The sequence below is a fragment of the Stenella coeruleoalba genome (genome assembly GCF_951394435.1).
Source record: "Stenella coeruleoalba genome assembly, chromosome: 5".
Taxonomy (NCBI): domain Eukaryota; kingdom Metazoa; phylum Chordata; class Mammalia; order Artiodactyla; family Delphinidae; genus Stenella; species Stenella coeruleoalba.
The window spans coordinates 32,583,426-32,727,604 of record NC_137150.1 but is presented as its reverse complement, the minus strand read 5'-3'; the positions used below and the strand labels follow the sequence as shown (position 1 = coordinate 32,727,604).

The 144,179-nt window shown below is 39.2% G+C and overlaps 1 protein-coding gene and 1 pseudogene across 3 annotated transcripts; both read right to left on the bottom strand.

The window, feature by feature from the left end:
- Window positions 1-28,585: 28,585 nt before the first annotated feature.
- On the bottom strand, window positions 28,586-29,443 carry LOC307186852 (annotated as a pseudogene). Its single transcript has one exon. The product of its transcript is annotated as an uncharacterized misc_RNA (transcript).
- Window positions 29,444-32,009: 2,566 nt separating this feature from the next.
- RYK (receptor like tyrosine kinase) lies at window positions 32,010-134,736 on the bottom strand. Of its 2 annotated transcripts, none has more exons than XM_079923072.1 (15): window positions 134,303-134,736; window positions 104,710-104,831; window positions 93,308-93,407; window positions 91,453-91,587; window positions 88,159-88,212; window positions 84,354-84,498; window positions 78,450-78,550; window positions 75,342-75,476; window positions 73,977-74,063; window positions 68,463-68,532; window positions 62,664-62,796; window positions 61,593-61,702; window positions 61,273-61,432; window positions 36,414-36,550; window positions 32,010-35,030 (listed from the first exon to the last, which is right to left on the bottom strand). In XM_079923072.1, exons 1-15 carry the CDS (start codon window positions 134,529-134,531, stop codon window positions 34,919-34,921), a joined length of 1,830 nt encoding a protein of 609 aa, XP_079779198.1. In that variant the 5' UTR covers window positions 134,532-134,736; the 3' UTR covers window positions 32,010-34,918. The 2 variants fall into 2 exon arrangements, with proteins under 2 accessions (XP_079779198.1, XP_079779199.1); XM_079923073.1 differs by having other exon boundaries at window positions 75,342-75,467.
- Window positions 134,737-144,179: the final 9,443 nt, after the last annotated feature.

The following is a 144,179-nucleotide window of genomic DNA, read 5'->3' as shown; positions in this document are numbered from 1 at the left end:
GAAGAGATTTTTTCACACCCATGTTTATAGAAGCACTGTTCACAATAGTCAAGAAGTGGAAGCAATCCACATGTCCATTGATGGATGAATGGGAAAACAAAGTGTGGTGCATGCATACATACAATGTTATTCAGCCTTAAAAAGGGAGAAAGTCCTGTCAACATGTACAACATGGATGAATCTTGAGGACATTATGCTAAGTGAAATAAGTCATCACAAAATGACAAATACTGTATGATTCCACTTATATGAGGTATCTAAATTAGTCAAATTCACAGAAACAAGAAGTAGAGTGGTGGTTACTAGAGGCTGAAGAGAGAGGGAAAGAGGAGTTGTTTAATGGGTATAGAGTTTCAGATTTGCAAGATGATAAAATTCTGGAGATCTATTTCACAATATGTTAATATACTTAATAGTACTGAAATGTACACTTAAAAATGGTTAAGAGGGGGCTTCCCTGGTGGCGCAGTGGTTAAGAGTCCTCCTGCCGATGCAGGGGACATGGGTTCGTGCCCCGGCCCGGGAGGATCCCACATGCCGTGGAGCGGCTGGGCCCGTGAGCCATGGCCGCTGAGCCTGCGCGTCCGGAGCCTGTGAGAGGCCCACATACCGCAAAAAAAAAAAAAAAAAAAAAAGACACACTTAATGTAAAATTTGCCCTCTTAACTAATATATATATATTTTTTTGCGGTACGCGGGCCTCTCACTGCTGTGGCCTCTCCCGCTGCGGAGCACAGGCTCCGGACGCGCAGGCTCAGCGGCCATGGCTCACGGGCCCAGCCGCTCCACGGCATGTGGGATCCTCCCGGGCCGGGGCACGAACCCATGTCCCCTGCATCGGCAGGAGGACTCTTAACCACTGCGCCACCAGGGAAGCCCCCGTTAAGTGGGTCTTTTAAAATAACTATTTAAAAAATATGTGTAGGAATAAATAAAAATGAGACCACTAAATTTCAAACCCTGTGATTTGTAGCCAAACATACTCAGAGAAAAACTTACAGCCTTAAATGCATTTATTAGAAAGAAAGTTTAAAAATTAATGAAATAAGTTTTAAACTCAATAAGTTCAACAAACAAACATATTAAAAACTATAGACCAAAGATAATAGAAGAAACATGTCAAAGTCAATAAAAAAAAATTTAAAACAGAAGTGATCAATATAACTAAAAACTGGTTATTTGAAAAATTCAATAAAAAAGACAAATCTTTGGCAAGTGTGATCAAGAGAAGAGCATGACAAAAAAACAGTTTAGAAAACCCCCCAATATTGAGAACATGAAATAAGACATAATTTTTGTAGAAGAATATTTTTCAATTATGAAAGAATTTCCATATACCAGATTCTTTTCTCACAGGTTATTACAAAATATTGGGTATAGTTCCCTGTGCTATACAGTAGGTCATTGTTTGTTATCCATTTCATATATAATAGTGTGTATATGTTAATCCCAAACTCCTAATTTATCCCTCCCTCCTCTTTCCCCTTTGGTAATCATAAATTTGTTTCCTATGTCTGTGGGTCTGTTTCTGTTTTGTATATAAGTTCATTTGTATGATATTTTTTTTTAGATTCCGCATATAAGCAATATCATATGATATTTGTCTTTCTCTGTCTGGCTTAATTCACTTAGTATGATAACATCTAGGTCTACCCATGTTGCTGCAATGGCATTATTTCATTCTTTTTTATAGCTGAGTAATATTCCACTGTATACCACATCTTCTTTATCCATTCCTCTGTCGATAGACATTTACGTTGCTTCCATGTCTTGGCTATTGTAAATAGTGCTGCTATGAACATTGAGTGCATGTATATTTTAGAATTGCGGTTTTCTCCAGATAAACGCCCAGGTGTGGGATTGCAGGATCATATGGTAGCTCTATTTTAGTTTTTTAAGGAACCTCCATACTGTTCTCCATAGTGGCTGTACCGATTTGCATTGCCACCAACAGTATAGGAGGGTTCCTTTTTCTCTACATCCTCTCCAGTATTTATTATTTGTAGACCTTTTGATGAGGGCCATTCTGACCAGTGTGGCCACTGTAGTTTTGATTTGCATTTCTCTAATAATTAGCGATATTGAGCGTATTTTCATGTGTCTCTTGGCCATCTATATGTCTTCTTTGGAGAAATGTCTATTTAGATCTTCTGCCCATTTTTTATTAGATTTTTTTTTTAATATTGAGCTGTATGAGTTGTTTGTACACTTTGGAGTTTAATTCCTCATCGGTCTCATCGTTTGCAAATATTTTCTCCCATTCTGTATGTTATCTTTTCATTTTGTTTATGGTTTCCTTTGCTGTGCAAAAGCTTTTAAGTTTAATTAGGCCCCATTTGTTTAATTTTGTTTTTATTTTCATTACTCTAGAAGATGGATCCAAAAGATACTGTCACGATTTATGTCAAAAAATGTTCTGCCTATGTTTTCTTCTAGGAGTTATATAGTATCTGGTCTTCCATTTAGGTCTTTAATCCATTTTGAGTTTATTTTTCTGTATGGTGTTAGGGAGTGTTCTAATTTCATTCTTTTACATGTAGCTGTCCAGTTTTCCCAGCACCACTTATTGAAGAGACTGTCTTCTCTCTATTGTATACTCTTGCCTTCTTTGTCATAGATTAATTGACCATAGATAGATGCATGGGTTTATTTCTGGGGGAAACCTGAATTTATGGATGAGTTTCTTGGAAAATATTTGAGTGAGGATTACACAACATATATAATTGTCAATATTCATTAAAATAAACACTTAAGACTTGTGCATTTTGTTGCATATAAATTATAACTTAATTTTAAAACATAAATAATAAAAATTGTTTATCCTTCAATGATTTCCCTCTACATAAAGCACTAGGATCATATACTGTGCACAGGAAATCTATCAGACTTTCAAAGAACAGATGACAATAGCTATGAGCCTAAAAACTTGTAGACAATTTCTCAATATAACTCTGAAACCAAAAAGTGGCAAGTGTAGTACAATGAAATGAGAGTAGAGAGTAGAGTAGCTGCACTTATAAAGTTACATTTAACTTTTATAATTATTAGAAAATCAAATCTGGATCATATCAAAAGAACAATATGTTATAACCAAATAGAGTTACCTCAGAAACGTATAGTTGGTTCAACATTAGATAATTTAAAAACAAAATTACTATATTAACAGATTAAGAAGAAAGGGAAAATGACCTTCTTAATTGATGCTATAAAAGCATTCTTTTAAAGTATCTCTCAGAAAGCTACAGAAGACATCAGAGTAAGTGATGAAACACTGGAAGTATTTTCATTAATGTAAAATAACAAGGCAACTGCAAATATTGAAGATTGTCCTAAAGGCTTTTTCCAAGGGAGAAAAAACAAATAACATATAAACCCAGAAAAAATATAAACAGACAAGATTGTCTAACTCTTGGTAATATACTCAAATACATAGAAAATTTTATAACATACCAATTGATAAATTGCCAGAACAAGTAAGAGAGTATAGCAAGTAACTTTCTTTTACCAGCAAAAAACATTTAAAAACTATAATTGAAAAATTCCCATTCATTTTTTCAAAAGTCTATAAAACTTCTATTTCTACTTTTCTAATGTGTAATAATAATAACTTTGAATTGTGAAAGACATATATGAAGCAAATTACAAAATTTTGGAAGACATACAAATAATAGATTATAGTTGGAAAATATACTGTGATAGTGGATGGGATGACTGTTAACATGTCAATTCACTAAGATGTAATTATTAACTGAAATTACAATAGAAACATTTAAAGGGATTTTATGAGAGATTCCAAAATTCATCTGAAAGAGAGAATTTCAAGAATATAGAAGATGATTTGAAAAGACAAGAAAAAAGTGATAAGTGAGGAATGTGGCCTTTAATATAACAAAGCATACTGAAAAGCTATAATAATTATAACTGTATGGTGTTGATTCAGGTATAAACAAGTAGATAATTAAACAGAATAGAGAATACAGAATGAAAACTATGGATGCATAGGAATTAAATATATTGAAAGTTGCATTGCAAAAGAGTGTTTGAAAGTATAGAATATTCAATCAACGATTTGGGAACAATGAACTATATAATGTGGAAGTGGAAACAAAGTTGCCTTATCCCTTCACAAATATGAACTCATCTGTAAAATTACTAGGAGAAAATTTAGGCTAATATGTTTATTATAATTAGCAGATAAGAAGGAGTTCTTAAGACATTTTTTTAATTGCAAATGGAAAAAAACAAATGAATTTGATTATATAAAAACAAAGGAGAAAAAATTAGTGATAGACTGGAGGAAAATGTTTACACAAAACATATCAGCTAATAAATAATATCCAGAATATATAGTGAACTACAGTGAAAAGAAGAGACAGAAGAGACAAGCCACCTGCCTAGAAAAAGGGCAAAGGCTATAAATTGACAATTTCCAGGAAAGGATATACAGATGGGCCTAAAACTTTAAGGGAGGGACCCTTATGCTTTTGTCAGAGTTATCTGTAGTCAAAAGAGCACCCCAAGAGAGTGAGGCAAACCCGCATTGCTCTTTTTTTTCCTCTATCGTTCTGCCACTTGGCCCAAGACATGGCTGCAGTTGTGGGAAGTGGGATAACTAGAGCTCCAGCTTTAGTTTTCTAGCCAGAGGACCACAATAGGGAGCCACAGGGAAATAAAAAGTATGCGGAAGTTTGCAGAGAAGAGGGAGCTTGGGAGAACAAAACTTGTTTATGAAATCCTGGTCTCACCTATGAATTGTGCATGCATAGATCTAATTCTATACAGCATACCAAAGGTTTTGAGAACTAAACTGAGATAGACTGCTTTCCAGGACCCAGACTGACCACTAGGTGGCATACATGCAGGACAGATCTGAATAGCACTGCAAAGGCTTGAAAATGGAACTTATTTAAAACCACAAATGACAGAAGGCTGATTGGAGTTTGCAGCCAGAACTGAAGTGAGTTGATTGCCTCTAGAAACAAAATTTCAACATTTTATATAGAATTTAAACAAGACCCAGTATCCCATAACATAATAATCACAATGGCCAGGATGCAATCCAAAATTACCTGGCATACAAAAAACTAGGAAAACCTCAACTCTCATGGGAAAAGACAATCAACAGATGCAAACATCAACATGACATAAATATTGAGATTATCTGATAAAGACTTTAAAGCAGCTATTATAAAATAAGGATGAAACTGTTAAAATGAATAGAAAGATAGAAAGTCTTAACAAAGAAATAGAAGCTATAAAGAAGAACCATGTGGAAATTTTAAAACTAATACAATAACTGAAACAAAAACCTCATTGGATGGACTTTTAGTAATAGAATGGAGATGACAGAGGAAAAAGTTGTGAATCTGAAGATAGATCAGAAGAAATTATCCAATCTAATCAACAGAGAGAAAAAGATTGGGGGGGGAAAAAATGGACAGGGCCTGAGAAGCCTGTGGGACAATATGAAACTGTCAAACTTTTTTGTCAACACGGTTGCAGAAGGAGAAGAGAAAAAGTGTAGTGTAGAAAAAAAAATACATGAAGAAAAAAGGCTAAAAAACTTCCCAAATTTGGTGAAAAATATAAGCTTATAGAGTCAAGAAGTTAAATTAACCCCAAAGATAATAAACCCAGAGAAATTCATGCTAGACACTTCATAATTAAACTGCTGAAAAATAAAGAGAAGGGAAAAAATCTTGAAAGCAGGAAGAATAAAAAAAACAATGATGAATCGTTTCTTCTAGAAGAACAAAGAGTCAAATGACTATGGATTTCTTATCAGAAACCGAAGAGGCCAGAAGGAAGTGGAACAACAGTTTGAAAGTGCTGGGAAAAAAAAAAAAGTGTTCTGATTATGGTAGTGGTTATAAAAATCTATACCTGTTTCAAAACTCATAGAACTATATACTAAAAACAGTCAAATTTTCATATGTTAAACAACAAAAACAAGTTGCAAAAAAAAATTACAATTCAGGAGTAGACTTCATCAATTAAAGCTTACTTCTACACAGAAGTAGTTTCTTTGCAGCTTCTTCATTTGCACTCTCAGCTACCCAGATGGTTAAAGTTACCAAGTATGTTAGATGTTCTTAAAGCCACTAAAACAGCCTCTGCTTGCACTACAGTTAGGCACTTCTGCAGAATTTTTAGCTTTTTTTTTTAAGGTCTTCACATCACACTAAGGCTTTGTCTTTAATTATAAGAAAGCTTGCCTCTCATGGCTTCAAAACACTAACATGCTGGAGAAAATCACATGCAAACTAGCAGAGTTTCTGAGTTATGCTGACATCATTATTTATCAATCATGTGTGAGCTAATCATTAAAGAAACATTGTAATGGAACAGACTGCATTTGATAACAATGGGAAAATATTACACGAAATTAAAGTGTTCTAAGGTCATTTTTGCCAAAGAGGTAAGTAAAGGTATTGACTAATACTGATCTTTGGTAAATCAGACATGAATGTTATAATTTTCTGAGTAAATACTAAAAGAATGAAAATAGAGTGTATACTTAGTATACTTAGAAGCTAATTGAGGGGAAATGAAATTATTAAAATATATACCTACTCAAAAATAAGAAAAGAAAGGAGAGAAAAGTATGAGACCTATGAGACAAACAGTAAGTACATGGATTTGAATTAAGTTGAAATATACTAGTAATTAATTATCTAACTACATAAAATCAAAACAAAAGTGATGTTATTTATAAGCTATATGTTATAAAGAAGCAGGAAGGCTTAAAGTAAAAAGGAGGAAGGAAATATATCATGTAAATATTAACTAAAAGAAAGCTGGCTTAGCCAATTTAACATATCTCTACCTGTAACTGATAGAAAAAGTATACTAAAATCAGCAATATTTTTGAGCTCATTTGAGCAATGCTATTAAGAAACTTGACCTACGGATACATTGTTGTACCGGACAACTTATGGATACATGTCCATTGCAAGCACATGTGGAACATTTAGAAAAATTTACCATAAAGCTATAAAACAAATTTGAAAAGAATGAAAACACATAGAGCATGTTCTGTGACCACTATGCCATTACTCTAGAAATTGGCAACAACAAAAAAGATAACTAGAAAATTTTTGTATATTTTGATATTAGTGAATACACTCTTAAATAACCAGTGGGTTAAGGAATCGTAATGGAAATCAGAAGGTATTTTGAACTGAATAATAATGAAAATGGTAAATAACAAAACTCATATGATCCAGGGACTTCCCTAGTGGCACAGTGGTTGGGAATCTGCCTGCCAATGCAGGGGACACCAGTTCGATCCCTGGTCCAGGAAGATCCCACATGCCGCAGATCAACTAAGCCCATGTGCCACAACTACTGAGTCTGCACTCTAGAGCCCACGAGCCACAGCTACTGAAGCCCACACATCTACAGCCCATGCTCCACAAGAGAAGTCACTGCAATGAGAAGCCCACACACCACAATGAAGAGTAGCTCCCGCTCGCTGCAACTAGAGAAAGCCCACACACAGCAATGAAAAACCAACACAGCCAAAAATATATTTTTAAAAAACTCATGTGATACAGCTGAAGCAATATTTAGAAGAAAAGGTAGTGGCTGTAATTCATATATTAGAAAAGAAAAAACACTTAAAATAAATATTTGAATGTAGAGAAAGTGCAAAACAAATCCAAATAAATGCAGAGGAATAAAGGAATTTATGAAATAGAGATGCAATAGAGAGGATCAGCAAAGTTAGAAGTTTATTATTTGAAAAGATTTTGAAAATTGAACTCTGATAAGACCCATCATTAAAAGAAGAAGGCACAGTATCCAATATCATGAATTAAAAAAGTGAAATAACTACCAACACTATGGACATTAAAAGTATAACAAAATAATTTTGTAAATATTATGTATACATTTGAAATTTATAGGGAAGTTGCTAGGGAAAATATAACTCAAGGATGATAGAAAACTAAATATTCATAGGCTTCCAAAGAAATTGAATCAGTAGTCAAAGATCTGGTCACAAAGAGAATTCCAGATCCAAGTCACTTCAACAGTATCCACAATTAATCAAGAAATAAATAATTGCAACCATACGTGAACTCTCCCAGGGAATAGAAAAGAAGGAATATCCCCAATCCATTTTTCCTTTTGGGGGTTGGCATCAAAACCCTGATCCCATAATCTGACAAAGAAAATATAAGACCAGAAAATTAGAAACTATTATCACTCATGAACATAGATTTTAAAAATCATTTTAAAAAATGCTATTATATCAGATATTGTACAGAAAGATACAAAAAGAATGCTACATCATCATCAAGTTGCATCATTCAAGTAATACAAGACTGGTATATTATTAGAAAATCAATCAATCAATTAGTTTGCCACATAACAGATTAAAGACTGTGAGGTCCATCAATACATTTTGTATTGTGTTGTTGTGATGGTTGCACAACAATATAAAGTATTAGAATTAATAAGAGAGTTTAGTGCATTTGCTGGGTACAAATTCAATATAAAAAATCAATTATAGTCCTTCAGCAAGGTTACTGCATACAATGTCAACATACAAGAATCAACTGTATTTCTATATACTTGCAATAAACAATCTGAAAATGAAATTAAGAAAACAATTCAATATACAATACCATCAGAAAGAATAAATACTTAGGAATAAAGATACTTAAGAATAAATTTGACAAAATAAGTGCAAGACTTGTACACAGAAAACTACAAAACATTGTTGAAAGAAATTAAAGAAGCTTTGGAAAGTCATCCCATGTTCATGGATTGGAAGACTTATTGTTCAGATGGCAATACTCCCTAAATTGACCTACAGATTCAATGCAATCCTAATCAAAATCCTAGTCGGGCTTTTTTCTTTCTTTTTTTTCAGAAATGACAAGCTGGTCCTAAAATTCATGTGGAAATATAAGGGACCCAGAATATCCAAAACAATCTCAAAAAAGAAGAACAAAGTTGGAGGACTTAAACTTTCTGATTCCAAAACTTACTACAAAGCTACAGTAATCAAGACAGTGTGGTGCTGGCATAAGGATAGGCATATGGAACAATGGAATAGACTTGAGAGTCCGAAATAAACCCTAACATTTATAGTCTCTACATATTTACCTATTCTGGACATTTCATATAAATGAAATCATATAACATGTGGTCTTCTGTGACTGGCTTCTGTCACTTAGCACAATGTTTTCATGGTTCATACTTGTTGTAGCATATATCAGTATTGCATTCCTTTTTATAGCTGAATAATATTTTGTTGTATGGATATACCACATTTTGTCTATCCAGTCATCATATGATGGACATTTGGGTTATTTGCACTTTGGAATATTATGTAGAGAGTTTAGAAGTCATCACCCTCATTCTCGCACAAGAAAAAAGCTAAACGAACTGGAAATCAACAACTTTTTTTAGATCCACAGAGAACTGACATCATAGGGCAACCTGTTTCCCTGAAAACTAGAGAAACAGATGAATACACAGAACCATATCTTACCAGGAGAATCCCAGGACCAGAAGCTTGCAGCTGGAGCCAGTACTGATAGGAACACAAACTATAATTGACAAATTGCTGGAAGCTCAGCATAGACAAGCTTGAGAGCAAAAAACTCTGGAGGGGACAGTCGTGGGGATTCCCAACACCTTTTTACTTCCAGGAGCCCCTCTGCGTCTCATGTGAAGATTGGAGAAGGTTCCCCTTTTGCTTCTGGCAGAGGAGGGAGAGAGTAACCAATTTAGAATATGCTCAGAGCTCTCTGTTCTCCTTAACATTGCCTGCCCTCAAGAGAAACTATTTTACCATAGCCTGACTGACTTGAGTTTTGCCCAAGACTAACCAATCTGAGGAAAGGAAATATTCAACTCCAGTCCCCTATAGCCTTCCTGTCTCACTTAAGGGGTGAGGGAGCTGAGAAGCACTTATGATACTCAGGGACACAGGCCTACTAAAAGACTGAGATCCAATCATAGTACCATAGAGTGCGTCCCCTACCCCACACCTCACCTCCACGTCTACAGAACTCCTGTACAACAACAGGGGATTACTTACAGCTAAAATGTTGCAAACCTCAGGTCCTATTTAAGAAGGAGTCTCTCAGGAAACTTAATGACAACAGGGCAGACAAAAACAAGAACACTAAAAGAAATTTTAGCCTCCAACACCACAGCTACAGCAAGTAGTAAACACATCCTAATTCCTAGACGGATAAATATAAAACCTCACACTAATGCCCTATTCGTTCATTTTACTCAATATATCACGTCCAGCTTTCAACAAAAAATTCCAAGGCATGCTAAAAGGCAAAAAACAACAACAAACAAACATCAAAACATCCAATCTGAAGAGACAAAGTATCAGAGCCAGACTCAAATATGGCAGAGATTTTGGAATTATCAGACTAGGAATTTAAAATAACTATGATTAATACACTGGGGGCTTTAATGGGAAAAAAAATGGACAGCATGTAGAAACATGGGTACTTTGAACAAGTGGGACTACAGGGAGTATAAGCAGAAAATACCTTTATTCCTGCCCCTAGTAAAATTTCCAGCAGGTTCCATGGCTTTCTGATCACTCTTGAATAATAAAAATCTTCCAGTCTCAAGAATCCTATAGTTAATATGACTAGTCCAGTGCAACAATCAAATCCTTCTCTCTTCACTGTCAGCCTCTCCTGCACTGCCTGGCAAACATTGCTGGTCTGGAAGTGCTTGTGGAATGGATTCTCTGAGCCTCAGTTTCCTGATCTGTAAAATAGAGGTATTTTACACTGCACTGCTTACCTCTCAGGGTTGAGGTGTACAATAAGGGCAATAAAGTGGCAGAGCATGTCACTTTCTGAATGTGTGACCCTCTGGTGTGTCTCTAGAACTCTGCATACGATGCTCTTTCTGACCAGGAAGACTCCTCCCAAATCCGCTTCTCCTGACCAGCTCTACTCTTCCTCAAGACTTGGCTCCTGGGAAGCCTTCCTGACACCTTCGGCTGAATTTGGGGCCCCTCCCTCACATTGCCCTCTCTTGGAGATTGATAGCACTGTTTGTGCTTGTGTGTTCTTATTGTCCTCTAAGATCCACCACCACAGTCTGCAGTGGTGTTTGTTGAATAAACAGAAAGAGAGCAGAAGGGAGGAGTGTAATAGTCCTTGATAAGTGGCGATAAGAACTTAGCAATGTGAGGTTGGTATTATTGGCAATAAATGAGAGAGGGGAGAGGCATGTGAGGAATGAAAGCAGGAAGAGGGAAAAGGCAGGGTAGGAGAAAAAGGAGAGTGAGGACCAGAGACAGAGCAGCTACCCAGACTCACAGGCTTCTTGTGAGAGTGTAGGGGGCAAAGGGAGTGAGGCCAGCTCTTCCCAATCTCCTACAGAGCAGCTGGAGGAAAGAGGAGGGAGCAGGGTTAGGAGGCTGGTCAGCTTCTCTCTCCCTGCTCCCTGCTCTCCCTCTTGTTCACTGTGGCCCAGCCCTTCTGTGGGTGGCCTATAGGCAGGTGGGGGGGGGGGATTCAGAATAAGACTGTCTCCAAAGAACTTCTCCCAATTTCTTTTTCCTTGCTCTTCCCTTGTATTCTTGAAATGGAACATTCCTTGGACATTTTCTTTATAAGTTCTGCATGTGGTGGTCTGTCTCAGACTTGGTGGAATCTGATTGTCTATCATATCGGTGACTCAGACAAACTGAAGAGTCCCATTTTAACATTGCTTACACTAGTTTAAAAAATGGCAAAAGGAAATAAAAAGTACAGCACTAGGAACGGGAGAGGGGGCCACCAGAAGAGTTTGAAGAAAATCAGATGGGACCATCCTGATGGGCAGAGCAGAGGAAGCAGCCACAGAGATAGATGCCTAGAAAGTAAGAACCACTGCTCACGGGGGCCTGGGAAGACTCTGTTGTCAGAAGGTACAGGCACAGAGGGCAGGAGACAGTGGGGAGGAGAAATCATGTCGAGTCTTAGGCCCACCTGGAAAGAATTGTGTCCGAGAGAACATCCACCCTATGCTTGCCTCTGTCTTGAGTCAGCACAACAGTAGACCAAGATGACACCCACCCAGGCCTAACCAGAGGGTGCCCTATAAAAGAAACAGGATTTGGGGGGAAGCCTGGGCTTCCTCGTGCCAGTGCTGCCATCCCAAGAAAAGACTTCCCCATTTTGGGGGGTGCTGGGAGAGAAGTAGTCCTGGTCATGACCTCTAAATGGAATCTTGCCAGTCAACATGCTCAAGGCTCCAACTTGGAGGAGAGGGCTGTTGAAAAACTAGATCCTATGCTGGTAGAGAAGACCAGTAAGAGCCACCTATATTAAAACACAAATCCCTCATTCACAGATATAAATGGATAGCCAAGGATCCCCAGACCTTTGAGTAAAACGAACGACCCATAAAAAAGAACCAAGATAAACAAACAGAGCTATGAACCCAGGAGAAACGGGGATAGTGTGGGGAATAGGAAATAACATTTAAAAAAATCTACTTAGTATCCTCAGTGAGGTTTTAGGAGGTTTTTCTTCCATAGACAAAGGAAAAAAATCATCCAAAAATTGAAAACAATAAAAATGTCCATGAAAATTAAAAATGTAATTGCCAAACTAAAAAAATGCAAAGTGAAAGAAATACCTGAGAACAGTAGTTCTCAAAATGTGATAACCAGCCACCAGCATCAGTATCACCAGGGAACTTTTTAACATGAAAGTTTCTGGGTTCCAGTCCAGACTTACTAAATCAGAAACTGGGGGTTGGGCCCAGCAATCTGTATTTTCACAAGCCTTCCAGGAGATTGGGGTGCACCTCAAGTTTGATAACCACTGAGACCTAAAACATAGAACAAAAAGACGAAGAGGTGAGAAACATGAGAGAAAAATTAAAAGATCTAGAGAATCAATGCAGGAAGAGTTATAGAAAGGGAAAACAGACTTCTGGGGGGTACACAATCAAATACATAATTTCAGAAAATGTCCTTGAACTACAGAAAGATACAAATCTTTAGATTTAAGAGTCTCCAGGGTTTTATACCCTCAGAATTGCTGGGAAGTTTAGAGCTAGTACATGTAAAGAATCTGTAAAGAATCATGTAAAGAATCTCATGCCACAAAGCAAACACTCAGTAACTGTTACTCCCTTCTCACTCCTTGGGTGCTTGGCATGTACCCTTCCAGACTTCTCTCTACACCTTTATAGAGTCCTGCTTGTAGTTTATTTTTTTCATAAAGTTCATCTTACTGTACATAGTGTTTTGCAACTTCGTTTTTTGCATTTAACAAACAAGATGTTCTCCCAGGTCAGTTCCTCCAGATTTACTTTAATTACTAGGCAGTATCCATACTTCACCTGCCTCTTGTTGATAAGTTTGTGTCTATTTTTGCTACAGTTATAAATAATGCCCTACTAAGTTTCAGGTCTACCAACAGTATGTGAAGGTACCAAATTCCTTCACCATCAACACTTGATATTAAAAGTGAGTTTAATTCTTGATACATGTTATTAAAAAGAAAAGATCCAGGCTTCCCTGGTGGCACAGTGGTTGAGAGTCCGCCTGCCGATGCAGGGGACGCGGGTTCATGCCCCGGTCCGGGAAGATCCCACATGCTGCGGAGCGTGAGCCATGGCCGCTGGGCCTGCGCGTCCGGATCCTGTGCTCTGCAACGGGAGAGGCCACAACAGTGAGAGGCCCGGGTACCGCAAAAAAAAAAAAAAAAAGAAAAGATCCTCTTGCTGCATTGCACTGCATCTCCCTGACTTCAGAGGAGGTGACCTCTTTCTTGTGTTTGTTGAACATATTTATGTTCGCCTCTGTAAATTTTACATTCATATCCTTTGTCTAGTTTTTTCATATCAGGTTGTTTATCTTTTATTTATTGTTTTATATAGTCTGAAAATTAATTTTTTTCTATTGTATTTTTAACACATTTAAATTTGTAGCATAAGGTTGTTTAATATTAATTTTTGAGAAGGTTGTAAGATGACTTTCTAATTTAATTTTTCTCCAAATAGATAATTTTTCAAAACCAGCATTTGAATAGTTTCCTTATCTTAAGAAAATATGGTTTAAATCATTCCCCCAGGGACTTCCCTAGTGGTGCAGTGGTTAAGAATCCACCTGCCAGTGCAGGGGACACAGGTTCAAGCCGTGGCCCAGGAAGATCCCACGTGCCACGGAGCAACTAAGTCTGTGTGCCACAACTACTGAGGCTGCGCTCTAGAGCCCATGAGCCATAACTACTGAGCCCATGTGCCACAACTACTGAAGCCTTCACACCTAGAGCCCATGCTCCTCAACAAGAGAAGCCATCGCAATGAGAAGCCTGTGCACCACAACGAAGAGTAGCCCCCGCTAGCCGCAACTAGAGAAAGCCCACGTATAACAACGAAGACCCAACACAGCCAAAAATTAAAAAAAAAAAAAATCATAAAAATAAAAATCATTCCCCCATATTCACATGTAAATGTGCCCAATTCTGGCCTCTCTATTCTGTTCCAGTGATACATTTTTCAAATCCTTAATAATCTACACCCCCCCAACCATCATCACTACTACCAATCATCATCATTGTCTATGTTTTTCAAAATATTCTTATCTATTCTTGAACATTTTTTCTTCCAGATAAATTTTAGAATAAGCCTGCTAAGTTCATTTTATTTTACATTCACTTACTACTTTTTCAACATTCTTCCTTTGTATAGATCCAAGTTCCCAACTTATATTATTTTCCTTCCCTCTAGAGAACTTCCTTTAACATTTCCTGTAAAAAAAAAAAGTCTACTGGCAACAAATTCCCTCAATTTTTGTTTGTCAGAGAAAGTCTTTATTTCGCTTTCACTTATGAAGGAAATTTTGCAGGGTAAAGAATTCTAGGTTGGTGAGTATTTTTTCTCCCTACATCTTAATTTCACTCCACAGTCTTCTTGTTTGCATGTTTTGTCAGGTGAAGTCAGATGTTAATTCTTACCTTTGTTCCTCTGTAGGTAAGGTGTTTTTTCCCTCTGGCTTCTTTCAGAATTCTTTTATTTTTGATTTGCTGTAGATTGAAAATGATATGCCTAGTCTTTCTTGCCTCCTTCCTTCCTGCTCTCCTTCCCTTCCTCCCTCCCTCCCTTCCTCTCTTCCTTCCCTCCCTCCTTCCTCCCTCCCTCCCTTCCTTCCTTTATTTCCTTCTTTCTTTTTTGGCATTCATCCTGCGTGATGTTCTCTGAGCTCCTTCCTAGATCTGTGGCTTGTCTGACACTAACTTAGAAAACTTTCCAGTAATTACTGTCTCAAGCATATCTGCGTTCCTTCCTTTCTTCTCCTTCTGGTGCTCCCATTACATGTATGCTACACATTCTGTGTTGTCTCACAGACCTTGAATATTCTGCTCTTTTTTGATTGTTTGTTTTGTCTTTTAGTCTTTGTTCTATTTGCTTTTCAGTTTTGGAGGTTTGTATTGAGATATCTTCTAGCTCAGATTCTTTCCTCAGCTGTTCCTGTCTACTAATAAGCTCATCAAAGGAATTCTTCATTTCTGTCATGCTTCTGATCTCTAGCATTTCTTCCTCTGCTTACACTGCTCATCTGTTTTTTGTTTTTCTTGTTTTTTTTTTTTTGCGGTACGCGGGCCTCTCACTGTTGTGGCCTCTCCCGTTGCGGAGCACAGGCTCCGGACGCACAGGCTCAGCGGCCATGGCTCACGGGCCCAGCCGCTCCGCGGCATGTGGGATCCTCCCAGACTGGGGCACGAACCTGTGTCGCCTGCATCGGCAGGCGGACTCTCAACCACTGCACCACCAGGGAAGCCCCTGCTCATCTGTCTTTGCATGCTGACTACTCTATCCATTAGTGCCCTTAGCACATTAATCACAGTTGTTTTAAATTTGTCGTCTGATAATTCGAATATCCCTCCCACGTCCAGTTCTGATGTTTGCTGTCTTTTCAAATTGTTTTTTGCCTTTTAGTATACCTTGTAATTTTTCTCTTGAAATACCCCACTCTAGTCAGCTCTAGCCTTCCACCTGGCAGAAGGGAAATTCCCAACTCTGGCCCCCTCTAGCCATTCTGTCCCACTGGAATTCCTCCCACGTTCATTCAAAAAGTGCTCATTTATAACTGTATTGAACCTATTAGCTAATTGGGGAAGAACTGACATGTTTATAATTTCGCATCTCTGTATCCAGGAACATGTTTGACATCTCCATTAATTCAGGGTTCCTTTTTAAAAAGTTCAATAACTTCAGTAATGTTTGATAGGTTTTTATAAGTCTTGCACATTTTTTGACCTGTTTATTCCTAAGCATATTATATAGCTGTTTTTAAAGTTATTTTTTATAAAATCCTTTAAAAAAAATCAGGTAACCTTATTGGGTATTGTTGGCTTCTTGGAATGCTAATGGTTTTAGTAAGTTATTCTTTACTAGGCCTCTTTCCTTTGTTTTTTGTTGCTTTTGCTTTTTTATTAGTTCCAATAGTTTGTCTGATAGCTTTATGAGTTTCAATTGTCAGTTGAGTCTCCTGCATTTTCTAGGTACATAATGAAATAATCTGGAAATAATTACAATTTTTGTCATCCTTCCTGCGCCACCACCTGCCCCCCCCCCCATATTATTTCTTATTCATGTCTTACTGTCCCGTGAGATTTTGACAAATAAGGCCAGGCAGAACATGCGGTCACAATCCAAATTTATGGACCACATGCGAAAAGAATCCACTGCAAATGAAAGTCAGCAAAAGCATGAACAGCTTCAAATTTCTAAGAACTTCAAGAAATGGAATTAATAGATCCAGATTATTAAAAAGGAATGTGTACAATAATTAAAGAAACAAAAGGTGCAATGAAAAACATAAGCAACTACTTAGGTAAAAGGAGATATATTTTTACAAGAATAAAAGAGAGCTTTTAGAAATGAAAAATACAGACACTGAACTTTAAAACCCAAATTCCATTAAAGAGCAGAAGAACCAGAACTGGAAAAAAAAAAAAAAAGAATTGGTGAATCAGAAGCTAGGTTACAAAAAGCTACCCAGAATGCAGTACAGAAAGTTAAAATGAAGAAAAATATTAAAGAGAGGTTAAGAGACATGGAAGGTAGGAAGAGGCAACATTAGACTTCAAAATATTTGTTTCTCCCTCTTATTGTTAAAGATTAATTAACCCCACACTATACTCTACTCCTATATACACACTTGGCATTTCCTCCCAGACAACAGGAAGTTAATCAAATGCTTAATGTAGCAAGTACACTTGCACAAAAATATATTTTCCTTAGATCTTGGAAAATAATTTCAAGGCTGCTTCCTGGTATTCTGTGCCTAGATGAGAAAGTATATTTGTAACAAAGGTACTGTGCACTTTCTAACTTTGCTGCATAAAATTTTTTGAAAATAAATCAAGGAACCTAATTCTTGGGGCAAGAAGGAGTGAGGGAAGACATTTGTCATGAAGTCACCGTGGCAGTTCCTGATGCCTCCCTTCCATGGTAGGTCAGCCAACAGTGTCAGCTCTTCAGAATGACATTCTAAGTGATGTTTGTGCTGGCGAATTAGAGCAGGGAGTCGATGATGTCTAGGTCATGGGTCATTTCCTTAGTGGCTCACGGCCACAGGCAGCAGTCCAACCCCAGTAGGCGCCTTGTGGTCTCAGGTCTGGGTCCAGAGGTCAGGGTTGTTGGGCTGAAGTTGTTATCACTACTAGAAAAGCAACTCCAGGAACTCTAGCTGGATCGTGTACATGCTTAAATACAGGTTGAGTGAATGCATAAACATATGAGCCAGCACTATGCTATGCTGTGGGAAAGGCACCCCATCAGTTGGTCTCATGTAAAAACTTCCTACACACGGACATCTCACCCTGTAGATCAGCATTAAGGATTAAGTCCATCCTTCTCTCTCTTTTTTTTCAGGAGTGTGTGTCTTAGAAAACAACCTTGTCTCTGGCATACCTTTCTCCAGGGTTTTTGAATACATTTAGATTTTTTTTCTGCCATTAGGAACTCTTGGAATAATGAATTCCATATGTGTATATTTCTCAGTGGGAAGTGGGATGATTACCTTTATTTGGTCAGTAAAATTACTCTTTGCTCCAAGAAATCATTATATTTCATAAGTCCTAAGTGCTGGAAGAAGTTGCAGAGGAGAAGTTGGACTGGTCCTTCATTGCTTAGGGAGCTTACAATGTTAACAGACTCCAAAATACACGTCTTTGATGTTCACGTGAAGCTAGGTATCCATACTTGTTGAAGGAAAACATTTCTCATACCAGTTTTTCAGAATGCTTGAGTGATTTTCAAAAAAGGAAAAAGAAGGTAACTCTGGTAACCAGGGTAGCACTGGGAAGAAAATGGGAACAGGAGACCCAAACAAGTTGTTATTGCCAAACACTGGGGGAGGGAGCAGAGGGCATAGGAGAGGTTGGCCTACAGGCAAGACTCTCAGGAGGATGGGGGGCTGGAGAGAGCTTGTCAGAGAGACCCAAAATTCTGCTCCTGGATGACTCAGTAAGAACCACAGCAGAAGGAGTGAAGGTAGCTCCCTGGGGAGGCCACTGAAAATGGAGAGGATGAGTTTTGTGTTGTCTGTGTTGGGTTTGAGGTAGCTGTGTGACATCCAGGTGGGGATGTCCAGGAAGAGATATTCAAAAAGGCCTGGACCAGAGCCCCAGGTGTGGAGGTGCTGGGCACAGAGCAGGAATCTGAGCATAGATGGAACACCTTAGGGACATGATGGAGAACGAAGACTGGGGTAGGAGCCTCAGGAAGCCCTCACGTTTGGGGGGATGGGGGAGAAAGAAGTCTGTGTAGAAGGTAAGAGGAAGAAAAAACCCAGGAGAGAAGCACTGAGGGAAGAGAGGGTCTCAAGCAGGGCGATGTGGTTGGTAGGGCCAGGAGGAGGAGGACTGGGGACACTGAATCTGGTAGCCTTGGGAGTCTTGGGACCTGCAGAGGAAGGCATCCCAGAGAGTAAGGACACTAGTCCCAGGTCAGGGTGCTGACACCCGAGGAAGCCAAGAGATGCCCCAGGGGTGCTTGAGCCCTCCTCTTCCAGGCAGTGCGATGGTACCAGGCAGGGGATACTGAATGGAGAGTGGAGGGAAGTCCTGGATCGAGGAGGGACCACCAGAGACAGGAAAATCACAGGGAATGAAGACCACCCTGGGAGGGGATCCAGGGTGGGAGGGGACATTAGTGTTGGCAAGAGGGAGAGATGAGAAAGGTCTTTTGAGAGAGGGGAGGGGTGTCCCAGGAACACGAGATGGACTTTTTCGAGAAAGAAAGGGGAGCCACTGACTGGGGCCGAGTCAGGGAGGGGGTAGGGGAGGGAGGGGCCAGCATGGGGGAGAGGGCTAAGGTGAGGATGAGGGGGACAGGAAGGGCCAGAGTGAGGGACAGGACAGTGAGGACAGTCTGTGGGATACCAGCTGGACAGACCACAGCACAAAGTGACTCGCGACAAAGAACAGCTGGGCTTCTGAGAGGGCCCCTGGCCTGGGCTGCAGCTCAGCAAAGGAGCCCGAGGTCTTGCTGGGGCCAGCCTTCCTTCTTCCTGAGCCCCAGGGACCTCGAGGCCTCCAGGTGACCACCCAGACAGTGGTGGCTTCTTTTCTGGGAACACTCCCCAGCCCAAGAAGTCCTCTGTCTAGTATAACCACCCTGGCCTTGCTCTGTTTCCTGTGGTTTCCTCCCTTCACCCGCAGCTTCCAGGGGAGGGAGGTGATACTTCCTGTGCAATTCCTTCTGGAATTCCTGCCCAGGCTTCTGAGGTCTGCAGCTGTTCTGGAGAATCTGTACAGCTGTGCCACACTCATCCACTGTGATGGTCCAGACGGGCCTTTGGTCAGGAAGGTCCCCCGTCACAGGATGGCTCAGGCAGCTGTGAGGAGAGTGGCCTGGAGTCGGGGAGGCTGGAGGGTAGCTTGGTTAGGAAGGGCTTGAGGTGTCCGGGCAGGAGCGAAGGAGGCCTGGACCAGAGTGCTGGTGACGCGGTGAAGAGAAGTGGAGGTGCAGGGATGCGTTTTAGAAGTAGGGGATTGAGCAAGGGGCTGAGAGAAAGAGGGGAACTAAGGCTGGTCTCTCAGACCAAGGGACACTGAACACTGTCACCTGAATAGCAGACTTCCCAGTAAGCCATGTACTCAGTGAGCGTGTGATGGCCCAGAGGGTTTTCTCCAAGCCTGGGCAATCTCTGCAAAGACAGCAGGTGTCTGTTTTCCTGAGACGGGGCAGAGGGTGGGCAGGGCCTCCGGATGGGAGCGTGAGAGGGGCCGCTTCTCCTGCCCAGCCTCTGCAGGGACTTCCCCGAAAGGTTCAGGGTCAAACCTGAAGCTCCTGGGGGAGGTCCAGCCTCGTGGGACCACCTCAGGCCTGACCCCCCAACTTCTCCCCAGCTCCTGCCCTGGGTGCAACCACGGTAGTGTGGGCCAGGAGGCCAGGCCAGACTGCTCTCACCATCCTGAGAAGTCCCCCTTGACCTAATGTGATGCAGCTTTCCACAAGATGGGCATTTTTGGTTTTTATCTCTGGGAAATGGAGTATTTGTTTTCCAACAAACAAATTCTTGGATAGAAAGAACTGGATTTGCAAAGAAAAGTTTTAATAAAAATGGGGGGAGCAAGGGGAGAAGGGCAGCCAGACGGCTTCCAGCTGATGCCACAAACGATTTCCTTACCGTCAGGTTGAGGCTCAGCCTCAGGGTGTGTGCAAAGCTGCAGTCATACCCGGGGACCAAAGTGGTCTGAGCCACTGGGTTTGGGGGGGCCGGGGGGGTGGGGAGCAGAAGTTCACAGACACAGGCTCTCCTCACACCAATTAGAAAACCAAACTCCAGGACGGAAGTGATGGCCACTCAGATGAACAAGGGCCGCGCGTGTGCACGTAATCCACACACAAACCTAGCAGCATTCTGATCCCACAGACAGTGGCTCGAGCCGCTCCCCCTTAGGACGGGGGCCACTGCCCCTCCAGGGGCCACCCCACGTCTCTCGAGATGCCCTCTCCAAGTGTTTAGGCTTCGCAGGTTTTTACCAGGCCCTCGAGGAAGGCTCTCTGGGGCTGGAACCCTGGGGGTGCCCACAGTTTCAGAGCCTTTCCTCCCATACTCATTGTACCATAAGTGGCTGGTTACACACCCTAAGCCCCCTCTTCTGTCCTCCTCTGCTACCCCCACTAGACTGTGAGAACAGGGTGGCTTCCTAGCCTTCTCCATTCCCAGGGCCTGGCAGAGCTCCTCAGTGTTCTAGTTGAATAAACAGACCAACGACCAAATACTCAACCAGCTGATCGAATCCCTTTGGTACAACATAAATTTATTCCTGAGTGGTGAGGACAAACAGCCAAATTGTACCTCCCTAAAAACCCCTCCTATACGCCAGGCCTGGCAGGAAGATAAAGCCATGATGGGGTGCCTCGTGCCCACACGTCACAGCCACAGCACTGAATGCAGCATGGGAAGCAGCTGGGCAAGCTCTAGATCTGCTCATTCTGCTTTCCTGCACATGACTGATCCGCTGATGGTAGGTAATACACAGGTTAGCTATGCTCTGGTATGAAAGGATGAGATGAGCTGGGCCAGTGAGATGGCCTGTCTCAGAAATTTGATATGAATATAAGCAAAGAAACGGCCGGTTAGTTGCAGATACGTAGTGTGTACATAGAGGATTAGGAAGGCCAAACTGGCCGTATGTAAGCTTCAGTTACAAACTATAAATAAGCAGAGGAAGACGCTAGCTGGTACCCAGAGAGAAGCCAAGAGGAGGCTTTATAAGGCTAGGGATCAAGGACGGCCTCTCGGACAAGGGAAACAAAAGCACAAATAAACAAATGGAACTACATCAAACTAAAAAGCTTTTGCACAGCAAAGGAAACTATTAACAAAACAAAAAGGCAGCCTATAAATGGGAGAGGATATTTGTAAACCATATATATGATAAGGGGTTAATATCCCAAATATATAAATAACTCATACAAGTCAACATCAAAAAAAATGACCCAATTACAAAATGGGCAGAGGACCTGAATAGAGTTGACATTTTCCAAAGGCATATAGATGGCCAACGTACACATGAAAAGATGCTCAACATCACTAATCATCAGGGAAATGTAAATCAAAACCACAATGAGATATCACCTCACACCTGTCAGAATGGCTATTATAAAGACCACAAATAAGTTTTGGCAAGGATGTGGAGAAAAGGGAAACTGTCATGCACTATTGGTGGGAATGTAAATTGGTGTAGCAGTCACTATGTAAAAGAGTATGAAGTTTCCTCAAAAAAATTAAAAATAGAACTACCATCCAAACCAGCAATTCCACTTCTGGTATTTTTCCAAAGAAAAGGAAAACACTAATCTGAAAACATATACGCATCCCTATGTTCACTGCAGCATTATTCACAATAGCCACAATATGGAAACAATTGAAATGTCCATCCATAGATGGACAGATAAAGAAGATGTGGTGTACACACACACACACACACACACACACACACACACATGAATATTACTCAGCCATAAAAAAGAATGAAATCTTGCCATTTGCAACAATATAGATTATATTAAGTGAAATAATTCAAAGATAAATGCTGTATAATTTCACTTATATGTGGAATCTAAAAAACAAAAGAACAAACAAAACAGGAACAGACTACAGAGAACAAACAGGTGGTTGCCAGAAGGGAGGGGGAGGGGGGATAGTGGAAAAAAAAAGGTAACTATGTGAGGTGATGAATGCTAATTAGCTTAACTGTAGTGATCATTTCAAAATGTATATTTATATGAAACCATCACGTTGTACACCTTAAATATATACAACTTTAGTCAATTACACCTCAATAAAGCTGCAAAAAGAGTTTAAAAATTAAATTTTAAAAGGACAGTCTCTTGGGAGAGACGACATGCATGGTGGTTTCTGCAGGTGCGGGGTTACCTGGATGGATGGGAAGTGGGGGTATGGTGCAGAATTTACAGGAAAGGAGATTACGTGTGAAGGCACAAAAGGGATGTGTGTCTAAGAACCACTGGCTTCGTGACTGAGTAGAGAGCAAGGGAGGGGAAGAAGGTGTGTGTGAGGGGGACAGCAGGGCCAGATGGTGGAGGGAACTGTGTGCTACGGTGGCAAGTCTGGCCCCTGCAGGGAACGTTGAATACGCTCCAGGAAGACCTCACCTCTGGACACCTCCGTCTCACCGTGTCGCCCTCCCAAACCCACGGCTCCACCATCTCCCAGGACTAGGCCACCTCTAGACCCAACGCCAGATCACACTCTACTCACAAACTACTGACCCCTTTCATCTCACATCTATGCTGCAACCTCTTAGACACAAGGCTCCAGGCCTTCAATATTCTGGTCTAACTACCTTGCCCAGCTGGAGCTCACAGCTGACCATCTGAACTACATCTTACCAACACCCTAAACTCTCTTGCACTGCTGTCCTCACACCTGTCCAGAAAACCCACAATCCTCCATCAATCCCCCAGTCAGACTTCTCTCCTGTGGTGGGCTCCTAGCTGGGCCCCAGATCTATTCTCCTCTTCTTCCACAACACTAGAGTTTTAGTTGGTGACATGGCTGCCCAGCTAGACCCATTTCCCAGACTTCTTTGCAGCCGGGTGGGTGCCTAAGTTCCCACCAATGGAATGTGAGCAGAAGTGATGTGTACATCTTCCCTCTCTCTTACCTAAGAGGAAATTATTTGCTTTCCACTTCTGCTCCTACTGCCTTTCAGGAGCTGGAACACTGATATGTAGAGCCCAGCTCTGGCCATGCAGCCACAGTCTGTGGATGGTGGAACAAGATGGAAGGGCCCGAGGACCCTGAGCGGTCCTGAAAAATGAGGCACTCCACCCTCCTCCCTTTGCACTGTAACATGAGAGAGAAATAAACATTTATCATATTTAACCCACTCCTTGTTACAGCAGATTCTACTACTGTCAAATGTGTGGAGAAAAATGCCGTAACCCATCAGGGCAGTCCCGTCTCCAGGCCTCAGCTGAGGTCCACTTGCACTTGATCCTAATCAGCTCCCTTGCAAATTTCCCCTAGTCAAAGCTTCCAACTCTCATGTTTATCAGGCCCCCATCCAACCTCTCACTCTCAACAATCCTGTCTTACGGCACAACAAATGTGGAGACCACCAAGCAGGGTCTCCCACCATGTTCTACACACCACTGTGGTCCTCTCCCCTTAACTCAATGGTTGGTGTCCTTTTCTCTGTGCTCTGATTAGACTCCTTGGATTAAATTCACAGCTCCACTACATACTACCTGTGCAACCCACCTCAGCTTTCCTTTCCTCAACTGCAAAATGGAGGTGACAATACTACTTAACAGGATTGTGAGGACTAAATGAGATAATGCATGAAAAGCAACTAGCACAATGCCTGACACATAGTCAGCAATGGGCACCTGCCACTAACATCACTGAAACAAATGTGACCACATCACTACCTGATGGAGGCCTTCCACTGAATCTCCGTCACCTACAGAACATAGTCTAAACCTCTCAGTATGTTAGGCCCTTCGTGACACATCTGCCGTTTACCCCTGGCATGTTCTCTCTTGCTACTCTCTGCCTTGAACACTATGTTCTAATACCAAACTGCCCACAGATCTAAAAAACAAAACAAAAACCCATTCACTGATTAGACAGATATATATTAAAGTGCCCACTTTTGGAGCATTAGTGACTACTCCAATAAATTAATTCCCCTTCCTGGAAAAAACCACCCACCTCCCTAAAAATCATCATGAGAAAAAGCCTATTTTTCATCCTGTGTCTGGGAAGTGATACTGAATTCAGTTTCCTAAAACAAAAGTTAGGTTACCCTTCTTTCAGCTTTAAAATGCGATGCTATGCTAAGATGGTTATGGGGAAAAAAGCAATCTTTATATCTACTTTTAAATCTTATTGTTTAATGCACGTGAAATGTTGTATCCCATGGAAAGGGAAGGAGGTTCCTTTCAGAGGGACATTTGACACATGAGCCAGATGGTGAGGCTGGCAACAGGATGTTGAAGAGTAGGAAGACGGCCAAGGTGGCCAGCAAGGACAGTGGAGATGGGGGCAGGCCCTCAGGGCAGAGCCAGTCCCAGATTTTCACAAAGCGCGTAGCACCTGGCTGCAGTCTCCTGTCTCTTCCTCTTCCTGCCTTCCCAGAACAGGCAAGAAGGACCCTAGGGAGTACTTTCCACGAGACAAGAGTCTGCTTAGCTGACCAAGAATGCCTGTCAGGTCAAATAAAGCTGCCCTCCTTTCAGTCAGGTCACGTGTGGGTCTTTCTAAGGGGAAAAAAAGAGCAAAGGCCAGAGGGACGCTGCCTAGAGATCCCAACACAAAACTTAAACACAGGTTTATCAGGACATTGCACTTCCTGACGAAGAGATTACGGTCAAGTCAAACCCATTCTGGCCTGAGCGAGTCAGAGTTAGAGGAACTTCATTCAGAATATGAACTCTAGTACTTTTCTGGGGCCAGGGCCTATGACCAATTCCTCCTCAAGTCTACCAGAGTGTCCAGAATGTCCTGTTCTCTGAGTTATGGAGACAACATCTAGGTGTTCCTTAGATATATAGTAAGTAATGCTATCACCAAATAGTTCCAATTCAAAATTAACAAACCTTACATGAATGCAAAGAGTCTTTAAAAAGGCATATAAAATATAGTCCAGTAGATTCATGTGATATTTCATTAAATGAATAAACAAATGTTTAAGATCTTTTAATAAGAATATTTATGGAGACAGATAGCTAATCTCTAGCTTACTTCCAAAGGCCCTAGGTAGTCAGACCATGAAGCTAGAGGAAAGGCACCTGGTGGGAGATACCGCAGGCCAAACACCGAGAACAAAAATATCCCTGCAAGGCCAAATCTATAAAGTGGTGGCAGAATTATGGACTCGTGGAAAACAGTAGGGCCGAGGCCAAAGTACCAGCGATCAGGATGGAATAGTAGGGTTTTCTGGACATAGAGGCTAAAATGTTACCTAGTAATCCCTACCAGGATTTCTCCTCAAATAATGGCAGTACTTACCAACCTGAAAACTAGCTGACTGGGCACTCTCTACATTGGCAAAGACTTCATAAACACTGCACTTCCTCTCATACTGACAATACTCTGAAGCAGTGATATACTGCTAAAGGAGGCCAGATACCAGTCCCTTACCCCATTTCTGCACAGGGGCAGACATTGCTAGTTGCCCACCAACAGCCATCCCTATTTTCCTACCAATGGAAGCCAAATTTTGTTCAAGGTAAGAATGTGCTCAACTAAAAAGTTTCCTCAAATGTGCACAAACTGATGAATGAATAGTGTATATATATATATATATCCATTACAATGGAAAATTTGGCAATAAAAAGGAATGAAACCCTGATACATGCTACAATATGAATGAACCTCAAAAATGTTACGCTAAGTGAAAGCAGCTAGACATAAAAAGTCACATATTGTATGATACCATTTACATGAAAGGTCTAGGATAGGCAAATCTAGAGAGACAGAAAATGGATTTGTGGTTGCCGAGGGCAGGGGTGGGGATGGAATTAGGAGTGACTGCTAATGGGCATGGGGTTGCTTTCTTTTTGTGTTGGTAAAAATGAATTCAATCGTGGTGATGATTGCACAACTCTATGAATATACTGAAAATCAGAGCTGTACACTTTAAATGGGTGACACGTGAATCAAATCTCAATAAAGCTGTTTAAAAAAATCCAACAAAACCAATTTCCCAAGATGCTGGACTGCTTGGGGTACCCATGTGCTACAGTTCTGTCCAGTAAGGTGTTGGTGGAAGTATACTATGAGAAAGTTGTCTCCTCAAAAAGGACTCAAGTAACTCGTGTCTTTTGCCTTTCATCTTTTTCTCATCTTCTTGCCTACTAAAAGTCTAGGCCCTGGGGGTCCCCTTAGAACAAAAACATGTTAAAGATGGCAGGGCAGCAAAAATGGAGGTAGCGGGTAATGGATGATATCCTGGGATCACAGCACGAGCCCTGGTTTGTCTCTCTCTGGAATTGTTATGCGAGAGAAATAAACCTGTATTTCATTAAGTGATTATAGTGGTATTTCTATCACTTGCAGCCAAAGGCTATCCCTAATGATGCACGCCTATCTAACATCAGCCTGGGCTGATTCTTGGAGCCAAGAAGGAAAAGGAAAAAAAAAGTAGACTCAGAAAGACACAAAAAGTTGATTCCAAATGTAACATTCAGACACCATGGAGTCAGCGTCAATTTTTTTGTTTAAAGGGTAAATAGTTATTTTATTTTCAAACTATATATGTTTTTCCCAATTTTTGTATACCGCCAAGGGAGTGCTTACCCCTCTCTAAAAACAAATCGCTAAAAAATGCTTTAGTTTTAAAACACTGATGAACCAAATACGAGCAAATGCATATTATTATTATTATTGGAGGGCCTGGTTCTTTATTTCAAAAAGACATTTATCAATGTTCAGTATCAAAACAGTTACACTATTGGTTTTTCTTTCTCCCAGTCGGCCCCCAAAGAGACGACACCAAAGGAGAGTACATTTAAAGCCAATTTTGCTGAAGGATGCACACCTAACTGACCTCACCGAAACCTCACCAAAAAGGGGGGATCGGGTAGGGAAAGAAACTTTAAAAGACCAGCACACTGCCAGCCCCAAAGAAGCAAAGTTTCAAAATAATATAAAATTTAAAAACACTTGTACATAAGCTATTCAAGATTTCTCCAGCACTGACACAATGTACAATGAGATGGCACTTTTAGAGACAGCAGCTTCAGACCCAGAAAAGGGTGATGAGTTTCATATGGCTAAATCAGCAGTAAAACATAATTTTCTTTCCTTTCTTTCAAGGAGGCGGGAGAGCAAATAAGTGGTCACTTCAAAATAAGGGGCACATGATCCATTCTGTGGGTGGTGGGGAAAGGGGTAGAGCTGGGACAAGGATTTCGTCTCAGAGGTCTCACCATCTTAATTTCGTTTGGTCACTTCTGATGGAAAAAAAAAAAAAAGTTGCCCCAAAATACTGTAAAGCTGAAAATCTGAACAGTGGTTTTTTTTTGTTTTTGTTTTGTTTTGGCTAACTCATTCTGCAATCACCTTTCTGGTTTGGTGGGGACTTTTTGCAGAGCAATGAGGCTTCCCAAAATGGAGTCCTTCTCTGGGCTGTTTGGCTCTCAGGAAGGCAGGCCCATACCTTTTTCCCTCCTCTATGGAGAGGGCGATATGTATTAAGCTGAAAAGTTACCTTCCAAAAGTGAGAAAGGGATTAGACTGCCGCTTCAGAACTATGGAAGTATCTGGAATGTTTTACAAATGGCTGCTACACCAACAACGAAAAAGATAATTACAAAATGCATACATCACAGCATGCTTTTGAAGACACTAAGCATTGTGCTCCGTTCCCTTAAACGTTGTCCCCAAAGGTGCTCAGCCTCTAGCCCAAATGGAATCTCTGGGGAGAGGCAGAGACAGTTTGGCGAAAAGGACACAGGGGTGGGGGTGGGAGACGTGGCAAAAGGAGAAAGCAGCTTTCCAGTTAAAGCTCAGCCCTCAGCTTAAAGGTCAGCTTCAGGCAGGCTGGCCTCAGCGGTCGGGGTCAGAGGGAGGGGCAGCGCAGGGCGGGACTAGGGCGCTCTACATCTCATCCAGGTCAAGCAGAGTCTGGTCCAGCATCCTTTGTGTACAGAGGTGCTCCTCTTTGGTGCATATCAGTTCATCTTCCAAATCACTGTCTTTTCCAGCTTGGCTACCGATCTCTCAGCACACTCAGCACGGGTCTCTGCCTCCTTGAGTTTATCAGTAAGAATCTTTCTCTCTTCCTCATACGTCTTCTTTTTGAGAGTACTTTTCTTCAGCAGCACTCAGACACTTCAGCTTCTGGTCCATGAGTCTGACCTGCTCATCCGTCTCTCAGCAACCGGACTCTGCCAGCTCAGCTCGCTCCTCTGTGCCTTCCAAGTCTCCCTCAATAATCACCAACCTAAGAGCCACCTCTTCATACTCTTCTGCAATGTGCTTAGCTTCTTTGAGTTGGATTTCCTGGAGCTCCATTTTTATTTCCTCTTTTAAGCCTTGGTTTTCAGTAACCTTCATGTCTCTCTCGCTGTCATCAGCAGCTTTCTCGGCTTCCTCCAGCATTTTCAGGGCAGCGGCCAGGCGCTCTTGAGCGCAGTCCAGCTCTTCAACCAGCTGGACCCTATGGTTCAAGGACGCCGCCTCAGCCTGTTCCCGGGCCGCCTTTCTCCTACACTTCCGCAGGGGGCGCTCAGCCCTCTCCCCCGCGTCCCTGGCCTGCTTGCTGCAGAAGCGGGGTCTTGCGCTTCACCACCTCGGTGGTGGTGATCCCAGCCATGGTGCCGCCCGGCCCCTGCTCGCCTTCGGGTTCCTGCCTCCTCTGCCCGGAGCTGCGGTCGCTTCTCCGCCAATGGCATATTATTATTTGCTCAAAGAGGAATCCTTTAAACTATAATCGATTCCCCATTTTTTTTTTTTAAATACGTTTCTAACATCTGTTCTTTGAAGGGTTAGAAGACATCTCCCATTAAACCCTTTAGGCCTGGTCAGCCTTAATCCTTAAAGAACAGCACTCTGAGAGAGAAAACAAAGGCCCAGAGTTTCAGTTTACTTATATATAAAATGTATGTTCTCAGTACACTTATGCATGATGTTCATGTGTCCCAGAGGATTAAGTTCAATGTTATTCTGAACTATTAAGGGCAAAAATGAACGTAGAAACAAAAATTATTAACAAGCAACTGTTTATGTTTTTCTTTTCTAGCCCCATAAATTATATCACCTCCTTTTTATCGTATGGGTGGGGGTGCAGGGCATGGGAGAGTAACACCTGGAAAAGAATCTTCCACTCAAGTCAATGAATTACTTCATTTGAGATGATTATTTCATGTACAACTCCAAATAAAGTTGACCTTATAGAAGTATGAAACAGAATTTGCAATCAGGCTAATTGTTTCTGCGACCAAAGAAAGAAGGGAAAATGAAGTATCAATGAAAAGGTGGCTGGGGGTGGGGCTGGGGGTTGCTTAAGCCAGCAATGGGGTGGGATATGGTCTTCCCTACCAATCTGTCTCCTTTTATTTCATGCTTTATTGGTTCATATTACATAAAACTTAAACTCTTTAAATTTGAATATAAATACCACATTATAATAGAACACAGTACTTTAAATGAGATGTTTTACAGAGTTACCATTTTTTTTAAAGCCTAACTGCTCTCATGTGCAAATTTAGGTGTTTTTACTTACCAATTCACTAAATATTCAGCCCTAAAATATGTCAAGCACTAAGTAGGCAGTGGAGATTCAACCTGAGTGAAACACAAGTTCCTATCCTCAAGAAATATAAACAGCCAAGTGGTAAAAATAAGCCCCCATCTTAGCTTTGCCAGAATGTAAACCCAGGGAACAAGGCTGAAAAGCAACTATGGCAGAGCCTGGAGGAGCGGGGTGAGGTGTCAGGGGAGTCTCTTGGGCACTGGGCAGTCTGGAGTAGAGTGTGGCACAGGCATAGGAAAGGACACATGAAATAGCACCACGCTCAGGCAGGAAAGTGGTAAGCTGGTGAAGCAGAAGGGGACACAGCAGAGATGAGTGGAGGCTGTGTACACCTAGGTGCTCTGAACTCCACTCTGCAGGCTCTGGTAAGGGGCTGAACGGTTCTGAGCAGGGACAGCTCAGTTTTAGGAAGCATTACTCTGGCGGAGGCTGGTTGGGTGGGATACAGACCAAGGCCAGTCCAGCAGTTTCAGGGCAAGAGGCCAAAAGATGATGATGGTAAGCAAGACCATGGCAGGTCTCAGGTCCTAAGGAAGCAACCTCAAAAAAGGCAGGTTTTCATATAATGGAAACGTTTAAAGTTCTGTGTACCACCTCTCTTCACCCTCGCATTTTCCCCCAATAAAAACATAACCTTTACCAAAACGAGAGGCTGGTGGCTAGAGCGGAGAGGCTTTCATGCTTGCAGATCAAATGACAAGAACGAAGAGTATTCCACACCCAAAGGGATTTTTCTCCCTCTGCTCGCTCATTCCCATCACCAGTGAAACATTTCCTGGAAAACAAACATGTCCCGGCCTGCCCCCACAACCCCCCACCCCAATACTTCTTTGATCTCCTCTAGTTCTGTTCCATTTCCCTTCACAGCAAAACTTCAAGTAGGGTCTCTACTGTCCCACCTAGTATTTACACTTCCACTTGCTCCAATCCCTACTGCTTCTGTCAATAATTGCATAATGCCAAATCCCATACAGGCTTCTTCTTCCACTTTGAAATGCTTTCTTTCCTTTTTTCCTGTTTTTTTGTTGTTGCTTTTTCCAACTGTAGTGGTTTCTTCTCTTTTTCTGTTATTTATTCTTCCTTCACTAGATCATTAAAAGTTGGAGTTACCAGGACCCCGTCCCAAGACCTCCTCTCCATCTACACTGGCTCCCGAAGCAAGTTCATCCAATATCATGGCTTTAAATATGGTCTGTATGTTACACTCCTACATTTATATGTTCAATGAGACCTCCTCCCTGAGCTGCAGGTTCTCATCTATCTACTCAAAATCTCCACTTAGATGACCAATTGGCATCTCGAACATGGCTTACAACAAATTACTAATTCCCCCTGCTAAAGCAAAATCCTGTTCCTCCTAGTTTTTTTTTTTTCCATCTCAGTATATAGTTTGGCCATACAGCCAGACTATATGTTCAAGCTCCAAACCAACTAGTTATTCCTGATCACTCTCTTTCCTTCTCCACCCCACCCTCCAACATCCAATGGATCCAGGTCCAATCTGCCCCTCCCAATCTCCTGCACTACTCTAATTAGTCCAAAACCACTATCTTTGCTCTCCTAAACTATGCAAGTTTCTTATAGTCTCATTGCCTCCACCCTTGCCTCCCTACAGTCTAATCTTCACAAAAATGTTGGCATAATCTGTAAACTGCAAATCAGATCACGTCACTCCCTTATTTAAAAACTCCTTGACAGCCGCATAGCACAAGGAGATCAGCTCGGTGCTTTGTGTCCACCTAGAGGGGTGGGATAGGGAGGGTGGGAGGGAGACACAAGAGGGAGGAGATATGGGGATATATGTATATGTATAACTGATTCTAACACACCATTGTAACTAAGAAACTAACCATTGTAACTAAGAAACTAATACACCATTGTAAAGCAATTATACTCCAATAAAGATGTTAAAAAATAAAATTAAATTAAAAAAAATTTTAAAACTCCTTGAATGAAATCCCACTGTACTTAGAATATAAATGTGTCCCATGGCTTACAACCACCCCCAACCCTGCTCCAATGTCTGTTCCTACATCTCCCAGAGCTCTTCCCTAACTACATTCTAGCCACATTGGCCTCTGTTCTCTTCTTCCAGTGGCAGCAGCTGGAGGATGAACAGGAAGGGCTGACACTGGAGGCCAGCTCATTCCTGCTTTAATGCTTCTGCAATTATGTCCCTTCTGCCTGGATTTTCTCATAGGTGGCTTTTTGTTACTCAGATCTCAGCTCAAATGCCACCTGCTCAGAGAAGCCTGACTAAAGACATGTAAAGTTATTCTCTGATACCACTCTGTACTTTTTTTTTTATAGCACTTACCAAAATCTTACTTATGTTCATTATCTGCTTCTTCTAACCAGAATGTGAGACCTAGAAAGGGAGGAACATCATGTCTTGTTCCCTGCATACCTTGAAGGCCAGATATACAGTTGGCGCTCAATAAATACATAATGAATGAATAACCCAATCCTCCTTACTTCTATAAATAAAATTTTCTTACAATGGGGGTGTTACGAGAAAGGAGAGAATATAATAGAGCTCTTGGTCACTAGGGCCAGCTTATACCACATCAGTGCTTTGCTAATTTGCTTCTTTACTATAAAAATTACATTTTCTACAAAATCTATTCAGTAATATTCACAAACCACTGGAAAAAGCCCAGCCATGGAAATCTCGTAACTGCTCTTTTCACTGAAGTCAGTGACTCCAAGTAGTTCTGCAAGAAAAATCTATTTAAAGTCTTAAACCACCTCTAAAACAAATATACATACATAAAATAAAACAGCTTACAAACAGAGATATGGTTAAAGGCACCACACATCCAAGCAAACTGAGAGCACCTCTTACTACATGGTAATTTGGGACAGAAGTCAATGACAGCACTTTTTTCTTTGAACCGATCTTGTGCACAGAACTGTGATATATAAAAAATGCACTAACCTGAACATATTAAAAAAATGCACTGAATGTTGGAAGGGATGCTAGAGCGGAACCACTCACTTCATGTGCATAATAATACATAATAAACGCTATAAATAAATATTTGTTGACTGAATGCCTTCTAAGATTGCAGGTTGTCAACCAAAACTTCTCTAACTTACAAAGTTCAAAGAGCTTTGAAAAAGCTGGCCCCTTAGGGGGCTGAGTATTTCATAAAACCAAAGAACCAGTGTTAATAAATGGCATACAGAAAGATCACGCTCTTGGCCTGCTTGTGACAGAGCACGTATCATGTGAGCTATTTTCCCAGATGTGCTGCTGATTCATAAAGCTCCTTTAAGAACAGCAAAAGCCTCCAACTGCTACGCATTCTCTCCTATGTACCTGTGAGAATGGGAGCAGAGGCAGGCACATGCATGCCTAGCTATTTAAGAGGTCCATTCAACTCTGCCTTAGGCCAACTCTAGCCAAGTATAAATATATACATACCCTGAATTTAATGGCTCTGGAGAAAAGTTTCAGTGCTGTAATACTTCCTTGTAATAATAATCTCAACTTTTTATTAGAACCTGGAGGCTGAGCAGAGTCAGCTGCACTCGTGTTAGGGCTTGGGAGTCTGAGTGAGACACCCATGAAATGAAACAGGGCTATCTAGCTGTTGTGTGTTCAAAGACTTACCAGACACAACCAATCATTCATTATGAACAATATTTTCAATACTGTCATAATATAAAACAAATCCTTTAATTTCTCAGGTGTTTTTAAAAAACCATTTTATACTTAAGCCAGCCTTGAAGACAGGTACAAAATCTACCTGTTTACATTTTTTTACTCAAAACAACTCAAGCACCCATTCTGTGCATGGCACTATTCTAGGTGCAATTAAAGGAATTCCTAACCTTAGAAACAAGATTTCACTTTCTGGAATTGTGTTATCTCCTTTTCCAGAGAGTAAAAATAAATAAGATCGCCACTGTTCACTACTGACCTGTCCCAAACCCACTTCTGGCTCACAGAAATGCTAGGTTCTGCCAAAATTAAGATGTTTCAATGAACTCAGCTCCTACTTCCCCCAAAATAAGAAAGGAGAACTCCTTTTCATTAAAAAAATAAAGAACAATTCTCCATGGAAGGGCAGTTTCTAATAAGTATTTTTCTCTTTTTTTCCCCTCTAGCTTTTCTTTCAGTGTTCCTCCTCCAATATTGCCTTTTCCTGTACAAGGCAAACCGACATCTTTTTCTGTTTTTCTTTTCCTAAGAAAAAGTACTGCATCTTGAAGACAAACCATTCCCAAGACTAGTGATAAATATTAAAACAAACAAACAAAAAACTTTAAAGGTGAATCACCTACATTACCTTGATGAAGTAAAAAAAATAAAAAGCAGTTGCACTAAGGTAGCTATTCCAAATACCTGTGTTTAAACAATTTTAAAAACTGTTTATTTATTTTGTAAGAATGTACCCCTAGTCCAAAGTTAACTATGTTTAAAAAAATTTTTGGCCAAAAAATTTACAAAAACATTTTCAGTTCAACCTAATGAAAGTGATATCTAGAAAATATTTGACATCATTAAGTCTGCCTTAGATAGTTCCGATTCTAAAGCATTCCTAAGGCACGGTGCTCTGGAAGACAAATGTGCTTCTGCGGCGTTGCGTGGCGTATGCGGCATCCGTGACCGGCTGCAAGTGAGCCCTGGCAGGCTCCTTCCTCCTGACGCTGGCAGACTGTGAGAGGAGTCAGACGTAGGCCCCCAGGGCTGCATGGAACTCTGTGAGACACTGGACCAGCTGCTGGAACTTGGGCCTCTCCTCCGGATCTAAGGCCCAGCAACAAGCCATCACAGCAAATCTGCAGAGTGACAAGACCAGAAAATTTGGCTAGTGATGATATAGTACTCCTAACCTTTTGGTCAATATGATACCAGTTATGTTGTCTATCTAAATGTGGGCGTGGAGAGGACGATATATTAAAAAAATCAATCAATATTACTATCTGTTGGCAGAGCTAAAATGAATTATCTGGATGATATCTGTGGATTTCAATTCTGCAACATGTCAAAATATATCAGCAAATAGAGATTGTATATAACTACCTAAAACATAGTCAAAATAATAACCTGTGTTATCCTGTACAGTTGACTCTTAAGCAACACAGGGGTGAGGGGTGCCGACTCTCTGCATAAAAATCTGTGCATAACTTATAGTTTAGCCCTCCGTATCCCCAGTTCCCCCTCATCCGCATATTCAACCAACCATGGACCATGTAGTACTGTAGTATTTATCACTGAAAAAAATCCACACGTAAGTGGACCCACATTGTTCAAGGGTCAACTGTATTTGAGTTCTGAAAGAAAGAACTTGGAAGAAGAGGAACCTTTAACTAAACTGTAAGAATCCTGGATCTACAGTAAAATCTGTGCAAAAGCTGCCACCTTGCCACAGTATAAAAACCTTCAGGGCGGCTTCCCTGGTGGCGCAGTGGTTGAGAGTCCGCCTGCCAATGCAGGGGACACGGGTTTGTGCCCCGGTCCGGGAAGATACCACATGCCGCGGAGCGGCTGGGCCCGTGAGCCATGGCCGCTGAGCCTGCGCGTCCGGAGCCTGTGCTCCGCAACGGGAGAGGCCACAACAGTGAGAGGCCCGCATACTGCAAAAAAAAAAAAAAAAAAAACCTTCAGGGGATACTGGAACTGAGACTCAATCACCCCTGAACAGCCTCCTGCCCACTCCGATCCCATTATATGGGAAGACTAGCTATGTGATAAAAGCAGGAAACAGGAACTATCCCACTCACCAGACCAGAACATCTTCCTTATACGTATATCAGTTCACACCAGCTGGCAAGGCACAACAGCAATGAGAAAGGCTCTTTATAACTAAGGATGTCCTTAAGGCTCATCCTTAAGAAAGGCTTAAGGCTCCTGTGCAGGTCCTCACTCTACACAGGAAAACTGACAGTGTTCAGTGTTTTCTCACTATGTACATAAGTCTCTTGGATTAGATTAATCACTACAAATCTGAGATGCAAAAAGTCCTAATGTCAAATGCTTTAAAAAGAATGAATGAGTCTGGCTGACTTTGTAGTTTCTCTACAGGAGTATAATTCAAGTCCAAAGAGGCATTATTCTCAAAAGGGAAGTCTCTGTACAAGTATGGACACCTGTTCTTTTTCTTTTATCCAAACGTCGTAAATGGAGTGAAATCCATGTCTTCAAGCTCAGAAAAAACTTACAGTTCATCAGGACAGTTGATCGGCTGGGCTATTCGGTAACCGTCTTTCAGGTACGCGGCCATCTCAAACGGGTCGATGTCCACATAGGGTGTTTGGCCCAGAGTCATGAGCTCCCACAGCGTCACTCCAAAGGCCCACTGAGAAGAAGAACGGCAACACCGTGAGGGGATATTTAAAACAGCTGTCAGAGTGCTGCTGCCTGTGGCCAGGAGGGGATATTTAAAACAGCTGTCAGAGTGCTGCTGCCTGTGGCCAGGTAGGGACCAAAAATAGCAGATTGATCAACTTTTTTTGTGTGTGTGGCATGTGGGATCTTAGGCGTGGCATGTGGGATCTTAGTTCCCTGACCAGGGATCGAACCTGCACCCCCTGCATTGGAAGCGTGGAGTCCTAACCACTGGACCACCAGGGAAGTCCCAGCAGATCTATTAACTCTTAATGAAAGCAAAATGTTATTTATAAAAAGAAGTCTACCATACCCAGTTAGATTCTCTTGTTGGACAGAAAGGAACATTTTAATGAATGCATTCTTTAATGTGAATATCATTATTGTATATTCTAAGGTAATTAGAGCCATGGGAAAGAATTATTTTTACTGTTGATTACAAGCCCCACCACCCAAAACTGTTAATTATGTCTAAAATTTTCCTAATATGTAAATGTGTTAAATACCATAGCTGGTCAGCAGAGCTGAAAAGTGGAAAATGCAAATCATGTAAAATATAATGTCATGGATTTTTACTATGTTCAGATAATTTAAATTAACAGATGAAAGTATACTGGAAGAATATCTTCCAACCTTGCTTGGGTAAAACATGAGATTTATTTAAAATCAACATGTAAACTATTGGTAGGAGCAGAAATCATAAGCAGTGGCAACAGTGCTCAGTCATGGTCCAGCCAGGGCTCCTCAGTTTGCCTGTGGCTTCTGGACAGTGTGTGGACGGCAGGAGTATGTCTCCACAAAGCTGCTGCCATGAGGCAGGACAAGACTCAGACTGGGGGCTCCCACTGATCTGCTGCCACGCGTGGGCCTTGAGGTCAGGAGAGCTGAAGGTGGATGAGGAGGAAGATACCTGTGTACCATGCTATCATGTTTATGAATACCTTCAAGTTGTAGACATTTGGTTTTCATTTTTCTTTCTTTTTCTCTTTTAACTTTCACAACGAACCTATGAGAATCACTGGTAGCCCAATTTTACAGATGAGGAAACAGAGAAATAACCTGCCCCAAAAAACACTTTTTATAAGTGAAGGGGGGAAAAAGGAAAGGGAAAAAGAGGAAAAAACCACAACAGGTCTGTTTATAAAATCTAAGCACAGTGCATCAAATTTTAAGTTATTTTGTTCAATAATAATGAAATACTATTCTAAAGTATACAGATTTTTTAAAGCCGTATATTTGTAAACAATAGTTTTATTTCTTATTATAATCTAGGCAAATAAGGAAACAGTGGAATGATATCTTAGAATATTTTTTAAAACTGTCAATGGAGAATTCTATACTAAGCCAAAATGTACTTGAAAAATGAAGACAAAATACAGTTTTTCAAACAAAAGCTGAGAGACTATGTCACTGGCAGACATACACTTCAAGACACGTTAGAGCAGTTCTTCATGTGGAAAGAAAAAACACCAATGGGAATTTGGATCTATACAAAAAATGAAGAGTGCTAAAAATATATGAACAACAACTAGGTATTTTTTCCTCATTTAAAAATTTCCTTAGGGCTTCCCTGGTGGCGCAGTGGTTGAGAATCTGCCTGCCAATGCAGGGGACGCAGGTTCGAGCCCTGGTGTGGGAAGATCCCACATGCCACGGAACAACTAGGCCCGTGAGCCACAAGTACTGAGCCTGCGCGTCCGGAGCCTGTGCTCCGCAACAAGAGAGGCCACGATAGTGAGAGGCCCGCACACCGCGATGAAGAGTGGCCCCCGCTCACCGCAACTGGAGAAAGCCCTCACACAGAAACAAAGACCCAACACAGCCAAAAATAAAATATAAATTAATTAATTAAAAAAAAATTTCCTTAATAGACTGTTTAAAGCAAAATCCCATGCACTGTGGGGTTTATAATATAAATGGAAGTAAAATGTATGCCCATAATAGCATAAAGGATGGAAGGGGATGAGTGGAAATACTGTATTGGAAGCTGCTTATATTAAACATGAAGTGGCATAATATTCGAAAGTAGAAGGTGTACACTGTAAGCCCTAGAACAGGTTTCCCAACTTCAGCACTAGTGACACTGTGGACTGGATGAGTCTCTGTTGTGAGAGGCTGTCTTGTGCATGGCAGGATGTTTAGTTCAGCAGCATCCCTGGCCTCCACCCACTGGATGCCCCAAGTTGTAATAACTGAAAATGTCTCCAGATATTGCCAAATGCCCCACACCCCCAGGAGGGAGGGTGCAAAACTGCCCCCAGTTGAGAAACCCTAAGCCAGACTGATGAAAGAAAATAAAAAGACACAAATAACCAATACGAGGAAGAAAAGAGGAAACATAATTACAGATCCTACAGACATCAAAAAATATTATAAGCAACTCAACTTTATGCCAATAAATTCAATAACTTAGATGAAATGAACAAATTCCTTGATATTTATGTTACCAAAATAGATACAAGAACAAACAGAAAATCTATACAGCCCAATATTTCTTAGAGAAATTGAATTCAAAATTTAAAATCTTCCCACAAAGAAAACTCTGCATCCAATTTCACTGGATGAATTCTATCAAACTTGAAAGAAAAAAATACAGTATTAGTTTCCTAATACAATGTTAGTTTCCTAGGGCTGCCATAACAAAGTACCACAAACTAGGTGACTGTTTAAACAACAGAATTTGCCTCACAGCTCTGGAGGCTAGAAGTCCAAAATCAGGGTGTTGGCAGGGCTACACTCACTCTGAAACCCACAGGGGAGAATCCTTCCTTGCCTAATCCTACCTTCTGGTGCTTTGCCAGCAATCCTTGGTGTTCCTTGGTTTGCAGCTGTAGTACTTCAATCTCTGCCTCTGTTTTCACACAACATTCTCCCCTTGCATGCCAGTGTCTCTTCTTATAATGATATCAGTCATACTGGATTATGGTCTACCTTAATTATGACTTCATCTTAACATTATATCTCTAATGACCCTGTTTCCAAAGGTCACATTCTGAGGTATAGGGGTTAGAACTTCAACCTATCTTTTGGGGGAACACAATTCAAACCACAGTACAATCCTACACAAACTCTTTCAGAAAACAGGGGAGGATGGAACACTTCTCGACTCATTTTTAGGCCAGCATAGGTATCCTAAATACCAAAACCAAAGCGTTTAGTTTTTTGGAACTTAATATCTTTTTTATTAATTGTTACCATTAAGGTAGAACAACGGCCATCCTTGAGGTCTGTGCTTTGGGAGGAGGGAAGAGACAGGGCTCAGATGCAGACGGATGTATATTTTTAAAATCTTCATAGGTTTAAGGGGAATCTTCTGTTCTGCTTAAAAATGGAAAAACGATTTCAAATTAATAAAAGTTAAAGGAAGGTGCCTGCTGACATACAGGTGTTTGTCTTTAAACTTTATATGAACTTTTAATAATGACAGTAATTAGTCATTGTAATGCTTAATTTTTAAAATAGTGTTCAGGGCTTCCCTGGTGGTGCAGAGGTTAAGAATCCGCCTGCCAATGCAGGGGACACGGGTTCGAGCCCTGGTCCAGGAAGATCCCACGTGACGCAGAGCAACTAAGCCTGTGCGCCACAACTACTGAGCCTGCGCTCTAGAGCCTGCGAGCCACAACTACTGAAGCCCGCCTGCCTAGAGCCCATTCTCCGCAACAAGAGCAGACACTGCAATGAGGAGGCCGCGCACCTCAATAAAGAGTAGCCCCGCTGGCCGCAACTAGAGAAAGCCCGCGTGCAGCAACGAAGAATAAATAAAATCTTTATTTATTTATAAAGCACCAAAAAAATAAATTAATTAAATTAAAAATTTTTAAAAATAAATAAATAAAATAGTGTCCAATTGCCACAGGGAAGGTAGTTCACTACACAGATGGAACAGAGCCCAAAGAAGTGAAGCTAGTTGGAAGGGTGTTCCTACCCCTTATTTACAAGATAAGATGGGTCTGTTCCTATTCACTGATTGCGGTAGCAGCTTCGGGGAAGGAATAATCAATCCAAACTAGATTTTGGAGGAAGAAACAATAAGAACTGGTAAGAAGTGGATACTGCCACTTGATGAGTAACCCCATCCACTGACAAGGGATGTTCTAACAACTTCTGACTGTAAGACTTTCATAGTAATGCTGGTGGTATCTGAGACCTGGAGTGTACACAGGGACCATAACAGTACAAAATATATAAGATGACTTAAAAAAAATACTTCTTTCACATTGTTGTATCCACATTACCACTAAGCACCCATCTAAGTTTCTTATGTTACATACTGCAGCACTAAGAAACACCAAAAAAAGAACAATAAACCCAAAGGGAAAGTTCCAGTTTCATTTCCTTACAAGCCAACAACCAAAAAAAGTGATTAATTACATGTTGGCTCACCAACCCTCTAAAAAAAATCAAGACCAAACAGCACAAGGATAATTTGTGGAAAACTTGCTCTCTAAAGTCTTCTGATAACTGAACCATTTAAAATTTAGACAGACTTATTCTATAATTTCCTCTTGTTTGACGTCTTTGGAAAGGGGGCAATGAGAAGGTCAGCCTGTTTTTCCCAGAGTTTTATAAAACTTTTATAAAAGGCTCTTGCTACATCCATTTAAAGAACATGTAGAGAATAACAGTGTTCTTCTATTCATCTTATTTCTCTTCTCCCAACTTGTGTTATTTTACAGCTTCTTAATATATAGGATACAAAATTTTTTCTTCACTAACAACATATACAGATGTGACTTGTCAAAAAGTATATAATACTCGGGACTACCCTGGTGGTGCAGTGGTTAAGAATCCACCTGCCAATGCAGGGGACACGGGTTCGATCCCTGGTCTGGGAAGATCCCACAGGCTGCGGAGCAGCTAAGCCTGTGTACAACTACTGAGCCTGTGCTCTAGAGCCTGCATGCCACAACTACTGAGCCTGTGCACCTAGAGCCCCCCTGCTCTGCAGCAAGAGAAGCCACCACAATGAGAAGCCCGCACACCACAACCAAGAGTAGTCCCCCACTCGCCACAACTACAGAAAGCCCGTGCATGGCAATGAAAGACTCAACGCAGCCAAAAATAAATGAATGAAAAATTTATTTATTTTTTAAAAAGTATATAGATCAGAGTGATGTGAGGTGAGAACTCCACCAACCCTAAAAGGTCTCTCCCCTAGAATCTCCAGAAAGGAACATAGCCCCGCTAGTACCTTGGATTTAGCCCAGGAAAAGTCCAAGCTACAGAAAGCCATGTGGATGAAAGTCTCTTGGTGCTCCAGCCAGGAGTCAGGGCTCTGCCTCTGAGGTAGGAGAGCCAACTTCAGGACACTGGTCAACAAGAGACCTCCCAGCTCCACATAATATCAAACGGTGAAAACCTCCCACAGACCTCCATCTCAACACCAGCACCCAGCTTCACTCAACGACCAGCAAGCCACAGTGCTGAACAACCTATGCCAAACAACTAGCAAAACAGGAACACAACCCCACCCATTAGCAGAGAGGCTGCCTAAAATCATAATAAGGCCACAGACACCCCAAAAACACACCACCAGACGTGAACCTGCCCACTACAGAGACACGATCCAGCCTCATCCACCACAACACAGGCACTAGTCCCCTACACCAGGAAGCCTACACAACACACTGAACCAACCTTAGCCACTGGAGACAGACATCAAAAACAGCAGGAACTACGAACCTGCAGTCTGCAAAAAGGAGACCCCAAACACAGTAAGATAAGCAAAATGAGAAGACAGAAAAACACACAGCAGATAAAGGAGCAAGATAAAAATGTACCAGACCTAACAAATGAAGAGGAAATAGGCAGTCTACCTGAAAAAGAATTCAGAATAATGATAGTAAGGATGATCCAAAATCTTGGAAATAGAATGGACAAAATGCAAGAAACAGTTAACAAGGACCTAGAAGAAATAAAGATGAAACAAGCAACAATGAACAACACAATAAATGAAATTAAAAGTACTCTAGATGGGATCAATAGCAGAATAACTGAGGCAGAAGAACGGATAAGTGATCTGGAAGATAAAATAGTGGAAATAACTACTGCAGAGCAGAATAAAGAAAAAAGAATGAAAAGAACTGAGGACAGTCTCAGAGACCTCTGGGACAACATTAAACGCACCAACATTCGAATTAAAGGGGTTCCAGAAGAAGAAGAGAAAAAGAAAGGGACTGAGAAAATATTTGAAGAGATTATAGTTGAAAACTTCCCTAATATGGGAAAGGAAATAGTTAATCAAGTCCAGGAAGCACAGAGAGTCCCATACAAGATAAATACAAGGAGAAATACGCCAAGACACATATTAATCAAACTGTCAAAAATTAAATACAAAGAAAGCATATTAAAAGCAGCAAGGGAAAAACAATGAATAACACACAAGGGAATCCCCATAAGGTTAACAGCTGATCTCTCAGCAGAAACCCTACAATCCAGAAGGGAGTGACAGGACATAGTGAAAGTCATGAAGGAGAAAAACCTGCAGCCAAGACTACTCTACCCAGCAAGGATCTCATTCAGATTTGATGGAGAAGTTAAAACCTTTACAGACAAGCAAAAGCTGAGAGAGTTCAGCACCACCAAACCAGCTTTACAACAAATGCTAAAGGAACTTCTCTAGACAAGACACACGAGAGAAGGAAAAGACCTATAATAACGAACCCAAAACAATTTAGAAAATGGGAATAGGAACATACATATCGATAATTACCTTAAATGCAAATGGACTAAATGCTCCCACCAAAAGACACAGATTGGCTGAATGGATACAAAAACAAGACCCTTATATATGCTGTCTACAAGAGACCCACTTCAGACCTAGAGACATATACAGACTGAAAGTAAGGGGATGGAAAAAGATATTCCATGCAAATGGAAACCAAAAGAAAGCTGGAGTAGCAATTCTCGTATCAGACAAAATAGACTTTAAAATAAGGACTATTAAAAGAGACAAAGAAGGACACTACATAATGATCAAGGGATTGATCCAAGAAGAAGATATAACAACTGTAAATATTTATGCACCCAACCTAGGAGCACCTCAATACATAAGGCAAATACTAACAGCCATAAAAGGGGAAATCGACAATAACACATTCATAGTAGGGGACTTAAACACCCCACTTTCACCCATGGACAGATCATCCAAAATGAAAATAAATAAGGAAACACAAGCTTTAAATGATACATTAAAAAAGATGGACTTAATTGATATTTATAGGACACTCCATCCAAAAACAACAGAATACACATTTTTCTCAAGTGTTCATGGAACATTCTCCAGGATAGATCATATCTTGGGTCACATATCAAGCCTTGGTAAATTTAAGAAAATTGAAATTGTATCAAGTATCTTTTCTGACCACAACACCATGAGACTAGATATCAATTACAGGAAAAGATCTGTAAAAAATACAAATACATGGAGGCTAAACAATACACTACTTAATAATGAAGTGATCACTGAAGAAATCAAAGAGGAAATAAAAAAATACCTAGAAACAAATGACAATGGAGACACAATGACCCAAAACCTATGGGATGCAGCAAAAGCAGTTCTAAGGGGGAAGTTTATAGCAATACAAGCCCACCTTAAGAAGCAGGAAACATCTCGAATAAACAACCTAACCTTGCACCTCAAGCAATTAGAGAAAGAAGAACAAAAAACCCCAAAGTTAGCAGAAGGAAAGAAATCATAAAAATCAGATCAGAAATAAATGAAAAAGAAATGAAGGAAACAATAGCAAAGATCAATAAAACTAAAAGCTGGTTCTTTGAGAAGATAAACAAAATAGATAAACCACTAGCCAGACTCATCAAGAAAAAAACAGAGAAGACTCAAATCAATAGAATTAGAAATGAAAAAGGAGAAGTAACAACTGACACTGCAGAAATACAAAAGATCATGAGAGATTACTACAAGCAACTTTATGCCAATAAAATGGACAATCTGGAAGAAATGGACAAATTCTTAGAAATGCACAACCTGCCAAGACTGAAGCAGGAAGAAATAGAAAATATGAACAGACCAATCACAAGCACTGAAATTGAAACTGTGATTAAAAATCTTCCAACAAACAAAAGCCCAGGACCAGATGGCTTCACAGGCGAATTCTATCAAACATTTAGAGAAGAGCTAACACCTATCCTTCTCAAACTCTTCCAAAATATAGCAGAGGGAGGAACACTCCCAAATTCCTTCTACGAGGCCACCATCACCTTGATACCAAAACCAGATAAGGATGGCACAAAGAAAACTACAGGCCAATATCACTGATGAACATAGATGCAAAAATCCTCAACAAAATACTAGCAAACAGAATCCAAGAACACATTAAAAGGATCATACACCATGATCAAGTGGGGTTTACTCCAGGAATGCAAGGATTCTTCAATATATGCAAATCTATCAATGTGATAAACCATATTAACAAATTGAAGGAGAAAAACCATATGATCATCTCAATAGATGCAGAGAAAGCTTTTGACAAAATTCAACACCCATTTATGATAAAAACCCTGCAGAAAGTAGGCATAGAGGGAACTTTCCTCAACATAATAAAGGCCATATAGGACAAGCCCACAGCAAACATCATCCTCAATGGTGAAAAACTGAAAGCATTTCCACTAAGATCAGGAACAAGACAAGGTTGCCCACTCTCACCACTCTTATTCAACATAGTTTTGGAAGTTTTAGCCACAGCAATCAGAGAAGAAAAGGAAATAAAAGGAATCCAAATTGGAAAAGAAGAAGTAAAGCTGTCACTGTTTGCAGATGACATGATACTATACATAGAGAATCCTAAAGATGCTACCAGAAAACTACTAGAGCTGATCAATGAATTTGGTAAAGTAGCCGGATACAAAATTAATGCACAGAAATCTCTGGCATTCCTATATACTAATGATGAAAAATCTGAAAGTGAAATCAAGAAAACACTCCCATTTACCACTGCAACCAAAAGAATAAAATATCTAGGAATAAACCTACCTAAGGAGACAAAAGACCTGTATGCAGAAAATTATAAGACACTGATGAAATAAATTAAAGATGATACAAATAGATGGAGAGATATCCCATGTTCTTGGATTGGAAGAATCAACATTGTGAAAATGACTCTACTACCCAAAGCAATCTATAGATTCAATGCAATCCCTATCAAACTACCACTGGCATTTTTCACAGAACTAGAACAAAAAATTTCGCAATTTGTATGGAAACACAAAAGACCCCGAATAGCCAAAGCAATCTTGAGAACGAAAAAAGGAGCTGGAAGAATCAGGCTCCCTGACTTCAGACTATACTACAAAGCTACAGTAATCAAGACAGTATGGTACTGACACAAAAACAGAAAGATAGATCAATGGAACAGGATACAAAGCCCAGAGATAAACCCACGCACATATGGACACCTTATCTTTGATAAAGGTGGCAGGAATGTACAGTGGAGAAAGGACAGCCTCTTCAATAAGTGGTGCTGGGAAAACTGGACAGGTACATGTAAAAGTATGAGATTAGATCACTCCCTAACACCATACACAAAAATAAGCTCAAAATGGATTAAAGACCTAAATGTAAGGCCAGAAACTATCAAACTCTTAGAGGAAAACATAGGCAGAACACTCTATGACATAAATCACAGAAAGATCCTTTCTGACCCACCTCCTAGAGTAATGGAAATAAAAACAAAAATAAACAAATGGGACCTAATGAAACTTCAAAGCTTTTGCACAGCAAAGGTACCATAAACAAGACCAAAAGACAACCCTCAGAATGGGAGAAAATATTTGCAAATGAAGCAACCGACAAAGGATTAAATCTCCAAAATTTACAAGCAGCTCATGCAGCTCAATAACAAAAAAACAAACAACCCAATCCAAAAATGGGCAGAAGACCTAAATAGACATTTCTCCAAAGAAGATATACAGACTGCCAACAAACACATGAAAGAATGCTCAACATCATTAATCATTAGAGAAATGCAAATCAAAACTACAATGAGATATCATCTCACACCAGTCAGAATGGCCATGATCAAAAAATCTAGAAACAATAAATGTTGGAGAGGGTGTGGAGAAAAGGGAACACTCTTGCACTGCTGGTGGGAATGTGAATTGGTTCAGCCACTATGGAGAACAGTATGGAGGTTCCTTAAAAAACTACAAATAGAACTACCATATGACCCAGCAATCCCACTACTGGGCATATACCCTGAGAAAACCAAAATTCAAAAAGAGTCACGTACCAAAATGTTCATTGCAGCTCTATTTACAATAGCCCGGAGATGGAAACAACCTAAGTGCCCATAATTGGATGAATGGATAAAGAAGATGTGGTACATATATACAATGGAATATTACTCAGCCATAAAAAGAAACGAAATTGAGCTATTTGTAATGAGGTGGATAGACCTAGAGTCTGTCATACAGAGTGAAGTAAGTCAGAAAGAAAAAGACAAATACCTATGCTAACACATATATATGGAATTTAAGGAAAGAAAATGTCATGAAGAACCTAGGGGTAAGACAGGAATAAAGACGCAGACCTACTGGAGAACGGACTTGAGGTTATGGGGAGGGGGAAGGGTGAGCTGTGACAGGGCGAGAGAGAGTCATGGACATATACACACTAACAAACGTAGTAAGGTAGATAGCCAGTGGGAAGCAGCCGCATGGCACAGGGATATTGGCTCGGTGCTTTGTGACAGCCTGGAGGGGTGGGATAGGGAAGGTGGGAGGGAGGGAGACGCAAGAGGGAAGACATATGGGAACATATGTATATGTATAACTGATTCACTTTGTTATAAAGCAGAAACTAACACACTATTGTAAAGCAATTATACCTCAATAAAGATGTTAAAAAAAAGAAATAAAAAAAGGGAAAGAGAAAAAAAAAGTATATAATAATTCTTTTTTACTCTTTGATGTAATAGTCACTAATGTTGGGACTATTCAGAGATTTCCATTCTGTTACTTCAGGCTGACCTCAATATATTACATATGATGAAAAAAAATTTTGTTCAATTCTAAATGATCTCATCTGACCATAGCAAAAGCATAATCAAGTGTTTTATGGCTAGGCCTTTCTGTTAACACTGGAAACCTAACATCCCTTTCTCATATATGGAAATAGGTTCAGATGACCAAAGTGGAATTAACTTAATGTGGGACAAGTGCTTTCCAAGCTTGAGTAATAAGAAAAATCACCTGGAGTGTTTGTTAAAATTACAGATTCCTTAGCCCCATCCTAGTAATTCTGAGGCCTGGAACTCAATATTTTTAAGAGTCCTAGCTGGGTCCTAAGATCCTGCAAACTTAGGAACTAGTCTTAGATGTGTTAGCAGTGGTGGTCAGACAGCAAAGACAGAAGACAGTTTTTATGTATTTTTATTGTAGTATGGCCAACATACAATAAACTGTTCAATTTGATATATTCTCACATATGTACACACCTCTGAAACAACTGCCACAATCAAGATAATGAACATATCACATATCCATCACTTCCCAAAGATTCTTACAGCTCTAATCCCTTCCTCCCAGTCCCCACTATCTCCAAATAACCATTAATCTGCTCTCTGCCACTAACATTAGTTTGCATTTTCTAGAATTTCACATAAATGGAATTATTAAAACTGTACATTTTGTCTAGCTTCTTTCACTCAGAATAACGATTCTGAGATTCATCCATGATATATTGACAGTTCATCCCTTTTCACTGCTGAACAGTAGTTCATTGTATGAATACAGCAGTTTACCCACTTACCTGTTGATGGACATTGAATTATTTCCAGGTTTAGCTACTAAAAATAAGGCTGCTATGAACATCTATGCCCAAGTATTGGTAAGGACATATGCTTTCATTTACCTAGGAGCAAAATGACTGGATATGGTATGTACATGTTTAACGTTTTAAGAAACTGCCACACTGGGAATTGTCCCTGGTGGTCCAGTGGTTAGGAATCTGCTTTCCAATGCAGGGGATGCAGGTTCGATTCCTGGTCAGGGAACACAGGCCATGGGGGAAATAAGCCCACATGCCCCAACTGCTGAGCCCACAGGCCTCAACTAGACAGCCCACACACCACAACTTCAGAGCCCACGTGCTGCAGTGAAGAGCCCTCGTGCCACAACTAGAGAGAAGCCCATGGGCCACAATGAAGATCCTGCGTGCCACAACTAAGACCCAACGCAGCCAAAAATAAATAAATTAAAAAAAATTTATTAAGGATAAAATATCTCATACTTAAAAAAAAAAAGAAAGAAAGAAACTGCAAAACTGTTTTCCGAAGTGTATGTACCATATTACATTACCATCAGCGGTATAAGAGAGCTACCGTTCTTCCATATCCTTGCAAAGACTTCAGTCTTCAATTTTAGCCATAGTAATGGGTGGGGAATAGTATTTTGTTGTGGTTTTAGTTTGCGTTTTCCTAATGATTAATGATGTTAATCATATTTTCATGTGCTTATTTTCCATTTATATATCTTCACTGGTGAAGTGTCTGTTGAAATATTTTGCCCATTTTTATATTGGGTTGCTTTTTTATTACAGCTTTTTTATTTACCCTGCTATCTGAAAGTAGAGCATTCCTATGAAACCTTTTGTAAACAGAAATGCCATAAAGTGAGGCAGCAATTACTTTAGAACACATCTTACTAACACATGCACAATATAAATCGAGATAAATCACAGATGCTCACAAGCACAGTTCAAAGCCATGGTGGCTTGATACTGAGATGCTGAGTGTAGTGTCTGGGGAAGGAGCTTGGTGGGGCCACTCTCACTGCCTGGGGTGCAAGATGCCTCTATAATGGCTGCTACAAAACAAACACTTGAATGCTGTTTTTGCTTTTCACCTTTTTTTTTGTAAAACCAAAAATCTTCTTTCGATTTCTCTTGGTTTGTGAAAACAGGTACTAACATACGTCTTTCGTAAAAGCGAAGTGGCATAAAGCAAACTTTTGAAAAGTGGGGAATACCTGTACTGAATTTTTAGAGTTCTTTATATATTCTGCAAATATGTCCTTTACCAGATATATGACTTGCAAATATATCCTCTGAGTGTGACTTGTCTTCTCATTCTCTTAACACTATTTCAAAAAGTACAAGCTTCAAATTTTGATAAAGTCTAATTTGTTCTTTTACAGATCTTGAGTTGGTGTCTTGTCTAAGAAATCTTTGCTTATGGCAAAGCTCCAAAGATTTTCTTCTATTATTGTCTTCCAGAAGTTTTATAGTTTTAGGTCATGCACTTAGGTCTGTGACTTATTTTGAGTTAATTTTTGTACATGGAGCAAGGTATAAATTGAAGTTCATTTGTTTTGTAGCTGGATATCTAGTTGCTCCAGGACCATTTGTTTAAAAGAGAATCCTTTCTCCATTGACTTGCCTTTGCACTTTTGTTGCAAATCAGTTGTCCATACATATGTGGGTCAAATTTTACATACTCTATTCTGTTCCACTGATCTACCTATCTACCTTAATCCCAATACCACAACTATCTTGATTACTGTAATTTGAAATCAGACCCATAACTTTCTTTTTTCAAAGCTGTTTTGCCTATGGTTCTTTGCCTTTCCATATCAATTTTATCAATCTGTCAACTTCTACAAAAAAATAAAAATTAAAAGCCTGCAAAGATTTTCTTCGGAAATGTGTTGAATCTATAGGTCAACTTGGAGAGAACTAACATCTCAATATTGAGTTTTCTGGCCAACAAACAACGTACACCACTCCACTTATGTAGGACTTTAATTTCTCTCAACAGTGTTTCATAGCGTTTTCATCATATAGGTCTTTCACAATTTTTGTCATATTTATTCCTAAGAATTTCATATTTTATGATGCTTTTATGTTTTTAAAAAACTTTTAATTTCTGATTTTTATTAGTATGTAGAAATACAACTTACTTTTGTACATTGATCTTATATCCTGTAATCTTTCTAAACTCATTTATTAGTTCTAGTAGCTATTTTGTATATCACATTGGATTTTCTTCATAGACGATCAAGTTGCCCACAAATAAAGAGTTACTTTTTCCTATGCAATATTTTCTTACCTTTTATTTCCTTTTCTTGCCTTAGTGCACTGGCTAGAACCTTGAGAACAATACTGATGAGAGTGGGTGCCCTTGTCTTGTTACTGTTATTAGGTAAAAAGAATTCAGCCTTTTAGCATTAAGTATGATAACAGCTATAGGGTTTTGTTTTTGTTTTTGTAGATGCCCTTTATCAGACTGCTAGGAATTTTTACTAGAAATGAATTTTGGATTTTTTTCTAATACTTTTTCTGCATCTACTGAGATGATCATATGGTTTTTATTTTTTAATATGTAATACAGTAAACTGCACTGCTTGACTTTTCAAATGACTGAAAAAGCTTGTATTCTTGGGATAAAGCCTATGTGGTCATAATATTATTTTTAAATATATTCATGGGTTCTAAACTTCTGTTTAATTTTTGCATCTGTGATCATGAGTGATAATGATCTGTAGATCAGTTTCAAGGTAATGTTGACTTCACAGAATGAGTTAGAAAGTATTCTCTCCTCAACTTTCTGAAACTGTATAGAATTTTTATTATTTCTTCCTTAAATGTTTGAAGGCATTCGGCAGTGCCCTAGAGTTTAATCTAGGCCTAAAATTTTCTTTTGGGGCAGGTTTTTAACTAAATATTAAATTTTGGGGGAATTACCTGGCAGTCCAGTGGTTAGGACTCCACACTCTCACTGCTGAGGGCCTGGCTTTAATCCCTGGTTGGGGAACTAAGATCCCACAAGCCACGCAGCAAGGCCAAGAAAACACAAAAATTCAATTTTTATATGGCTATTCAGATTATCTACTCCTTGAGTGAGCTTTGAAAATTCTTATCTTCCAAAGAATTTGTCCATTTCACCTGTGTCTAAATTTATTGGGAAAAAGTTCATAATATTCTCTTACTATTAATACCTGTGAGAATCTTTAATGATATCACCTCTCTCATTCATTATATCGTTAATTTGCAACTTCTTTTTTTCCTGATTAGTCTGGCAAAAGATTCATCATTAATGATATTCTCAGAGTTAAGCACTGGTTTCACTTGATTTTTCTCCACTGCTTTTTTCTGTTTCATATTTCACTGACTTCCATCTAATCTTTATTATTTCCTTTCACCTACTTACTTGGGAGTTAAACTGCTCTTCTTCTAGTTTGTTAAGGTGAAAACTAAGGTCACTAATTTGAGACTTTTCTTCTTTTCTAATATTGATGTTTAATAGTATACATGTCGCCCTTGAGCAGCATCCCCCAAATTTTGAAATGTGTCTTTACTTTCATTCAATTCTAAGTACTTTATAATTTCCCTTTTGATTACTTCCTTGACACATGGGTTACTTGAATGTGTATTATTTAGTTTCTAAATATTTGAGGATTTTCTAGATTCCTTTTTGTTGTTGTTGTTTTAATTTATTTTTATTTTTGAGTGCATTGGGTCTTTGCTGCTGCTCGCGGGCTTTCTCTAGTTGTGGTGAGTGGGGGCTACTCTTCATTGCGGTGCGCGGACTTCTCGCTGTGGTGGCTTCTCTTGTTGCAGAGCACGGGCTTCAGTAGTTGTGGCTCATGGGCTCTAGAGCACAGGCTCAGTAGTTGTGGCACACGGGCTTAGTTGCTCCGTGGCATGTGGGATCTTCCCGGACCAGAGATTGAACCTGTGTCCCCTGCATTGGCAGGCGGATTCTTAACCACTATGCCAGCAGGGAAGTCCTAGATTCCTATTTTTGATTTCTAATTTAATTCCACTGTGTTCACAAAACCCTACTTTGTGTGAATTAAATCCTTTTAAATTTATTGACTTGATCATGATCCAGAATGTGGTCTACCTTAGTAAATATTCCATGTGAACCTGCAGATATGCATTCTGCTGTTGTTGAATGGTGTGTTCTATAACTGTTAACTAGATCAAGTTGGTTGGTACTGTCATTGAAATCTATATCCTTACTGATTTGCTGTCTATTTTACCAATTACTACACAAGGCACATAAAAATATGTTCAATTATCTTTTTAAACGATTTAAGTAATGAGAAAAAAAACCTGTATACATTTACCCATGCAGTTACCATTTCTGGTATTCTCCGTTCCTTCGTCAGACCCGTATTTCCATCTGGCTGGTTCCTAAAGGACTTCCTTTAACATTTCTTATAGTGCGCATCTGCTAGTTATGAATTCTTTCAGCTTTTCTATTTCTGGAAAAGTCTTTATTTCCCCTTCAGTTTTTGAAAGATATTTTATCTGGATATAAAATTCTACATAAGTTTTTTCTTACAGTAGATGTTCAAGATGTTTAAAGATGTTGCTTCACTGTCTTCTCCCTTGCATGGCTTCCAGTGAGAAATTTTCCTGGTTCCTCCGTATATTAACATTCTTTTTTTTATGGCTGCTTTTAAGATTTTCTCTTTATCGCTAGTTTTGCGCAATTTGATTATAATGTGTAACGCATTAGTTTCTTCGTGCTTATTTTGTTTGGGGTTTGTTGAGCTCTTAGATCTGTGGATTTATAGTTTTAATCAAATTTGGAAACATTTCAGTTATTTCTTCATTATTCTTTTAGTCCCCCACTGCCCCGCATCTCCAATGCATGCTTTTGTGGACCCCGATTACAACTATATTCAGCAACTGAAGTTGTCCCATAGGTCAATGAGAGATCCTTCTTCAAGAATTTTCTGTACCTTCTCTCTCCCATCTCTTGCTTTATTCCCATCTCAGACAAGAGGTATACCTCCTCCTATGCCAAACTATACCTTTACATGGGCTTCTGAGCCCGTTCACCTATCATCTCTTGGACCTCCCCTCCAATAATCACAAGTCCATCTCTTTCTCCCCATTGCTTCCCTGCCTAAAAGCCACACCAAACAAACCCAGTAAAATAAAACACAACATTAACACAATAAAACCTCTCTTGATCCTGCCAACCCATCAAGCTACAATCCTTCTACTCCTTTTCATAGCTAAACTTCTTCAAAGTGTAATCTATTTATTGTCTCCACTTTCTCACCTCCCACAGAGCCCTTAACAACCATATCCATCTTTAATGATTTACTAAACCTGCCTGTTCAAAAGCCCTCAAAGATTTCCTCATCCTTTCTGACTACTGCAGATATGTTTAGAGACTAGACTCTCCTTGAAACTATTTCCTTCCTTGGTTTCTAAGACACAGCATTCTCTGGATTCTCTTCTTACCTTTCTGTTTGATTCATTGTTCATCTTTCCTTTCTCACTAACTAAAGTAAATATTCCCTACATTTTCTCTTGGCTTTCTTCTCTCTTTATATTCGCCACCTCTGAGCTCAACAAACTCTCTTGTTTATTCTATCACACACTTTTACGAAGCTGATGTACAATTTCTAATATCCTGCTTCTATGTCTGTCCAGAATTCCAGACCTACATTCCACCCATCAGTATCCTGAACTTAACATGCCCCATAGCAAATCAATCATGTTTTCCCCTCAAACCAGACAGTCTACCTGTTGTCCTCAATTGTGTTGCATCTTTACAGTGCAAAGATTGCACTTACATTTTCAGAAACATGGGCCCTGGGCACAAAAGCAGAGTAGGTATCTATGCAATATATCTAATACTTAAGAGGGAGACCTTAGGCCACAAATGTCAATTAATAAATCATTTACTCATAAATAACAACTGTAGTCAAAAGAACACATGGGATCTCTGAATTGAAGTCTGTAGGAGTGAGACAAGGAGAAAAATGAGGATTCAACATGGAAACAGAGGGTAGAAGAGGACAGTGTGAGGCCCTCCAAGATTCTTTTACACAGTCACGTACACAGCTCTCTAAGGATAAGATTAACACTGCTACGTGCACACACACACACACACACACACACACAACTTTAATTCTGTAAATATGGAAAACCTTCTAAAGGAAAATAATTAAGTCAGAGTTCCCCACTGCCTGTTCTGGGAAAAATGACTTGTGCCAGAAAATATAAGGCAGCGTGTGATAGGTGCCATTATTAGGTAGATAAAGAATTCTTTATGGGTGTCATTAAGTAGATACAATTCTCTGGGATCCAAAGATGATCAAATTAAATGGCACAGAAGCACCTGGCGAGTTTGGACTCAGCAGGAATTTCGGATTGGCTTAAATGCAGAATATAAAGAAACGTACAGTAGAAAATATAAAACTGAAACATGAAGATAAGGAACAGAAGTTCTGAAAACCAAGGCGAAGGAGTTTGGATTTCTCTTTACCAATTCCTTTAACTAAGAGTTCACTCTGAAGATCAAAATATCATACAGTAACATTCCAAGCAGTGGAAGCTTGAGTTTAATCGACTTTCATTAACATTAACTAAACAATTTTCACAAGTTTCCAAAACTAACACTATGCCGTACTCGAGGTACAGGCTTTATTAGTATATACCCCTTTCTGAATATCCAATTTTTGAAGCTATACTATTCTACGAATTTTCATTTTTCAGACATGTATTTTCCAGGCCTTTCCAATAACCACAGTGGAAATATGTATCTATAGAATTATGCTACTTTAAAAAAGCTTTACTGGATGCACAGTGGTGGGCCAAGCCCCTGGCACACTGAGTGGAGTCAAGGGCCAGGGGCCAGGATCCAATTAATAAATTCACACAAGTGACCTTTAAAGGGTTCTTTTTAACAATTCTTCAGTGTAAACTATCACCTAAAAATCTTAATAATCCTTTATACTTATCACTGTGGCTAATACTTTTCTATTCCAGCTAAACAAATGTACCCAAGTGTACAATGACTATATAGAAAGTGCATTTTGACTGCATCAGGTATCGAATTTAGTACATGCCTGCTAACTCAACTTCAAAAATCTGCAAACTTTAGGCACAGAGTGTCCTACGTGACTGAAAAGAGACCAAATCTGTCCTAGGATCTAATACTGGATGCCTACCAAGCCATCACACATATCTGCTATATATGGTACTTTCCTCCACTGTATCAGATGCTTAGACATTGCTCTATCAGAACACTGGGGCTATTTGAAGGGGATATTAAATAGAATGATAAGGACAAGGCAGGAAAGGAAAGGAAGGGTATGTTCACAAGATCTCTTAAGGAAAATATCTATTCTCAAGGAGAGCCAAATACAGAAAATAAATTGAGTGCAACTACTTGATCACAAGACAGGAACTGTTCACTCTGAAAATATATTAACTGTTCCTAAAGTAAATCCATTTATTCCGCATTCCCAGGAAATATTAGGACTATTTCATAAAACTAAACAATATTTTCTTAATGTTAATAAAATTAAACTTTAAATCTTTATTTCCTAAAGTAATGTCTGAATGATTTTTTCACCTCTCCAGCTTTTTTCTAATGTCTTTTAATCAATTCATCTTAACATGAATATTTAAATAGTAAGTCTAAGATTGTTGATGTGTAAAATGTGCAACCATAATGGAAACAAATTAAATAATGGGACTCTAAGTATTATTCTAAAATTAATAATGAAGAAATGGAATAAAATAGAAAGTTTTCTATTCTTTTAAAAGTAATAAGCATTCTCTGAAAACTATAGCTCTCTCTGATACCACAGTAGTTCAGAAGACCACTCTTCATGGGCATATTATGAATGTGAGTTTCTCCTGCACAAGTCTTTTCAGGGTTGTGGCAGTGACTTTCCATGGCACTGGGCAAAGAGGAGCAATAAGAAGCACTCTGCAGCAAACAGAGTATCTGCATAACTACGGATTTCTCTCCTTCTTCTGGAGATAATCTCTAATGTTCACAAAAGAAATGTCAAGGAACACACTTTCATATGCCACGCACCCTAAAAACTGTTTGAATGCCTTAAAGGATCTCCTCATTGCCATAAACCACACTGATAAGACTAACATGGAAATCATTTCCTTGACTTGTTTTTGTCCCAAGAAAATGCTTTGTAAACACAATGTAATACCATAAAGGCAAGAAAACCACCAAGAAAAACCTCTTAATTGTGTATTCGTGATTGCATTCAGTCTCTTAATAGAAGGTAGCCTCTTACAGAATTATGTTAGCTACTATAACTAGCTAAATAATTCAAAGAAGACATAAATCAAGAAATCTATTTTCAAATAAAGGAAAAGGAAGTCACCAAAAAAGATCTATGGCAGTACCACATCTGATGAAAGCAGAGTAAAAACAATATCCAGAAATTCTTAATAATGGCTATGATGATGTCATATCTTAGAATAATATTAGAGATTTATAACTAGTCAAATCTGGTTGTGCATATTTCCTAAGTTCAACAGTTAAAAGCTGATATTAACATTATAACAATCTTGACATAGTAAAATATTGAATCCTTCCAGTAAAAACTGTTAAAACACAACCCAGAAATGCAATGTATTATTTTTAAGACAGAAAACATTAATGTATTTCCAAATAAATCAGGGAGAATTTTTAACTATAAAGGAATGCAAAAATGTTAAGGGTCTTTTAAGGGCAGAGAAAATTTCCCTCCAAGGCAGTAATATCATTTGTTAGATGCTACATTAATAGCTAAAATATGTATTTTACATGTGTAGATATTCTGGGGGGAATGGGGTTACATTACTTATTTTGCATTTGACTCTGAATGAAGTTTTATAGCCCGAAAGTACAATATTAAATGTAACTTTTTAAAACCCCAATTTAATCCATAAAGGAAAAGTAGAAGCACAGCATAACGATTATGTATACACAATTCAATACAAATGTTAAAAAGCAATTTAACGTGTGCTTCAACACAAGAATTCAAAAAATACTCAATCCCACAAAACAGAAAGGCAGGATTTTTACACTAAATAGCCCCATCACAGTCATAGGAAACAGAACAGTATTCCCATTCCTTTCAATCTCAATTATCCAAGGCAAAAGATATTTAGGGGAAAAATACATTTTAAAGGAAATGAATTTATAAGAATCTAAAGAAGAAAAATCTGAACATTTTAGGAGTTGACCATGTTAAACGTAAATCAATGTGGGTATTCTCACCATCACATTCTAAGTACAGCTCAGAAGAACTTGGGTCACACAGACACTTCAAGTAAGTTTATGCCGAGACATGCTAAAAGTGGTGATGATTTTAAAGTAATTCTCCTGTTAAGGCAAGTTCTTACACAAAATATGTGAACTGTTGCAAAATTTGTAAAATATCATAATTGTAAGAATAACTAATTCTAAGTATGATTTTGAAATATTTGCTTAACCAAGCCATATATCCTCTATATGGAATTTACCAGCTAATACAGCACAGTGTACCCAGCTGAAGAGATGCAGATCACATTGCTTAGAAATGTATTATTAACTATAGTCTCATTAGTTGAAGTGTATCATCTAATTTTCACTCTGGAGTTCCTGTGAAATATGTGATCATAAGTGTTATAAAAAATAATTCCTAAAAAAAATTTCCTATTACTGCTTAAATATACAATGGAATACTTATATAGAAATAAGCAAATACATTAGGTTAAGCATGCATATTTTGGGGGCTTCCACTGTGCAAGCTAACAGTACTACTGGCCATCTTGCATACCCCTCTGAAATATTACTTATCAATATTCCTTTTTCTAAGAGAATAATCAAACAATTCCCAATCTCCTTGAATTTACATGGCATCTTTGTATTATAGACTGCCATCTAAGAAACATCTTCTATTTCCTGCCCATTAGACTAGTTTTGGGTTCACCACAACTGCCACCTCATTTCTGTTAAGGCAACTGTGCTATATTTCAATGAGTAATAAAACCATAAAATTTTAAAATCAACCATTAAAAAGAATATTAACATCCCAAAGAGATGAGTGAATTAATCTTTTAAATCAAATATGGAATGATATTTTCAAAGAAGATGTGAGGAAAATTTCTTCTACTTTTCTGCATTCAAAAATGTTCAGATGCAGGCTTTTCTACTAAAGGGGTGGATTTGAAAACCATGTAGCTCTAATTCAACTGATATTATGTTTTTGAACTATGTTCTAAAACCAAAGTTAAACTCAATTTTTTTCCCCGTGAAAATGGCTTTGCTTAATGTAGAAACTGGTAAAGAATCCCACCTACAATTCAGAACTTCTGAATAAAGATTTGGCAACCTGAAAAACAAGCATCTGAGTATAACTGGTCCTTACTGTCATTCAATACAGCAGCTGTTTGCTAGCCTAAATCAAGCTCTGTTTTCCTTTTTTTTAAACATCATTTGAGAAAAATAAACATCAAAAACAAAAAAAGCAACCCCTCCTTCCCCCCAAAAGAAGTCCAGGTTCTCTTTAAATAACTATGAGAACTATGTAAGTTGCTTGGCGTATTTGTATTGCTTTACTTGGAATTTTAACTTCTTGACATTAATGTTAGAGAAATTTTATTTTATTATCACAGCTCTGGAAGAACAGACTAGGCCTAGTTTCCCACTGCTATACAAGCTGAACCCTCAGGGCTCTGTGTCTAAGAATCAGGATTTATTCCTCCCACCTCCACCCATTCTCCAAAAGGCCCCATGACTCTGGCTGGGAAAGACTGTGGCAACAAGTTTCCATCCACTATTAACTTTTGCAGCTGCTCCATGAAGCAGAAAACATCCTTCGCATCATCACTCGTATCTATTCTGCCCATCTCACAAGCGTCAGATAAGCTTTTCTTTTTTCTTTTCAGAGAGTAGTTGATTTTAAATTAAGTTAAAACAAAGTATTTTGAAGATATGCATAATGAAAGACCTTCACTTACATGAAAAAAGGTTAAAAACTATATATGTAACTTGCTCATTCACATCAAGTGAGCACATTTCATCAAAACACGTGGTATGCAGAAAGGCACAATATATCAAATAGCTAACCTAGCTCCTGAAAAAGAAAAAAAAAAATAAATTAAAAGACTATAGGGCTTCCCTGGTGGCGCAGTGGTTGAGAGTCCGCCTGCCGATGCAGGGGACACGGGTTCGTGCCCCAGTCCGGGAGGATCCCACATGCCGCAGAGCGGCTGCGCCCGTGGGCCATGGCCACTAAGCCTGCACGTCCGGAGCCTGTTGCTCCACAACGGGAGAGCCCACAACAGTAAGAGGCCCGCGTACCGCAAAAAAAAAGACTATAATAACAAGAGAGGGTTCCTCCCTTAACAAATCATTTCAAGGATTTTAAATTGGAAGATTAGTTTTTCAATAAGGAAATCTTAGGTAATTTCAATTACTGAGTATAGTGGATTGAATGGTGGCCCCAAAGATATGTCTACATTCTAATCCCCGAAACCTATAGATATTACCTTATATGACAAAAGATGTGATTAAGTTAAGGACCTTGAGAGTAGAAACATATCCTGGATTATGAGATAAATCCTAAATGCAATCATATGTATCACTGTAAGAGAGAGGTAGAGGGAGTTTCGAGAGACAGACACATGGAGGATAAGGTGGTATGAACATGGAGCAGAGAGATGCAGCCACAAGCCAAGGAGTGCCAAGAGCCACCAGAAGCTGGGAGAGGCAAGGATGGTTTCTCCCTTAAGGTCTCTGGAGGGAGCACGGCCCTGCCTATACCCTGATTTCAAACATGTGGCTTCCAGAATTCAACTGTGAGAGAATGAGCCTCTGCTGTTTTACCACCAAGGTTGCTGCAATCTGTTACAGCAGCCACAGGACACTAATACACTGAGGGAAATTGGTATTAAAAGAGTAGTCCTTAACCCACACAAAGTTAGTAAAAGGGAAACCCTATATTATAAATAAAATATATCACTGAGACACAAGATATAATGATATGGTAAGCCCAATTTTTATAGCTGAAACTTTGAAGCAAATTACTCTAAAATTTTACATGTAACACTAACAGATATTGAGTGATACAGGGGGACCTTATAAGCAGAAGTTTTACCTAATCTCTAAATATTCAGCTATAATAATAAAGTGCATTAAGCAAGAGATAGGGAAATAAATTAATTTTCCAAATCAAACTAAAAAGTGGCAGAAATTAAAAACAATTAAAATGCCTACAAAATACACACGAGTAACTGTGGCTTCTGAAACTATACATCACTAAGTTGAAAGGATCCCACTATATGATCTGCTTGAATAGACAGAACCACCCAGAAACTGACAAAAAGGAAGAGAGTGACATCTGGGGAACTGTAAGTTACACAGGCCATAAAACTTGGAAGAGGTCATTTGAAAAAAAGAAAACAATAAATCTTTACTATCTGACAGCCACCTGGTCATTCTGAGACTTAAAAAACCTAACTTCAGGGCTTCCCTGGCAGCGCAGTGGTTGAGAGTCTGCCTGCCGATGCAGGGGACACGGGTTCGTGCCCCGGTCCGGGAAGATCCCACATGCCGCGGAGCGGCTGGGCCCGTGACCCATGGCCGCTGAGCCTGCGCATCCGGAGCCTGTGCTCCGCAACAGGAGAGGCCACAACAGTGAGAGGCCCGTGTACTGCAAAAAAAAAAAAAAAAAAAAAAAACCTAACTTCAATATCATCACCTTTAAAACTGGGATAGTGTCTACCTATCTCATTACACACAGTGATGGGCCATGGTTTGGGTCACAGCTTATCTCCACAAACTAGCTGACAGTTAGAAAGCTAACTATACTTGCTTTCTGAATAAAAAACTTCGGGGAACAGTTATCATATTAAAAAAATTGAAAAACGTTTTAAAAGCATTTGGAACCTCCTCCATTCTGCTGATATCTGGGGGTCCCAGTACTTACCACATCACTAGCACTGGAGAATTCGTTATTAACCAGACTTTCAAGAGCCATCCACCGAACCGGCCTGTTTTCGTTGTCTCCCAGACAATGATAGTCCATAGGGAACAAGTCTCTGGAGAGGGCATTGTCTGTGATCTTAACTTGAAGTGTGTCATCAATGCTGAAAAGTAGATATGAACATCAAATACAATTGAATACTGAAAAAATATGGACCACAATCACTCATAAATACAACACAGTTCCCACTGTGACTCCTGGAGAGAACCCAAATTCAGGGAACACTAAATATCAAATGACAGTGACAAGCTCATGGCACCTACACACAGTTCCTAGCAGCCAGGTCTTTGTGGATGACTTCCCTTCTGGCCAGATAGCTCATTCCACAGGCAATCTGAATAGCCATGTGGACCAGGTCTTGTTGAGAAATTGCCTGTGGTAACAGAAAATGACAATGTCTGCAGTTAGCACAAAAACTTTGATGGTAGTTATTTTATTCCACAATCTTACTCCATCCCAAAATACACCTACACACTAAGTTTTAAAAAGCTACTTCTTGACCAAGAACATGTTCCCATAGCTTCCTATACTTATACCTACTACAGTCCTTATCATTCTGTACTGTAATTTACCATTTACTTCACTCTCATCTGTTAGGTGTATCTCCCCAACATCCAGCATATACAGTAGCAGCTAAATAAACATCTGTTCAATGAATGCTGAATTCTAAGGGTAATATTTCAAATGTTTATTATTCAATAACTTGTTCTTTTCTTTTACAATATTAAGCTTTTATTAGGAGGTTATCCCCCGGAGACCATTTTCAAACTAATGCTAGTTTACAGCTCTCTCTGATGTGCTCCTCTAGAGCTAATGTGCCAGGACTGTAGGTTGAGGAATGAAATTCTTCTCCAGGTGATGCTGGTGGGCTATGGCTGCCAACCACTTGCTGGAAACCCTGGCTACCGAATTATCACCGACAATCTACACCTCCAGCTACCACCAGCTTTTTTTTTGTTTTTTTTTTTGTACAACATGGACCAAATGGCTCTGTAAGGTCTATATCCATTCCTAGAAGGGAGATCTGGTACAAGTACCTTCAAAGAGTTATAAGGAAAATGACTGAGATGGTGTCACAGAGGGTTTGAGGTGATTATGAATAATACACAATGGTTATACATGGAAAACCTTCAGCATCAGCAGAGTGTAAGCCTCAAGACAGGAATCACAAACCATCTCTCTCTAAATCAATAGGTTAGCAATATCTTCTGGTTCAACCTTGAGTTTCTTTTTACAGACTTCTAAACAGTTTATATACAAGAATGTTAACATCTACCTTCAAAGATATTAGAAGCTACTGGTAAATAATTGGTATGTGGGCAAATATTTCTCACCTGTGGATTATTGGCCTCTACTAATTTGCACTGCCGTAAAAACAATTTAAGATTCCCCCAATTCATGTAAGGCAATATCACCATGGGCTTTTCTCCTTCTTCTATACAGACATGGGTAATAGGAAGAAGATTTCTATAAAATAATAAAAAATCAGGAGAAACACAAGTGAAATCTGAAACTTCAGGGGGTTATTTTTAACAAAAAGTAATAAAATAAAGATAACCTAAAACAAAACAAGAAAATCTCAAACTTACTTAAAAACATATAACCATTAAAAATGTAAAATTATAAATGCTCTTTTAGACTGGACTTTAATGTTTTCCACATACCCACTTTCTTGATAGGGAAAAATTATAAACTCAGAAGTTGTTTCCTGTGGACTACATTCTCTTAAGACACACTCTAGCCACACTAAATCTCTACTCTAAAGGGTAATCAAAGGGACCTAAAAAATGAGTTGACCATGAGCATATGATAACAGCCGATTTGGTTCATTATCACGCTTAAAAAAGAAAAAAAAAAAGGGGGCCCCAACGCAAGTCTGCAGAAAAGAATATGATAATCAAGAGCTTGAAACTGTCACAAAAAGCCAAGAAGTTCTTAGCAGGTCACATGGGATTTCTAAATCCTAAATTTACCATTTACTGTCTGTGTGACCATCTCTCTTGGCCTTAGTTTCCATACCTCTAACATGGGGATCCCACCAGCCATACAATGTTGCGGTGATATACAAATAAGGCCAAGCATGCAGTAAAAAAAAATCTTGTTCCTTTTAAAATCTCCATGGCACACATACTTTCATCCTATTGCCTAATGACACCTCTTCCATTGGTACCTGGAAATAACTGTTAATTTTTCCCAAGGCTATGTAACTTTTTACATAATTACCTCATTTCCCCCACTAAGCTGAAAATTCCTAGATGGCAAAAACTAAAGTGAACTCCTTTTTTACACCCAATGCTTTGTATTCTGTGCCACAGAAATAAGCATTTAATAAATATTTGGTAAGTAACACCAAACAACAAGCTGAAAAACATTCCTCCTCCTTAACTTGGAAAATTCTGCCTCTAAGGATATTAATAAGGAAATATTATTAAACATATGAAAACTATATGAACAAGGATAGTTAATGCAGTCTTAATAGTAAAAGCTGCAAACAACAAGACTGTCCAAAAGTAAGGAAGTACAGCCAAATAATAGGATGGTATATAACAATTAAATAGTCACAAAGGGATGTTACAAGAATATGAGTAAAAGCTTACTTATAGGAAAGCAAGATACAAAATTCACATATGCTTGCAGGATAATTACAAGTATGGGGGCAAATACAACTCTGCACAGAAGTATGCCAAGAGTTGTTGTTTTTGAGTTGCGAGACTTTAGATCATTTCTACCTTGCTTTTCTGTATTTCCTAAATTGTCTCAATTGAGTATGTATCTCTTTTAAAACCACAGTCACACGATTCTGGCCTAACAGTGCAGAAGTGAAAGCTGTGGGGCACCCCTCCTGCTGTGCAGGAGTTACTAACAGGGAAAGCACTGACCCTGAGGAGCCGGGAAAATGAGGACTCAGAGGTCAGTAAACCTGTATGCGGCAACTTCTCTGTAAGGCTTCTGCTTGCCTTACAGCCCAAGAGTGGCAGTGATGATTAGTCCCACTTTACAGGCGAGGGAATCCATGAAGGTGGTAAGGGGTGAGGTAATTTGCCAAGGACAAACAGCCAGCACATAGTGGAAAAAATTCAAATCTTCATCTGATTCTAAAAACCTTATGTTTTCCACTGGATCACTGGACATTCCCTCCCAGGGCAGCAAGACAGAGTCTCTTTTCACACCGAGACCCACACATACTAAAATGACTACAGCAGGAGGATGGAGGGAGGGGGAACTGGAGGAAGGCAGTCAAAGGTACAAACTTCCAATTATAAATAAGTACTAGGGATGTACTGTACAACCTGACGACTATAGCTAACACTGCTGTGTGATATACAGGACAGTGGGTAAGAGAGTAAATCCTAAGAGCTCTCATCACAAGGAGAAAATTTTCTTTCTTCTTTCTTTCCCTTTTATTGTATCTATATGAGAACATGGATGTTAGCTGAACCTACTATGGTAATCATTTCACAATATATGTAAATCAAATCATCATGCTGTATGTTTTAAACTTATACACTGAGGTATGTCAATTATTTCTCAATAAAAGTGGGAAAAAATGACTACAGCAGGTGTGCACTCAGGTTTAACTGCCTACCATGATTTCAGGAGTAATATGAAGAGCTGCCCAATCTCTTTAACCCTCCCAAAATTATTTCTCTGCACCTTTCCTCATGACTGAAATTCACTGAGCAAAGTTAAAGGAATCTGACCCAAACACAGGAAGTTTGCTGGATGAGATCAAATCACTTATTCTATCACCAGAGGATTAAAAGCCCTCCGGGAGAAGTAACAAGCTGCATGAAAATATTTCAAAGAATAAATGGCTGCTCTTCATTCTGCCCAGTTTATAAAGGAAAGGAAGATAAAGAGGAAGATATGGGATCCATAAGAAGAGCGGATGAGGCAGAAGCAGGTGCTATAGAGGAAAGGCAGGTTCTGCAGGGACTTGAGGCAAGAACTGGTCCAGTTCTCAGTCTTGCCGAGCGTGCCTGCAGAGTGAGAGCCATGAGGCATTCAGCAAAGTGCCCATCATCAGGCACCCTTGGGCCAATGGAGAGTCAAACTACAAGCAGAAATAGCTTGAGTACTTTTTATAAAGCATGTCTGATGAAATTTAAATAGATCAACAGCTATCTTTTATTTATACAGCTATTTTAACTTATAATAAAAATTATTCTAAAAAATTCCAGTGGAAAAAGGAATGAAAAGAAAGAATTTCAAGATGCTTTAAAATATTTCAACACTTTAAAACTCTTAATCACGGAATGTTAAAACAGGAAGTAAACATGATGAATTACATACCAAAACTAGTTTTTTAAAAAAGGTAAAATCAGAAACTAGGTGTCATTTCTTGCTGAGTGTATTGAGTTTGCTTGATAAATTCTATAATATGATCACTGAAGATCATTATTTCTTTTTTAATTTTTTTTGCAGTACGCGCGCGCCTCTCACTGTTGTGGCCTCTCCCGTTGCGGAGCACAGGCTCCGGACGCTCAGGCTCAATGGCCATGGGTCACGGGACGAGCTGCTCCGCGGCATGTGGGATCTTCCCGGACCGGGGCACAAACCTGTGTCCCCTGCATCGGCAGGCGGACTCCCAACCACTGCGCCACCAGGTAAGCCCATTATTTCATTTTTAACCCTCATGCCTAGCAGTGTTCCAAGTGCAAAATGGGCACTTAATGAATGAGAACGTATGCATACACAGAGCCATGAACAGTCTAGACATGAGGGGTCAAAAGAAATGTGTTATAGGCCCTAGTCCCCTTAAAAATGAAATAAATTGCTACAGTGAGTAGAAAGAACCATACACTTTCTACACATTGATAATGTGTTTTGCTCATTAAAAACCAGGAGTCCTGGTATCACTTTATGATGAGGAAGAACAATTAACCAGGATCAAACCATAACTTGCCTTTAGAAGACATTCCCTAATCACTGAACGTACAGTAACAAATAACCCTAATTCAGTATAAGTCATCCCATTCCACCACCTAAGTGTATCCTGGGGCTACTAATTCATCCTAGTTGGATGCTGGAAAATCCTATAGCTTAAAGCTGCCTGAGAAAATGCTGCAACTGCTTGCTCTGAACATTTTTCAGCCAAAGCACCTTTGGGCTACTGTGGATATAAAACTGCTTCTTGAGAAAATCCTGGCTTTGTCTATATCCCTGCCACCCACTTCTGTGCTGATGTGGTACAGACCTTTAATCAAGGTAAGAATACTAGCTAAGTACGTAAGTACTAGGTTAACATTACATACTAGTATTAAACACTCTGGTTCTTCCCGCTAGGGTCAGCATAATAAATCAAGTACTCCAAACATTGTCAAAAAGGACATTCCCAATTGATCATTACCCAGTTCTTGCTTTGTTACTCAGAGGAAACAAAATGTGTGTGTGTGTGTTTTTTTTTTTAGAAAATATAGTCTAAAGGGTCAGTTATCTATCCATTCCTCTGCAAATGACTTCTATTCTTGGAATGAATCAGTGAATCAGGTCAATGGAAGGTAACATTCTTAAATCACATGACTTTAACCCTTCAAAAGGACATCTTTAGTCCCTCATTACTGTGTGGTCAATTTTTTTCAAAGGTCTCTGGCTTTTTTATTTTCAATGAAACTAAAAAGTATATCTGTTCATTATCTTAATCAATGTCCCAAGTATATGATAAAGCTAATGACATCTGTCCCAGAATGTGAAACCAGAAAAAGTTTTCTCCTCAAGAAACATGTACATTTCCTTCCCTTCTGATACTGAGATGTATCAAACTTTGTTTCCTTCAGCCTTGCTTGCCCAGAAGCTAAGAGTTGTTTTATGTTCAATCACAGTAAAAATAATTGTCTCCTTAATGTTGGCTTATTTGTCTTCTTTTCCACCATCACAATGCCAAAAAACTCAAGTTCATTTTCATTACCATTTTATTGATCTTACTATAGCTGCCTTCTTTTTAGGTTCTCAAATTCTTTTGACTATGAACCAAAGTATAAATAAAATTCAAAAATAAAACTCTGCACAGTCATCTTATTTTTTGGCAGAACTCAAGTAACTGCTCAAAGTACACAGAAATTACAATGCATAATGCCTTTTGCACACATCACTTTCTTTTTTTTCCAGAAGTCCATAAATATCTTCCAACAATGATGGTCACCATTCCATTTTTTAAACATATGTGATCAAATTTTCAGTAGGCACACAAATTAAGCTGACTCTGTATAGTGCTTTAAAACAACAACAACAAAAACCTTGCCCAAATATTGATACTGTACATTGTGATACTATAATTATGCCCTTTTTGGCTCAGAAGATAGAATCTCTTATTATAGCTCTGTGAAAAGGACTGATATAAAGCTTTTAAAAAAAGTTCTTCATATACAGAACTGTAAGTATTTTTTAAAAATCATACTGCAAACTAATGATAAGAGACTGGTTAAATAAAATGTGGTGCATCCATTCAATCAACTACTATGTAGTCTTTTTAAATGTGGATGTGAATTTATAGTTACTTACATGAAAAGTTAGATACATTGTTTTGCCATATATCAAGAAGTGTGTTAACCTTGTTAAAGATAATGGTATTGTGATTATATAGAAAAATGTCCTCAACTTTTTGGAAAATGCATGCTGGAAATGCATTGAAAGTGCTAAGATATCCAATTTAGTTTAAAATATTTCCACACTTGCAAATATCTATCTATATCTAACTAAATAGTTGATAGATACATAAACATGCACAGCAAAAATGGCAAATGTTAACCACCAATGTATTCAGGAGGTGGGCTTACTGGTGTTTATTATTCTTTTCTTTGGTACTCTACATGTTCAACATTTCATAACAAATATTTTTTAGCATATGTATATCATTATCCTACTTTTTAAAGGGAAAGATGCACATAAATATAAACTCTTTCCTGAAAGCTCAGCTATAATTATCCAGATGTGGGCTTACATACTCTTCTTTATATTTTACTGTGTTTTAAAATTTTGTGCAATGAGCATGCATTTCACTTTTATATTCAGGAAAAAAACAAATTAAGCTATTCCAGAAATGCTTTCTATTAACAGCACATTACAACATTCTTAAAAATGTAGCATACAATGCTACCATGCTTAACACAATGCTGGGTGGCTTCTCCTCTCACCTGTGATGAAGACCTCGTAGCTTACAACTTTCAGTGAGCATCATTGTCACCTGAATTTCAGAAGCTTGATCTACATAAAGAAAAAGACACTGTCATATATAGTATGATAATATTATACATACGACATCAATATTTTCTGGTATTAGTAAGTAACTATCTCTAACTGTATGGTAAATTTCATCAAAAGTTACAGGCAAATCTAAATAGGTCTAGCCTAAAATTCTATTGTAGTAGGTAGAGTCTCATTGACAAGGTCAACATTTACAGATGCCATTAAGGATAAGTTTGACTACGTAAAAATCAGAAACTAAGTAAGGTTCCAGAAACAAAGCAGACAAAGTAATAACAGACTGGAAAAATATCTGTAACACATAAGGCATATAAAGGGCTGATTTCGTCTTTTCCCCCCCTTCTTTAAAGAACTCACACGATAAGAAAAAATCTGAAAAAGAGGCAAAGGATATAAACATATAGTTTACTAAAAAAACAACACAAATGACCAACAAAATTAAAAAAACAACTTTCTGCTTCATTCCTCAGTAAAGAAATGCAAATTAAACAAGGAGATGCCATTTTCCTCATCAGATTGGAAGAGACAAAAAAGTCAGCTACCTGTCAGTTTGGGCAAGAGTGTGAGGAAACAGGCTCATCCACAGTATCTTGGGTAGGTGGGGGAAACAACAGCTAACAAAATTTTTAATACCTTTTACCATCATCAATCCCACTACTAAGAGTCTACTCATAAAAGCTCATCTATATATAACGTAACAAGAATACTGTTCAATTATAACAACAAAAAAACTCAAAACAACCAAAGACCAAAGTGCCCATCACAGAGAACTAGTTAAATTAGCACGTAAGAATAATATGCAGCTACCTTAAGAAAAAAAAGTCAGATTTACATGTACTGACAGAGGAAAATCTGCAAGACATATTAAATTTTAAAAGCAAGATGAAAAACTGTGTTTGTGCGATCAGTTATATTTCAAAATCAAATTTATTTGGAAAATTAGATATATTTGGCTGTGTTTTTCTTCTTACTCACAGAGGGAATCATAGGAAATTGTTTACGGTGGTTACTTTTAGAGATGCGAGAATTTACATTTTGCACCTTTCTGTCCTGTTTAAATTTTCTAACCTTACAAACATAGAATTAGAAAAAAGTGACCACAGGAGTTCTGACTGGAGATTGTGGTGCATTTTATTGTTTGCTTCTTCTTACCTCTATGTGGTTAAACAAACAAAAAGAACTACTATTATATTGGTAGAAAAAGATTTAATTTTCATATAATAGCCCAAATTAGCATGATTATTCCATTTTATTTTTAGTTTCTGAACTCATGGTTTTTGGTCCAGGTAACAAACAGAACTAAAATTGGCTTTTAGTTCAATGAAAGTTCATGTTTTAGTTCATGTTTTATTTTTGAAATAAAACATGATAATGCAATTTACCAATATCTTTAGTGTGCACCTTCAAAAGAATTTGAAGCCATTAAATATTTGCACAAATCTACAAGCATGCCTTCTCTTATAGGGACCACTATTTTAATAAGTATAGAAGATTTTCTCCCCTGTCTGAAAAGAACATTTCCATTAAGTGAATAGTATATTTTCATTATAAAATTGAAAATGAGTTTTAATTTTTTTAATGGTTTTTAAATATCAAAAACAAAATTAACAGTATACCCTTAAAAATACTTTCAAAGAAGCCAATAATAGATTTGTATGCCAACAATTTAAAAAATAGTAATAATAATTTATAGATCTTCTGATCAATGCAGTACGAGGGAGAAGAAGATAGAAAGATGGGCAAAGCCAAGATCCACCTCCCAGCCCTACCTAGTAAAATGCTAAACCAACAGTAAAATCCAGACCTCTAAACTCAGGCACCATGATTATACACTCAATCCTTAAAAGTGGAGCTGTCAAAGCTGAGAAATAGTCAATTTCATTTACTTCCAAGACTAACCCGTGGAATCACTCCCTCTCTCATTACGTGATATTAGTGTTCCCTTTCCAGACCGCTTCACTTAGTTAAAACTTTTGTAGGAATACAAAATGGGTAGACAAAAAGCCAAGGACTTGGAATACTTGCTACTTCTTTGAAAAAGCACTTTACCTCAATGTCTGCTGAAATAAACTCTAGTTGTTTAAAAACTGCTTAAAATTTAGGAACATTTAGTAAATGGCAGAATATGCCTTTTTACTCTTTCTGTAATCTAAATAAGTGTTAATAAAATTATGGCCAGAACTATTTGGGGACTGGAAGGATTTTTTTTTTTTTTTTTTTTTTTTTGCGGTACGCAGGCCTCTCACTGCTGTGGCCTCTCCCGTTGCAGAGCACAGGCTCTGGACGCACAGGCTCAGTGGCCATGGCTCACGGGCCCAGCTGCTCCACGGCACGTGGGATCTTCCTGGACCGGGGCACGAACCCGCGTCCCCTGCATCGGCAGGCGGACTCTCAACCACTGCGCCACCAGGGAAGCCCTGGAAGGATCTTTTTAGAACTGAAAACTAGTAATAGTTGGAGGTCTGTACCCATTTGGTAAGAGTTTACCTTCTTGTCAACTGGTACAGAGATCCAAGTAAAATGAAAGGTAATTTCAGGATGTGTCATTTTTTGCATAATTTTTTAAGTTTTTAACTTTGATAAGCATGTTCTATTAAGCCAGGGACACTTGAGCTGGATAATGAGCTAAGGAAACTTTGGAGAAAAAATAATTTTATACATTTAGTAAGAAAAAATCATTTTCCTGGATACCTTACCCAGTCTGGTCCTAGTCTTATAATTTTAAATACTGAAAGGTCTATCTTTAAGATGTATACGTTTGAAAAGAATACTATACAATAATTTATATTCTAAAAGTTACAAGAACAAAATGATTTTTACAAAACCCTACTTATTTCTAATTTGTAAAAAATTAGAAGCTATAAAAGAAAACAAGAACTTAATACAAATAACCTCAAATTAATTCATTTATTTCATGGAATTCAATTTCACAATATTCACTGTGTGAAATTCAGATTCCTAATTTCAATCTCTGGAAATTTATATTGGGATATCCGTTAAGTCTCTGTGAAAAATGATAACTTTTAAGAAGCCAAACTCCAATTTCCTGCTTATGCCTAAAGGCAAAGGTAGGGACTTCCCTAGTGGTGCAGTGGTTAAGACTCCACGCTCCCAATGCAGGGGGCCCGGGTTCGATTCCCATCAGGGAACTAGATCCCACATGCATGCCACAACTAAGAGTTCACATGCTGTAACTTAGAGTTCACATGCCGCAACTGAGGAGGTGGCGAGCTGCAACTAAGGAGCAGGTGAGCCACAACTAAGGAGCCCACCTGCTGCAACTAAGACCTGGTGCAACCAAATAAATAAATAAAATAAATATAAAAATAAATAAGTTAAAAAATAAAGGTAAAGTAACTGATCTTTTAAAAAATTTTTGCATTTTTAGCTCTACTTCTAATTGTATAGCATGTAACAAGGCATACATATTTGTGAAAGAACTTTGTCAACTCTATGTAGCTTCAATTAAAAAATAACATTCCAAAAGAATAAATCTCAAAGACACTCAATCATGTGGAGTTATCTAACAATTTTAAAGCAAATACCGTGGTCAGTACACTTCCTCTGTGTTTCCCACGCAAATCATGACCACATCTTGGCTAAGGACTCACTATGCTTTCTCTTGTTTCCGTCTAGCTCAGAGAGAACATTATAATTACAGTGGTAAGACAGAGAAACAAGCAAGTGACTACAATTCAAAGGTACATGGAAAGAGAAATCTTATCTTGTGAAACAGTCCCAGTATCTGCATTGTGTTTTCTTATCACTATTATTTCCTTTCCCCCCATTTCCAATCCTAAATCAACCCAATTCTATACAGAAACCTCTTTTGTTAATTCAACATTCCTTCAGAACAAATTAATAATATCCCGGTTCTAAATTATCCATAGAATATTTACAAACCCCAGAAGAAATATTAGAATTAAGGGGGAATGTTTCCTTTAAAAAATGGAGAAACTGTAACAAAAGGCAGACATTATTAAACTTAGGGCTCAAATTTTACATCTACCAAGAGTAATATGTAAAGTATCCTTCAAAACTAGTCAGAAAACTACAAAACTAGAAAACTAGTGGGACCAAACCTAAAATTCAATCTTTAGAAGTGTTTTGGGGTTAGGAGAAGTGAATGAATAAATTCATTTCATTAACTGTTAACTTACTTAACAGTAAGTTAAACCATCTGTTTAGAAAGAAGAAAGTGTGTGTTTATAGCATCCTTAAACAAGCAATTTTGCTAAATTAAAAGAAATCAAATTCCAAAGTTTTTTTGTTAGATTAGTACAACCCAACTTTTTAGAAACAATAAACACAAACCTTTCATGCTTCCTAAGAATTCCTTTAACTAAATTTAGAAACATAAGTTCTTATAAATTAACTTTGTGAGCTTCACAAAATTGTCACCTCCTACTCATAAAACTGAATTTAATTTTGCCCTCAATTTCTGCATTTGGAATGCTAAATTTGTTTTTCCAAAATTAATAACTCGTTATTTCAACTTACATCAGACACTGTCAGACATTAAGCACTCTTTAAATTACATTTTCTCTCTTAAAATGAGCAAATAGACTTACCTAAGAATTATTGAAGCTTTTACAAAGCTTAAATATACAAATCAGTTATAAATCATTAAAATTCTAATATTATAAAAGGACTTGCTAATTTACCAGTATTAGGCAATAAGCCATATAAAAACATTCTAGTATATGTTGACAGGGAATCTCTAACTGAAAATTTTATATAAATCAGTAAGTGAAATCAGTAAGTGAAAAATTAAGCATCACATTTCTCCAAAAGGAGAATATGTGAAAATAGGTATTCTGTTCATGAAAATATAAACTATCACTACCTTTTAGAAAACAATCTGGCAACAACTATCAATATTTTAAATGTAAATACCTCATGGGGCAGCAATTCCAACTACAGCTATACCTGCAAAACTCTACCAAGAAATAATACACACACACAGCAAAAAAAAAGGGAGGAGAGGGAGTGAGAGAAAGGCAAATAGCACCTATTCACATAAGGTTCAGTGGGTCTGGGGGTCATTTTTTTTCTTTATAAGTCCTCAGTATTGGGGGTGGAGGGGTGCTGAGATGGAGGGAAAACTACTATCAATGTTTTTTAAGAAGGAAAAACCAAAGAATTTTAACCTAGGAAAAACATAATATTAGATATAGCAAAAATGAAGTCAAGTGGATGCAGTTTATTTAGAAGCCTGAGTAATATCTAATAAATATATAATGTCTTAATTTATTAGCTTCTATGTTCTATACCTTAATGAAAACAACACAAATCTCCTATAAGTTTAGATTGTATGAGCTAAATTAACATGGACTGATTAATGATTAAGGTCTGGCACACACTGAAAATCTGAAACAATTTTGCTGACATAAGCCACCTTAGACAGAAAAGCAGTATGGAAACGGAATGGGATAAAATCCTACCTTTAACTGTTTTTACAAATGCTTGTTTTTCCTTATTTGGATCTTTTTCATCTACTAAAATCCCATGGAAAATACGCCCAAAAGTACCTAAAAGGAAAAATAATTATTGAGATCATATGATAACGTTCATAAAACTATAAGTACAAAACTTTCTGGCACAATACAACTTAAACGTAACAAGGGAAAATGTGATCAACATTACTCCAGCCCTAGCATAAAAAGACTCAAATCTTTGTTTTTTAATGACTGTTAAAGGCTCTTTTTAACTACAAAATATCTTAACTTGCCTTTTGAAATACCAAATTTAAATTATATATGAGAATTCATTCTGAAATATCCTAAATAAACTAATGATATAGACAGGAGCACTGGAGCTCAGTAATGGGGTATCCGTAGAGACATTTATGAGTTTCTAGGCTTAGCCTCAGAGCAACGACAAAGGAGAAAAATGGACTCTCCTCATACATTCAAAAACACCAAAAAAATCTGCTTCCATTAATTACTATTTGCCACTGGAGACAGTTCAAGCCCCTCCCTTGGCTGTGACTGACCTACAAGTATCTCAACCAAACAGATGAATTCAGAATGACTCACATGCATCCAAAACATTCCAAACTGAGTTATGGAAGGGGGGAAAAAGTAATTCTCTATTTAACAACTTGAGGAGCTCAATAAAGTATTTTATTATTAATTTCTGTCTTCTTCTTTCAGCATTCTCCCCAATCAATACCTTGAAACTCAAAAAAGAAAGCAAGGACCAGCAAGAGGGGGAAGGGCAGGGTCCTATCTCTCAAACACCTATCATGTGTTAGTTCATTTAATGAACATCAGTTCATCTAATCTTCATAACTGTCTAAGAGTAGACAACGGAGTCCAAATTTAGAGAAGAGGAAACTGGACATGGAAAACAGGAAATGATTTCCCCAAGGTCACATAGGTAATAAATTGTGGGACTGGGATTGGAAGTTGGGCATAACTCCAATCCCCATGCATGTGCCTTCTGCTAGAACCCATACACTTTCCATCACAGAGAGAATTACTTAGAATGCTTCAAAGAGTCCTGCTAGGTAGTGATCACCTTCAGACAAGAACTAAACAGAAAATATACTTTAAAGGTGACAAACACTAATAATCATGCCTTAATATACTTGAAAATCAACAATTGCACCAAAGCTGTCCATATTAAGGCAAATTGAAAATCTAAAGAAAGGGAAAATAAAAATCAGTGTTATAGAGGAAACAAATTGTGCACTGCTTTCTAGCCTTAAACTCAAAATGAGATGAAATTCTTAAATTCTGAAACAAAAAAATTTTTATACTACTAACATTTCTTCCTTGAAAACCTGATTTTGAGATAATAGATACCTTCTTGGAGTACATCTTTTAGAGTTATCCTCTCCCTGGATATTGCGATATCCTTCACCTTAGCTTTGGCCTCCAAAAGAGTGACACTTCTCAGGTCATTCTTCTCTATCCGCAAGGTAGGATAACCTGAGGAGCCAACAAAGCCAAACCAAGAAATATAAATACCCTTATTATGGCATCAGGGTCAACTAGTTCAGTTAGAACCTCAGGACTCAAGTCACAGGAATGAATGAATGTAAGAATCATAAATGGAAAAAGGCACACACATGAACAGGGAGAATTACTTATGAAGGCCATACTAAATTTTAAAGAAACACTTTCCCACCTATCCCAAAATCTTAAAATGCAGAATTAAAACAAGAAACACTAAAAATAATATTATATTACCACCACTTCAACTGCTTTTCAGCCAAATGAAACAAGCTTTGATTCATGGAATTTAATGTAATCCCTCATATGGACTGCTTTTCTCTCCAAAGATTTTCTAATACAGTCTCCTAACAAAAAAAAAACCTTTTCAAATGAAGACATGTTTGTAAAAATATCTTTTCTAAAAAAACATATAATTGATTTAATCATTCTGGCATCCATACAGCCTAGTCATACCACTGTGAGATTCATATTTGTTTTTCGGTTCCCTAATTCCCATTCATTCTTAATATGATGATGGCAAAACAAAATTTCTGGCCATCAATTAAAATTCTCATTGCACAAAAAAAAAGTCAGAATAAAAGTTAGTGTTAGCAAGCAGAAATTGGAATGGTATCCCCATTGGAATAGTATTTTGGGGAAGAAAAATCCGTAAAGAATGGGTGGACTTGGACAACGGTCATCAGTGGCTGCTAGAAGAACTACATGAAAGGCTTTGGAAACCTTTATAATGGATGGATTAGGCTGACAGAACTTGATTCCACTGATCAGCACTTTGACCATGATATGTCTAGGTGTGTGTGCATATGTGAGCATTTATGAGTGCATTTATGAGTGTTTAATCCTTCCTGGAGTTCTCTGAGTTTCTTGCATCTGTGGACTGTTGTGTTTTGTTATTTTGGAAAACTCTTGGCTATTTTGTCTTCAAGTAATTTTTCCGCTCCTTTCTCCTTTTATTTATAGACAAATATATTTCCATTGGGTTTTCTTAAAAGCACTATTTGTTTTTATCATACATAAGAAATGAAGTATCTATCTCCTTAAGGTAATGTCTACAAAACAAACTTCTTATTGGTGGTAAATAAAAAAATTTGTCAACAAATAAATGTATTTCCACTGACTTTTTAAAATGCATTTTGCTTTTAGCATATATAATAAATTACTATCTACCTCTTTAAGGTTATATGCACCATCAAGAATTGACTCTAATGAGCAAATCTTGACAGATAGACATTAAAAGCAATGATGTGTTTCTTATAAATAGTTTGGACTACTCTCACATCTATCATTATATTTCCTGAGGAACTTATGTCTTTCTTTCCTTGGTGGAGATGTTAACTGCTGTTATGATTTCTCTTAGATTTCTTTTAAGCTAGAGTGCCCCCTCCTTCCCTTTCGTTTTTCTTGCCACATCTTATTAAAGAAACTGCGTCAATTATCCTGGAGAATGTCCAGCATCTGCCTCTTCTAGTGTCATCTAACTTGTTTCCCTATCCCTGTATTTCTTGTAAACTGCAAGTCAGTTTTACAGCCTTGATTAGATCCAGGTTAACTCTTGGAGGGGGAGGGGAGACAAGAATACTCCATCTGGGAGCACAAAATACTAGCTGTCCTACTTTTAATGATGCTAAGTTTCAGTAGTGGATTCAGGCGGTGAAACTCTGATCCCTCAAATGGTAAAGTTCCCTACTTCCCTTTGTTTGTATAGTTTAAAATACTAACGAACTTTTCCTGAATCAAATATTTTATTAGGGGATGCAAGTATGATTTTCTAATTCTACCATTCCTTCCACATTTATTAGCTGGGATTTTTCTGTAAAAAAACATTTTCCTTCATAAACCAGCACTATCTGGTTACTGTGAAATAGTTCAGGTAGCCAGTTGTCAGAGTAAGGCATAATAATGTCTTAGTTAACTTGGTGCCTTAGTTAACTCCCATAATGACTGATTTTTCTAAAAAGTATCATTACGAACTTGTGGATTTTTACACATTTTTACATTTCACATTTACATCACTTCATCAATCCACTGCAGTCATTATTCTTTCTGATGCTCAATGGTCCCATTTTGGGGAGCTCTTGTCTTTAGTAGCTTCCTGGATTTTTGGCTCAGCAAATGTCCCAGGTTTATCTTACACATTCCCAACCCAGTCCTGGAATCATCCGTTTCTCCAAAGAATCTTGGTACTTCTTAATGAGAAACAGTACTGAAAGACCACAAGAGGGCACTGGGTGAAGAACAGATACTCCTTAATTTTAGTTTGCTAGAGAGTAAATGTCAGCCCAGGGGAGATAATAGTTAATTGCCTACAAGAACCTCATTAATCAATGGCACCATTGAGTTGAGCCCTGACTTGTAGTCCACTGTCTATCCTGATGATTGTGTAGTTTCTTATTTGTATGGTGACTGAGTCCTCATTATGTCTAAATTATACTCTAAGAATGATTATTTTCCCCCAAACATCTACATGTTACAGTATAAAAACTTTCATCAAAATCCTTTTCAAAAAAAGGAAATCAGACCCCATTCTCAACTCTAATGGCAACTAGTTTCCCATCATGATCAGAAGACAATGTAACGTCCTAACCACAGCCCATGAGACCATCAAATAATTCATTAAAATCCAAGTCTCTGCCTTCATAGAGATCAGTGGCTTATTCTATCTAACTACCTGAAAATCCTCCTTCTGAATTTGTATAGAGATGGTTCAGCAGCCCTCTTAATATAATCTATAGAAACCTCCCCAAAACTAATTCTAGCCATTAAACCTAAAATTTTAATACTCCAATTTTGGAATGTTTCATTCAATGCTCTAGAAAGCAAAAGTTAAAGCCTAATTCTGTACATGTTAGATACTATGTACACAGCATGGCACACGTAACTAACCACACAGGACCAAGGAAAGACAGAACATAGACAATTTTAGTAAACCATCTTTAGAATTAAATTAACTCTTACTGGTGATAGGAGTTGCATTGTTGGGTGTGTCGGCTCTCAGATACTGAGTCGTCTGGGTAGATGGCTGAGACAGCCCTTGGGAACTACTGCTGGCACTGATGCTGCAAACAATTTTTAAGAGAGAAATACTTGGCAAGTCAGCTTCAATGAGAAATTTCCTTTTTCCATACATACAAAATGCATGTAGCCATTATAACCAGCTTAAAACCCTAACGGAGATCACAATAACGCATGGATCTCTATCACAAATGTTCCATATTGAAATTTTAATCTGCCTCATAACGTAGAGCTCTATTTTTTCCTTCCTTTCTATCTCCACAACCACCAGGCAAGTTCATCATATCATAGTCATTCACAAATGTGGTATTCCTCAGACACCATAGATAGCAGTCCTGAACCTCACAAAATGTTATGCTAGGGAACCATCTCTTAGGAAAAGAGCTCATGCCGCTCAATTAGATTGCTTTTAAGAAAAGGAGCATAAAGACAGGCCTCTTTTAATGATGGTCCAAAATTAAATGGCCTACAGATGATGGAGTATGAAAGCAAATCAAACGTGCCAACGTGCTCAAAGCTTGGGAAGGGAGTTCCTACCTGGTTCAAATCTGTTTAATCATATACATTTTGCTGCTTCTACTTCCCCAATTCCACCTTTTTAGAATTTACAGAACTTATTAGAAATCTCTAGCACGTGAAGCATTCTATTATGCCATATTCTTTAAGTAATGAGGAGACCCAGAAAATGGTAGGCTCAAATAAATGTGAACCCCATACTCAAGATTACTACAGATTAATGTCCTTTTGTCTTGTCAGTGGACGACGACCTTATCCCAGGGTCACCCTTGCACACATTCCAATTTCACTGCCTCAGCCCTTGTATTTTTGCAGCAGTGGAGAAGTGAAGCATAGAAATTCAGCATGAAGAGTGCAATCACAGGCAGGATGTCATCCCCTCAGGAGGAAGGTCTACTTTCCATGCCTCCCTTAGCTATAGAATCGGCAGAGTCCCATAAGAGGCTCCCAAATTTCCTAAATATGAAAATTGTTTAAATCACCACACCCCACAAAATAGTTCTGTATTTTCATAACCTAATGATTTAAAAAACACATAATGATAAAAAGCTGCTACTCAAAAATTGATCTATATAGGTCTACACATATAGTGGGTATGGGACAGTACAGTGAAGAGACGTAGAGCATAACCTTGAAATCAAAACTGCCAGCACCACCATTTATTAACTAGCTGTATGACCTTAGGCAAAATGCTTCTGGAGCCTCAAATTCCTCGTGGATAAAATAACCATAATACTACCTCCTGAAAAGGTTGCTAAAAGGATTACATGAAAAATATAATCCTTTTAGGGCAATGCCCTGCCCTCAAACATACACTTACAAGTTATTATTACTAATTATGCATATTATTACCAATATTATACATCCTTAATTCCTGGAACCACCAGGCACCTGTTTTTGGAGTTCTGAGTACATACTACTCAAAGACCACGTCGGAAATCAAATCTGTTAAAAGTCCAGGATTCAATAATGGGGAGAGGAGAGAAGCATCATCATCCCCAAAGAGGGGGGAAGTAATAGAATACAATTTACTTACCCATAAAATGGGACTAAGAAAACCTACCTCCCAGGATTTTTGTGAGGCTCAAGTTGTATAATGTATGTGAAAGTATAATTCAAATATTACCTGCAACCAATGTACAGGTTGAATAAATATGCACAGACCCCAAATTATTTACTATTGTGTTTCTCTTCAGCAGCTCAACAGTAGGTGGCACTCTTGTACCACCTCAGAATTCCTGAAAAGCCTGGGCATACAAAGATGTTATGCGCTCATCCATACTTTGTGGTCCCTACAATAAGCACAGCACTAATATTAAGCGATCAGAACACACCTTTGAAAGCCCAGACTTACTGTTATGAGAGAAGCACGGAGCAGTTGGGGATCGACCCCTGATACCTATTAAATTCAATATCTACATAGCTACATCACATGAGGTAAAAAATGAAATAAAAATGTACACTTGCTAGCACTTAATAGTTTAACACCAGTCTAAATAAATTATCTCATTTGACTTTCATAAGCAAGTAAGCTTAGTTATGAAGACATTAACCTTGCTTTAGCGTTGAAGTTAGAACTTAGGGCAAAGATCATCATTTTCCTTCAGAGCGCTTATTATGATTTATATTTCTCTATTTTTCTGTGTAATTCATTTATGTAATTATTCATTCAAAAACTATCTACTAAGTGTATACTAGATGCTAGATACTGTGCCAGGTGCTGGGGATACAGCAGTGAACATAAGAAACAAAGATCCCTACCCTCATGAAGCCTACATTCTAGCAGGGATTTTTGGTTTAATATCTATCTTGCCCAAGCAGACTGTAAACTCCACGAGGGCAGGAAAAGTACCTATTTGTTCACTCCTCCCTTCCCAGCACTTAAGCCAGGGCCTGGCACAAGAGGCCTCAAGTGGGCCCAACTCTTAGTGAGAGCGCAATTAACACTTACTGAATCAATCAATCCATAAACAGAGAAAAACACCCTTCCTTGGAATAGAAAGCTATAAACCACACAGAAGAGTTGCTGCTGACATGAGCTATTGATATATACTGAAAGAGGGAAAGAATTATTGCTCTAACAGAATGGTTTCCTGTCTCTCTCTACTCATTCCTCATTCAACAAATTCTTCATGCAACATTCATTCAGTGATACCTGTTAGACACTGAATAAGGGGAATACAGAAATGAATAGGGGGAAATAAAAGGGACCCTGTCACCAGTAATGGCAAGGGTGATGGGGCAATGCAGATAATGGAAAATGAAGATATTGCCAAATAACAAGTTCATGTATCCCACAAAGGAGTGAACTCTCCTATAGTTGCAAGCTAACAGGGAAAGACTACAGTATAGACAGGGTACAGATCAATCCCTCTGTGGAAGGACTTTACAAAAGCTCTGCATCTCCAGAATACACTCATCTGGCACAACACAGAGACTGAGAAGATGAGCTTATAGTGTCAGGAGAGGGAAAGTCACACACTTGGGCTCCAACTGCCCCTGGCATGAGCACACCTCAGGCAGTTTTATTCTCTGCCTCTAAATAAGCTCTGTGTATAAGAGGACTCTGGCTCCTGAGTGTCAGGAATGGAAGAACTCTGTACCATCCCTGTGCAAGCAATTCCATGGAGCCATGGGTCCCATCAAACCTCACAGGGCTGCTGTGAGGATTAAGAGGATTAATGGATGTAAAAGCACATGGAACAGTGCCTGGCATATAACAAGTGATTTATACAATTACAGTACTGAGTTATTACAATACAGCTATTACAACAATAATGAGTCCCTTCTGTTGCTCGGCCCTGGTCCTAGAAGTGCAACCCTGAAAAAGTTATTTAATCTCTTCCAGCCTGTTTCTTTATCTTTAAAACAAGGACAGTACCATACCCATAAGTGGCTGTGAGTGTCAAATAAGATAATACATGTAAAGTGCTTGGTACAGTACTGGTAAATAGCACTCAATGAAATGGTAGCCATTGTTAACTCAGTGGCCCCAGCACAGAGGGAAGAAGCAGTGTCTCTTAAATGCTATTAGATCACTGGATGGGAACTTTCTAGTCACCACTATTAGCTTGCCTGGCATGTAATAAATAACAGCTAGTAGAATAGGAAAGAGATGAAGAAGAAATTAGTCCATCACTACCAACACACTGCAACTTTCTGAAAAGAAAAATCATAATAATGGCAATTACTATATGCCAGGCTTGTTCTAAGAGTTTACACTTTTATTTCACTAAAACTTCCCAACATGCCTACAAAGTATGTGCCATGATCATCTCTGCTTTAGAGATGAGGAAAACTGAGACATAAAGCAGCTACAAAACTTCCTCTATCTGGGCCTGTAGCACAGACAGAATTCAGAGACGTGCTGGCTCCAGTCCATGCTCTTAACAACTAGGCTGTACTCTGAAAACAAGTGATGATGAAAGCGGCTTCTATTCAGTCAATGTCTGGGAACATCTGCCTGAAAACTAGAGAACTGGAACACCAATTCATGGGTGGTAACAAATTATTTCAGCAGCAAAGGTATAAGCCCCATGGATTCTGAAGTTCTTGCACAACTCTGATCTCTGTGGGTTCAGAGCCCCCCCCCCCACCGCCCACAAGCAAGCATTCAAGGAGAATGTGTTTATCAAGACAGACCACTAAATGCCATGCCTTCCAGTGACCTCTAACTCTGCCATATCCTCTCTAAGTCCCATCAAAATGTTCCTGTTACTTCACTTCCCCCTCAGTACTTTCTCTACAAAACCTGATTGTAAGTAACACAACCATATATACAAAACATACTCTGAAACACCCCACCCGTGAATTTCCCTTCTCACTCTGACCTCCTCCCTCTTCTTTCTCTACTCAGATAAAGAAAGGGTAACAGAGGGGACAGAGAGTAGTTAGGGGCAGGAATTAATCCAACCAGGATCCCCATCCCCTTGTGCTTTTGTTTCTGCCACACATATGCTTACCCGCTGTACGTATGGCACCATGTAGGACTGGGAAGTCAGCAGTAAGATGCACTGCTCCCTAACTGGGAAAAGCTTACATTCCAGCAGGAGAGACAAGTACACAAAAACTGATTTTAGAAGGAAAAAGTAAAATAATTGCTACCAAAAAGAGAGAGAGACAGAGAAACGGAGAGGGAAGGAGAGAGAGACAAAGAGAGGAGGGAGAAATTGATGGTTGGGAGGCTTAAAAAAGAGTTCATAGAAGAGACGGCAATGGAGTTGAAATGTTAAGAATGGTTTGAACCAGTGGAAAATGCAGGGAGCCCTGTGGGCAAAGGAAAGCATGAACAAAAGTCCTGGAGGGCAAAGTGTAGGGCAAAAGTGAGGAAAAAATAATCATTTAACTGGAGCGTGAAGTTAAGGATGAGAGACAAGGCAGGCTCATCTCCAGACTGTAAAGGAGGGTGCCTTGAAAGCCAAGTCATGAAGCTGAGAATGTCTTCAGTCAGCAACTGGGAATCACTGAGGAGGGAAACGAGAACTGTGCACTAGGAAAATAAACCTGTCTATGATTCCATCTTTACCTCTCACCCTATCCTGGCTATAACGTCTTCCTGGTCATCTTGACTCACCCAGGCTGGGACGGGCACTTGTTTTATTCCCACACTATAATACACATACCACAATCATCAAATTTACAAACTTTTATAATGTGGGTTAATGTCAAAGATTAAATACTTGAAGCCATGAAGTATATCATTACTTTTTTTTTATTCCTAGCACTTAGCATAACATCTAATCCAGTGTATCTCAAAGCCTACAAATTAGACTCATCCAGAAAGCTCTAAGAAAAATACTGACGCTCAAACACCACCCTAGACCAATGACATCAGAATTTCTGGAAGGGGGTACCTAAGTTCTGATGTATTTTAAAAGCTTACCCATGACTCTAATGTGTGACCACGTTGAGAACTAATGATTTAAATCATAGCAGGTTCTCAATAAATGTTAATAAATTGGATGGATGGATGGATGGATAGAAGGATGGATAGTGATGGAGGGACAAACTAGGAGGAAGAAACAGGGCTATTTCAAAAAGGTACTAAGAGTCTAGAAGAGAGTCATGTCAAAGGGGATAGGGAAAAAATTGATCTCTACTACTTCTCCACCAACTAATAAATTAATTTCTGACTTCACAGATTTTTAAAAATAAAATTAGAGAAACACAAAGACAGTATTTTTTCAAGTATTTTTTCCCTTGGCTAGGGAAAGCCTCCCATCCTTCTTCCTCTGCACCACTGTGCACCAGTGGGCATGGGCGTGTGTGGGCTCCCATGTAAATGCAAACAACTGCTTTTATTTTTTTCCTTTCCCAAAATATATACGATACCTGTCATCCAGTTCAATCCTTTTCATACTATGAAGGTGCAAAACAGCTAATATTATTGCTACAAGAAATATTACTGCACAGCAAACCCCTACGCTGATATAAAATACACGTGTAGAAGTGGTTGGAGCTGCATGTACAGGATCATCTGAAATAAAAATGAACAGCACATTAAGCTTTTTAAACAAATACCATCAATGGCTTTGTGACCTAATATACACAATGAGTACCCTGTTCTTTGTAAAAGATTTTCATTTCATGTGTCCATTCTTTGATAAGATCAGTTACCAATAGCATGTTGATGTAAATTCACACAATTTAAAAAGTGTTTTTGTTGTAGTAAAAGAGGGATTTTAAATAGAACTTTTGGTTAATGAGTAAAATTTACGAGTGGTATACATATAATAAAACATCTATAGAAGTGCTGTCCAATAGGGGAATGCTCTATGGGGTGCATTCCAATACAGCAGCCACTGGCCACCTGTGGCTATTAAGCACTTGAAATGTAGCTAGTACAATGGAAGAACTGAAGTTTTAATTTTATTTCATTTCAATTAATTTAATGTTAAACAGCCACACGTGGCTAGTAATTACCATACTGGACAGCAAGCTCTACAGACCCTTCCTCAACAGTGACACCTGGTATGGAGAGATCAGACATCTTTGTTGCCGATGACCACTAACTCACAGGGGGAGGGATATACAGTAGAGCGACCCACAGGTAAAACAAACAAACAAACCTTTCATCTTTTTCACTTTTGAGAGTAACAGAAATTATTTTGCTTATCTGTTTTTAAAGATAAAAGCAGGAAAACAAGACTATACTCATGAAATAAAATAACAGTCACCTTAATACTATTCAAAAAGAAAGAAAGCCTCAGCAATAGGGGAAATCATTCAAAGACACAGAGACACGTGTATATACATACACACAGAAACAACTGAGAAAGAGACACAGAAACAAAGATCCGCATGATAAGAGCAAGCAGAATGGAAGACAGAGAAATAGAAACAGAACTGGTGTAACTGGAGATTCATGTAAGTTTTGATGAGTACTCACATCAGAATTCTAGTGAAGAATTTGGATTTTATCCTAAATGATATAGGAAGTCACTGCAAGGCTTCAACCAAAGGAATGATACACATGATCATACTTGAAAATAAAAGAAACAAAGATGACTCTGCATGCTGTATAAAGAATACTGTGGGGAGGAGCAAAAGCAGAAGCAGGAACAAATCAGGTTACTACAGCAGTCCAAGAAAGAGAGAGCAGTGGCTTGGACAAGAGTGTTATGGTGAAGGTGAGAAGTTCACGGATTGGGAAGCAGAGTCAACAGAGTTTGCTAATGGATTGAACCGGGGTAGAAAGAAAAAGAGGAAGCAAAGCTTTGGCTTAAAGAATTGGGTGGATAAGGTACCTTTACAAGCAGAAAAAAGAAGCAGGTTGGGGAAACAGAGAATCAAGAGTTTTGTTTTGTCCAAGAGTACCTAGTACACATCTACATGGAGATGTCAAATTGACAGAAATACAAATGTGGAGTTATGGGGATAGGTCAGGACAAAAGATAAAAGTCATAGCTTTCAAAAATTTAAAAATAAGATTGCTTTCTAAAAGTTAAACTTTGAATCAACAAATAATAAACCAGAACAGATCAATGCAGAGAGACCGAATGGCTTCTAGGGCAGCTAGACTTGACAGCAGCCTGAATGAAGGTATGACTTTCCTTAAGAATGCCACAGGCCGTTCAACCTTGAAGAGGTGGGAAAGGAAGGTCCCAAAGGCTGATGTTGGCAGTATCCATCTCAGCACACTCCAAGGCAGAGGTGAGGGTACCGCTCTGCTGGGCAGGTCCCCAAATGCGCCCCGCCTGACTACCTCCAAATTCCAAGGCTTGTGTATGCACTGTTCCCATTCCCTCACTTTGACATTTCACCTGCCACCACCTAGTCACCCTTCAGGTCTCAGACGAGATGCCACCCTCCTCAGGAAGCTCACCCTCATTCCCAGAGGAGGTTACTTGCCCCTCTCCTCAGAATTTCCAAAGCCCCTTGTGCTGGCCTCGTCACAGCCTGCCACAAGATACTGTTGTCACTGGTACTGCAACTCCATTTCCTCTGCTACATTAGAAACCCATGGGGGCTTATAGAGTCTGCTTTGTTCAGTTTAATCCTCTGCCTCAATCATACCACCTGGCACATCATAGCCTCTCAGTAAACGTTAGATGGATGAATACACAGAAAGGGAGCGGAGGAGAGAGGGAGCAACGAAGAGGCAGACAGAGACCAAGGATACGCAATACTGTATTCTGCTTGTCAGAAATAATAACCCTACTAGCATAAAAGAAACAGATAAAATCATCAGAATTTTACAAGTGAAGTTGGAGAGCAGCAATATTTTAAAAAATAGTTTTATTTTCTTCTCAAAGACAAATCCAAATGAAATATTTCTAAAAGGCAGACAAATCTCATATTATTTTACCTTCAAAAATGGTCTACTTTGAGACAACCAGATGCTTTGTGTCTCCTGAGGCGATAAAAAAGATAAAATAGGAAGCACATACTACCATCTATGAATTATTCTAGCCAAAAGAGTTGGTTCTCAACCTAACGAAGTACAAAATCTAACTACCAGTTTAGAAGAGAGAAAAACATGTTAAATGACACCACAAAAATGCAGATGTGGAAAATTCTATGAGACAAATGACTCAATTTCTTCAACAAATAAATGACATTGAAGGGAAGGGGGTGGTTTCTGATTAATATAAAATACATGTCAACCAAATACAGTGTGTGTAGGCTTCATTTGGATCCTGATTCAGGGAAAAAACTATACAAAGACAATTTTGAGACAATCAGGTTAATTTGAACATGGACTAGCTATCAGAAGATATTAAGGAGTTAATTTTGTTACATGTGATAAATCAAATACAAGTGAATAGGTGTTGGGTGATTGTGGCTTTTTTGATGGCCTTTTAAAAAGTTACCTACCCTGAAACATTTATGGGGTGAAATGATATGATGCCTAGGATGTGCTTTAAAGTACTACTCTATCCTGCCCCACCCACGCACCCAACTGAAAAAGGAGGAAGGAATCAACGGTACAGGACTGGCAAATGTTGATCATTACTGAAGCAGGGTGATGGTCACATGGGGGTTCATCAAAACATTCTCTTGACTTCTGCATACTTGAAATTCCCTCCCCCGATTTTGTTTTAGTTTACTTCCATAAAAAGAAATCTAGTAACATTTTAAGATACTGCTATTAAATTCAGGAAGAGTAAGAGTTAATAATGTATTCATGTCAGAAAAGGAAAAAGAAGTCTAAGTTATACTACCTTACACAACCATTATCAAAAAATAAAAATCTCCTTCAAGTTTCTCCTCTGTAGGTTTAAACAATGTGGATATTTAAGCCTGTATTTTCACCTGGATGAAACTAGCTGAGGGTTACCCAGGCCATGAATTAGATTTTCTATCCTTCTGTTAAACAGATGAAGATCTTACACATATTTCACGTTCGTACTTTAATTATGACCATTTGAAATGATGATATAAATTCTTGCTTATAAAAGTTTTTTAGATCACATGAAATATGTATGAATTTTGCTTTACAAAATTTTCAATATTCTAATAGTTTCATCTGAACATACCAATCTACAAAACATCAGTGAAATAAGCAGCATGGCGTCATTTAATCTTTTGACAAACTGGAAACCACAAAACATCCAAGCTACACAAAACCATGTTCATTTGCAATCCATCATTTTTCATCCCTAATGATGGAAAAAGATAATACAGTAACACTTACAAATAGTTCTGCTAGTGTTTTTGTCCAAGGATGAAGTTTTTACTTCTTCAAGTTCTGAATTAAAAAGGAGATAAAAGATGCTTTAGAAATTCTTTCTTTTCCATGAAAATCCTTAAATACCAAATTATATTTTCTGAATTTTTTCTCACATAGCTTTATGTTCTAACAGAAGTCCCTGAACTAAGTAACAAGGTATTTGTTGCAAGATAATAAACATATAGGTAGCTAGTGGGAAGAAGCTGCATAGCGCAGGGAGACCAGATCAGTGCTTTGTGACCACCTAGAGAGGTGGGATAGGGAGGGTGGGAGGGAGATGCAAGAGGGAGGGGATATGGGGATATATGTATACATACAGCTGATTCAGCTTGTTATACATCAGAAACTAACACAACATTGTAAAGCAATTATACTCCAATAAAGATGTTAAAAAATATATATATAATAAATGCTACATTACTATTCTGATAATCATCACTGTATTCATCAATCAATAGTCTATGCCTATATTAGCCAATGGGTATTACTTACAGATAGATGCTCAATGAAAAAGGGTTTTTGTGGTCAAGAAGTCTGGGGAAAGCTACATACTATAACCTCTGTGGAGGTTCACAGTGCACATTAGCAGAGTGCAAAGGCTCTGAGGAGTCTGAGAGTAACAAAACCTGTCTGATCCAATAATTTACACCCTCATAAAGGAACATTTTCTTCCCAGTAACACCCATTAACATATACAGTACATGTATGTTTTCTGTGGCAGACAGTTTTCAAAATGTAGTAAGCTGGAAAATCATATAAATATATTAGGATCACATATTAAACAGTCATGAATGTAAACTGGATGATTAGGGTGGCCAGAAGTATGACCACCAAATAAAAAGGGTGGTACTATATTAAACTTAAGTCTAAAACAGAATAGAAAATTACATCAACTGTTAATTTTCATGTACATATTAAAGAAAATGGAGAAGGTATGGGATTATTCTGAATATCGGCTAATCATTAACCTTAGTGGGCTCCACAGATCCCATCACACTTGACCAACATTCTGCCTTTAAGCAATAACAGCTGAAGCGCCGTGGTACAGGCAGCGCCACCTCCCTAGGGGCCAGGAACCACCTATTCTGCATTCCTCACTGACTGCCTGTGCACGCTTAGATGACCACTCCAGGTCCCAGTCTCCTCATATTATATAACGACTAGGTTGAACTAGTGTCTCTGAAGTCTTCTTTGGCTTTAAAATTACATGAAGGTATAACTGGATATGTAAGAACTGACAAATGTATCAAAACACCAAAGCTAACATGGGACTAACTTTTCATTTTAAAAATGTCCATTCTGACGAGATCACGCATCCAGGGTGGTGTGGCCATAGACTAAAAATGTCCATTCTGCATAAAGAAGTGCTGAAAATACATGTGCATGCACACACACACACACACACACACACACACACACACACATACACACACGCACACACACACCACACACATAATGGAACACCATTTAGCCATAAAAAATAAGGAACTCCTGCCATTTGCAACAACATGCATAGACTTTGAGGGTCTTATACTAAGTGAAATAAGTCAGACAGAGAAAGACTATGAGATATTCTATGATCTCACTTATATGTATATAGAATCTAAAGAATCAATTTTTTTTTTAATCGTAAGAAAAGAGATCAGATTTGTTATTATCAGAGGCAGGAGGGAGGAGGAACTGGAGGAGGTAGTCAAAAGGTACAAACTTCCAGTTATAAGATAAACACTAGGGATATAACGTACAGCACGGTGTACTTTATATGTTATTTAACACAATATGTTAACTGTATGATATATGTGAGAGTTGTTAAGAAAGTAAATCCTAAGAGGTCTCATCACAAGGAAAAAATTTTTTTATTTTTTTGCTCTCTCTTTCTATTGTATCCATATGAAATGATGGATGCTAAGTAAATTTACTGTGATAATCATTTCACAATGTATGTAAATCAAACCATTATGCTGTACACCTTAAACTTATACAGTGATGTATGTTAATTATATCTCAATAAAACTGGGAAAAATATACATGGAGAGTAACTGTTTACTTTATATTTACTCTAATTAAAAGATTAAATTAGAGCTTAAAAAATGCCCATTCTAATGCAGTACAGCTTTTTTACTGGCATGTTATCTGGACATTAGCCATTATAACTCATGTGCTGGCCTCAGGCGTTCTCATAACACTCAGCACTAACTTTGACTAGGAAATGTGTTAAGAGACAGTTTGCCAAAGAAGCCAAAGAAGCAAGAGCACGGGTTTGCAACCCAGCTCCACCACTTAGCTGTCCGGCCTTGGCAAGTTGGTTGGATTCTCTGAGCCTCAGCTTGCTCCTCAGAAAATGGAGATAATGAGAGAACCTACTGCCTAGGGCTGCTATAAGCATTAAATGGGTTTAATGTGTGTAAAGCACTTGGAACACAGTAAGCACTCAGCAAGTTTAGAGGGGTTTTCTTTAGCTTTTTTTTTTTCCTATCTTAGATACTAACCAGCTCTACCAATGTGACTTTGTAAATTCAGGTCACTTTAATCTCTCTGGAACTTAAAGTGAGTGGGTTGGACTAGATAACCTTTAAGGAGAATTCTAAAATTCTTTGATCTATGACCTAGCATGCTGAAGCTCTTTCATATCCACTGTAATTTCCTGAGCAACAGATTATTCAAAACCAAAAACTACCAACATGTATTAAGTACCCACATATGGTATTCTAAGTTTCAGGTGATTAGCTTCAATTAATCTAAAATCAACCAACCAACCAATCTCTTGAAACAGGTTATTATGCCACTTTACAGATGAAAAAAACTGAGACTTAGGTTAAGAAACCTGTTCCAATTATCCTGTCAAGAGCAGAGCTGTAATTCTAACGCAGGTCTTTCTGGCCCCAGGGCAATTCTTCTACATAATGGTAATTCATAAAGGAAACATAGTTAACACCCCATTACTCAGGGGTATCTATCAAAATTACCTGATTTCTTTACCTCTTCAGCCACTAGTGCTATTTCACATTCCTAAAGGAAAACGTCCTTAGCAATTCTGATCAAAATTTTGAGAAAGCAGGAAGTAAGTGGGGCCTGAATGAGATTCCTGGCTACAAGCTATCTAGGTGATTATTTTGGAATTTCATCAGTTAGTGCTCTCTTTTCTCACTTGCAACTATAATCAAGATTTGATCACAAATCTGTAAAAAGATGACAAAATCTATTTTTGACCTTCTCACATCTATATAAAACACATACTTTGGTAAATAAATTCCTTACTTTTGTAGCACATTTTCCTTCGCTTAAAATTTAAGACTGTAAAGTTTTTTGAAGAATTTACTGTCAAGTTGAGCTGCATTAGTATCATAACCTCAGAATCTACTTTGCCAGTACAGGAAAGCTCGACCCGAAACACTGTTTAAAAAAGAAAAAATATTTTAATTTTCTAAAAATCAACATTAATGCCCATTGAATAATTTAGAATTTTTTTTTCAATAAAACTACAAATAATACATTTACATAACATACTAAGCAGAAACTTTCAGAGAACTTATCTTTAGACTACACAGCTTTGGACATTAAGTACTTCATTCATTACAGATATAAAAGTTAGCATTAAAGAACAAACCAAGACATAAAGGAAGAGAATTATTTTCAAATTTGCTCATGATTTTTAATATATCAATTTGTCTCATAAGTTCTCTTATTATAATAAAGCTACAGAATCATAAGGCAAACCCTACTACCTCATCAGTCACAATCAACAGTAATAACAAAAATTACTTGATAAAAAAGGAAAGACAATTCACCACCAAAATGCAATTATGTATTATTCTTAATGAAGAGATTAAAAATAAACCTGTAAATGAAACTGATAAATTCTCAACTATGAACTAAAAAGAAAAAAAAAACCTTTCTAATCAGAAACTGGCTTTTAATCAATTAATGTAAGCAAGGGGATTAACAGACTTTGGTGCACTTTTTTTTTTTTTTCAATCTTTCAGTTTAAGACTCTTTTTCTACAAATTCAGAATACATCATTCTACCATCTACATCAGCATATGAACAATATGGGCATTTTTAAATTTCTTTACTGGCCCATAAATATTAACCAGCCTTCCCATGTTTTCTTAAAGCTTGGATTAATGAATGTCACTAATAACAGTGAGTAAGACTGTCAAAAAATTTCCATAACACTGGGGCTTATACTGTCAAGTTTAAAAATTTTTCGTTTTCTTTAAATCTCACATCTTCAGAAGCCTCTCTCAAAAGGCTGGCTCAAAAGTAGTTAAATTGGTGTAAATATAACACTTAAATGATTTACTCAGACATGTCCTGAGTGCCTATCCTGTTCCAGATGTTATGCTAGGCACCCAGGGTAGATAGCTGAAAAAGACAGCTCCTGCCCTCAGGGTGGCACAGGCTAGAGGGAGAAAGAAAGAATTACAAGATAATGTGATCAGTTCAAAACAGCTAAATACAGAAGAGTTAACAAATGGAGGGAGAGGAGGCAGGAAAAGGAGAGTACAGATTTTGAGTCTTGCAGAATATTTAGTATGAATAGAAATTCACAAGCAGGAAAGATGAAAAAATGGTTCCAAATACAGAGACCAGCTTGTGCAAAGGCATGGCTCTGAGAACTACATGTAGCATGGCACTGCTGGAACACTGGGGCAAATGCAGCAATAAGGTTTAGACAGGCAGGCAGGGGCAGATGTAAACACAGCACACTGGCTGGGGAGTGTGCAATGTACTCAGCTGACTGGGGTGGGGGCACTGAGGGGCTTGATATCACATGGTCGGAAGTGAGTGTTCGGCAGTTATCAGGGCTGCAGTGTGGGAACTAACGGAAGAGAAACAAGACCAGACAAAGGGACCCAGCTGTGGGCCAACAATGCATATAAGGAGATAGAGAAGAGCTGAGTGCAGACAGTTCTGGAAGGGTTGGAAAAGAGGAAATGGTTTAAACAAGTCCAAATAACCCCTATTTAAAAAAATTACTTTTCAAAGTACTTATGCGTCTGATACCTACGTGTGTGCGTAGAATACTACATTATCAGTAGTTTAACTGTTCTTTGAGAGTACATGGGACACAGTTAAAAACAGTATGTTAAACTCTGTCACTGAGACTCACCTGATAAAGTGCGTGGAACTTCCCCCTGAGCAGAAATGTTGACCTGGGGCATGTCCATAGCCACAAAATTGTCTACTTGGAATCCCAGCTTATATTCAACCTGTAAAATGGAGAAATAAACACACTGGATCCATCATAACAGAAAAGGCACCAACAGCTTGACCTCACTGATTTAGGTCATTAACTAATGAATGCATGAGCCTTTCGTAAGAACAAATAATCTAGCTATTTTTTAAAAAGTCCAAATTGTCAGAAACAGTGCTAGGAATGTTCCTTTTGTTTTAAACAGTTGGAAGAAACCAAGCCAGGGAAGTTGAATATATGCAAAGTAGCTAGAGTGGGAATCCAGCTCAGCTGCGTCTGATTCTAAGACTTTTCCCCACCAGACTGCATTGCCTCTTACATGACCCATTAGATTACTGTCTTGGGGTGTGTTTATTTTTTTCTTCCAGTTTTATTGAGATATAATTGACATATATCACTATATAAGTTTAAAACGGTTACAGCATAATGATTTGACTTACATACATAATGAAATGCTTATCACCATAAGTTTAGGGAACATCTATCATCTCATATAGATACAAAATTAAAGAAATAGAAAAAAATTTTTCCTTGTGATAAGAACTCTTAGAATTTACTCTCTTAACAATGTTCATATATAACATACAGCATTGTTAATTCTATTTATAAGGTTGTACATTATATCCCTAGCACTTATTTATCTTATAACTGGAAGTTTGTAGTACCTTTTCATTGCCTTCATCCAATTCCCCCTGCCCACCTCCTCTGGTAACCACAAATCTGATCTCTTTTTCTATGTGTTTCTTTGTATGTTTGTTTGTTTTTGAAGTATAAGTGACCTACAACGCTATATTAGTTCCATTTATGCAACAGTGATTTTTCTATACATTTCAAAATGATCACCAAAATAAGTCTAGTTACAATACATCACCACAAACATATTGTTTAGTTATTGACTATACTGCCCACACTGTAAATTTCATATCCTTAACTCTTATTTTGCAACTGGAAGTCTGCACCTCTTAATCTCCCTCATCTATCTCTTTCGTCCCCCTCTACCCTAACTCCTCTGGTAACTATCTGCTTGTTCTCTGTATTTATGACTCAGTTTCTGTTTTGTTATGTTTGTGCATTTGTTCCTAGGAATTTTCAATTGGATAAAAATTCAATCCAGTAAGCCACCCTCTATTTCATGCTCAGAACAGTACCCCCACCCTCCTGTACAATCTGCCATCTAGGATTCAGAAATTCTGCTGAGGACTACAGCCACTGACAGAGAAGCGCTGGAGAGGCAGATAGATATGAAGAGCCAAGGGGCTGAGATGTATAATTTACAGACCATGATTAGTCACCAATGACTTCTCTATTTGATAAAAGCCAAGCTCTGAGGGCCTGCATGTGACTGGGATGAAGGTCTATTCTACAGACCCACTCACCTCACAAGCAGATTCCAAGGTACAAATTTCTCATAGAATATCTAAGCCACATTCTCTAGTCCAGCTTTCACCACTGAGAAAGTTTATGTTTGGATGCCCATCTAACCTCTGGATCTATTTCTCAAGTGATTCAGAATCAGGAAAGGAAGAGGGGTGACTAGGAAGATGTCCTGGGAACACCAATATTCTCTATCAATACCTGGCCTACACAGGTGGCTCAATAGAACCAATCAGCATCAATCAATAAATATATCCTGTTGCTAGAGAGATGTTCATGAAAGAAAGAGTTCAAAGTGCAAAGCAATAGGTGAAATTCAGAATGGCTGCCACCTTCAAGACCTTCAGTGAGGCCTTATATTTCACACTACTCTTTGTCCTGCCCTTGGGGACTCAATAAGAATGGTACCCCTCTCCCATTCAGTGGTCACAAGAGCTTTTTGGTGGAGGCTGGGACTGGCAGAAGCCAAAGGGCAGTGGGTTAGGAAAACAGTAGTAGAAAAGAGGTCCAAGAAACCGTTCTTCAAGAAACTTAACTAGGAAGAATGTAATCAGGTAATGGTGGGGAGCAGGGCTGGGGATGGGTGGTGGGGTAGATTTCAAAGCCCTTCTTTCTTCTTTTTTCAATGGAAGATACTCAAACATGTTTATATGCTAATGAAAAAAGCCAACAAAAAAAGACTTAACAAAGAGGAAACGGAAAGAGTAATCTTCCAGATTATAAAAGAAAGGATGGACACCTGAGTATTAACTGGGTCAGGAGGTGTTTAAACCATGGATAAGAAGGGCTCAATCCAATGACTGTAACTCCCCCTCTGGGTTTCTCTTTTCACACACTACTTGAAAGTCCCAGAACGCTGTAGGGAGTATGCAAATATTAAAGTATTGCTTTACAGTTAAGATAGGTATACAAACAATTGTTGAAGGCTGTATTCGGTAAGTGCCACGTTCACAACAAAGGGAATGTTCTTGCTGCTGCACATCAGTGACTTAGTGGCACCTTGGCTAGAAGTGTTCCCTCTCATCTTAGCAGGCCAAAATACCATCACTGCCACTAGGGGGTGAGAGAGAGCTGCAGCCCAGAAAGTCTGGGCCCAGAATGGGCAGGCTTTCCCAGCAACGCTCATTGACTAACATTAAGAGAATGCATTGACTATATCCCTATATCCATGCTACCTCTAAACAGGGCAATACATGAAGGGCAAGTGCATGAAAAAAAAATTAAGCACAGTCAGCAAGAACTGGATTAGAACCATGAGACTGTGTGACCATTAGGTAAATTACTAACTTTTCCGAGTTTCAGTTTTTATAAAATGAGGCTAGTATAACCATGTTATGAGGATCAAATAAAATAATTAAGATGACACACCTGTCAGTCTGGCACAGGTCCCCTTTAATAAACGCAGATCCCAGTGGCATCAGCAATCATTCCAGAGTAGCTACCCTAGGCCCTGCTGCACTTCCCCGTAAGCACCAGCCTACTGACCCCAGAGATTCTGACACAAGCTTTCCTATGCCCTGCCAAGAACAATACTGCTGCCCTTCTGTTTTGTCCCCCATCTTGGGAACGCCACTATTCTAAACAGCCTCCCATACTCTCAGCCTCTTCACAAGTGTCTTCCCCACCTTCTCCCCCAGACTGGCTTTCCTAACCCTCAACCCTCAGGGCCTAGACAGTAGGGTCAGCATTCTTTCAGAATCATTAGGTCCTACACACCCCTTCCTCATGCAAAACCCCCTATACTCTGAATCTCCCAACTTCTACTCATAACGGCTATTTCTCACGCCAACATCATCAGTGACACACAGGGACTCTGCAGAGGCCTGGGCGCTTGGCTCACTCTGTCTCCTGCCATCTTCCTGATGGCTTCAATATTAACATTCAGTATTCCTATGTACTGAAGAATTGCCCCATAACCAAAACAAATGCAAAAATCCCACTCTATCAAAGATCCCATCATAACATCTGATTCCTATAAAACCGGTTCTTTGTCTCCAACACTCTGATTCAACCAACATTTATGAAGCACATTTGTAAGCCAAGGGCTATGCTCATAGTTGGGATGCAATAGCCAGTAAAGCTATTTCCATCCTCTCCAGCCTAGCTAGTGACCTGGTTTCACTTTCCCACAGACTGTGCCCCAAAGAAGACTAGTTACCGACACAGTCGTATTGCCATCAGGACTCTGACCACCTCTTACTCTACTTCTGCTGCCCAGCACTGCTGGGGGAAATCACACCTGGAAGAGAAAGTTGCTACGACACAAAGATGATCCCCAGCTTCAGGGTAGGCCGTTAATTCTGCTCAGCAATCCCTTCCCCACTCACCCCTCTCTCCCTAGTCTTCTCACTCCAAATCTCACAGGATCCACAGCTTCACCACCTGCTGCCCTCCCCACTTCCCTTCTCTCGGACAATGCTCTTGTCCCCTGCGGCTGGCACACAGGAACCCCCTTTCTGCCTTTCTTTTCAGCTCCAGGCAGATCTGTTTAGAACACTCAACCTTTGCGCACCAGTCCCAAGGAGAGATCTGTTCTCCTCTCCAAATGATAAACCCTTCTCTCCTAGTATACTAGTTCTAGCCCACTTCACCACTGATGGGATTTTGTATCATCAACTCATCTCTCTCACTCTCCTATATCTTCATTTTCTCCCATATGCCCAATTACCTACTAGACATATCTACCTAATAATCTTACAGCTCTCAAATGTGGCAGATTCAAAACCAAACTTATTATGCTTCCCCACACTTGCTGTCTCCTTTATTCTAGGTCTCAGTTATTGCAAGCAGAGGCACAGCTAGTCAGGGACCAGAACCCCTGGGGCAGCAGATAAAGCCAGCGGCAAACAGGGTCAAAGGCCTTATCTGCAGTGCTAAGGGCGGGAACAAGACTAGCTCTGGAGAGTCTCAGTGCAGCCACGGGTTGGGGGCGGAGAAGGGCAGGAGGGAGAGAAGTAAGCTTGTGAGTGGAGCTGGGTAGAGTCAGGGGCATGGAGAGAGGTGGTGAACGGGCTGAGTAAGATTTCTGAAAAGCCCAAGAGCTTTGGCCAAGAGCAGCCTGGAACACTAAGAAGTGTGAAAGCATCATGCCTGTCCTTTGCTTCCTCCCTTTTTGATGCTCTCTGCCTAAACGTGAAAGGCATTCCAAAGCAGTTCTCTTCTCCCTCTGGAACCTTCAGAATATAAAATTTTAAATTGCAGTTTCTGGGGTTAGAAACTGCCCATTATTAAAGGCCAGTTTTTTCCTATTTTGGCATGTATCGCTCTATATCGAATCTCACTTGCCAATGATCCTTTGAAGAAACAGATCTGCTCTAAAGCTAACATTTATAATCTACTGGAACAAAGGAAATCTGAACAGCAGTTGTTTATCAGAAAAAAGAATGAGCCAAAATACTTCAGAAAAGAAACTAGAGAAAATATAAATATTTGAATAAGCTAAGAAATAAACATTTTTGGTAATCTTCCCTTACTTGGAAACAAATGGCAATTGCAAAGAGGCAGCTGCTGAGTAAAGCCACTTCCTTTTGGAACACAGTACAGATTTAAAGTGGATACACTTGCCTACAGCCAAATAGGCTTTTAATTCCTCTGAAATTACCAGAAGTGCTGCATTTCTCATAGAAACCCCACTCTGCAGGCGATACAGCAGGCTGAGCCCCAGGGCTGCTGTAGGAACTCTGGACAAGTTCCCTGCAGACCCTCCTGACAATGATGAATTCCTGAAACCAGATATCAGCTATGGGATGGGAGTGAGTGGGGATTGTATTCTGCTACATTTTGGTATATTTTTGCCTTTCAGCTATCTAAAATATCTACTGACACTTAACAGATGCAGTTGCATGTTTTTTTCTGGATATTGGAGAATGTTCTGGAATACAGAAGAAACTAATTATTTCTTAAAGCCACCAGTAGTCTTTTTTTTTTTTTCTTTTTGAGTGTGTGGCCTTGTGAAAGACAAGCAACACCAGAGTTCTCATCCCATCTGGAAATGCAATTAACCCATCACATTTACCAACCACTCACTAAGGCAGTGTGACACAATGTCATGAATAAGACACAGCTCCAGTCTCTGAGAAGACCACAACCTGTTTGGCAAGATAAAACAGAATCACGTATACACTGGAGAACACTATTATCAAAAGCTCTGATGTGTTAAAACTAACGTTAAAATATCTACAATGTGAAGTGAAATACCAAGAAGCCTGGAGATCTCTGGAAGCAAATACCTCATCTTCTGGCAATTCTTAAAAAGCAAGAACTACAAAGTGCTGGAGCCTGGGAGCCATGGCCTTCCTTCTGAAAGTTCCTGATTGCATCCCAGAGCCAACATGATCAGGTGAAGAACTCTCCAACATGTCTCTCCTAGCCCCTTGCATGATTTTCCCATTTCAAAAAAATACACACACACACACCTAGATGCTTATCTATGCACAGACTATCTTTAGAAGGGGAGACTAGAATCAGGTAACAGTGGTTGCCAATGGAAGGGGAACTGGGTGGCTAGATTGCTTGGGGATGGTACTAGGAAGGTGTAGGGGATTTATTTTTCACTGTATACCCCTATGCCTTTTGCATTTTGTACCATATGCATAAATGAAATACTCAAAAGATTAACTTTTAGGGCTTCCCTGGTGGCGCAGTGGTTGAGTCTGCCTGCCGATGCAGGGGACACGGGTTAGTGCCCCGGTCCGGGAAGATCCCACATGCCGCGAGCGGCTGCGCCCGTGAGCCATGGCCGCTGAGACTGCGCATCCGGAGCCTGTGCTCCACAACGGGAGAGGCCACAACAGTGAGAGGCCCGCGTACGGCAAAAACAAAAACAAAAAAAAGATTAACTTTTAAAATAGACAAACTTCAATTAAACAACCGTGCTAGAATCACCGAAGAGATTATGACCTAAAACTGGAATTAGGAGCTGCAATGGAAGCCGAACCTAAATTAGATTTAACGTACACACGTTCCTTAGTTTTTTACTATAAAACATTTTAAGATATAACATGATTAGCACTTTCCTCTAAATTCTTACACCTGCTACAGATGAACTGTGAGATAAGTTTAGCTATATATTCAAACTATGAATTCCATTCATTTTTCCAAATTTACAACTTTATTCAGAGTGAAATATCTGGAAAATCCCAGGTGTGCAACTAGTTTGTCAACTAGCTTGTCAAGTGTACCCAACCTATGTTTTCACATTTCTAGATACAGGAATCCACCACTCCTAAAGCAGCACATTCTAACTTTGAAAAGCTCTAACTGTTCAGAAGTTCCCCATTTGTCGAGCTGTGCCCTGTGGCTTCTACCTGTGCATCTCTTCCATAGTCAGTTAAGGAATACCTGTAACTAACTACCAGGTGCTACACCAGGCACAAGGGACACAGAAAAGGACAAAAGAGGTTCCTACCCTTAACATGCTCAGCACCTTGGAAGGAGACAGACAAGAAAATCAACTACTAAAATATTCTTAGAGTATGATAAGGGCTATGAGGGAGGAAAGAGAAGGTCACTGTGGGTACAGAAAAGGGCACCTGACATAGATGAAACAGAGGTGACACCAAGTGTAAGTTTTGAGATAAAAAGAGTTAATGAGGTAGAGAATGAGGAAAGGGCATTTCTAGCAGAGCAAACAGCAGCAATGTAACAGGGTACAGGGCATTCCAGAAATTGCCAGACCCCTCCCCCCAAAAAATGGCAGTAAACAATTAGCAGGAGGGCAGGCAGAAAAAGAAAAGGCAGGGATGAGATCATGAAGGCTCCCTAAGAAATAGAACTTTATTCTGATGGCAACCGAGAGCCCTAGGACAGCTTTGCGGGGGGTACAGCAAGAGGTCAGTCCAGAGGCAAGACCAGTTAGAAGACTATTTCTGTATCTAGTTAAGAAACAATGAAAGCCCAAACTAAGGATGAGGCATTAGTTTCGAGAGAGACAGGAAACGAATTTAAGGTGTAATTATGAGCGAGAATAATCTGGACTGGGAAGGTGAAGGAGGAGTCTAGGATCCCTTCTAGGCTTCTGGCCTCGACGTGTAAATAAATGTGATGGCCTCCAACAAGTCAGGGAGCTTCTGCCTTACGAGGACTATCATACCAGCAAGAGCAGTCCAAATGTGCATTAATGATGGTATTTAATACCCGCCACAGAAGTAGTTTAGAAATGATGCTCTGCAAGATAATGTGAAGAACATGAAAGTACAAAAGAGCTATACCAAGGCTCCTGCTAATCCAAAATGTACCCACGCCAACACTGCTTCCCGTTCAAACATATATATTCATCTGAGCCCCTTCTTCTATCTGCTCTCCTCCACTCCAATTTCCTCCTTGTGACAGGCTCCTAAAACTCCTCAGGCACCCACTATCAGCAGTCAGACCCCTGAAACTCACTCCAAATGAAAAAAAAAAAAATTAGTGTATATTTTTAAAAATGAATGAAAATAGAATGTTTAATTCTGTTCAATTCTAACTGCCACATCCCACACTGCCTTTTTATTCATAAGTCACTACTCATGCACTTGCCCAGAAAATATTCTCATGGTATATCAGCATTCTTTTCCCCAAGTGGGCCCAGAAACAATCACATCCTATTCAAAGTCAGCAGCTTACCCAGAATAGAATCTCTACTATTTCATTAGATTTTTCACTATTTTAAAATATATGTATTTTTTGTTTTCGTATTCATCAACATTAAAGATAGGAAAAGTAACAAAGGACTAACCATCAATTTTTTGAAGAATATAAAAAGCTTCTCTGCCTGAAAGATTCACAGAAACGATGGATCTCAGAGTTGCAAAGGAACTTAAATTTTAAGACTGCCACTCCACAATGTTTAAATTCCTTCTACAGCACTACCACCAAATGGCTACCCAGTGCAGATCACCTCTTCCAGTGAGAGGAAACAATCACACTGGCTAAAAGTGAAACCTAGTTCTAAACACAGGTGCAAAAATTAGTGGTTGAAAGTGTGTTGCGTTATGGGATTTTAATATATAATTTCAAATTATTTCCCCACGATTACCTGTTCATTATAAAGGAGAGAACTTTACAGTGGAGAAACCTGGTGAACTGTGTGATCACAGTTAACATCAACAGTAAGGGGACAAATTGACATCGTGTGCACTGTGGAGGACAGCAATGCTGTAGTGTTACCACCAAGGAGACATTCCGGAATCTAACCGTAAGGAAACCTCAGACAACTCAAAATAAGGGACAGTCCACTGGCCTGTATGTTCCTAAATGTCAAAGTCAAGAAACACAAAGAAAGGCCACAGGAGAAAAAAGGGCTATAAAGAACATGATTGGGATAACTGATGAAATGAGTTCTGTAGATTAGATAATAGTATTGTTTTAATATTAAGTTCCTAACCCTGTTCTTAGAAAATATACACTGATATATTTAGGAGTAAAGGGACACAATGCATGCAATTCACTTGCACACAGTTCAACGGAAAAAAGTATGTGTGCATGAGTGTGGGGAGAATGAGCGAATGAATGATAAAGTAAGTAAATGGAGCAAACCAGTAACAATTAGTGAACCTGGGTAAAGGATACTCTTTGAGAATTCTTTGTACTGTTCTTATAATTTTCTCTATGTTTGAAATTATATCAAAATTAAAAGTTACCCGCCCCAAATAATAATGTCACACAATGTTATATAAGAATACTGAAAAATGTGATAGCTGTTTCATTGAAGAGTCCAGGTGTCTACCCATTCAAACTAACAGACCTTAGATTAAAATGTCTCAGGTGAACCTTTTCTGAATTACCTATATGATTTATGCTGGCACTTCAGTATATCCAAGTTACCATCTACCATATGTTCTTAGTTCACATGAAATTTCTCTCTGTTTTTGTAGATTTCACCCTAAAGAGATCTATCCACTCTTAAAAGAACACCCCCCTATTTGGATACCCCAAGGCAATAATGTTGGACAGTTGAGGTGCTCTAGACAGCAAGGCACATATGCTTTACCCAGGATCCAAGCTAATTCAACTTTAATCACAGCATTCCTGCAGCTACATTTTAATGCATGTATGTGTATGTGTGTACGTTTCTCTAATGTACATGTGAGTATATATAATAATGTGGATATATGCATATTTATATAATCATTTTTACTTATCTGACTGGCAAACAAATATACTTAAATATTTAGCATTAAATGGTGAACTGAAAGAAGCACTCTTATTCACTTTGTAAGGAATGTTGGCTTATTGGTACCACCTTAAGAGAGGGAAGGGAGAACGAATTTGGCAATATCAATCAAAATTTTAATCGTGCACAGTCTCTGACCCAGTCATTTCACTTCCTGGTCACAACGTACTACTCAGAAATAATGCCAAAAGTACACAAAAATTTCTTAACAAATTAAGATGTTCTTAATGTATACATACACACTCATAAACATTCACACACATACATATTTTTTGTTTCTATATTCATCAATAATAAAGTTAGAAACAGCAACAAAAGATGAACTACCAATTGTTTTTACCATGGATTTTGCCTGCCAAATGAAGTGAAGAAACTATTTGTAATAGTGAAAGGAAATATTGTTTGAAACAGTAAAATGCTATTAAAAGTCCATGCATCGGGCTTCCCTGGTGGCGCAGTGGTTGAGAGTCTGCCTGCCGATGCAGGGGACATGGGTTTGTGCCCCGGTCCGGAAAGATCCCACATGCCGCAGAGCAGCTGGGCCCGTGAGCCATGGCCGCTGAGCCTGTGCGTCGGAGCCTGTGCTCCGCAACGGGAGAGGCCACAACAGTGGGAGGCCCGCGTACCGCAAAAAAAAAAAAAAAAAAAATCCATGCATCAATGAGGCACTTAACAAATAACAATACATCGTACATCCATATGATATCATATTATAAAGCCATTAAAGAGACTGCGTTAAATCTGAAAGTAGAGAAATGGAAAGATGCCAAGACATAGTATCAGGTAGGGGGGAAACACTGTACAACACATGTGTTAGAAAATCCCCTTTTTGTTTAAAAAGGAAAAAGAAATGAGCTTTGAAGTATACCAAATTATAAACAATGATTACTTCTTGGTACAGAGGTACAAAGTCTTAACAGTTCTTAAAACAATTCTATAATATTTGAATTTTCCCAATAACTATTATTGTTTTCTAAGTAGATAAAAAAAGATCTATATTAAAGTGATCAAACTTAAATGACCTGCAACAAATATAAGGACAAATACCACTTTATAATAATTTTAAAATAAACTGTACAGTAGGTATTCTTATTTGTTTTTAGTAGCAAAAACTATTTTTATTTCCCAAATAAAACCCTACTCAGAAGCTTATATATAATGGTGCCAAAAGAAACTGAAGTTGATCGGGGGAGGTGGGCTCTACGTTCAGCCTCTCACTCTCTGACCTAAGAGAAAACTTATCATGTTAGAGAAGCCCAGACAGTCAGAAGAAATGTGAAGAACTCAGCAACAAGCAAACCAGGCAAGAGGTTCGTCACAGTTACACACAGGTGCTTAACGTCTGCTGTACCTGACTTTTACCACTTCTCCATAAATGGGAGAACTATATCCAATACCTCAAACATGTCTGAACCACCTAACTTACAAATTCCCCCACCCCTCACTCATATCACTTCATCATAACAGTAACAGCATAGTCATTAACAGGTCCAGCTGTCCCCTCTTCAAGCTAGAGCTACATCCCTATTTGAAAAGCTTGAAAAGATGTAAGTGTTCTGCCATAAGCTAGTCACATAAATGATGATTACCTTCATTTTCAAGGATTTGAGAAAGTCTAGAGGACTAGGCTCAAGATTTAAAATAGAAATCTGAAAAGATCCAGTACTGCTACAGCCCACCACCCACTGATCCCCTTGTATGGTTGGCAGCCCATTCCTCAGATACAGTCCTTGCCTCAGCCTCTGGGCCTGGGTGGTCCTGTCTTGGCATCTTTGGTTGACCACTCTCTTACCTTGGACTTTGCATGCCAAGTGAAGTGCAGGAAATTTGTCTCGCTGGGTACTAACAGGTTAAAGGATAGGGCGTAGTGACTAATAAGATCATTTCTCACATAATAAAGTTCTGCATCAAGACCTAGAAAAAAAATAGGGAAAAAAATTAAACGCCCATAATACCCTCAAAAGCATTAACCATCAGTATTTCAAATACTGATTATTATAAAAATAACACTGATGTACAAATGCACATCACAAACATATCCCACATGTGCTGCCTTACAAAGTAGGAAGAACACAGGATTTCATCATCACCAACAAGGATTAAGAAACTGAGACTCAGGACAATTAAGTGGTCCTCCAGCTAAGCACAGGGGTGCTGGAGCCACAACTCTGGGAGCCACGCTGTCTTCCGAGAACCACCAATGTGATACACTTCCTTTTGGAAACAGACCTTCTCAGGGAAATGCCTACAAACAAAAGCCCCTTAACCCCACAAAACTGATGAGGATTTAGGAAGAGAGATGGGCACCTGGGTGAAAATATTAATGTGAACCAAGGCCTCAAGACCCCAGCCAGAGATGACCTCGGCTTCTGTCAGTACGACGCACTGGCTGCTTGGACGGCATGTTACCAAGGTACACTCACACCACTGCCACACAGACACACGTCCTCTTCCCAATCTGAACTACAAGGTGGAGAACACCATACTTCTCGTATTCTTGGGACAGTCCTCTGCACAAAGCAGATGCTCAGTAAACACTTGTTAGACAAGTTAGAACTGCAGATAAAAAGAGAAATAATCGAGATGCCTGAGAAATGTTGGAGATTTCAAACCTCACTCATTGCCATATCACTTTCTTGCCCAAGGTCACATCCAACCTCAAACACACATCACATTTCTCAATTTTGTGATACCCCTTCTTAAAATAAAAATTTTAAAGGCAAAATTTAATCACCATCTTGAATGGAAAACCAGTAATTATTGTGAAAAAATACAAGGTAACCAAAAAAATAATAATAAATCAATTAAAAGGAAAACAAAACGTTACTAAATACTAAATACTGTGGCCTACACCAAGGCAGTGAGCCTGAGCCCAGCTCATTGTTTACAAAAAGGGAGGAAGGGGATAATAGCAAGTGTTTGAGAGACGTAAAGAATCAGAGGTTTTCTCTATGATAACCCAAAAGAACTTTAAGAATGAAAGCAGGGAGTAAGTTCTCTCAATTGATTTACTGTTATTAAAAGTTGTGACCAGGTGTCCCTCTAGTAATGCATGACACATATTCCACACATAGGAGGGAAAAAGGTACAGGGGAGGCCAACTGAAATGTAAATTTCATACTTACTGAGCCTTATACCATGAGTCTAAAACACCTTGTGGTATACAAAGAGGTCAAGGTGAGGCTCTCACACCTCCTAAGATACAGATAGAGAAATGAATAACACTGCTATCGGCATTTCTCCTGTAAAATTAGTTTTCTCATTTCTGAACTGAATCTAATACAATCATTAATTCAGAAATGAGATTTGAGGCTTACATAGGGGAAAGTTGCTGCACTGGTTGAGCAGCGCTGCTTTATTGATCCTATAGAGGAAACCAAATGCAATGAGAGAAAGTTAGAGGTCTTCTGCAAAAGGCTCTCCCTGCCAGCAGAACAGGAAGTGCTAGCAAACAATTGGGGAGGGAGGACTGGTAGGGCTGGAGAAAGGAGGGTAGGGGAAAGAAAGTAAGAAGGTGGGAGAGAGGTAGGAGGGAAATGCAACAAGAAAGCTGGGTACAAAGAAGGCCATCAGCAAACACAATAACTGTAAATAGCTTAAATTTTGCTTGTTTTTAAATATTTTTTTTACTCTAGTCTAGATTGATGCTGTTCATAAGAGATATACAATACCTAGAACAAAATTTTAAAATATATGCCAGGTTAAAAGGGGGAGAAAAACAAAGAAGTAAATATGGCAATACTGACATGAGACAAATTAGAACTTAAGGTAGAAAGACTTTATATTAATAAATTCATTAATATGAATTTATTAGTAAGAAAAAGTTCATATTCATAAAAACATAAGATATAGTAGTACAACTAACAAACGAGCTTCAAATATAGAAAGCCAAAAAAAAAAATCAAGAAGAAATAAATCCACAATCATAGTTGGAAACTAACATCCTTCAGAAAACAAAAGATCAAAACAGATAAAAATTTAGTGTGGACATATAATTTGAACAATGTAATTATGGGACATGAAACAAGGGAGGTTAATCATGAATTAGACCCATTACACTTTTTTTTTTTTTTTTTTTTGCGGTATGCGGGCCTCTCACTGTTGTGGCCTCTCCCCTTGCGGAGCACAGGCTCCGGACGTGCAGGCCCAGCCGCCATGGCTCACGGGCCCAGCCGCTCCGCGGCATGTGGGATCCTCCCGGACCGGGGCACGAACCCATGTCCCCTGCATCGGCAGGCGGACTCTCAACCACTGCGCCACCATGGAAGCCCCCATTACACATTTTACAAAATGGATTCTAACTTGAAATAATGCAGGCTACCTTCTCTGATAAATACCACAATATAGAAATTAACCATAAGGATAAAGTCAAAAGATGATTACTTGAAAAGATTAGTAGGGACTTCCCTGGTGGTCAAGTGGTTAAGAGTACGACGCGGACTTCCAATGCAGGAGACTCGGGTTTGATCCCTGGCTGGGGAACTAAGATCCCACACACTGCACGGTAACTAAGCCCACGCCCAACAACTACAGAGCCCGTGTTCCCCAACTGCAGAGCCCACGTGCTCTGGAGCCCATGAGCCACAACTAGAGAGAAGCCGGCACACCGCAACGAAGAGGCTGCGCACCGCAACAAAGGATCCCGCATGCCACAACTGAGACCTGACGCAGCCATAAATAAATAAATAAATAGATAGACAAATAAATAAGAAAAAAAGGAGACACAGACTAACAATATTTAGGAAGAGGCAACGTTACTACAAGTCCTATAGATGTTAAAAAAAGAATATTATGAACAACCTAATGACAATTTCAGTAATTTAGATAAGATAAAAAAAATCCTTGAATTTACCAAAACTGACAAGAAGAAATTAAAAATCCAAATAATTAAAAATCTTCCCTCAAAGCTCCAGGTCCAGATGAATTCTACCAAAACATTTAAGGAAGATATACTACCAATCTTGCACAAACTCTTTCAGAAAACAGTCAAAGAACTTCCTAACTCATTTTATGTTACACTGATATTAAAACCTGACTAAAACATCGTAAGAAAATTAGACTGACTTCCCTCGTGAACATAGACACATTCTCTATCAAACATTAGCAAACTGAGTCCTGCAATATAGAAAAAGGTTAATATATCATGACCAAGTGTTTATAAAAGGTAAACCTTTAAAAATCAATATAATTAAACACATTAATGAATAAAAGGCAAAAACCCAGATCATCTCAATAGATGCAAGAAAATGCATTTGGTAAAATTCAAAGCCTAATAATGATTAAAAAAAACTGGGCAAACTAGGAAGAGAAGTAAATCTTCTCAGTCTGGTAAAGAGTATCTACAAAAACACTATAGCTAACATCATACTCAATGGTGAATTTAAATTCTTATTTCTAAGATCAGAAACAAGACAAGGATGTCCACTTCCAACACTTCTATTCAACCTTGCGCTGGAGGTCATAGCCAATTTATAAGACAAAAAGTATAAAAGTTAGAGAGGATGAACTATAGCTCATTATTCACAGATGATAGGATTACATGTGCAGAGAAAACACTATGAAATCTATTATTAATAAAATACTACTAAAACCAATTCATGAATTTAGCAAAGCCTCAGAATACAAGGCCAATATTCAAAAAATTACTTGTATCTCTATATACTAGCAACAATTGGAAAATAAAATTTAAAAATCAATACCATAACATAAAAGAAAACAGTATCTAGAAATAATTCTAACTAAAGATAAGACCTCTTTACTTGGAAACTACAGAACATGACAGAAAAATTAGAGATGACCTAAGTAAGTGGAGAGACACCATTCTCTTAGATAAGCCTCAACACTGTTAAGATGTCAAGTTTCTTAAATTGATCTATAGCTTTAAAGTAATCCTAATCAAAATCCTAACAGATTTTCTGAAGAAACAAATTAACTCTAAAATGAAATTTAAATGCCAAAATAATCTTGAAGAAAAAAGAAAAAGACAACGTTGGAAGACTCACACTACCTCATAGGTAATGTAAGGATTCCAATTATCATCCTGTTTCACAACAGGATGAAGAACTAGAGTAATCAAGACAGTGTGGTATTGGTATAAGGATAGATATATCAATGGAACAAAACAGAATCCAAAACTAAACCCACAAGGGTCAATGGAATTTCAACAAAGGCACAATGGCAATTCAATTAAAGTGATGCTAAACCAAATGGATAAAGGTATGGGGGGAAAAATCTTGAGCCCTATCTTACATGTCACATATTACAAAACCTGATCTGAAATTGATTACAGACCTAAATGTAAAGGCTAAAACTATAAAGCTTCTAGAAGAAAATGATTATTTTCACAACCTGGGTTAAGCAAAGATTTCTTGGACTGGCCACATAAACCACGAGAGAAAAAATTGATGAATTGGTCATCATTAAAATTAAAAACTTCTGCTCCTTAAAAGATATTAAGAAAATGAAATTCAAGTCACAAACTGGGAGAAAATATTCACAACTCATACACCTAAAAGGACTTGTTTCTAGAATAAAGATCTCTTATGAACCAAAACTAAAAAGACAACCCAATTAAATAAAATAGGCAAAAGATGTGAACATATATTTTGTAAGAAAAGATATGTAAATAGACAATGAGCATATGAAAAGGTGCTAAACATTATTAGTTATCAGCGAAATACAAACTAAAACCACAATGAGATACCATTTCCACTCACAAGAATGACTAAATGTTGGCAAGGATGTGGAGCAACTGCAACTCTCATACATTGCTGGGAAGGTAAAAATGTTCAACTACTTTGGAAAACAGGCAGTTTCTTATAAAGTTAAGCATATGCCTACTCAGACCCAGTAATTCCACTCCTAGGTAATTATCCAAAAGAAATAAAAACATATGATTCCACAAAAAAACTCGTATGTGAACATTGATAACACTTTTATTCAGAATAGCCAAAACTGGAAACAACACAAATGTCCATCAGCAGATGAATGAATAACCAATTGAGTATATTCATACAATGGAATACTACTCAGCAATGAAAATAAACTGTTGAGACTCTGTAACAAAAGGGATGAATCTCACAGACAATATGAGTCAAAGAAGCTGTACACAGAGTACATCCTATATGATTCCATTTATATAACGTTCTAGAGCAGGCAAAATTAATCTGTGGTGACAGAAATCAGATTAGTGTGGTTGCTTGGGAGGGGGTTGGGAGGGAGATTGGTGAACTGATTACAAAGGGAACCTCCTAGGGTGATGGAAATGTTCTGCATCTAATGGGGGCGGTGGTTACATAGGTGTATGCATTTTTCAAAACTCGACCAACTGTATCTGCACGTTTCATTGTATGTAAAGTTTACCTAAATTATTTTAAAGAGTCAACAAGTTTTTACCTCTCTTTTCCAGTCTTAAAAAGCTTGCATACCACAGAATGTTACTATCACCAACATAAAAAGTTTCAGAAAAAAAGAATTAATCTTAAGTGATCAACAACTTCCAAATTTAAATTTCAAACATCATTCACAGGGAAATGAATTGTTCCTAATAAATAACAATTATAAGGTTATTACTGGTAATAACAACGATGTGTAAATATTTAAATTTTCCAGACACAGTTCAAAGTGTCAAGAACATCTAGGAGTTCTGTAAATTCAACTCCACATAAAACTCCTTCCCAGTATCTTAGCTACCTCATTCACTGAGGATTCTGGAACCAGTTTATGAAATTTCTACACACCCTTATCCTGTGACTTATTATGGCAGACTCCCAACGTACCTGAGACCAACCCACTCTCAACCCAACCTTCAATGATCCTTTTATTCCTCAACTCCAACAACCTTCATCCATACCAAAGCAACCCATTTCTATGGACAGTGACAATATATAAATTGCTCTACCTCCAAAATCTGACACTGTAATTATCTCAATAGTTAGTAGCTCCTCAGCTCCTTCCCTTTATTGTTACAACAGCTGTTCTGTGGGCTCATAATATCGCCAGTGTTCATAATCCTCTTGTTTTTCCCATTTGATTATAGCAATTATTTCCTTATTTTCTTCTTACTGGCCTCAACGCCAATTACTGCAATTACTTTCTTACCAGTACCCTCAACTTTCTCCCACAGCCTATATCAAGACATGCATACCCTACCCTGAAAACAGCCAATCTTGAACTTGACTTGACACCCCTACTCCTTGTCTTCTCTGGTGCTATAACTGAATGCTGCATAATCCTGAATGAAGTCATTCCCACAAATGAGTCACTACAAAACCATGACTTCTATGCTCAACAAATAAAGTAATATACATAAGCTGTTGAAAGTTTGGAGCCCTGTGATCCATATCTTAATGACCACCAAAATAAACTGAAAATTTTTAACTCACTACCCTAGATTGAAGTATTGAAACAGTAATACAACTGTTAAACAGAGTTGCTGTTTCCTGACTAGATTTTGAAAGCAATTTATTTTGAAATAGCCATTCTTTTTTTTTTTTTTTTTTTTCTTGCGGTACGCGGGCCTCTCACCACTGTGCCACCATGGAAGCCCTGAAATAGCTATTCTTTATTAACTCAGGTAGTTATTCCTAGTTTGGAAGGGTTTGAATTTCTTCAAAGAAGCCATTTTAATGGTTCAAATTTAATGGTTCAAATTTTCACCTATCAAATTAGCAAATACAGTCTGTTCTGTCATAAGACAGGTTCCTGAACACCAATTAGCTTATAAGTGGTTAGTAAATAAAATAACAATACCAGTACAACACAGAAATTGTGTCAGTTTACATTTGAATTTTCCCAGGCAAGGGGGACTGGAATAGCAGGTAAAGAATTATAACTTTCAGTGGAAAAGGAAAAGACCCTTACTCAATTCAGCTACCACCAGGCAGGAGCCCTCTCAGCCCTATTTTAAGAAAACTAAAAATAAGCACCTGCACGCAGGGCTCTCTCCTCAGAGGAGCACCACCAGTCTCTGCATGGTTCCTGGACCTAGGAAGATGCACTTTCTCTTGTGTCCAACTCTATGGCAGCCCCAATGGCTTAGAAAGCTGCTCTCATCTGCACTATCTCAAAAACATGCAAGCCAGCGATTTCCACCCTATTATGTTTTAACATCTTTAATTCTCCTCTGAAGCAGCCTCAGCCACCCTAAGTGGTTTGACCAGGCTGTCCAAGTTATCTCATAAGGTACCAATTATGCTTTTGTTAGTAATTGGTTTGAAAACTGCAGAGGTCTTGAATGGTTTGCCCTTAACCTTATTCTTCCCATAAGTCCTGTTATTTTCAGTGACTTGGAAACCTTAAAGGTTTTTTTTTTTAATGTATTTGATGTTGTAACAGAAATGCTTATGTTCTTTAAATACAATACTGAATGTTAGGCAGTGTGCGGCAAGCAAGCAATTTGTGAACATATATCAATATTTTATAAATATTTATATTCTGACCCACTAAGTCCAATTTGAAAAATTCATCCTAAGGAAGCCAAATATAGATCCAAATGTTTATGTATAAAGATATTAATCAAAATAAAATTTAAAATTGAAGAAAAGTAACAATATAAACTACCAGCAACAGAGCAGTAATCAATAAACTATAATATATCCATAACAGAGAACAATAGTTTTCAACAATTTCTCTTTCTTTGGAGGAGAGAGGTGGTACTCTAAGCCATTACACCCCTTCAGTCAAATCTCTCCTGTTCATCCATGTGACATATTGAGCTTCCCCTTTGAAGACAGGTTTTAATGACTAAAAAAACACTGAAAAAGACTATGAAGCCATGAACAGGACTGTTACAAATAAATTTTAATGAATTGAGTTTTGCTTAGAATGTTACATTAAATAAGAACAGGCAAGATACAAACTATATACAGCAAAATTTTAATAATGTCTGGCATCTATAATAGTTCCCTTGCATAAAATAGGTGTTCAATAAATATTTGTCTGGTGAATTAAATGTACATGTATATGCAACCCTCAGTGTTCACAGCAGCACTATTTACAACAGCCAAGACGTGGAAGCAACCTAAATGTTCATAAACAGATGAATGGATAAAGAAGATGTGGTATATATATACAATGGAATATTACTCAGCCATAAAAAAGAATGAAATAATGCCATTTGCAGCAACATGGATGGACCCAGAGATTATCATATTAAGTGAAGTAAGCCAGACAAAGACAAATATCATATGATATCACTCATATGTGATACAAATAAACTTATTTACAAAACAAATAGACTCAGACATAGAAAACAAACTTATGGTTACCAAAGGGGATGGGGGGTGGAGATAAATTAAGAATTTGGGATTAACATATACATACTACTACATATAAGATAAATAAACAACAAGGACCTATTGTATAGCATAGCAAACTACATTCAATATCTTGTAATAACCTATAATGGAAAAAGAATCTGAAAAAGAATACATATACATTCAGAATATATATTCAGTTATATATATAACTGAATCACTTTGCTATACACCTGAAACCAACACAACATTGTAAATTAACTATACTTCAATTTATAAAAAGGTTAAAAAAAAAAGAGGACCTGCATTAAAAAAAAAACCCTGTACAGGTATACGTACAATGTGTGTGTTCCATTTCTCAAAAAAGAAAGGAAATACCAAAAAATATGAAGTGATTGATTCTAAATGGTGGCTTATGGGTTATGCTTTTATTCTTTTCTTAAATTTCCTATGAAAGTTAAGTTAAACTGGGAAAAATAAAAATTAGTTTTCAAAAACATGTTTAAAGAAATATGCATACAGCTACAGCAATGCACTGCCTAGAGTAATCCATGAAGGCCAGTAAAAGCTAGAGAAAGCCCTCAAACAACAAATTTCAATTTTAAAAAATCACATTGGTAAAGATAATATCTTTGATATATCAAGATTAACACTAGTAATAATAATTTACTAATGACTAAAACACCTTCCTTCAACTTTCCCTTAAAATACCCAACCAAAAGGCAAAATCTGGCAAAGCACTACGAACTGAAAAGCTCACAGTGAAAAGTTCAAAGCTCAGAAAGAACTTCACCATGCAACAGTGACAATGGGGCTGAAAGGAGAAGAAAATCCCTGGACTACGCATGCTCACTGTCTGAATAAGGATAACATGGGAAATCCTGAAGACGACAGAGAAGGCAACAAAGCTATAGGTTTCAGGGAAATCAGAAGCGGGCCAAGAATTACATTCCCAGACAAATTCTCATCATATGTGAAGACAACAGATTCTAAAAAAATACACCGATTATATATCCTTCCCCAAAAAAGCTACTCCAAAACATACTGAAAGGTTAATAACACTTTTATTTCTAACGTGAGGTAATCATTTTACACTGAGGTTTACATAATACATAATAATTCAAGTATAATCATCATGAATATAACTCTAAATGAAATGTAAGGAGTCCAAAAAATTCCCCAAATATTAGAAATGCAAAGAGAACCCAATGTAAGTACAATCTTCCCAAAATAATAGAAATATGAAGAGAACCCAATGTAAGTATAATCATGGTACAAAACTATCAGTCTGATCTTAGCATGTTGATACGTGTATCTCCATCCATAATTAATACGGCTGAGTGGACATGCAGACACACCAAGACCGTACTCTAAAGGAAATTCAATTCTTTCAAAGCATCAATAAGAGATTTAGAAAAAGTGATCAGCTATAATGAAAAGCACAGTCAATTTCATAAAGTAGAAAATGTATAGGCCACAATCTGACCACAGGTAAGAAGACAGAGAGTGAGGGAAAACATAACATAATAGATTGTGAAGTACCATCTATATCAAAGAGTTACCCATGTTCTAAGATTTCAACTATATAAAGAAAAATAAGAACATGGAAAAAAATACTGGAAAGATATTTACCAAAGACTGCCAATGCACGGTTAAATAACATATACTTTTCTTCTTCTTTATGGTCCTGTACACTTTCCAAATGGCCCATCAGTATGTTTTTACTCTGATAATCAGGAAATAAAATTAATAAAATAAAAAGAATTTTAAACAAATTGATTTTTAGAAAAAGATGAAATCTGTAGAGACTATCATACATTTATTTCTGAATGTAATCTTTTTTCTTTCCTTCCCCATCACGCTCAAAACAATTTTTAAGTAAAAGTGAAAGACAATGAAGACAGAATCTAGATAATCTACTTCTTTCTAATTGCTTCTAATTATTAGTGTTTCAAATATGACAGTAACAATTAAACGCAATCTCAAAGCAGGGGTAGTAGACAGCAAGGCTTATCCATTGTCTGGGAGTGGTGTGGTAGCCTCCACAGAGAAGCGGGCAGCGAGGAATGGTTAGAGAGGCAATGAGGGAAACAGTTTATTCAGTGATGCTATATTGAGCCAGCTGGGCACAAGACAGGAAAAGGGTAACTCTTTAAGAGACCAGGAAACAGAGCCTGGTAGAGGGGAGTGACTGAGAAAGTAGGTTGGGGTGTCCTGATCAGAACAAGGAAGTTCCAAGGGCTGAGAAAAGGACCAAGTCCAAAGTGTCCATTTCAATGAGTGCCTTATTTAGAAAAGAGACCTGAGAACCAGGACACCAGCATGGTCAAAGGAGTAACAGCTGAGAAAAAAAAAAAAAAATCACAGTAGATTTTAATATCCTTTGGGATAAAGGGAGGGAAATAATGAAAGCAAGTCAGGGTATAGTCACTGAGGATCATCTTGCAACTGAGTGGCTGCAACAACTCTAATGGGTCAAAGGTCATACAAGTATCAATAAACCTCAATGATATCAAAACAGACAAGGATGCTGAGTCAGTGTCCTGGGGCAAAACAATCAAAAATCAAAGTAAGAAAGAAAGGATATAATGCATGATAAAAGCTGGTCCCTTAATAAACAATCCAAAAAGGAAATTAAGAAAACAACTCCATTTATAATAGCACGCAAAAGAATAAAATACCTAACAATAACTTTAAACAAGGAGATAAAAGGTTTATCCGCTGAAAACTACAAAACATTGCTAAAATTAAGGAAGACCTAAATAAATGGAAAGACATCCCATCTTCATGGATTGGAAGACTCACTATTACTAATGTTAAGGTCAAAATACTACCCAAATGGATATATCAGTGCAATCCCTATCAAAATTCTAACCCCTTTTTTTGCAGAAATGGAAAGGCAGATTCTCAAATTAATATGGAATTGCAAGTGGCCTCCAACAGCCTAAACAGTCTTGAAAAAGAACATAGTTGAGTCACACTTTCCAATTTCAAAACTTACCACAAAGCCACAGAAACCAAAACAGTGTGGTACTGGCATAGTGATAGACAGCTAAATTGATGAAATAGAACTGAGAGTGCACAAATAAGCCTATATATTCCTAGCCAACTGATTTTTTTAAAAATAATTATTTATTTATTTATTTGGCTGCGCTGGGTTTTAGTTGTGGCACACAGGATCTTCAGTTGTGGCATCTTTAGTTGAGCCGTGTGGGATCTTTTTTTTTTTTTTTTTTAGTTGCGGCATGAAGGATCTAGCTCCCTGACCAGGGATTGAACCTCTGCATTGGAAGCGTGGAGCCTTAACCACTGGACCACCAGGCAAGTCCCTAGCCGACTGATTTCTGACAAGAGCGCCAAGACCACTTAATGGGGAAAGAACAGCCTCTTCAACAAATGGTGCTGGGACAACTGGATATCCACATGCAAAAAGAATGAAAATTAGACCCCTACCTCACACCATATACAAAAACTAATTCAAAATATAACAACATAAATATAAGACCTAAAACTATAAAACTCTTAGAAGAAAACAGGGATAAATTTTCATGACCTTGGATTTAGCAATGGATCCTTAGATATGTCACTAAAAGCAAGAGCAACAGAAGAAAACTAGATAAACTGGACTTCATAAAATTAGAACACTCCCTAACACCATACACAAAAATAAACTCAAAATGGATTAAAGACCTAAATGTAAGACCAGACACTGTAAAACTCTTAAAGGAAAGCATAGGAAGAACACTCTGTGACATAAATCACAGCAAGATCCTTTTTGACCCACCTCCTAGAGAAATGGAAATGAAAACAAAAGTAAACAAATGGGACCTAATGAAACTTAAAAGCTTTTGCACAGCAAAGGAAAACATAAACAAGACGAAAAGACAACCTTCAGAATGGGAGAAAATATTTGCAAACAAAGCAACTGACAAGGGATTAATCTCCAAAATTTACAAGCAGCTCATGCAACTCAATAACAAAAAAACAAACAACCCAATCCAAAAATAGACAGAAGACCTAAATAGACATTTCTCCAAAGAAGACATACAGATTGCCAACAAACACATGAAAGGATGCTCAACATCACTAATCATTAGAGAAATGCAAATCTACAATGAGGTATCACCTCACACCAGTCAGAATGGCCATCATCAAAAAATCTACAAACAATAAATGCTGAAGAGGGTATGGAGAAAAGGGAACCCTCTTACACTGTTGGTGGGAATGTAAATTGATACAGCCACTATAGAGAACAGTATGGAGGTTCCTTAAAAAACTAAAAATAGAACTACCATATGCCCCAGCAATCCCACTACTCGGCATATACCCTGAGAAAACCATAATTCAAAGAGTCATGTACAACAATGTTCATTGCAGCTCTATTTACAATAGGCAGGACATGGAAGCAACCTCAGTATCCATCGACAGATGAATGGATAAAGAACATGTGGCACATATATACAATGGAATATTACTCAGCCATAAAAAGAAACGAAATTGAGTTATTTGTAGTGAGGTGGATGGACCTAGAGTCTGTCATACAGAGTGAAGTAAGTCAGAAAGAGAAAAACAAATACCACATGCTAACACACATATATGGAATCTAAAAAACAAAAAAGAAAATGGTTATGAAGAACCTAGGGGCTGGACAGGAATAAAGACGCAGACCTACTAGAATGGACTTGAGGACATGGGGAGGGGGAAGGGTAAGCTGGGACAAAGTGAGAGCGTGGCATGGACATATATACACTACCAAATGTAAAACAGATAGCTACTGGGAAGCAGCCACATAGCACAGGGAGATCAGCTTGGTGCTTTGTGACCACCTAGAGGGGTGGAATAGGGAGGGTGGGAGGGAGGGAGACGCAAGAGGGAAGAGAGATGGTGATATATGTATATGTATAGATGATTCACTTTGTTTTAAAGCAGAAACTAACACACCATTGTAAAGCAATTATACTCCAATAAAGATGTTAAAAAATTTTAAAAAACCCTGCATATTGAAAGTCATTATCAAGGTGAAGACAACCTAGAAAATGGAGGAAAATATTGCAAGTTATGTATTTGATAAGGGTCTAGTATCCACAATATATAAAGAACTCTTACAACTCAACAGAAAGACAATTTAAAAATGGGCAAGGGACTTGAAAAGACATTTCTCCAAAGAAGACACACAAATAACCAACAAACACATGAACACCAGCAGTCATAAGGGAAATACAAACCAAAACCACAATGAGGTAAAACTTTATACTTACTAGGATAGCATTAATTAAAAAACAAACAAACAAGCAGAAAACAGCAAGTGTTAGCAAGGACATGGAAAAATTGGAACTTCTGTACATTGTTGGTGGGACTGCAAAACGGCTCAGCCACTGTAAGAAAGTTTGGTGGTTCCTCAAAAAGTTAAACATGGAATTACCACATGACCCACAATTCCACTCCTAGGTATATATCCAAAACTGAAAACAGGTACTCAAGTACTTAACACACATGTTCATAGAAGCATTATTCACAATAGTAAAGATGTGAAAACAGCCCAAATGTCCATCAACAGATGAATGAAGAAACAAACTGTGGTATATACATAGAAATGGAATACTATTCAGTCACAAAAAGGAGTGAAGTATTGATACATGCTACAATGTGAATGAACCCCCAAAACATTATGCTAAATAAAAGAAGCCGATAGAAAAGGTCTCATATTGTATTAGTCCATTTATATAAAATATCCAGGATAGATAAATCCACAGAAATAGAAAACAAATTGGTGGTTGCCAGAGGCTGGGGGAAGAGGGAGGTGAGAAAAAACTGCTTAACGGGTGAGGAGTTTTACTCTGGAGCAATGGAAATATTTTGGAACTACACAGGGTTGGTGGTCGCACAACATGGTATATGTACTCAATGTCACTGAATAATTTGTTCACTTTACAATGGTTAATTTTATGTCATGTGAATTTCACCCAATAAGTTATTATTTTTAAAGAAGAAAAGAAAAAAAGCTGACCCCTGCCCAATGAATGGGGAGGAAGTGTACTAAAACTGACTTCCAGTGACTAGAAAGTATTATGAGGAAAATATCACTCACAAGAAGAAAGCAGGTTTCAGTTAAGCTGAAGAGATAAAGCAGCAGTATGAAAGAGTCAGAGGAGACCTCAAAACAAAACTGGAGCTCTACAAGATAAAACTGAAAGTCCCAGCAGAACAGAGGACAGAGCTGGGGAACTAGAGTGGGTGGAAGGTAGAAAGGGGCTCTGCGGGAAAGCAGGCAGGAACAAGGGCGAACAGCCCTGGATTGAAGAGGTAGCATTTTGTTATTAGAATGTATAGAGGTTTTCTCTTCGAACCTAAGATGAAAAACATTTCAGTTCTTCGCCTATAATAATCAGACTTAAATTTCTCACTGCCAATTCCAGCAAAGTAGGAATGTTACTCTATTGTTAGAAAATATGACATTTATTCATAAGTTATTTTTAAACAACCCAAATTCCAAGCTGAGAATCCAAAGTTATTTCTGCAAAACTCTCAACAGCCATCAAGGAATATTCATTTTCCTCTAAACAATATTTAAAAAAGCTCAAGCCTAATTCAAGGCCTGTGTTCTATATGACCTGGCCTGTGTAGCTCAAGTTCAAATAACACAATAGTTTAAAAATTATTCTAAATGATTTTAAAAGTTAACTATTGGATTCCTAAGGCCACAACAATGGTCAATTAGTGTCAATGACCAAACCACCTCCCTTTAAAAAAGAGCCACCTTACAGCACAAAACAAAATACATTCCAGGAGCTGTTCACACGTCTGTCTTCCCCACTACCTTGCACCTCACAAGCAAGGCTGGGGTCTTAGGTTATTTGTAGGTACTCAAATGTTAGATGCATGAATGGCTAGCTGTAGATAAAAATCAACTACATCAAAGATAAACTTTAAGGGAAATGATGTTTTAAAGAAAACATCAGGAATCAGTTAAGGTAGAAAAACAAGTGATGTAGAAACAGAACTATAGCAGAGTTTTTGCTAATGAGCAGCTGAGTGACCTTTGGCAATCAATTATTTAACCACCTTCACCAGGCATCAATTTTCTCAACTATAAAACAAGGGAGTTAAACCAGATAAAGTTAAAGTCCCTCCTCAGCCCCAAAATTCTATTATTCTATGATATCATCCATGGTTTCCAAATGTCAGCCAAAACTCTATTATTCTATGATATCATCAATGGTTTCCAAATGCTAGTCAAAGCTTAAGTTAAAAATTTACTTAGTCAAAATAATCTTCTAGGTTCTGAGGACAGTGTGGTATACAAGCCAGAGGAAAAAAGCCAAAATCACTTACTACGTATGAAACCAGTAAATACTCTGTATTTTAATCAATGCTGAAATTAAATAAATACAGAGCTCTTACTTCAAATTTTCCTGGTTTATGGAAACTAACAAACTGAAATAAATACAATAAAGTAACAATTTGTCCATCAAAATCTCATAAACCTAGCTATAGTCGAATTATACCTAGAAAATTAGCTGAGACCTAATATTTAACTACATCATAAGAAGGGAATTTACAAATGTTAGACTATAGGAAAGGGGCATCCTATCTTCATAATTAAAAATGAAAAAGCACATAAATCTTCAATCCCCATAGCTGTTTAAACGATATTCTTGTAGATTAAATGAGATGTTTCATGTGATCTCTGCCCATTCAGATTTTCCTCCTACATTTCTCCTGCAACCATAAATGTCTGGATAGAAGTGGGCTGAGAGTACACATGTACACACAGAGAGTATAAAAAGAATTAAAGTGAGCTTTTAAGAGAAAGAAGACATCAACAATGGAAGACAAAGTAAACATGCCCCTTCCCTCCACCCGCTTCCTACAGGCTGCCTCCTCATCCCATGCCTAAAACTGGCCTCCTCAAAGGAAAGGCAAGAGGTCCATCCTTTGGTCCCTAAGAAGTGGCTAGGGGGTCAGCACCAAGAAAGGGAACCTCCTGATCCTCTCAAAGAAAAGCCAGCATCTGCAATCACTGAGCACCTTTCCTCACTCTGCCACTTTAGGAAGAGTACATGATGTGTGATCAAAATCAACAGCTCACTTAAAACAATCCACTGGAATGGTTATTAGTTGCCACTGCTTTAACAGATCAGGCTCCAGGATACAACTATTCCAGTACCAAGCATCTCCCCTCCCGTGTCTTCCATTTCAGTACATAACTTTGACTGTAATTCAGTGATCCCTGAAAATGGAAACCCAAAGCTCTCCATCACAAATGCTGTGCTCAGGTTTGCCTCTCTAGTACCTGTGATGATATGACCTTTGAGAGAAGTTGTGTGGAATCAAAGGGAGAGTGTGGTCACTTTTTTTTCTCTTCACGAGTATTGTCACTTTTGATTTCAAATGGATGACTCAAATAATACCGTCACCTTCCCCATCTGAAAATACTACAGCAGATGGATAAGAAATTATAAAGAGGGCTGACACTAAAACACAGGATCAGGGAACAAGATTTCACATCCAATTAATATAGCTGTCATCTTAAAAAAAAAATCCATAAAAGAATTCCCCCAAAGATGTGATTTGTACCACAACTGCAGAGATGTTAAAGGTGCTCCCCAATTCCTATGTAAGAATAGTAACAAAAACGTAACCCATAATCTCTAGCACTATAACATAAAATATGAAGCATGCCCTGCCATAGCGTGAGAATGTTCTAGTATCTGGTAAAATGATACTCTGGAAACTAATTTATCATTGGTTCCTGCACTATTTAAAGAAGAAAATGATCTCACCAAGCTCATGCATGCATTGCAAGTACAGCTCTAGAGTAGACATGGAGTAATTTACTCACAGTTTGACATAACCACCATTCAATTTCTTTCATAGCCAACTCCTAATAGGAGCACACACTCTCAGTCAGCCGTGGAGGCCATTAGTAACTTAGAGTTGGCTATTATGGCCAGGGGCTCAAAGCACAATGGAGAACTCACAAACATCGTTTCTCCCTCCCAGCAACTCCAAGTGCTAACTTGGAGTCAGGTTCCAAAGCTACCTGAATTCTTTTCTAAGGCAAGTCACTTAGCTCTCCACTAGAAGTTAGTGTCATGAGACCAGGGATCTATATCTGCTTTATTCACCAAAACATGTCAAGCCCCTAAAATAAGGCCTATTGTACATTCAATAAGTAATTGCTCAGCGAGTGATAAATGTTGCTACCCAAGGCAATCAACCAGGTGATGTCTAAGTGACCTCTCTTTCTAACATTCTATGATTTGAGTTTTTATCCAAAAACATACAAATCCCCCACCAATAACTAAAATAAATTATTTTGAGGACTATGTAGCATTTTCATATACATTATGGCAATATGATAACAGACATCCTGCTATACATCTCATATATGAGGAAACCAACACTCAGAAACATTAATTACTTGCCTACCCACATATAACAGAAGGAGGAGATGGACTTAAAACTCAAATATGCAGATTCCAAATCCAATATTTTCTCACACCATGTTAGCTAGTATAAACCCACATTTGTGCACATGTGCACGCATGCGTAGGTATACAACCTTAGTGCTTTTTCTTGAAATTAGACTAAATTCTCTCCTTTAACAAATAATCTAAGGAGTTAAACAACTTTAGAAAAGATGCAAACAATCAAAAAGATAATCCTTGGCCATTTCCACTTATGGACAAGATAGAATAACAGGACAAGATTAACCCTCTCATCTGAAATTATCAAAAAACAGACAAAGTATATGAGAGTTCAGAAAGACAAAGACAGCTAGAGTACATAGGACAAAGTACCAGAGAACAGAGAGTTACACAGAGAGAGAATTTCCAAGATCTGCAGAGGGTTGCCCCTCGAGCCTTCAGCTGAGTACTGATCATGCATAAGGAAGCCACACAAGGGCAGAGAAAAAATAAAAGGTTAACAGTGCATAGCACTTCATACATTTTGGAATATCACCTATTCCCACCAGCCAGACTGGAAAACCTCATGAGTCACAGGTCAATGAAGAAAGTACACGGAAGGGTCTTGACTCAGTAGTGGGGAATAATTGGACCTACACTGAGCACTGCTCCTGTCTTATCTAACAAGTCTTAAAAGCAAGACCTGAAAAGATCAAACTGCTTCCAAGTAACTTAACTGGTCCCAGAACAAAATGTAAGAATAATTACAGGAATACAAAAATATCCAGCACCCAACAGGGTAAAATTCATAATGTCTGCCATCTAGTCAAAAACTACCAGGCATGTAAAAAAGCAAAGTAAGTAGACAGACAGACAGATGACAGATCAACTGAAACCAACCCAGAACTGGCAGATGTTAGAATCAGCAGACATTAAAACAACTATTGTAACTGTACCCCACAAAAAGTTAAGTAGAGACATGGAAGATATAAAAAGACCCAAATCAAATTTCTAGAGATGAAAACTACAATGTACGAGATGAAAAAATACACTGGCTAGGATTAACAGCAGGTTAGCATTTCAGAAGGAAAGATTAGAAATTGTTTTCTGGTTTTTAATTATTTTTCCGGAATCTCTCTTGAATATTTTACATCCTTCAACTGTAGTGTGGACCAGCAGTCTGCTGAGAGACAGCTATGTGCGAAGCCATGAGGTAGCCTTAATCAGTAGGGAAACTATAGAACATGATGGGTACAGTGATACAGATGTGTTTGTACATGGTATAGAGCTATGGAAGCCAAGATGGGGGGCACCTTACCCAGAGGGGGGGTTCAGGGGACAGAGACTTGGGAAAATCAGGCAACTTCAAAGGAAATAAGCTATTAAAACTAATTTATTTAAACTTACATTCATAAGTTCAGGCCAATCCCCTTTTGGATAATAACTTAGCGGGCAATGGGAAATGATCAAGAGAATGATGACCCCAGTAAGGCACAAGATAGTGAATCCAAAAAAAACAAAAAGAAAATATGATTCATTCATTTATTCATTCACTGAACTTTTACTGAATATCCTACTATATGCCAGGTACTGATTTAGGTGCTGGGCATACAGAGTGGAACAATATAAAAGGTCTCTACTCAAACAGAATTAGCCTTCCTACAGAGCGAGATGGAAACAACAAAAGTATCAGGTACTTTAAAGAAAACAGGATGGGGGCTTCCCTGGTGGCACAGTGGTTTAGAATCCGCCTGCCAATGCAGGGGACATGGGTTCAAGGCCTGGTCCGGGAAGATCTCACATGCCGCGGAGCAACTAAGCCCACGCACCACGACTACTGAGCCTGCACTCTAGAGCCCGCGAGCCATAACTACTGAGCCTGTGTGCCACAACTACTGAAGCCCGTGTGCCTAGAGCCCGTGCTCTGAAACAAGAGAAGCCACCTCAATGATAAGCCTGCGCACCGCAACGAAGAGTAGCCCCTGCTCACCACAACTAGAGAAAGGCCGCACGCAACAACGAAGACCAATGTAACCACAAATTAATTAATTAAAAAAAAAAAAGGAAAAGAAAACAGGGTGACAGAACAGAGTGGCACTGAGGGTCAACCCTAGGAAGGCAAGGTTCTCTGAGGAAGTAACATTAAGCTAAGATCTAGAAGGCTCTAGCCATGTAAAGATCTAGGAAAAGTACATAAGGCAGAGCAATGCAGACCCTAGGGTGAAAAAAGCTTGGCACCAAAGGAACTAAACGGTGGTATGGTGGGGAGCAGGGACAAGGGAAGAAACAGGTGGCAGGCAAGAGTCTCTACATAAACATTCATTTAGAAATCAGGAAGATCTAAGCCTAGATATTTGGTATTTCTGAATTACTATTAATTTCTTAGGTGTGATAATAGTTATTACAAAATTTTAAAGAATTCCTATCTTTTAGAGATACATATCAAAAAATTTTTTACAAAATTTTATGTCTGAGTTTGCTTCAAAATAATCCAAGCAGAAGATGAGGGGGAGTAGGACAAGGGAGCAGATTGGGGAGTGGAGAAGTATAGACCAAACAGAACTGGCCATGAGCTGATAATTGTTGAAGCAGGATGATGGATACACAGAGGTTCATTATACTATTCTGTCTACTTTTGAATGTTTGAAATTTTACATAATAAATACATTTTTAAAAGCAAACATTTAAAATATAAGGAAAGGTATTAATAAATATAAATGCCCCCCTTCACAGGGGACTTATTAGGGCTGCAAAATTATTCTATATGATACTATACTGGATGCATTTGTCAAAACCCATATAACTACAACAGAATAAACCTTAATGTATGCAAATTTTTTTTTTTAATTCAGGCGGCAGGGGGAGTTGGATGAAGGTAATCAAAGAGTACAAACTTTCAGTTATAAGATAAATAAGTACTAGGGATATAATGTACATGATAAAGATAATTAACACTGCTGTATGTTATATATGAACACTGTTAAGAGAGGAAATCTAAGAGTTCTCATCACAAGGAATGAAATTTTTTTTCTCTTTAATATTTTATCTATATGAGATGATGGTGTTCACTAAACCTACTGTGGTTAATTATTTCATGATGTATGTAAGTAAAATCATTATGCTGGACACCTTAAACTTACACAGTGCTTTATGTCAATTAAATCTCAATAAAACTAGAAGGAAAGAAAATCACGTAGGCGGTCAAAGAATCCTAGGATGAAATATAGAATGTTAATAGATGCCCCCTTCCAGAACCAGCTTTTGAGGGATTCAGGTGTACCCATAAGCTTTCATCAGGGGGCCCTATAAGGTCCTCAAAGTCTAAGAACCCCCATCACAGTGTGCAAAACTTAATATGTGTGGGATCCACACCCTTGTCTAGGAAAAGGCCCTAAGGCTTTCACAAAATAAGGTTGAGAACCACTGATATTTCTCTTGCCAGCAACTTCCTAGCTGAAAAGTGAGTTACCATTGCTCTTAAACCTAATGGTAATATCTCACTGCCATCATTTGCCTACCCTGCAAGGACATTACTACACAGCCATTACCACAAGTAAATAATTTACCACCAGTGAATTTTACAACTCTGAAAGAAAGTCGTGACAGGTACCCAAAAAAAGGGAAAGGTGGCAAATTATGTCTGTCTCCTTCACAGTATCACCTTATTGGGACTTCCCTAGTGGCGCGGTGGTTAAGAATCCTCCTGCCAATGCAGGGGACACGGGTTTGAGCTCTGGGCCGGGACGATCCCACATGCCACGGAGCAACTAAGCCCATGAGCCAAACTACTGAGCCTGCTCTCTACAGCACGCGAGCCACAACTACTGAGCCCACGTGCCACAACTACTGAAGCCTGCGCACCTAAAGCCCATGCTCTGCAACAAGAGAAGCCACCACAATAAGAAGCCTGCGCACCATAATGAAGAGTAGCCCCCGCTCGCCACAACTAGAGAAAGCCCGCGTTCAGCAACAAAGACCCAACGTGGCCAAAAATAAATAAATAAATTTATTATTTTTTTAAAATCACCTTGTTAAAATACTATATTTCATTTAATCTAAAATGCACCATTATTTTTTGTGCCACTAAGATGCCACTAAGAAAGAAAAAGAGCTGTCAATTAACTGATGATTCACCATTGATTGTGAAATGGTTCCAATTTCAGAGATGTTCAAATGTGAAGAAGCCGTACATCTTACAATTCATGCAACATGCCATTCAAAAATCTCACTGGCTGGGCCCCATCTCAGATCTCCTAAACAAATTGCTCAGAGTAGGTATAGGAATCTGTACTTTGTTTAAGCCCCTCAGATGATCTAGTTAGATAAAGACTGAACTGTTAACTTTCAGAGGCAGCAGAGTAGAGAAGGCATGCACTTTAGAGTCATATAGCCCTAGACATCTCTGTGACCTCCAGCAAATTCTGTAATTTCCCAGAGCCTCAGCTTTATCTATAGATAAATGCCAATGCCATCTACTTCCAGTGGTTGATAAAATAAAATATGTGAAATAGTTGACACAGAGCAAGACATTTATATAAGAACATGTTCATTATTTATGAACAAGACACAACATATCTGTCTTTTGAACAAGAATGGGACCTATTAAATTACTTTTCAGAAATATTCTACCATTCAGCACTGTCACTTGCTGGGCATAGTTAAGTAAAATCAATTAATATGTGTTTATTACTTAATTCAGCAATACACACTTTTGTTCTGGCACACCACATTTTTAGAGGTCCTACATAATAATATCTTGATTAGAAAACATTGTACTTGATGTACAATAACACAAAAAAGCACACTTTTAAGCATAATATAATTTCAGAGTAGCTAATGGCTCTACTTCATGTCAAGTTTTTGTTTTGTTTTGTTTTAGTATGTATAGCTGGCAAGTTTTTTCAGAACACTGGCATAACTGTGTTAAAACCCCACAAGTAATGCTGTGGAACTTCTCAATTTGTGATGCTCAAAAAAATACCCACATGTTTCATTTGTTTCTAAAATGATCCTTAAAATCCAAACAGTGTTCCAGGCAGCACCTTCAGAACTGACTAGTCAACTCAGGATATGACTCATAGGGGACAGGTTAGCCATAACTGGACAGAGTTCTCCCACATGTGTAGCACGAAGAAGGAAAAAAAAAACTCAAAACCCACAATTGCACAATGTCTCAGTCTTGTTCTCCCAGTGAAGAACACATGGATTCAAATTAATGCTGCATCAATGCCACCAACCCTACCCAAATGCCCAGGATTAAGAGTGTGCTGCAAGGTGCTAACCCACCTCCACCAGCACCCACCTCCTCAAAGTCTGGGCAGTGGCAGGATATGCCAGACACCAGCAGAGAGGACACCCTCACTGCCCTCCCCCAAACACTTGCCCTGAGGTTGAAGAGGAAGAGAGGTGCTGGGAGGAGAGGAACAAGTGGCTCGTCTCATCTTTCTTTTTCCTCAACCATTTCCCAAAAAGAGTCCTTCAGTTCAGCTGCCCAAATGTGAAACTCAGATTCCTCTGTGACTCCTCCCTCTTCTTTAGCCCTGAGGTGTCCTCCACTAAGTCTTCGCCAAACTCCCAGAAAATTCCTCACAAATCCATCCCACTCCCCCTCAACTGTCCTAGTTGATTCCTCTTACCAGCACAAGGCTGACTCTGTCCCATTTCCCAGATCCAGCTTTTCAGTCTTCAAGCCACCCTTTTCACTGGGGCCGAAGCTGTCTTTTCTAGAACCCAGTCCTATCTGTATACTCTCCTTTCCTAAGTTCAACAGTTCCTCATTACCTATAAAATAAACTTCAAATTCCTAACCTAACTGCAACCTACCTCCCAGCTTTATATTCTGCCACTCCCTGGTTTTGCCAAATTTTCTCACCTTAGCCTACTCCTTGAATTCACACAAATTTGCTTCCATACAGCTATGGATTTGTTCGTGCTATTTTCTCTGCCTGACATGAAATGCTCCTCTTTTCTGTCTTTCAAGTTCATCCTTCAAGATGAGGCTCAAATGTCTCCTTTCCTGGAACACATTCCTGAAAGCCCCTAAGCCTCTCCACTCCCCCTCCTTCTACAGTCAAAAGTAATCATTCCCACAAAAACTTGTATCAATCAGCAGTATAACTCTTATCTCAGTGTTATAGTTGTAGATACAACTGTTAGTCTCCCCTACGAAATTTTGAGTTCTTCAAGAAAAGGAATTCAGTAATTTTGAATTGCCATTTTCTACCACAATATATGGTACTTGGTTGGGCTTCAAAAATTTTTACTGGACTGATTTGGGGAGCAATGATCTCAACTAGTATTGAACTGATTTTAAAAAAGATGTGAACAACACTTAACTCTTTCAGAGGATATTTATTTTAACGGAGAGGCAAGTTATCCAAAGTGAATTTCTAATTGGTATGAGGCGGAGTCTATTCTCAGAAGTCCCCCTGACTCCTACAGATTCCCTATCACCACCATCACCGCTGCCATGACCAGTTTATATCATAACCCCCACCCATCAGCATCTTATTCCCACACCCCCTAGTACTGCCCCAGCCACAGACTGATTTCACCAGCTCTGGACTTCCAGGGAACTCAGCTATTAGAATTATCAAGTAGATAGAGAACAGGAGAGAATGCAGATAATAATCAAGACCACAGATGAGCACATGTGGCAGCAGGCTTGCCGATTCTAGTCCTTAAGCATTTTGGTTAATCACAGCTCCTCCAGAGCTGACAAAGAGGCAATATGGATTCCAGACTGAGTCAAGACCCGGCCCTCTATTCACTGCCCAAAGGGCCCCAGATCAGTCTTCATCAGTAAAATAGAGAAATGGATGCCTACACTGCAGCCTAAGCAGGGCCTGGGGACACAGGGATGCCACATAAAACGTCTGAGGCTTTTGGAGTCTCTATACCGATGGACTTCTATCAAGACTGCATGCCCTACTACCAAGGAATGAGCTAGTTACATACTTCCTGCACATCTGTTTCCTCATCTATGTTATGGAAGTAACAATACACACCCAAAACAGGGATTACCTTTGTACCTGACACAGGCAAGATTGCCACACGTCAGCAGCATTCTAAATTCAAGTGTCAACCATTTCTGTGACCACCACCACTACTCTTCCTAATACTGTTAGTACCAAAAAACTACACATCACCAGCTCTTCAATAGTCAAAGCCCAACCATTTACACACTGTAGAATGACCACTTGCCTTTACCCCCATCCTCCTAGGAATCCTCTAAAATGACAGTAATGAAATCACAAAGACATTAAACCACAAACACAGAAAGGGAAAGAAGACAATGCAACATATATTTCAACAAACTTTTGCAAGATGGAAAGCAGTTGAAGGAGTGGTCACTGCCTCTCAGAACCTCTGGAGGGACTCAGCCCTGGATGCAACAAGGGCCACCAAAGGCTGGCTTGAGGCTCTGGCCTGTCAAAGGGGGAGCCTCTGATGAGGGGCATTCAAAGCAGTTGGGCCCCCAGGTCCAGCAAGAGACCCAAAGTTTTTCTGAAAAAACTGAACCAGAGAGGCTGGTGTACCACCAAGCACACCAGAGGCAGCAGACTGCAGGTGTCTTCTCTGCAGACACTGATCAGTCCCAAAGAAGCTGTGAAGGTGCTGATATGTGTGTGTGCGGGGGGGCTCCCAATGAAATGTTCACCCACATTCCAAGGGAGGCCAATAGACCACCCACCTACCCACCCACAAGCTTGCCCTCCCCTAATCAACTTTTCAGCATCTCACTCTTAATTACAGACAGCCAAGGATCAACAGATACTATCTAAATGAACAGAAAAAGAACTCTGAAATGAACAGGCACATTGGAGGAAGCAGAAGAAATATTTTAAAAATGTTAAACATACAGAAAAAATTAAAAACAACAAACACATGCCCCAAAGATAAGTGAAGATAATACATCCATAAAATTAGAATAAAATGAAATGGAAATGGAAACAGAAAACAAAGAGTTCTAAAATTTAAAATCATCATTAAAATTTTAAAAATAAAAGAGCTTGGAAGACAAAATTAAGAAAATTTCCCCCTCTTCCCACCTCCAAACATAGAGATATAAATAAGAGGCAACATACGTTGAGTATCTGAAGATCAATTCCAGAAGATTCAATAACCAAACCAATAGATATCTCAGAAACAAACAAAACAAGTGATGGGTAGGAAATTATCAGAAGTAACAGACATTTTTGAAAACTGAAGGATATGAGTCTCTTGATTGAAAGGGCTCACTAAGACTAGAGGGACCACAAACAGAAGGAAGGACCCACACCTGAAGCTGATAAAATTACAGAATTTTTTTAAAGACAAAGACCCTAAGCTCAAAAAACAGAAAACAAACAAACAACAACAACCAAACAAAAAAAAAAAAAGAAAAAAACACACAAGGAAAAAAAGGAATCAGAATGATTTTGGATTTTTCATCAGAAACCCTTAAAGCCAGAAAACTGTAAAAATGCCACCAAAAATCGGGAAAATATTTTTTTTTCTGTCTAATATTCTAAATTCAGCCAAATCACCTATAAAGCATGAGGATAGGATAGACACCTTCAGACATATAAGGCTTCAAATTATTTACCTCCCATGCAACCCTTCTCAGTAAGCTACTGAGGATATACTTTAGCAAAATGAAGCAAACAAAGAAAAAGGAAGACAGAAGATCCAGGAAACAGAGGCTCCAAGACAGGAGAGAAGGGTACAGTATGTGCAGGAAAAATAATCCCACTGTCCAGATTGGAAGAAGAGGATGGAATGCTCCAAAGCAGGGAGTCTCTAAGAGGAAACCAAGTGAAAGTGATAGATGATTTGATGTGTTACCTGGAAAAAAAATATCAAAAGGCATTTAACATATTTCTTGGAGTGTATGAGAGATTGTAGCCATAGATACAGAAAAGACTCAAAAAGTTTATAGTTTATTTGCTCCAGGAAAAACAATAACATACAGGAGAAGAAAACATAACCATGGGTCACTATTTAACTCACAAGTGAGTTTATATATGTGTGTGTGTGTGTGTGTGTACGTATACGTACATGTATACATATAATAATGTATAATAAAAATTTACAATATAAATATATACACAATAATCTAAATACAGACTGCTGCTTTTACTAAAAATGATGTAACTATATTGGGGGGTTTGGGCAAGAGAAGAGGACAACTGCTCAGTTATGATACTAGGAAGTGAAATGCTTATTCTACATTGATTTCAAAATATGAAAAGTAAAAAAAACAGGGGAAAAAAAAAAAAAGAGCTAGCTTGGGATAGTAGCTTCCACTAGAAAGTAGGGCCCGGAGGATAAAAAGGCCAAAGGCAGAAGACTGCTGTTTTTTCATTTGAGGTCTTTTAGCACTATTTGATTTCTTTTTTTAACTATGTGCATATATGAATTGGATTAAAACAACTTATTCTCATGTCAAGAACAATCAGTTCAATTTATAAAGATGTCACTACCAACTTTATTTATAAGTTTCATACTTGGAATTGCAAATTAATTGTCTTACAAATATTATAAAGTGATGGTTAGTTTCCCAAGTCAGCTTTCAGAAGGCATTTAACCCATAATGATACAAAAACATGGTACAAAGTATTTCAAGTAGTCTTAAACACCATAAGCATAAGAGTTCCTGTGGGAAACTGCATTCTGAGAAATCAGTATGCCTGGTATACATCTCAGCCCCACCCAATTGTTCTTCCCCAGCCAGGGGCAGCTAAAAAATAAAGTCAGAATAGATGCGGAAGATGGAAGGAAGGAGAGGACCTGGATCTGGCAGGATGGAGAGTCAAGAGACCCACTGTAACAGGTCAACTCTGTTTGCATTAGAGAAAATACTACTGAAGGTTCCCCTTGTCCCAGAGGTGGACCAAGGTTGATCAGTGAGGAAATCCTCCCTCCCCTCTTCCCAACAGCTCACTCCTGGGCACAAACTGGATGCTCATCAATCAGGTAACAAATACATCATTTCAAGTATTAATTAGCAATGACTCCTTTTCCACCATGCCATAATCAAACTCCTATATAAATATCTTTATTTCATTCAATGAAATTTGAAACTTGTTGTGGCCTATGTCAACACTATGTTTGATTATTTTTTAAAAAAGATTATTAAATGTGTGACCTTGAGCAAGTTTAAGTCTCACTTTCCTCATCTCTAAAAGAGGAATAATGATATCCACCTCACTGGGTCACAAGAAAATTAGAGGAAATAATGTGTATAAAACATGTAGGAGGAAGTATATGGCAGGCACTCAATCAATGTCAGCCTCTGGTTGTGCCATGTCCCCTACCTCAATTGGTTTCTTATATGTAAACAAAGTCACAAACTATATACACGCTTTTAACCAAAAAACCTTTACAAAACCATGCATAATACATTCATATTTTTAAAATTAATGTTATGAGTCAATTTATAAGCATTCATTATTTTTCCTAAACCTTAGTCTTGTTTCAAGTACTAATCCAATTTGCTGTTTTAACTTAGCTAAATTAAATTCAGCTAATTCCACCAGACTAAAAAGAGGATTATAGACTGGCAGGACATTACAAAAACACAGCATTCTTTGGTTAAAGGGGACAAACCCGTATATGTAACAATGTCTAAACAGCCTGCTTAAAAGCAGTTCCATTTTAACACTGAGTGGACTTCAGCAGACCTCAAGAAAGTCTTATAACAAAAAAAATTGAATAAAATGACAGCTAATGGATGCTTAAAAGAATAATTTTCCCCCTCAAACACTTAGACGCACCACAAATCTGAGATGAAATAAAAATGAAAAAAAAATGTGGTTTTCTGGCCCATAATACACAAAAGAAAGTGAATGTATAGCTATCTGCAACTACCAAAGACTTCCCATTTGGGGCCATTTCTATCAGAACTTCCTCTAAGGGGTCATTTCCAGAATCCACAAAGTCACATTTTTCTAATTAATTCCCCAATGACAAAGCTAATTAGGTAGCACAGAACCACCAACTGACCCAAAGCCAAGTTCTCCTTTTCTTACAAGGTATTCTAAGTAGAAGAGTGGCCCAGAAATTCAGAATCAGTCCAAACTCCAACACAAGAACCAAAAAGGTACTGAAAAAGCTAAAAGGTCGGCTACCTGGAGATTCATTCACTGTTGTAAAATACGCTTATCGGTCCCAAGATTTGGAGACTGTCACGAACATGTAGTGCCCTTATAACCAATCTCTGTCTCTCATTTAAAAACAAAACAAAACAAAAAACTACGATAACCAGAAAGTATGAGCACCGTAGTGTGGCCTCTACTGGGGCATCAAAACCACAGCAGATTTAACCTAAATAAAACGTGGATTTCGAGTATCCAAAATCCAGGGCCCTAGAGTGACACGTTGAGGAAAGGTCAAAGAAACTTGGAGCGGCAGGGAAGAAGAGTCTGCCTCTAGGGAATAAGGCGAAAGGCTAAAGAGGCTGTAAGCAGGCTGGAACGGGGTAGATCGCCGGGGGCCGAGGGGTCCCCGGGTCTTTCCGCGACGTGCGGGGGAGGCCGGAAGGCTGGCCCAGGGCGGGGGCCGGGCAGGGACCACACCTCCCGGCCAGCAAGGCAGGCAAAGGCCGGGGCCCAGAGGCGACCCGGGGCGCTGGGGCCTGCCCGCCCGCGGTCCAGGTCGCGCGGACTGGGCCGCCGGCGGCCGGAAGCACCGGGGCCCGACCCTACCTGCCCACCCCGGCGCAGGCGGCCCCACTCACCGATAAGCCGGCGCACCTCATCCTCGCTCAGGTAGAGGCTTACGCTGGGCCCGGCGGACGCGGGAGGCAGCGCCGGCGGCCTCGGGGCAGGGGCGGCGGCGGCGCCTGGTGCGAGCAGCAGCGGCAGCAGCGCGAGCAGGAGCAGCAGCGGCGGCGGCGGGGCCCTCAGGCCGCGGGTCCACGGGAGGCGGCCCCGGCCCGGCGGCCCCGGCCGCGCCGTCCTGCGCATGGCCACCGCCGCCGCCGCCGAGGAGAAGCGTGGGCCGCCCGCCGCGCCGCCGCCGCCCACCCCCGGCCCCGAGCCCCTCACAGCCCCGAGCCGGGGGCGGCCGCCCAGCTCATCGCGCCGCCGGCCCGTGGCACCCTGCCGCCGCTTCAGACCGCCGGAGCGCGCCGCCGCCGCCGCCGCCTCCTCGGCCGCATCTTCCGCTGCGGGAGGCGGGCCGCGGTGGCGCGCGTGCGCGCGCCGCCGCCGCCTCGAGAGCGCGCACGCACGCACCGCCTCCTCCGTGCGGGCCCGAGCCCGGCGAGTAGCGCTTTGAGTTTCCAGGTTCTCTGAAGGCGAGGGGCTCCCCGGTCACCCTGTAAAGGAGCCCGTCCCCGCCCCCCGTTGTCACCAACCTGATGTTTGCTTGTCTATTGTCTGTACCACACACACCCCCGCCCGGGATGGAGGGTCCAGGCAGGCAGGCCCGGGCAGCGCCTGCAGCCGAGTAGGCTTCCAGATTCAGGGAAATGCTTGGATGGGGCCGCTCTGATGGCAAAAGAGAAACATGCTTTTTATTTGGAGAGAAAAAGAGAAAATACCTTTTATCCTACCAACGGAGGTCAACATTAACATTTCTGTGTCTGTTTTGATGGATATATACTGTATACTTTTACTTTCTAAGAAGATCTTGTTGAGCAAACTGCAAACTTTAACCTTATTCCTCCTACACATTACAAATTTTTATTTTTTATAATCGTTTTGCGTCTCTATAATCAACCTGAATTTGGGGCTGTCAACCCGTGGTCCATGCTGGACTTTGACAGCTCCCCCCCGCATATGAAGTTGTGTGCAAAAGTGTGTGTCTGCCTCTCGGTGTGTGCTGTGTGTGGGCTTGAGCACACACAGAGAAGTGATATGTACATCTCCTCATTTGTTTCAGGGAGTCCTTGTCCCTGAAAGACGTTAAGAATCACGGATACACCTCGTCTCTTTTAAAGGCCGACCAGCGAGCTGGTGCACCTCGTGACGTATTTATTGATGAGTCGCGGTCAAACCTGCTCCAGGTGCTGCCTCTCTTCGTGAGGTTTCCAAGCATCCCGGCCAGGCCTGGGTCACCTAGCCCCTGTGGGCAGCCTAGACCCTGCCCTGACCCTATGCCTCCCACCAGGCCTGTGCCTCTGGGAACAGCTGCTCCCGGGCCAGGCCCAGCTTCAGTGCACAGTTGCTGCAAGAGCAGTGAGGCCCTGGGAGGCTGCTATTTTTATCCTCTGGGGTGGGTGGCGGAAGAGCCGGGCTGATGAGGCGGGAAGTCCTGGAACTTGATTTTCTCCTTCTCTACTGAGAGGGATGGATTGAGTTTAGAGATAAACCAGCCTTGATTTGTCAAGCCTCAACTCCCCAGCACAGAATACTGTGCCCATCATTCTACAGGAGGAGGATGAGAAGAGGGTGAGGGCTGAGGAAAAGTGCTCCACCTGAGAACGATAAAGCCACAAAGGTCAGCAAAAATACTTCTCTTGGGGCAGCCACTGCTACTTATTAGGGGACCAGGGCTCTGTCAAGAAGGGCTTGGGGGGCTTCCCTGGTGGCGCAGTGGTTGAGAGTCCGCCTGCCGATTCAGGGGACGCGGGTTCGTGCCCCGGTCCGGGAGGATCCCACATGCCGCGGAGCGGCTGGGCCCGTGAGCCATGGCCGCTGAGCCTGCGCGTCCGGAGCCTGTGCTCCACAACGGGAGAGGCCACAACAGTGAGAGGCCCGCGTACCGCAAAAAAAAAAAAAAAAAAAAGGCTTGGGGCTAGTAATGTGCTGTGTGAACAGGCTCTCAATTCAGACAGTAGGAGTTTTTTTAAAGGATGGCATCTTCCCGGCATTTTTTAAAATGACTCACAGTCCCCCTGTAAGGAAGCCCCTGTCTTTAAGGCAATCTCCTCTTATCAGTGACTTCTTGAGGGAGAGTGTGGTGTCAGCAGAGCACGGAGCTGTCTGGCAGTCAGGCCTGGCTGGGCTCTGGTACTTGTTAGTGGTGTGACCTTGGGAAAATTACTTAAACTCTCTGAGCCTCTGGTTTCCTCATTTATAAAATAAGGGGGATAATGCCAGATTCACAGGGCTTTTACAGGATTTAATTGGAGAAGATGTCAGTAAAACACCTAGGCAGACACAGGAATGGGTGGGTGTCACATCCATTGTTGTTGTTATTATAATTAACCTCTTCCCTCTAATGACCACTTCCTGGAAATTTCATCACCAGTTATCTCCAACCATTCAGACCAGGGATCCTCAAGACCTTCATTCCAGGTAGCACCATGCCTGGCCCAGAGCCAAGCTCAAGACATTAATGCCAGGCATCACGGTTGGCCCAGGGATGCAGGGGTGACTAAAGAGCTTCCTTGAGGAGGTATGATAAACATCAATTGCACATTTTCATCAGTGCTAGGAAGAAAAAGCTAGTGGTTGTCAATGTTCCCAGACCAGCCGTAGTATCACCTGGGAACATGCAAAAATGCTAATTCCTAGGCCCCGCCCCAGACTAACAGCAGTAACAACTTCAAGGGGTAGCAGCACACAGAAGTGGTATGCACATTGCATCCCTTGTTCTAAGGAGTCCCTGTCCCCCAAAGAGTATCACAGGCCCTCCAAGTGATGCCGGCCACTCTGTCAAGAAAATCTCAGCTCTACCATCTCTCTTTTGGACTCAGTTGCTGCTTCCCTGACCCCCTGCTTTCCCCTTATTCCTTTAGTCTGTTCTCAACACAGCAGCCAGAGCCATCCTGTTAAACCTTAGCTGGATCAAGTCACTCCCTGCCTCTTAGGCTGCCAATGTCTCCCTAATTCATCTAGAATAAAAGGCAAAGTCCTTACAAGATGTCAAGGTAGTTCTCATTCTTCACCTTCCTCCCTTCGTGTCCAATCTAGTCTTCTTCTACTCTCCCCCTACTCACTTAGCTCCAGCCACAGTGGCTTCCTTGCTGTACTTCCAATGCATCAGACACGATCCTACCTCAGGGCCTTTGCACTGCTGTTCCCTGTACCTGGAATGCTCTTCCTTCTGACATCCACATGGCTTCATCCTTCACCTGTTCAAATCTACACTCAAATGTTAACTTCTGAAGAAGATTAAAATTTTGACTTCCCAACACTTTAACTCCCCAGAGGGGGAACCAGTTCCCAGTCTCTCCTATCTCTGCAGGGTACTTGGTCTCACACAACACCCAACCAATCTCTGAAGAAGGAGTCCCCTCTCCCTCCTGGGTCGGGGTGTGGGTGGCAACTTTTGAAATTTCCCAATAAGCCTCAGTGTGAAAATGCTGGGAAGCCCTGACTTCAGCCTTCTGAGGTTTCTTTGCCTGGAGGAAATGAAGGCCACAGTCGTCATCCTGCTCCACCCACTGCCCCCACTCTTGGTTTTGCTTGTCACTGTGGTTGACCTTACTCTCCTCCAGGAGACAAATTTCAGGCCCAGAAACTACCATCATCAGGACTTGTTTCACTGCTCCTAAAAAAGGCCAGCCTTGGGCTTCCCTGGTGGAGCAGTGGTTGAGAGTCCGCCTGCTGATGCAGGGGACATGGGTTCGTGCCCCAGTCTGGGAGGATCCCACATGCCGCGGAGTGGGTGGGCCCGTGAGCCATGGCCGCTGAGCCTGGGCGTCCGGAGCCTGTGCTCCGCAACAGGAGAGGCCACAACAGTGAGAGGCCCGCATACCGCAAAAAAAAAAAAAGGCCAGCCTTGGGATTGAGATGCAGCAGGGTGGGTGGGTGGAAGCACTGGGCCGTCGGGGTCCAGCGGGGAAGGGGTGAGACATCCTGGTTAAGGGAAATGACTCGGGTGTTCATGCGTGGAGTCTTATGCCCACTCAGAGCCTGGCTCACTCATGTCCACAAGGATAGACGCCCAGTTCACAGAGCCCTGAGAGCAACTCCCAACCCAGACTGCACTCACTCAGCTAGGGGAGGGATCTAGAAAGGGGTGGCTCTAAGTTCTGAAAACACCCCCTTCCTTTGCAAGTGGCGGTTGGGAACACTGCTCTGTGTACTACGGAGCAGTTTACTTTTTAAACCTTCTACCTCCACTTGCAGTGTGAATGAGTCAAGCAGCACCATAGTCCTGGAAGAAAATATGAACATCCTCTTTGACACAAGTCATCATCTCTCTCCACCACCTCCCAGATTCACGTATGTTCTTATAGCCCTTTCTCTAGACATTTACCTACACGTATCACATACATGCAACTGTATGTGTGTGGTTTCTTTCAGTTTTACAGAAATGGGTAATTGTTGACACGATTTGTTTTTTCCCTGATCAAAATGAATTGAGGCCTTGAGGATGCTTGCATGACAGGACACACAGAGGCATTTTGGTTGGGATGGACAGTGCTAGATTTCACAGTTCTGGTGATGGACCACTCATCCTTTTATGTGCATCTCTGTGCACGTACGTAGATATTCAGAAGGGCAGATTCTCAGAAGTGAAGTGCTGAGTTAAAGGGAGTTAACTTTTAATGTTGATGGATTCCACTGAATCGCCCTCCGAAAGACTTTACCAATGTACCCTTCCACCAGTGGCATAAATGAAAGAGACAAGGTAATATATCAGGGTTTTTTCATTTTGCTTTTGACAGTCTGGTGAAAGAAAAAATAACTCTTTAATCTGGGTTTCCCTCATTACCAGTGAGGTTGAGCAACTTCTTGTAGGTATTTATTGCCCATTCAATGTACAGCTTTTGCCTGTTTTTCTAGTGAATGGTTCGCCTTTTTTCTTGATTTGTAGATATTTTCTTTTACTGTATCCCTTGTCATTTAACTTTGCTTATGATGTCCTTTACTTAATTTAAATTTTGGATTTTCATTTTAGATAAATCTCACAATCTGTTCCTTTACGGCTTCTGCATTTTGTGTCTTGCTTAAGAAAAACTCCACAATTAATATTTTTTGTGTTTTTATAATGCTTTTGTACCTTTAAAACAATTAGCCCCTTCATCCATCTGGAATTTATGTTTATATATGGCATATGACACAATTTTATTTTTCCATATGGGGAGCCATTTTTCCCAAATGCTATTTTTTGTATTTATTGAATATTCCACTCTTAGTTGTTGTAAGTAACTGTATTAGGGTTCTCCAGAAAAACAGAACCAATGGGATATAAATATAAATAAATAAATATATGTGGGTGTGTGTATATATGTATATATATATATACACATACATACATATATATATATATATAGAGAGAGAGAGAGAGAGAGAGAGAGAGAGAGAGAGAGAGAGAGAGAGAGAGGAGAGATAAGAGGAGATTTATTATGGGAATTGGCTGTCATGATTACGGAGCCTGAGAAGTCCCAGGATCTGCCGTCTGCAAGCTGGAGACCCAGGAAAGCCTGCAGTATAATTCAGTCTGAATCCAAAGGCCTGAGAAGGGGGTGGGGACAATGGTGTAATTTAAATCCCAGTCTGAGGCCTGAGAACCAGGAGTAAGTCAGAGGGCAGTAGAGAGGGAGTTAGCCCTTCCTCCACCTTTTTGCTCTCTCTCATTGGACTGGATGATGGCACCCTCATTGGTGAGGGTGATCTTCCTTACTCAGTCTACAGATTCGAATGCTAATCTCCTCCAGAGACACCCTCACAGACTTATCTGAAATAATATGTTGCCAGCTATCTGAGCATCCCTTATCCCAGTCAAGTTGACACATTAAATTGACCATCACAAGTCCACCCCTTGTGAACTTGGCACCCATATACATCTCCTTAAACTATATTTAATCTCTAAATAAAAACAATAATGAGATCATAACTCTGCCGACATGATACAACTCCCCTATGTACAACTGAAAACATGCTAATTTCTTCCCCAGAAGTGGAGGTAAAATACTTGAGTGATGTTTATTCTTCTCTTGATATCCTACAACTCAAATACTATGATGTGAAATTAATAATACCGATATAAAGTCAATACATCTTATGTTTCATGATAAAAGGAAATAAGAGTGGAAAGAAGACAAAGATATTTGTGTAATGTATGCGTGTATACACACAAATGTATTCATAACAAAATTGGTTTTTTTCATAATAAAATAAGCTTTGGGGACAAATGGTTCCCATATGGAAAAAAGGAATGTAACAAAATTCATGATAATTACAGGCATCATTTCTGTAGCTGGTCCCATGACTGTAGCTGGTATTTACTTTTTTTTTTTTTTTTTTGCTATATGCGGGCCTCTCACTGTTGTGGCCTCTCCCGTTGCAGAGCACAGGCTCCGGACGCGCAGGCTCAGCGGCCATGGCCCACGGGCCTAGCCACTCCGCGGCATGTGGGATCTTCCCGGACCGGGGCACGAACCCGTGTCCTCTGCATCAGCAGGCGGACTCTCAACCACTGCACCACCAGGGAAGGGAAGGGAAGGGAAGCCCCTGTAGCTGGTATTTATAATTACCTTCTTCTACTACTCATTCTGTGTATTCCTTTTGCCTTCGGCAAGCACCTCAGCTGGTCATGGTTCTTTATGTGGTAGGGTGACCCAAGACTTCATTCCTAAAGGGTCTGGCCATTACTAAGCCTGACTGGATTGGGTTGTCCTAGTTTTCCATTGAACCTAATCAGAGGGCAAGGTAAACTAAGGACATCCTCAGGGGTCTCCTGTATTCCTAACATACTCTTCCTTACTTATCTCTGGTATCCATTATTGCTTTTGAAAAGTCAGTTGTAATTCTAACTGCCAGTTTGACACATTATTTGTCTTTTCTTTACAGTTGTTTAAGAGATCTTTTTTAGCGGTGTTCCAGTAGGTTATAGGTAAATGTGTATATCTTTCCATTTACCTTGCTTGAAATTTATTGGGATTCCTGGATCTGGTGTCTTTAAAAAAAAATTCCAGGAAATTCTCAGCTCCATTTCCTTTGTCACTCCTAGATGGATAGATTGAAATGCTTTTTTTTTTTCTGAACCGTTTGAGAATGGGTGGGAGACATCATGAGTACTTCATTGTACATTTCCCAACAAACACATTCTCTTTCATAACCATAGTACAATTTTCAAAATATAGACACTTAACATTGATACAATACTATTTTCTAATCCACAGTCCATATTCAAATTTTGTCAATTGTCTCAACAAAATCTTTATAACTGTTTTTTCCTGATCCAGGATCCAACCAGAATCACACATTGAGTTCACTTGTCATGTCTTTTTAGTCTCCTTAATCTGAAAGATTCCTCAACCTTTCTTTTGCCTGAATTTCTTGTATTTTGTAGAACATTCTTCAATTGGTGTTGCCTGACATTTCCTCATGACTAGATTCAGGTTACATGTTTTTGGCAGGAATATCACTGAAATGATGTATTCTTCTCAGTGCAAGGTATCAGAAGACACAGGATGTTGGTTTATTGAATATTCCATTCTTTTTTAAATATTTGTTTCTTTATTTGGTTGTGCTGGGTCTTAGTTGCGGCAGGCAGGCTCCTTAGATGTGGCTCGCCAGCTCCTTAGTCGGGGCACATGGGCTCCTTAGTTGTGGCATGTGAACTCCTAGTTGTGGCATGCATGTGGGATCTAGTTCCTTGACCAGGGATCAAACCCTGGCCCCCTGCATTGGGACTGTGGAGTATTAACCACTGCGCCACCAGGGAAGACCCCTGAATATTCCATTCTTAAGGGTTGTAACCAATTATATTAGTCAGGGTTCTCCAGAGAAACAGAACAAATAGGAAATAAATATAAATAAATATGTAAATATATATGTTAACTTTGATCACTTGGTTAATATGTTTTCTGATACATTTCCTTTTAGTAAAGTTACTCTTTTTCCCTTTGTAATCAATAAAAAATTAGGGGTGGTGGGGGAGATACTTTGAGATTCTTTAAATCTCTGGTTCTTCATCAAACTTTTATGCACTAATTTGATCATCCATTGATGATTTTTTAACTTTATTATTCCTTCCATATTTAGTTGGCGTTCAACCATAAGGGAGACCTTTTCCTTTTCTCCTATTTATATTTAAAATTTACTTATATCAGTGTGGATTTGTGAATTCTTGTTTTATTCAGTGGATTATAGTCTATTACTATCATTATATATTTTTCAGTCTCAAGACATATTTGATGATATTTGAGATTTTGCCACTTCAGTTGGTTCCTATGTCCTTTGGTATGTCTTTGGCATTGGTTGAACATTTTCTTACTTTATGGAACAATGAAATATTCTTGTCTCCTCTTGTACTTTTCTGTCCCAACCCTGGAATCAACCCATTTTTCTTAGGAGCCCCAGTTCCTTTTAGTGGAGAATAGTATTCAGAAACCAAGATTGAGGAGCTAGGTATGCTTACTGCTACTGGGGTATAATTGGTTCTAGGCCCTCTGAGGAGACAGAGCAAGGAAATAAATGCATTTATGTATGTATATGCCTGTGTGTGTATATGCATGCATACACACATGGATCTGTAAAATCAATGAGTTTGCATCAACACCTCTGATTCCATTCTCACACCATTCCTTCCTTATCCCCTATTTGTAAATCCCTTCTATGACAGTAAGAAACCTGGCTCCATTATCCTCGCTGTATCTGCTTATTTGTTCAGTCCTTCCATAGTTAAGCAAACTCTTGGCCTTGCTTTCTAAAAGCTTAGTCCCAGAAACACCAATCTCCACCCCCACTCCCCACTCCAGGTATGCCAGCCAAAGCTCTGCCGCCATGAAGGGGAAGGAAGGGAGGCCAGTTAAAGACTGGGCCCTTGACATGCCATCCCTTACGTCTTGGGTACACTGGCCAGAATGTCAGTCACTGATTCCCTTTTTATCTGTGTCCATTGTATTTTTCAGTTCATCATTTTCATTTAAAAAATTGCCGTAAATTGGGTTTCCCTGGTGGCGCAGTGGTTGAGAGTCCGCCTGCCGATGCAGGGGACGCGGGTTCGTGCCCTGGTCTGGGAAGATCCCACATGCCGTGGAGCGGTTGGGCCCGTGAGCCATGGCCGCTGAGCCTGCACGTCCGGAGCCTGTGCTCTGCAACGGGAGAGGCCACAACAGTGAGAGGCCCACGTACCGCAGAAAAAAAAAAAAAAAAAATTGCCATGAATCTGATTTTAATTTACAAATTCTCAAATGGTTGCTTTTCTGCCACAGCCGGTTCTTGTTTTTTTTCTAAATAATAATAATAATAATAAAAGAATATCTAATATTTATTGAGCACTTATTATTACCTGCTGAACCGAGTGTTTTTACATGGATTATCTCATTTAATTTTCACAATAATCCTATGATATTGGTATTGTTTAAATCCCCATTTTATAGATTAGGAAATCGAGGCACAAATTAATTACCTTGCCCAATGCCATCCACACATCTAGAAAGTGGTAGATCTAGGAATTGATTTCAGGTAGTTTGATTCCTGAGCCCATGTGCTTAGCCATTCTGGAGCAGTTACTCATATGCATTTAAACTCTTCTCTTTGTGCTCACTCTTTCCCCAGACATCAGTCTTTCTTGTTGTTGAGTTTGCTACTCTCTTTTAGGGTACTGGTTTTCCTCAGGTACCTCCTGACTCTTGACTGCCCTTTCCTCCTCGGGCTTGTGAACCATGTTGGTCTTTGAGGTGCAGGTTCTGGGGATGAGAGTGTGCCCCTGCCTCTCCCCACGCCCAGAGTATGGTGGGGGGGACCTCTGCATGTATATCTTTT

Coding starts and splice junctions, on each gene's coding strand:
- RYK (XM_079923072.1), bottom strand. CDS start 134,531: ATGCGCAGGACGGCGCGGCCGGGGCCGCCGGGCCGGGGCCGCCTCCCG. Junction 68,533..73,976: donor ATTTGTAAAAACAGTTAAAG/GTAGGATTTTAT, acceptor TTCTTTATGTAG/ATCAAGCTTCTGAAATTCAG. Junction 61,703..62,663: donor TAGAGGCCAATAATCCACAG/GTGAGAAATATT, acceptor CTGTTACCACAG/GCAATTTCTCAACAAGACCT.